Source organism: Hyperolius riggenbachi, chromosome 2 (genome assembly GCF_040937935.1).
Source record: "Hyperolius riggenbachi isolate aHypRig1 chromosome 2, aHypRig1.pri, whole genome shotgun sequence".
NCBI classification, from domain to species: Eukaryota; Metazoa; Chordata; class Amphibia; order Anura; family Hyperoliidae; genus Hyperolius; species Hyperolius riggenbachi.
The window spans coordinates 295,050,005-295,194,183 of NC_090647.1; the positions used below are offsets into that span (position 1 = coordinate 295,050,005).

The following is a 144,179-nucleotide window of genomic DNA, read 5'->3' on the forward strand; positions in this document are numbered from 1 at the left end:
TACCTGATGTTTAACTCTTTCAGGCAGAGAAAGAAAAAAAGGAACACAACATAGTTATTTTTGTGCTAGGCCCTGTACATGCACATGTCTATCTCATCATGTCACATGTCACCTCGGGTACCCTTTAACACTACCTCGACATGGCAACATTTTTTTTAAGCTTCCTGGAGATATTCTCCATACAGTGCTTTCTCTGCCACATTATGAGGTTGATGTCAATTTTGTGTAGTAAAACGTATTTGTTTCTCTTTCTTGTTCATCTAAAAGCATAGTGAAAAAGGTACTTCATTATAGGAATTTCTCCCAAAGCATGAAACTGTTTTCAACAATAACACACATTTTTAAATTCTTTTTATTAACAGAAATATAAATGCAATCCAACATATACATATCAGGAAATTATAGTCATTTACATTTAGGTATTTACCACGAGGGCCGGATTTAGGGCAAGGCCCTCTAGGCCATGGCCTAGGGCACCACAGGAGCAAGGGCACCAAAGCAGCAGGCTAAACTGGTGCAAGCTTGCAAATGCTGCAATGCAGGTAGATCAGTACTCTGCTTCCAGCGGCCTGTGCAGTGGTCACCTTGCTCTCTGTGCACGTTTGCATTGTGGCTAGCGGCTATGAATTTGGGCCGCATTGGAGACGGAAAGGAAGAGGAAGCTTCTGCCCTGGAGAAGAGCAAAGAAATGAGTGACATTGATGGCTGCGGCGGTGTGAAGGCGAGCTGGCTACCTATACTGAAGGGGGTGGTAAAATGAGGGATTAAGAGAGTCATCTGGTTACCTATACTGGAGGGAAGGGGGACAGGGGTCATCTCGCTACCTATACCTATACCGAAGGGGGCAGCGGGTGACAGTGGCCTTGGGCCGGCCCTGTTTACCACACCAATCTCAATTACAAGTAGTCATGGAGGTAGATCATACAGGATTAAAACATAGAAACGACAGATTGTTTATCGGATCATATGAATAATCTAAGTACCAACAGGGCACTTGTATAATAAAGCTACAACTACATGAGGTTATACCATGTGGTTATAATCACTATTATATAACGACTGTATGAATTGGGTTTTACTCTGGTATAGAATCAAGTGTATCCTGAGAGTCCAACCAAATATCCCATATTTTCCCAAATTTCCCAGGGCCCCTCTATGGGCATAGAGAATTTTCTCGAATTGAATCACTTCATTGACCAAACTCTTCCACTGTTGGACCTGAGGGGAATCTACTGCAAACCATTTAAGAATAATTGTCTTCCTAGCTAGGAAAAGTGTTTCTCTCAGGAAAATATGTCTGTATCGCTGGTTGTCCTCCTCATCCATCAAGCCAAACAGGCATAATAAAGGATCAAGAGGAACAGGAATACCTCCTATTTTGGATAGGCATTGAGTTACCTGAGTCCAAAAAGGGAACACTTTAGGACACTGCCAAATTAGATAAAAGAAGTCAGCGTTTATATCCCCACATTTAGGGCAATCTGCCGTATCTCTAAGATTTTTGGATTTTAAAGTAAGAGGTGTCCAATACGCTTGATGAACAACATATAATTGGATCAATCGATTATGAGCAGCAGGGGAAGCTAAACGAACTGAGAAATATGTATCTTCCCAGTCTTCTTCCTGTATTACTAAATTTAATGCATTCCATTTGGCAGGTCCCTTCATGTCCTGTCCTACAAATTTGGCATTCAGTAGATGAGTATATAAGTATGATGTTAATCCTTGAGCACCTTGTGTTTTTAACCCTCCTATTAAGGGATAGTCGGAGATTAGAAGATTACCTTTACCATATTGGGCTCTAAGGGAGTGTGAGAGCTGGAGTGACCTAAGATAAGCAGATCTAGGGACCTCAACTTTACTTGTAATTTCTACCGCTGATAGAGGCAAACCATTATTAAGCATTATTTGTGATACATTTATTAATCCCTTGTTTATCCAGAAGATCGGGTCTGGGATAGACAGTAAATGTGGGAAGCTAGAATTCTCCCATAAGGGAGTTTCAGAGGTAATATGCAACAATCGTGTAATTCTTTCCGTGGTCAGCGCACAGGATGCGCGCTGACACTGCGGGAAATCCTCCACAAGCGTATAATCTGAGAGAACCCAGCAATGGTGCTATGCACCAGTAGAGGGGAATTCCTGCCGGCAGATGGAGCTGTGGAGTGCAGAGGAACAGATCCTCTGCACAGCCACAGATGGCAGATAGGAATTGTACAAGGGGAAGCAATGCAGGGCAAGATAGCCCTTAAAGAGAGAGAGCACAGAGACAGGGTGTATGTGTGTGCACCAATCTAGTCGCCAACCAGCGACGGTGAACACACAACAGCAGAAACAAAGTAGGAACGCAATCGCGAGAGAGGCGATTGCCAGAAGTGACACAAGACTGAGCAGGACAGAGTACTAGAGTAGCAAAGGCACAGCAAACAACAATGAGAAGATAAGGAAAATAACAAACGCTAGCTTAATGCGAACACCGCACTCATTTGCAACAGCGAACGCGTTTCGGCACGATCACCGCGTGTCAGGCACCCAGTGATAAGCGTGCCACCCTAACTAACCACAAGTAATATAAATGAATACAAATAGACTGAGACAGACAGAATGAACGCTTGCGAAAGCAAGCGATCAACACAGACAAACAGGTTGCGTAGACGCTTGCTAATCGGTTGCCTCACACCAGGCAACAGCAGGCGCAAACACAGGACAAGACAGACAGATGAGTGCAGCCAGTAGCCACCGTGGATAAGGTCTACACTCCAGGAACTCAGGCATGGAAGATCCACCGCTGCTACCGCTAGAGCGAGTGCGATCCAAACAGACAAACAGATGAGGCTACTAGTAGCAACCGCTACTCTGGTTAGCACCCCCAGACAGACTGAACGATTTCCTGTCGACCGCCGCTGGCGGCAGGACAATCGCAGCGGAGAGACAACACAGGCAAAACAGATAATGCAACCTGACTGCACTAGAGGAGCTGCCTAGTGCAGTCCCAAGGAATTACTCTAAGATATCCTTTAACAAACAAACAGGGCTGATACTCCAGGAGAGCTCATCAGTAACAAACCATCATGACCAGCAAAGGACTGTGGGATCACATGGTATTTATGCTGCAAGCCTTCAAGGGAGGCGACTAGGCAATTTGCATGACAAATGTATGCAAATTCCTCAGCAGCAGAGCAGGTCTGAAACTTGCAAAGTGAAGACAGGTCTCTCTTCCAGAGACCTGCAGCCCACAGACTTGAGGAATGGTCAAACAGCTGTCTGCCTGTGCAGCCAGCTGAGTGGATCATTACAGAATATCATTGTATTTGTGGTTTCTCTTCCCACTGCGCCATACCTGTAGTGCTAGCTTATGTAGAGGAAGGAGAGGTGTATAGGAATTTCCAGCTCCAGCTTCTAAGAACGCAAATAGATTTTTACCATAAAGGTGCTGGGCAAGCAGCATCTCACTAGTCCACTCATTTTGTCCGGGCATCCACGCCTGTATATAGCAAAGCTGTCCGGCCAAATAATATAGAAAAAAGTCTGGGAGGGCTAAACCACCCTCATCCAGTGGCCTAGTAAGAGTCTGTAATTAGATCATAGCCCTCTTGTTACCCCACAGAAAGGAAGCCACCACACTGTTTAATTTAGAGAAAAAGGACTTGGGAATAGGAACTGCCGAGTGTTGTACCACATATAAAATCTTAAGGAGGGAAATCATTTTAAGTAGATTCACCCTTCCTATTACTACCAGGGGAAGAGAGCTCCAAGTTTTACATTTGGCAATTAGTTCGGGTAGAAGAGGTGAGATATTGGCATTAAAGAAATCTGCTGGGTCTCTGGTCACCACAATACCTAGGTACCTAAATGCTAAAACTATCTGCAAGAGGCACTCAACTGCATTCAAACTGATAGCATCAGAGTCCAAGGGCATAATACACGATTTCTCCCAATTAGTCTGTAGGCCTGAAAATTTCCCGAATTGATTGATTAATTGCATTGAGTTTTTAAGAGAAGTATGCGTGTCCTCCAGATATAGAATAATATCATCCGCATATAGACCAATAATATCAGTATGCGAGTCACAGGTAAGCCCACGAATATTTGATGCGGTTCGGAATTTGATGGCCAGAGCTTCAATTGCAATGGCAAACAAAAAAGGCGATAGTGGGCAGCCCTGCCTGGTACCACAATGTAGACTAAAGGACCTGTCCATTTACGGAGATTCTTGCCCTTGGACTCTGATATAATGCGCTCACCCAGCCCAGAAACCTAGGTCCAAATCCAAATTTCTGTAAGCAAGTATCAAGGAAAAGCCATTCTATGGAATCAAAAGCTTTCATGGTGTCAAGTGACACCAATGCCCTATCTCCGGTGACATTATGCAATATCTGCAAATGTATTAAGTCCTACTAATATTAATAGATGTCCCTTTGCCAGGCATAAATCCTGTCTGGTCAGGGTGAATTATGTCTAGGATTATTTTAGCTAAACGATTGGATATAATTTTAGTAAATATTTTATAATCTGCATTTAGCAAAGATATTGGCCTGTAAGATCCACACTGCAATGGGTTTTTCCCCTCCTTTAGTAGTACAACTATTATAGCATCATTCCAGCTGTTCGGGAGACCTCATTGAGAATCTATATTGGATAATACTGATAAGAAATCCTGCGTGATTACATCTCTGTATTTTTTATAAAAGTCAACTGGGATTCCATCGGGTCCAGGAGCCTTATTAGGTTGCAAAGAAGAAATAGCTATCTCAACCTCCTCTACTGTTATTGGGGCATCTAATAGTTTAACTTGTTCAGGGGATAAGGTGGGAAAAGTACAATCAGACAGGTATCGCACAATGTCATCCACAGAGTGGTCTGAACGAGAAATATACAATGAGTCATAAAAAAGAACGAACTCCTCTAAGATATCAGCAGTAGTACTAACCAGTGACCCATCTGATCTACTCAAGCCTGTAATCACAGAGGAGCCTCTAGACCCATGAGCCAGTTGTGCTAATAATCTTCCGGTGTAGTTACCACACTCAAAAAAGGATTGTCTGGTAAAGAACAAGTTTCTCTTGGACTTATGATTCAGAAAAATGTTTAATTCTCTCTGTGCCAAAAGCCACCGTCTGCGACTCTGGTCAGATGACTGAGAAATATAAAGAGCCTCAGCATCAGAGAAAGCCTCAGACAAGTGCTCCTCCTTTTCCCAAGACCTTTTTTTAATATAAGACACTGTTGCATGTAAGCATCCCCTCATATAACATTTAAAGGCCTCCCAGACACTGAACAGGGCAGCAGAGTTGTTGTTACTGAGAAAATATGAAGTAATATGCTCTGTAGTCCTATCTTGAGAAGGAAAAAGAGTAAACCAAAAGCTATTTACCTTTCAAGGACTATTGACCTGTATAGTATCTAGCCGTATATGAATTAACCCCCTTGCCGTTCTAAAAAATCCGGCAAGGAGGCAGCGCCGCACTTTTTTTTAATTAATTTTTTTTTTAAATCATGTAGCGAGCCCAGGGCTCGCTACATGATAGCCGCTAAGCGGCGGCATCCCCCCACCCACTCCGATCGCCTTCGGCGATCAGAGTATGCAGGAAATCCCGTTGAGAACGGGATTTCCTGCAGGGCTTCCCCGGTTGCCATGGCGACCGGGCGGGATGACGTCACCGACGTCATGGACGTCGTGACGTCAGAGGGAATCCCGATCCGTCCCTTAGCGCTGCCTGGCACTGATTGATTGGGGTCTGGGGCGGGGGGGGGGGGGCAGGTCGGCGCGGCGGGTAGCGGCGAATCGGTGGCGAGCGGCGGTGATCGCGTACTACACGCAGCTAGCAAAGTGCTAGCTGCGTGTAGGGAAAAAAAATTATGCAAATCGGCCCAGCGGGGCCTGAGAAATCCTCCTGCGCAGGTTACCCCGAACTGTGTTCGGGATAACCGGCAAGGAGGTTAATAGTGGAGAGTGATCTGAGATTCCTGTATTTAAATGCACCGCGAGGTCCAACCTAGCAATAGCCAGACCATTCACCAGGGCCAGGTCTATTCTGGATAGGGTTTTCCTGGCTGGAGTATAGCAAGTAAAAGCAGCTGACTCTGGATTCAAAGTTCTCCAAGCATCAAACCAGCCCAAGTTAAAGGCCCATTCCGACAGGAAGGTATGACCTAGACCTTTAGCTCCAACAGGGACAGGGTATCTATCTCTAGTCTCGTCGATCATCAGGTTGAAATCCCCAATACATATTATAGGCGTGATCCTGTCATCTAAAATCCAGGATATAATTAGTTTTAGGACTGAAAGATTAGCTGGGGGAGATAAATACACAGCAACTATCTTAATCAGGAGGGAGTCTACTTCAGCATGTACATAGACATATTTACCATTTGGATCTACCTTGCATGTTATCATATGTCATCTTACCCTCTTATGAACCAAAATAGAGACCCCCCTGGAATTAGATTTATATACCGAGTGTGCCGCCCACCCTACCCAGTGTCTGTGAAGCCTAGAAGAGGTGCTTCCAGTCAAGTGTGTTTCCTGAAGAATAAAAATATCAGGGTCATATTTTTTAACAAATGAAAATACAAGATTGCGTTTCATCACAGTCCCAAGTCTCCGAACATTCCATGACATACATTTTAAAATCCTAGCCATTATCCAGCATCTCAGTATTGTTTATCCCAGAGTGATTTCCCCACATATTAAGACAACACAACCATACCCTCTGAACATAACCAGAATCCCTCGCCCACCCCTCACCTCCTCCCCCCCCCCACCTCAATATCACTAGAAGGACATTCAATGGCAAAGATTGACAGTCATACTCAGATGATATGTAGCATGTAACCAGCATAAAGCAGCTTCACATGGAGACGGGAAAGGGAGAACAAAACATAAACAGAAAAAACTAAACATATTCTTGTGCAGTTTCATGAGGATTACTCCTCTAATGGGGATGAATGCGGCAGGAGTTCACCATCTCACTCCTGAAACATCATTCTGTTAGTGAACTTAGTTTAAGTAAAACACCGCCTGCTTCTGGGCAATTTAGAGCATACAATATGGAGGTCGGTATCAACTGTATGTGGATTCAGCCCATATAAAAGAAAGTTCCAGACAGTGGGCAAACATGGCGGCAGAGAGTTTCTTCGTGTTAAACAGACTACCAGGAGTCACTCACTGCACAATCTCAGAGTGCTTTACACAGCATAGAATAGCAATTATAGTATACTTAAACAGATACTACCTTGGTAGCAAAGTCCATTGCTTCTGAAGGGGCCTCAAAGAAGTGTGTCTTACCCTCATAGACAGCTCTGTTGGTGAGCACAAAGGTGTGTATGTGTGTGTGTGTGTGGAAGGGGGGGATTCACTTGAGCGCTAAGTGATCTGGCTCTGCAGCAAGCTATTAAAGCTGCAGAGCACTATATTGTAAAAATTAGCCTGGTCACTAGGTAGGTTTAAGCCTATGGTCCTGAACTGTTGAAGAATATAAGTTCATAAATAATATTTTTTTTACAAATGGAATTTGTGTGGGTTCAGGACAGTCACTTGTTTTTCTGGTTGAACTTGATGGAGAGATATATTTTTTTCATCTAAACTAGCTAAGTAAATATTACTTTATAAATTATTTACTCAATATTTTCCTCACTCTGATTTACTGTCTTAAATGTATCAAAGATGGTGACTTCTTTATTGTTGGCAAGGTGCATTGTTGCAGAATGTTTGTTGTGAAGCAAGTGAGCAGGAACAACATCTGGTCTCCCAGAATGCTCTGGGGCAGAAGAATGTGTGTCATCATAGCTTAGGCTAAACATCACTTGGAGGGCGGGGGTACATACAAATATACAGCCATATGTAGACATAGGAATTTTTTTTGATATTGAAACTAGGATAATTCATGTAAAATTTGGTATCCTGTATAATGTAGTACATTCTACTATATGTCATTACGGTTTCTTTTTAAGGAGATTACAAATGAGATTACAGCTATGGTCCACAATAAAGTTCTTACTGTTCAAAGTCTCTTGCTCTCTCTGCATGCTTTTATGCTTTAATTCTTCTTGTGCTATATGACTAATTTCTGAGTTATTGTGCTAAATAAATCAATAATAATAATAATGACTAATTTCTGAGTTATATGCAGTTTTAACACCACCAACCTCATCATTTAAAGGGAACCTAAACTGAGAAGGATATGGATTTTTCCTTTTAAAATAATACTGACTGCCTGACTCTCCTGCTGATCCTGTGTCTCTAATACTTTTAGCCACAGCCCATCAACAAGCATGCAGATCAGGTGCTCTGACTGAAGTCAGACTGGATTAGCTGCATGCTTGTTTCAGGTGTGTGATTCAGCCACTACTGCAATCAGAGATCAGCAGGACTGACAAGCAACTGGTATTGTTTAAAAGGAAACATCCATATCCCTCTCAGTTTAGGTTCCCTTTAAGCATGGTTATGTTGCAAAATGGGAACAGGCTCTGGGTTCCAAAGACGCTGAGGAGTGGCAGGAGGCCTGGGAAACCATATTCAAAGTGTCCGTAAGTTTAGCTACAGCTGAAGTGGCATATAAGGTATTACGCAATGGAATTGGTTGGTTTGAATGGCTTGCCCCAGATAGCTTGGGTGCTTGTTTCAAAGAATGTGGACAATCAGGTGATATGCTGCATACTTTTTGATCTTTTTGATACTTTTTGTCCTGTTTTGGTTCACGATTTTTGGGCTGATCCACTCCTTGAAATGCACTAGCATTCCTAAAGATCACTGGCATGCAATATCCAACCCCCCACCAATAACCAAACAGCAATGTAACCACTTAAGGACCAGGACTTTCTGCAGTGATCGGTGCTGCGTGGGCTCTCCAGCCTGCAGCACTGATCAGGATTGAGCCTTGGCGATCAGACTTCCCCCCTTTTTTCCCCACTAGGGGGATGTCCTGCTGGGGGGGTCTGATCGCCGCCGGCTGTTTGTGATCTGCGGGGGGGCTCTTCAAAGCCCCCTCCGCAGCGTTTTCGGCGGTCCCTGCCTTCCCGTCCCTCCCTCTCCCTCCATGGGCTGCGCAGGACGGATATCCGTCCTGTGCATTGAAGGATAGGCTTCAGCCTATCATATGCCGGTGATCCCCGGCCAATCAGAGGCCGGGGATCGCCGATCTACGTCACGGCGCTGCTGCGCAGCAGCGCCGTATGATGTAAACAGCGGGGATTTCTTCCCCGCGGGTTTATATTTCGCTGGCGAGCCGCGATCGGCAGCTCTCCGGCTGTTCACGGAGACAGCCTCCGTGAACTGGCATGGAAAGGCCGCTCGATCGAGCGGCCGTTTCCATGCTATACCACTAACGACCCGCCGACGCCTATCGGCGTTAGGCGGTCGCTGATTAATTATATCTTTATTGCCACAAAACAAACTATCGCCATAACTGGGAAAAAATGTTTTAAAAAATTTGATGAGGTAAATATGTGTGACAATTTCATGGCGCATGAGAAGAAGGTTAGCACATTGACAGATCGCCATGCACTCTTTGAGAAAATGTGGTGCCTTTGGATAGTGTATTTAAATAGGCCATAATCTTTTTTTGGGATTAAGGAGATAGGGTGTGGAAGATATTGAAGAATCTTCTGTGTGTTACCTATCTCGTCTTTCTTTCTCTGTCTCTTTTCCACTTTCTACCCGTTTTTCTTTCTTACTTTCTTTACCTTTAGTTTTTCTTGAGTTTTTCAGACTCTAACCATATTGTGACACGGCTGTCCCCCTGGGTGGCTGAAGCCTATGACAGCCGATCATGCTGACTGGCTGGTGAGGGAGGGAGGGGGGATTACAAAATAAATAAAAAAAATAGGTAAAAATATTGTTAAGAAACAAACATTTATATGTGGAAAAAAAAATCTGGGGAGCGATCAGACCCCACCAACAGAGAGCTCTGCTGGTGGGGAGAAAAAGGGGGGGGATCACTTGTGTACTGAGTTGTGTGGCCCTGCTGCGAGGCCTTAAAGCTTCAGTGTCCCAAATTGTGAAACAATGGCCTGGTGTTTAGGGGGTTTAAGCTCGTGGTCCTCAAGAGGTTAACATACAGAAGCCAGTATTTCAGTGTGAGACACAACCTTCAGTAACCCAATGATATGTCCTGGCCAATGTCAGCTTCTCTACTGGTCTGGGACAGAGAATCCACAAGGTTTCCCAGACTGCTACAATGACACAGCAATCATGTGATGTAAAGAATGACATCATGTGACTGATATATTATTATGAAAGGCAAGGTCAAGCTGTTATAATGAAACCTCATAACTTGTGTGTAAGTATTTAACAAACAATGCTAATCTTTCAGCCATGTCATTGTCCAATAGAAGAACAGGTCAACAAATAAGCAGAAGTTATCTAGTTGGAGACCATTGGCTATGTTTCCAGAGCAAGAAGCGTCTGCTTTTTTCCAGCAGGAGGAGATTATTATTGAATTGCTAATGTCTTCCAAAGGATATATTTTCTCAACCTACAATATATATGCCTATTCTGCTTAGCACGTCATTGTCCGTCTGATCAGACACAAACTTTGCTTTGTAAAAAGACCTGGTCATACCTTGACATTGTAATAAGGATACTAATAAGTGGCCACAGATGATGTGCCTTATAGATTCAGTAAGGAAGCCTGCAGTTTACCAGGGTAAAATGCAGGAACTTTTATTTAGCACATCCGACAGAAAGGCAACTTAGCTGCCTTTCTGTCTGTTGGATGTGCTAAATACAAGGTTCTGGACTTTATTTCACCATGACGTTATACAGGCTTCCTTACTGAATCAACATGTGTCACCCTGTGGAGGGTGTGCCAGGCACCGTCGGTGAAGTTAAGGGTGTGCAGCGGCATGCCCGCTTCTTCAGATGACGAGTCTTGTATTACTTTTGAAATTGCAAAGGATCTGTCCTAGCACAGAGTATAACTTCCCACAGACATGATTTGGAAAGCACCTGATTCAAGTGGTTCAGGTGACAATCTCATATCTGTTGCCTGACATAAGTTGAAGGAAATATTAACCAGGCACACTTACAGGACATGCTAATGTATAATAGTGTTCCAATACTGTCCAATTTTTTGTTCGCTTCAGTTTCCTGTACAACCCTGAGAAAAAAAAGAAGTAAACTTTGTCTTTGGCTGACAAACAACCATGTTCTATACCTCACTTGTTGTCAATTTGTCAAATTGTTGTCTGCTAAAATAACCTGGTATAATTAGCCTGCTTCAGTTTTGTTTTGCTGACATAGTTGTTCTTGCTTTTTTAAGTCATCCAAAATGAACAAGCACAGCTCTTTTACCAAAAGGTTTACTTCATTGGATCTTGTAAAATATACATAAAACGCTGTATAGTGGCTACGGTCCACCATTTCGGACCACCATAGTCCTTGCTCACGCCACACAGCCAACTGTGCAAATGCAGGTTCACAGCTTATATAGTAGCAGTTTAAAACATGGCAACCAATCAAATATCACATGTAAATGACCGGACCTGATGGGGAACTAGAGGGACTAACCTCACAAAGTCACACCCCCCATCACTATTGGTCATTTAGTCATGATGTCACAAAGACAATGTATACAAACAGTCAAACAGTAATAGATGTGATCAGAGAGGAGCACTAATTACCTAAAAGGTCCCAAGGTGAAGGCAGGGGAACACCGAGTCCAAGGGTATATCTAAAGTATCATGATCAAAAATAAGATCAGTGTAACACAGCACTGAATCTCATAATGTGTGCTGCCCGCCGTCGCTGTTGTAATACCCCTCTATTTCCACAAAAATGCCAACAGGCAAGGGAACAGAATACATCAAAGGGCTACAGAGAAACGGCTTCCCTACCCGTACAGCATCCCACACCAAAGCACAGAACACAGAACATCATGATAATCACCATATAAAATTAAGATCGTGATCCCTGTTGCTTTTTTAACCTTTATTTAATACTTTAAGGGCAAGTGTGCTTGCAAACGTTTTTTGCAACTTGCACAAAGTTTACTTAGGGCTCTTTCACATTAGGGCAGATTTTCTGCGTTTCAACGCAAAGGATAAAGTTTGCGTTACCCAAGGTGAAATGAAAGTCCATAGACTTTCATTTTAGCTTTCACATATAACGCAGCCTTTTTGTGCGTTGCGTTACACTGCACCCAGGCACAGTTTTTCGGCCAACGCTGGCTTTATGCGTTACAATGTTAGTCAATGTAAAACGCACACTATGCGCGTTTTTAATCCGTTAACGCAGGAAATCAGTCCCAGAATGCAACAGAGGAACAATGTAGAAAGTTGAAAACTAAAAGAAAAAAAAATTACCTGCGTTTTTCTATGTGCAGTAACGCATTGAAAACGGATTAAAAACGCACACTCACTGCAGTGCAACGCATATCAAAACGCAGTAAAAGGCATACAACAAAACGTATGCTTTGAGCGTTCTCCAACGCAAGCTCTGATGTGAAAGAGCCCTTAGGAAAGCATAAGTTGTCTTATATTGTTTAGTGCCTAAATACAAATTTGCCCTATACCCTAGACCAGGGTTGTCAAACTCAATCACATGAGAAGACAAAATCTGAAACACGGTCTTACTTGTGGGTCACATTGTTGATATAAATGTAATGGGGTGTTGTCTCCGAGGGGCACCCTAAAAATGTTAGTTGCAATACCTGAATGTTGCCAGCAATGCACTGGTGTGCTCCTCTGTGTTGGAAGGCAACCCGCTGCCATCTGCAGTAAAGGAAAGGAGGAAATGGTGAGCAGCAACCTGTGCAAACCAGAATCTACATATGTATTGTGGGAAACCCACAAGGGTGGATGGGGTTAGAATGTTGGGGAAGGGGGGGGGGGGGTTGCAAAAACAAAGAGCTATCTCATTTAAAAAATAATGCTTGCTCACAGTTTTTGGTGGTTTAGGCAGGGAGGGCAAAAATGCCATGCTTTTATATGTGTGCCACAAATGTGCACAGACAGTACACTTATAGGACAAACCCCAATGGGAGATGGAGTGGGTACATGTATTAAGAGAAAAAAATGTGCATATGCCACATGTGCACAATCCAAAAACGTACATACATCTGCAATGGTCTGCCGTCTCCATGGAAATGTCAAAGACTGGATATCGCTTGTATGCCTTGTGTGTGACACCTGTGTCCTGGACTGTAGTTATTGTACGAGACAATTGTTTTTTTATACCTGTTTTTACAATTTTAATTTTTCACTTATTTTTTGGGGTGCCTCTAGTACAAATGTTAATTTTATTTATTTTTATTAAGGTGTATAAGCCAAAGTATAATGGTGTGAAAATGCTGTAAAAGCTTATAATCCACCTCTCTCTAAGAGTTGTTCTTGTATTTTGGATCTATCCTACATATCAAAAGTGCAAGTGATACTATTCTTTTAGCAACTCTTTTTCAACACCGCTCATCTTGACACTATTTCCTGTGCACTGGAATTCTATCATCATTAGATGCTCAACCCTTTCCTAACCTGCATCGTAGTATGTCTGACATTGGTACTTTCCAGTTCAGAACATAGTCCAACACAGGAAGATATGGCTGCCACTGGGAGCTCTGTTGAGGGATAAAATCCAGCACAGCATCAGCCTCTTTAGATCAAAGTGTTGCACTAAGTGCAACACTTTGATCACTGTAGGAACCATCTTCCGCCATTGTGCAGCGTAATTAAACTATTGTGTGGGCACATTTGGGCTCACAGCTTGGGTGCCGCCATTGCTGGATCTAGTCCAGCATGGCATTAGGCTATGGCTGTTTCCCTTTGGTACCACGTTGCGCGGTGTTGTATTGTTATTACGCTAGTGGGCGTGCAAAGGCGGTGCAGGCCCTGCTACCCTACTGATGCCAGAACAACCTCCTTGCTGTAGTGCAATGAGGTAGAGACCCTACCGAATCCACCAAACCATCCTGACCCCCAACCCCTCCACAGCAGTACTCCCACAATTGGGAACATGGGTGAAAAGAGAAATGGATTGGAAAGGGAAGATTCTACGCTTTACCCTCAGTTATAGCATAACACCAACATTCAAAAACACATTATTCCTAACACTAACAGGAGCAAACGCAGGATTTTTAAGGAGGGGATTCCTGAAAGGTCCAGAAGCACTTATATCCCCGAGTGCTTCCAAAGACAGGTGGCTCCATACTGCCCATGCACAAAAGTGCGCTGGCATATTATGGAGCTGCCTATCTTTGGAAGTACTCAAGGGCACAAGTGTTTCTGAGGGCTTCTGGAAGCAGCAAATTTGAACGGAGGACAGTGCTGGAACAACTCCCCGAGAGAGGAACGGGAGATAGTTAGACTTAGTTTGGACAATTCAGTGGAATACGCCACATAGTGTCACATAGCACAAGCGATATCCATATGATGCAGGCATATATGCATCTGCGGAAGATGTCGGCGCTATATAAATACTAAATAATAATAACATTAGCATCTATAAATAAGCTACATATCAATTAAGAGGATAGAAACAAATTTCAAGTCTCACAAACAAATTCCAGTAGAAGGTTACATATATTGTCAGTATACAGATCAGTACATCAGTTCCAAGGCTTGAAAAGGGACAGAATAATTTGGCACCAAAAGACCTGTTCCTCTGTAAAAGGAACAGCTAGTACCCAGTTTTTACAAAACTTTCAAAGTGATAAAAAGGGCTTATTCACACTAGGCAATGCATGCATGAACGCAATTTCATACATGCATTGCAATGTGGTAAATCGCATAGGTCGGCAGCTTCCATTCTATTAAAATAAAAAAGAATAACAATGCATACGTCATGTGCGATGAAGTTACAACGCAGCACACAGCAACGCAAACTGTAGTGTGAATAATAACATGAAAGTCTGTAGACTTTCATGCTACCTGCATTGCAGGCATTATGTGTAGTGCTGTCTGTCATGACTCACCGCACATAGTGTGAATGAGCCCTAAAGCAGTACCAATACCAACTGCCATCTAAATAGTATCTTCAGCAATGAATAGACAAACAAACCCTTGCAGTTGTGCTGGGCCTTTTAACACCTAATTTTACAACAAAGCATAGAAAGCAAACATATCTCCATATTTACTGTTCATATCCGAAGACAAACTTTTTGTCACAAAGGTGCAATTCATGGCAGCATGGACACATCCAGCCAGCACTTGGGGAAGGGGGAAAACAAGGGTGAATGAGGGAGAGAGGAGGAGTGGAGAGACTGAGATAGAGCAGAGAGCGTATCTGTATTGCAGTCCCACATCACACAGAGGCTATTTGCCTGTAATAGGACTCCTGTCCCAATCTCTCACACAAGTCAGAAAGCAGCCCTCCTGGAGTCTAGGGACTGTCAAAAACAATTCAACCTGTTAAATACCTTATGTAGCTGTCCATATCAGTCTTTACAATGGTGGGAGAGCTGAGTTTTTTCCACAGACCCTGCAGGAGGCAAGCTTATGTATATTTACCAGCTTGCCCGCTTCAGCGATTTCAGGGATTTTTTTTTAAAGGTACAGGAGTCTCAAGGAGGTATTCCAAACATCGGTAACCCCGGCTAAATGCGCCAGTGACTAACCTTCCCTACAATGCAGCTACACTCCTATCCCTTCACTAACACTTAATTTATCTGCTAGTGATAAATTGTTGTACTGTATAAAGGGATCTGCTCAAAGAATAACTAAGCAATTAATAGTACCAAAAATATATGTTCCAGATACCAGTACCTTAATTTCCCCATAAAATGTCCTGTTTAACGTCACAAAATTTGAAATCCCAACATACAGTTGAGGAGAACTGTCAGCTTTGTACTTTAATCTCACATTTACTTCCTGTCCCACTGCCATCATGTATAAAAAGCATGCACACTGCCATAAACTTGTGTATTGTGAAGACTTGGATACTGAAAATCCACATTTCTGTATTTTTTCTTTAATAAGACAACCTCCAACTCTCACAACTGGTTATCATCCCATTGATCGAAACACGTTTATAATTTCCTCCTTAGATGAACTAACAATACCAGAGGTTCACATAACTTTTCTACACATAAATATGTTACGTAGCAAAATTTACTATTTTCCTCAGTAAATATTATAGTAGTCTGGTTTATAGGATCTAGCTTCAGTGCTTTCATTAAAAACAGATCCTCTTTCAGATCATATTTATGCAAAAGTACTGAAAATTGAAAAGAGTTCAGAAAAGTAGTGCACCAATGGAGTGGTGTCCTGTAGTGTCAGCAGTATATTTCCACATATTATTCTGTCTTACAGTCTTTCCTCTGGACGGTGTTTGCTTCTCTGTACTTGGCTGTTCCATCTTGCTATCTCCATTATGTGTTGTTATCCCGTCATTGGCTTATGCTCATGATATTGTGAGATTGCATAATTCAGCAATCCTAGGGATCAAACTGTACACAATGAAACCATAGTGCTGAATGTCTGACATAGACTTCACAGTGGCACAAAATGTACTGGTGTATTAAATTACGTACAAAAAAAAATTCCTAGAGCATGGATTCAAAGCCCTTGCTTTGGCTTAAAGAGGATTGAAACTCAAAATTATTATTTTTTTGCTCTGAAACATTAAGCACAGTAAAAACACATATGAAACAGTATAATGTCATTTGAATGCATATTTACAGTGCATTGAAGCTAAGTAATAACATTGGCAGCTTCAGGACAAATTCTCAGATTTACTTGTCATTAAGTAATTTTGAACTAAAAAAAGAGAGAAAGTTATCTGCTTCCTGTCACATTTCAGAATTGTTAACACAGCGTAGTCCACAGAGCAGGATCATCTACCAGGCAACCTGATAGGTGCCTGGGGTCTAGTGGGTGTCGCTGGGACCACCTGCCACCTTCTCTGACTTCTCTTCACTTCAGCCTACGAAAAGGACCACACAGGGGGCCCCAAATCTACTATCTTGCCTAGGGCCCTATTACATCTTAACCCATCTCTGAAGTCAATTTGATACTTCTGTTATGGCAATGCAATCTTATCAATTAGCTTCTAAGAGAAGTGAAACGTTTGAGTACTTCCAGTGGCCTGGAAACCAATAATATGTTTTTAGCTATTACTTTTTTGCTCTGTTTAACGTGAATCTGAAGTGACATTTGACATGCTGAGATAAACATATTCGCATATGATACTAGGCCTAGTTAGAAATTATGTGAAGCCCCTTTCTGATTTCCAGTATAGGAAGATTTAAAAATAAGAGTTGTTGTTTATGCAAAAGAGCAATAAAGTCTGTCTAAAGTTATCAAAAAAGAAAAAAGAAGGGAAAAAAATGCTAGATTATGGCTGGTGTTGAGCTGTTTATAACGTTTTGCACATTGACAGACAGTAATTTGTGGAGGTATTTGCGTACATTGTGAATCAATACTTATTGTCTTGCAGTAACAATAAAAAGAAACCTTCACAGGGAATTTGGGCACCTTATTTGGTGTTTCACATAAGTTGAGCATACAGGCATGACGCATGAATTATGTGTCTCCAACAGAGCAAGAAACAAAATCATTTATAAACTCTTAGTTCCACAGGCTCTTGAAGAATATAAATGAATATGGAAATATAAGTATTGGGAAAAGCACAGGTTATTTGTATAGGCATTTTTGTAAGACAGTTTTGAATCTCTCTTTTTTCCATATAGAATATAAATGGGACCCTTAAAGCATTATATTTTGAGTTGAGAAGTAATGAGTCAGATGAGCACACCAAAATTCTTTTGCGATGTGAAACTCAGAGATTTAAACCATCAGCAGTCTACAATGAAAAAGCTGACAATTATCTCAGGGTGCCAAGGGATCCCCTTCTTCAGAGTACAGTGTATACAAATATCTGTCTACTCTGTCTACGAACGCTATACTCTTTATGACCTATTTGATTTGAGGAAACTTGAACTTGAACAAAAATGTGCGATATAAGAAATGTAGTGCTGAATTTCACTAACCTGTGTTGTCACACAAAACACTTACAGTATGTCACCAAAAGCAATTGTTCCAATTTTTTTCAGGTGACAGACTACTGTCTGTTGCCCATGTTTCAATAGCAGTCCACTAATCTCTTGGATAACTGCAATTATGAAGCCTTCTACCTCATCTTTCTATCGCCTGATGTGATCATGAAAAATTACTTTGGGCAACAAATAATGTAGCTTTAGAAGAAAAGAGGCTTGATTCACAAATGATAGAACACTTGACAGGCAGCCTATTGGGCCAATCAGAGTCAGTTTAATGTGACTGGACCCGAAGGGGCTCAGGGTGGGAGGAGTGGAGTGGGCATAAAGTTACTAGTGTTCACTATGCAGCATAGCGTGTGCCGAGTGCCAGCTCCCTGATTGAGCCTGATTATGCACACTATGCTGCCTATAGCATGCGTAGTGTGTAGGGAGCCAGAATTAAGGCACAGTGATTCACTAGCCCGCGTAACAGTAGCAAACTCCCGCTTTTACGCTTTACTATCATTAGTGAATCAAGCCCCAAAGACTCACAAAAGTTACTTACAACATGCATTAACAAACTAAATTGAGTTCTGTTCCATGGACACTTGCTAGAAATGTATGGTCACCACCATTGCTTGAGGTGATAGCCAGCAGCATGTATTTCTATATTGAATACTGACATGTACAAGTGATTTCCAAGAAAAAGTGGAAATCCCCTGCTAAAGCGCAGAGCGGTAGAAGCCCCATTGTATTGGTGGTTCTTTGGTTTTCTCGGGGAAGTGGTCTGCAATTTCAGATTTCACCCATATTGAAACCTTTACAGTGTTAGTCACTACTGAGGAATGTCTTTACCATTATTTCCATAGGACATCACCAATATTGGTGCATTTTTATGATTGACCTTCAGTCCAACAGTCAGCAAGGCAGAATTCTGTAACATAATTTTTCGCGTTAGTAATTAGCTATTTATATTTTTACTGTTTCAATTAAAGCCAAAAATTATAAGGCACTGACATAAACAATTGCTATGAATCCAAAATGATTGTGGTCATCTAAACTTCTGAGGCTTTAAATCCAGTAGTGAAGAATCAGGCTGGAGATCCTCTCTGAAGATCATTATTTTGTCATCTGAAAAGAGGGCTAGTCAAATAGAAGGTGTGCTAATTGACCACGATGGATGCATCTGATAGTAAATTTATTGCTGTCCATTCAGGAACATCAAATATCAGGCTTTTCTCAGAAGTAACCACAACATCTCTATTGTTCCAGACAGCTACAGCAGACAGATAAACTTGTGCCTTTGAGAAAGGGGAAACAGCAGAATCTGCAAGGTATAGATAAAGACAAAAAACTTCACCACAACTTCAAGCTGTCATGCAAGGCTGATAACCACTCGTGTTTTGTCTCACGAAGTTCTGCATTTCTAAAGCCCAACAGCGCTACTTTCTCTAAATGACAAAATGCTATGTCTGGGTTACGGTGCTCGGTTAACATTTTTGTAACTGTATAGTCTTGCAGCTGACTTAGGCAGGAATCTCCTGTCTGCCCACAAACAATACTTATGTTTCTATAGAAACTAAAATTACCAAATTCATTGCCTGCCATGAATTGTATCTTATTTCTGTGTGGGCAACTGGGGGGATTTTTTTAAATCCCGGAGAATTAAGATCTAAGTTAAACCTATTAAGCTGAGACACAACCTAGTAAGTATATTGGTCTCAATGTTAATGTTGTCCAGGCTCAATTATGGAGTAAGGCTGGCATAGGTTGCTTTGCCAGCACTCGGCTATAAAATAGCTGAGTGCAGGCTCCCAAACTAAGCAAAAGAGAACATAAACCATAAAAGTTTCATCTAAGATTGGTGGTTATGGTTAGGCATTGTTTTAAGAGGGTTGAGTGTCAAGAGATGATGTAAAGGGAGGTTAGCGTTAACAGTATTAGGTACCGTATTTAGGAAAGGATTTAAAAACAAGGAACACCAAGAGCCCCAATAGTGTAATATGTACTGGTAAATGGTTACTAGATAGAGTAAATATTAATATTCACAAACCAGGGTTACCATTAGGCAACCACTGTAAAGGCAGGTGGGGAGATTTTCCTGACCCCACTCAGGAATAAGAAGTCGCTCTCTGTAGATGAGAAAATAGGGGGTTCAACCCTCCACCCAGGGAGGACTCAACATTATGCAGGAGAACAGAGGTGCCAAGAGGATAAAAGGAAGCTAAATGAGCTTAAAAAACAAATTCTTGGTAAATAGAGCAGGTAGTGGTGGACCTACCTCCTCCAAGTAGACGACTGTAGTAAAGACAGTCAATATATTTTATTTTTGAACTCCAAATATTCAATGCGTTTCGCAGGTTTGATCCCGCTTCATCAGGCAATAAAATCGGAGCAAGAGAATATGTGGTCAGTAGAGGGGCCAGGTCCTTCCTGTGAGGAAAGGATTTGCATGAGCAGGAGAAGTTAGGGTTAAGCATCAGGAAGGAATTAATGTTGAAGGGGGTTACATTGGGGATGGGAGTGTTAAAGTGGATCCGAGATGAAAAACTAACTATAACAAGTAACTTGTCTATATATCTTATCTAAAGTTTAGATAGTTTACACAGCAAATCTAGCTGCAAACAGCTTTAATAGAAAATGATTATTTCTTCGTGATACAATGACAGCAGCCATGTTGTTTGTAAACATTACACAGAGGCAAGGCTTATCTGTATCTTGAGCATTTAGCCTGTGGAAAAAAACAAATCCCCTCTCCTCCCTCCTCCCCTCTGCCTCTGAAATCAATGGCTAGTAACACCTCCTCCTCATCCTGCCCAGACTGAGCTCCCATGAGCCCTTGCTACTGCCAAGGCTCTCTGAAAACTTTGGTCGTGGTTTATTTAGTTTATAGGGAATTAGAGTATTAAAACAAAAAAGTATTTGGCTTGAGGAGTGCCCTATACACAATAGGAAAGGAACACAATTATGCAATGAGTAAAAGTTCACCTCGGATCCACTTTAAGGGCTTTGTTCAAGTATAGACAATCGGTGCTCCAAAAAAAAACTCCAAAAAGGTTTCATGACACTAGTAGAATATCTGTAAAATCACATTACCAACATTCTAACTATCTACTTCACCTGGGTCCCAAATTAAAAATGGGCACCTTGAATAAAATATATGCATAGTGCAAAAACCATTTTTATTAGCGGGATCATTATTCTTTTATTATTATTATTTGGTATTTATTTAGCACCGACATCTTCCGCAGGGCTGTGCAGAGTATATTGTCTTGTCACTAACTGTCCCTCAGAGGAGCTCCCAACCTAATTCCTGCCATAGTCCTATGTCTATGTATGTATTGTTTAGCATGGCCGGGCTGAGGCAGAGGCTCTGCAATCAACGGGATGATTTTTCTGTGTAGAATGGGCTATTTTTACAGCACTAGAAAAGCAGTAACAGTTCCTTGTTCCTTGGCCAATATACTTTTAATTGGTTGCAGGAGAGATCGGAGTGGCATTTTTATCACAACCCATTAGAGCTTCAGAAGACAATCACTGCCTAGCTTTCTGTATATACCTTTTAAAGTGTTTTCACACACAGCATGGTCCAGGATCATATACCGCAAACTGTTCATAGTATGTGTCAAGTGAAGCTAGAGTTCCGACAAACAGCATCATGCTTATGACAGGTCTTTATTTCCCTGCTCCAACTTGGGGTCGAGAAGCTCTGGCCCCTTTAAGGACAAGAGCCTTTTTTTAAATTGGTTTGCACTTCCTGATTGGCTCACAGTGATCAGGAGGTCAGAAGCAAATGAAAACGGTTCCCATGTACTGAACTCAGCCTTTTAGACAGCTGAGTTCTGTGCTGGTTGGGACTGGTGATTGCGCCCCGTGCACAGGAGCCACTGGCATTAAAACTATGTCACATTGAGCTTAGGCAGTCTCCAGTGCAGCATCATTTTAACATGCGGCGGTCCCAAACTATGGACCACCATCACAAAAAGTTGTAAAATTGAATACATATTTACACGTACATATAATATGTAAATTCCTTCCTAAGTATAATGCACATGTCATGTACATTAGGAAGTAAAAATCTGACAGGGTTTGTACAGGTCTAACCCCTCGTGGGAGATTCTCAGTATTTCTACAAAAACGTATGTACAAAAACGCCCAGTTTTGCTGGGGGGCCTTATAATTTGTAGTCACACCTCTGAAAGGATCTATACAAAGATGTTGATCTTCTTCTCGTTTGCATACAACTTTGGCAGCTGGACTGAACAACTGCCATTCAGTAAGTAAAAATAAAGAATACTCTGATACACCCCCATGAGTAGATAGACTAGTCCAAACCCTTTCAGATTTTTACTACCTTCTGTAAGTGACAGCAATATATGAAAAAAATAATGTTTAGTACATTTTACTCAGGAAGCAATGTACATCTTAAATGTACAGTATGAGTACACATGTATTCTAAATGTTTTAAAAAATTCCTTATAGGATGAACTCTCATTCATGTGTTACCCTTTTGAAAGGACCAGAGCATACATGTGCAACATAAAAGGAAACTACATGCACAACACGTACACACATGACAAATGCGTGTGTGTGCACGCAAACACACACAATGTATTTTTAGTTGTGGTTTACTCCTCTCTTTATAGAATTTCAATACAGTTACTTGCCTTAAAAGTCTTAGAAAAAAAGATTGCTGTGCATATTTTGCAGTGTTGGCCTGTGGTTTTTAGTTACCCTGTTGCCATTACATTTCATTGTGACCCATGCAGCCAAAATAGTTACTGTGAATAAATAGTGATTTCTCTTAATATGGCTTCCATTTGCTTAATATCAGTTGGTTAAACAATGCTGAAATCTGCCAAACCATTCAGCATTTAGAACACATTACTGTGGTACAGATACTTAGAGTAATTATTCGCTTTGCTTGGCATTAGCTGTCCAGGAGGAAATTGTGGGTTTTTCCCAAACGTTGACAGTAGCCACTACTAGACACCACATTCAACTAATTCCAATAATTAGCCAACCCCTTTTCCTATGTGGAGGAGCAGAACATACATGCAGCAGAATAACAAGAAGAATATTTTACTGAATGATATAAAACCAAAGAGCTAGCAGAGGTCATTCATACAATAGTAAACAAAAAACCTCTGTGCTGCATGACTGGAGGAGGGAGAGAATCATAACGCACATTCTTAGGCCCTGTACATACATCCAGTATTTACTCCAGTCCAACAAACAAGCCAATGAAATGATTGCGCTGATGGTGAGTCAGAAGTGAATTCTTCTACCCATTCGATTGGAAACAATATTAGTTGTTTAGCCATAGTCTTAACTATTGTGCACATGTCATGCCATGAGTATGTGCAAATGATCATTCAATACGATGTGACAGGAGAAAGAACCCACCAAAACTTGTTGGGGAAAAAAGATCAGACTGGAAAATGATTGTACATACTGTATGTGTGCATAGTTTTGGCATTACCGTCTGATATATTTCTGATCAAATCGAATGAAACATTGATTCCCCAACAAATTGCGGATCTGCCCATATGTATTAGGCCTCACACACGTGGGGTGTATACAATAAACTGCGTTAAGCAGAATTAAGTGCGTAAAGATTACCCGCGCAATGAGTAGAGCAGAATGCTATACATTACATGCAAAGTATTACACTCTACACCAGGGGTCCCCAAACATTTTGGGTCGGGGGCCGAGTCAATATACTTCAGACTACTGGGGGGCCGGAGTATACATAAAATTATGTAGAAGTCTTTGTGGGCCAGACAGTGAAGCATACCCAGGTGACAACCTGCAGTCCAGTTGGACAGCAGTGTCACCTGATGTGTAATTTGATTGTAAACAAGCAAATTACTGCTTTCTGGCTTCCATGTGGATGGGTGGTTCTAGCACTGCTATTCTATATGCGGACCACTAATATTTAAAGATGTAGCTGACCGCATCTATAAGTAATACATTTTGTGTGTGGGGGCCGGTAAAAAAGCCTCAGGGGGCCACACTCGGCCCGCGGGCCTTAGTTTGAGGACCACTGCTCTACACATTGTACGTAAGACTTTACACACATAATTCTGTTTAACACAGTTTACTGCATACACTCTCTAACTTCTAATAAACAATATGGATCAGCATTATTTTACTAAATGAATTCCCAAATTTTATAGAAATAGTTTAAATCCTGTTGAAACATAAAACATAAATTACGGGTTTCCGTTAAAAACCCTGTAGCTTTCTACCCACTAGTTTCAAATTATAAGTTGCTAATGGAATGCATTGGCTTGGAAGCATAAGTAAGGTTTCTGCAGATGCTTTGTCAGGATGTAATATAACAACAGAATAGAGATACGGCTTCTGGTAGTGAGATACTGTAACTGGTGGATCGAAGCTATGGGATGATTTTTTTTTAAAGCTGTTTAGAACAGAATAAATATAAATATGGATGGCTTTGCAATGTTGATGCTAACTGGCATGTACCGTATACTATTTTCTTTTTTACATAATTTTTTATGGCACAAGAAAAAAAAAGTGTTTGTTTCTGAATATGTTCAAAAAGAACATATAAATGCTAATGCTTGTTCTGTACAACAATGATCTATCTAGTTGCTAGTTCCTGGCAAAGTCAAACAGACTTTCATTAGGGTCCTAGGCAGTTATTTTGTTCTGTAAAGAAACTAAAATATGCAATTACTGTGTGTACTGCTGAATGCACAGTATGCTGTGCCTTCATGTGCCAGACCACACCACTAGCTCAGCACTCCTCATTTCAGGGGGTTTCCATATATTCCAACGCTTTAATTGTCTTCTGAAGTATACACATTGAAACAATATCTACCATGAGACACTCTACTATATAACAGAAATGTGCTGTATAGTATTGCTTATTCATATGTACCAGCAATCCTGTGTATTTGTTTTTGTTTTTTTATAGTTTTGCTAGATCTGTTATTAAATGCCTGTGTGATTGGATGCTTTGTGGAATTGGGTGGTTTGTATCCAACCTCATCTCGGTATTATCCTGCAACAGATGTAATATTTACTTTATTAAACTGAAAGTTTTAAAGAAGAATGTCACATATTTATAAAAGATACTGCTTTTGTTTGCCATTTTGCCAACTTGGACAGCACAATGACGTAGTAGATAGCACTCTAAACTTGCAGTGTTAGGGACCCTGATTCAAAATTGACACTATTTGAGTGGAATTTATATGATCTCTCCATGCTTGAGTGGGTTTCCTCTTGGTACTGTGGTTTCCTACCATATTCCAAAATCATACAGTTATCTGGCTATCCTGCCAGATCCTTCCTCTACCTCTTAAGAGGCCCATACACTTACCGATTTTCCCGGCGATACACACCCGATTCGATCACTGTGATGGAATCGGCTGTGAAATCGTTGGGCAAACACTGACCGAACGATCGATTTCCATCCGAAATCGATCGTTCCCGTCTTTCCTGTCCGTGCGGAAGATTTTGCTCAATCGCCGGCGGGTCGGGAGTGCGTCGATAGCTGGCGGGGGGGGGGGGGGGGCAGCAGCGGCAGCTCCACAGATGGTGAATCGATTTCATTCTGAAATCGATTCACAATCTGTTTGCAGTAAAGGCAGCCATACGATCCCTCTCTGATCAGATTCGATCAGAGAGGGATCTATCTGTTGGTCGATCTGATGGCAAATCGACCAGTGTATGGCCACCTTTATACTTATAGCCTTATGCCTAGTACACACCATGCAATTTTCTGTTAGATTTTTCTGTTAAATTTTTTTGTTAAGGGGCCCATACACTTACCGATTTTCCTGCTCATACACAGCCAATTCGATCACTGTGATCGAATCGGCTGTGAAATCGTCACGCAAACGCTGACCGAACGATCGATTTCTGTCCAAAATCGATCGTTCCCGTCGATTCCCGTCGTTCCTGTCCGTGCGGAAGATTTCGCTCAGTTGCCGGCAGGTCGGGAGTGCGTCGATAGCGGCACTCGAATGACCGATGCAATACAGCGGCAATACATTACCTGTTCCGCCGGCGCGAGTCCCCTGGTCACCGCTGCTCCGTCTCCGCGCTGGGCTCCGAGTCCAGCAGGCTTCAGTTCTTCCTGTCCCGGCAGGATGTTTAAACAGTAGAGTGCCCTCTACTGTTTAAACTTCCCCCGGCAGGAAGTAAAGTGAAGCTGGAGGAGCCCAGACCGGAGAAGAGACAGTGGAGATCGGGGGACTCGCGCCAGCAGGAGCAGGTAATGTATAGCTGGCGAGGGGGGGGGGGGGGGGCGGAAGCGGCAGCTCCACAGATGGTGAATCGATTTCATTCTGACATTCTGAAATCGATTCACCATCTGTTGGCAGTAAAGGCAGCCATACGATCCCTCTCTGATCAGATGCGATCAGAGAGGGATCTATCTGCTGGTCGATCTGATGGCAAATCGACTAGTGTATGGCCACCTTTAGATTTTCTGTAAGATTTTCTGTAATTAGATTATTTTCTGCATGGTACTTGGTACTTTATTTCTGGTGAATTGTCTTCTGGTTATCTCCTGCTGAGTAGAACAATGCTTAATTGCTAGGCAGATAGATGGTTAGATAGATAATTTCCAACATGTTGGAAATTATCTATCTGGCAGGTAATCTAACAGAAAATCTTACAGAAAATTCTCTGGTGTGTACTAGGCTCGATTAGCCCGCAGATCGACTCCTGCCGCGTCCCCGCACGTCCCCGCGGCCGCCCGGATCGATTCCCGCTCGACCCCGCGGGCGCTTCCTTATCTTCCGCTCGATTCCCCTTCATTGTCCGCTCGCGGGGATCGAGTGGGGAATCGATCCGTGCTTTGATCGGACCTGTCGGAAATTATCAATCAAGCCATCAGCGGCTCAATTGATAAGGAAGTATCGACCCATGTATGTCCAGCATTAGACCCTGACATTATTGTCAGATCTGACAAGATTAGCTGCAAGCTTGTTTCTGGTGTTATGTTGGGAATACACGGTAAGATTTTGAACCATTTAGATGGCTCGGCAGATAATTTCCGACATGTCCGATCTCGCGCCCGATCATTTCCGTGCTCGATTCTGCATGGGGAACAATGGGAAAAGATAAGAAAAAAGAATGGAAGATAAGAGAATTGCCCGCAGAATCGAGCGCGGAAAATGATCGCGTGGAATTGAGCGGGAAAATCAACCCGTGTATTTCCAGCATTATAAAGACACTGCTGCAGCCAAAGAGATCAGCAGGACAGCCAGGCAACTGGTATTTATTGACGGCGATCTCACCAGAGTGATTCAGAGCCTCCATGGAGAGGAAGTAGAATGGCTGTCTGTGTCTAAATCCCCTGGGAGGTGAGTAAAAACGCCCACTGCACACCATTGCTTTGCACTGAGCTCCCAGCTGCAAGCCTGAGTAGAGATGGCCCGAACGGTTCACATGCGAACGCGCGAACTTCGGTGGTTCTCGATCGCGATCGAACGCAAACTATATGCGAGTTCGACCTGCCCCCTATACTACATCATTAGGGTCAACTTTGACCATCTACATCACAGTCAGCAGACACATGGTAGCCAATCAGGCTACACTCCCTCCTGGAGGCCCCCCCCCCCTATAAAAGGCAGGCAGCATCTGCCATTTCCCTCACTCATGTGGCTGCAGCAATTAGAGAAGGGAGAGCTTGCTGCAGAGAGACATAGGGAAATCTTAATTAGGCTCTTGTTAGGTTTGTTAGCTTGCTCTTTGCTGATACTTATTGCTAAAAAGCACCCCTCATCAGCTCTTTTGAGAGCTAATGTTGTTCATGTAATCTATATTTGTGTGTGTGTGTGTGTGTGTGTGTGTGTGTGTGTGTGTGTGTGTGTGTGTGTGTGTGTGTGTGTGTGTGTGTGTGTGTGTGTGTGTCAGTCAGTCGCAGCTGGCCCCTGGCCCCTTGGTAATTCCTACTGTGCCACTGCCAGGCCCAGCACATTCAGTGACTACCTGTGTGTGTGACAGCTGCACATTTGTAATACTAATCATGTTCAGTGCACCTACCTATGTGACTGCACGCAGTGTTATATACCAGTCACTGCACCTGTTCACGGTACCTGTGTTTATGACAGCTGCACATTTGTAATACCAATACCTGCATACCTGTTCAGTGCACCTACCTACGTGGCCGCACGCAGTATAATATACCAGTCACTGCACCTGTTCACGGTACCTGTGTGTGTGACAGCTGTACGTTTGTAATACTAGTCACTGCATACCTGTTCACTGCACCTGTGTGACTGCACATTGTATTAGTCAAGTCAGTGCATACCTTTCACTGCATCCCCCCAATATGGGCAAAACAGGCAGAGGTAGGCCACCCGGCAGATCTGTTCGAGGTTGTGCCGTCGTGATTTTGTGCGGCCCTGGACCAAAGTACAGTGTTCAGAAGGCGTGTGCCATCAACCCCCAAGATTGTCAGGACGTAGTTGACTATTTAACACAGAACACCTCCTCTTCCTCAGCTTCCGCACGGAACCATGACATATCTACCTCCTCCTGCTCTGATTCTGACACCCCACTTAATACTCAGTCGGCTGTCACCACCAAAGTGCCATCATCCCAGGGCTCAGCGGTGTGGAAATGTTTTTGTATGTCTGCCTCAGATGAGAGCAATGCCATCTGTACTCTCTGCCACCAAAAATTGTGCCGTGGAAAGACCAAGACCCGCGTAGGGACAACCTCCTTACGAAGACACATGATGACAAAGCACAAACTGCAATGGGATGACCACCTGAGGAAAAGCAGCACACAAAAGCAAAGCCACACACCTCAGTGGAAGATAGCAGGCCGCAATTATTTCTCAAAAAAACTGTACCGTGATGTTGAAAGGCAAGTGGTGTCATCTCTGGAACACAGCAATGGGTCAAGGGTTCATCTGACCACGTGGTCTGCAAAGCACGGTCAGGCCTGCCCGAAGACTAAGTCAGTCCCCACACACAGCATCACTGCCTGCTCGCCTGGTGACTTCCTGGCCCAAGACTAAGTCGGTCCAGACACAGCATCTCTGCCTGCAGGCCGCTTGACTGCCTTCTCCGCCACCACCAACAGGGTCCAGGACTCCAGGCGGATTCCTGAATTTTTAAGGCCGCTGCTAGCAGCGGCCGCTAACAAAACCAATAACAATGTGTGTGTACATGCCTGTCAATTCCCCTTCGTGATCGTTGCCTTGCCGCGGTGAAGGGGCTTGCGTATCACAATGAAGAAATGACCGCCAGCTATATGAGTGTGTCGGAGGGGGAGCGCACACCCAAGATAATAAGGTCGTTGCTTCAGTGTGGACAGACCAAATTCGGTCAGCTGGGCACTCAGTCACTGTTGTTCTGTCATTCAGCTACCTCAGCCCGACCATATGGGCTTGCCTGCACTCTGGCCATGGTGCGCACCAGTCCAGCAGGGCCGTCAATACACAAACAGCTGTTTGCAGTGCGTTACACAGTGAGTTTGGTCTGTCCGTGTGAAGCAGTACACTAATTACACTATTACACATCACTTTTGTGGCCAGCATAAATGTTTCTAATTTGAAAGTTCGCATCCCCATTGAAGTCTATGGCGGTTTGCGAAAGTTTGCTTAAACAAACTTTTGCGGAAGAGGTTCGAGGTTAGAGGTTCGCGAAACGAAAATCGGAGGTTCGAGACATCTCTAAGCCTGATAAGAGCTCAGGGTTACTGCCAGCAGGGAGGTTAAATACAGCTAGTAACAAGGTTTTGCTAACGGCATCTAAAGGCTGCCATACACTGGTCGATTGCCACCAGATCAACCAGCAGATAGATCCCTGTGTGATCGAATCTGATCAAAGAGGGATCTATTGGCTGCCTACACTGAAAACAGATTTTGAATCGATTTCACTATGAAACCGATTCATAATCTGTGGAGCTGCCGCTGCCCCCCCTGCATACATTACCTGACCCGGCCGGCGCGAGTCCCCGGTCTTCGCTGTCTCTTCTCCGCTCTGGGCTCCAGGGCTCCAGCTTCACTTTACTTCCTGTCGGGGGAAGTTTAAACAGTAGAGAGCGCTCTACTGTTTAAACTTCCTGCCGGGACAGGAAGAAGTAAAGCCAGCCGGAGCCCAGCACGGAGAAGGGACAGCGGGGACACGCGCCGGCAGAACAGGTAATGTATTGCCGCTAGCATCGGTCGTCGGACATTCGAACGCTGCTATCGACGCACTCCCGACCTGCCGGTGATCGAGCAAACTCTTCCGTGTGGACAGATCAACGGGAACGATCGATTTCGGATGGAAATCAATCGTTCGGTTAGCGTTTGCGCAGCAATTTCACAGCAGATTTGATCACAGTGATCAAATCTGCTGTATATCGGCAGGAAATCGTGTAAGTGTATGGGCCCTTTAACATTATAAATTATCTGGTCCTGGCGATCACGTCTCCTCCACTTCCTAGTTAATTTGCAGCTGTCCCACAGCCAGCCAATTAACATTCGGCTTCAGTCTCCACATGGTGATTGGCTGGCTGCAGGACAGCTGAAAACTAACTAGGAAGTGAAGGAGTCGTGATCGCTGGGACCAGGTAATGTATAACTTCACCCATGCCTACTCTCACACTAAACCCTCTCTCTACGTATACCTAACCCTAAGACCCCACTAGTGCCTTGCCCTAACCACTCCACCACACCGCTGCTGAACGCTAATCCCTCCAACCCTAACCACTCTACCCCGACTGCCTAACCCTAATCACTCCACCCTCATGCCTAATCCTAACCACTTTACCCCCATGCCTAACCTTAACTATCCCCTGCTTAACCCTAACACCTGCCTAATATTTGGTACTCCCTGCCACCATAGGCAGCAATAGTAAAAGTCGTGATTAGCGGCAAGGTAGTCAAATTATGGTACCTGATAAATGGGGGGGGGGGGGGGGGTGGCTATGCAGGGGACGATGTGGGGGGACAATGAGTGGCGTGTGCGTGATGTCACATGATGGGCAGGGGAGCGGCATGAGCAATAGTATCGGTGGGGGGATTGGAATCGCTGCCAGATTGCTTGTGGGTTGGGGTTTGCTGGCTGCCGTACACAAGCCTGACTGTCGGCTGAGGCAGACTATATCGTTAGCTTAGATTAATACTATGTTTACTATTTGTGACCAGTGAATCAAGTACTACTACTGTAGGATGTTGCAGTTTCTCCTGTATATTTATGTGATCTTGACATGTAGAACTAATAGACTTCAATTCACTATTATAGGTCTCATATTTACTGACTTTATTTGTGTTGTACACTGGATGACTGAGAAGGTTATATATTTATTTATTTTTATTTATTTATTGTATTTATAAAGCGCCAACATATTACGCAGTGCTGGACATTAGTTTAGGTTACAGACAATATTTATCACTGGTTGATAAATATATATCACTGGTGGCAGGCATATTAATCTTTGACAGAAAGCATTATGAATGGAAACTGAATAAATCTTTGGTTATTCAGTGGAAAACATGTCCAGTAGGAATAACAGTAACTACACCGACTAAAAACAGGAAAGAACTCTTAATGAATTCACCACAGTAAATTGAAATGTTTGGATGCCAAGGGTTATCTTACCGGGGTTATCCATCTTATGCTGGGCATACACGGGAGTTGTGCAGCCTTATCAATCGAGCCTGATGGCTCGATTGATAATATCCGACAGGTCCGATGACCTGCCGGATCGATTTCCTGCTCGATCTTCGCCGGCGAACGATAGCGGTGAATCGAGCGGCTGATAAAGAGCGCCAGCGGGGACGAGTGGGGATCGATCCGCGCGCACGCGCGGACGAGCGGGGATGCAGCGGGGACGCGGTGGGGGTTTATCCGGCGGCTAATCGGCCGCCGGATCAACCCGTGTATGCCCAGCATAACAAACAACCATTTCAGTGGTTTGCACAGCATTTGGATAGTATGGCAGATGAAAAAAGTTGTCAGTATTTATTCTTTTCAAAGAGTTCACTTCCTGACTCTCGTCAAGGAGTGAACCTCAAAACCGCTCTGACAAAGCGCTTAGAAAAGCGTTTTTTCAAAAAATGCAGGGCGCAAAAAAAAAAGTGCACAAAAATGCAAAACACTTGCGTTTTCGTTTTTAGGTGTGAATGAGGCCTCAAAGTATATTTACCAGACAATGTGTGTGTGTCTACAATAGCAGTGAGACATACTTTCATTGTACTGTATGCTTCACTGTATGGTCTCACCACAGATCTAATGGGCAAAACACTTTTCTGCACTGTTGCTTTGTGATTATATTGTGAAAGGACATTTACCCTTTTGCTAGATAGGTTTAGTAAGATTGTACAATCAAATTGTATTGTTATTGATGGCACCTTAACTTTTACAGATGGTCAATGACGGGAATAATTTCTGCTTGCAAACAAATTCAATGCAAATTACATGCAGCTTGCAACTGGGCCAATAAGATACATTTCCTGCTCATTTTGATTGGCCCGACTTCAAGCTGTGTACCATTTTGCATTAAATTTGCATCTCATTGACTATCTTGCTGCATGTTTAAATTTTTATTTGCATCTATGTTTTGTGTTTTCATTTTTGGATACGGATAAAGATGGTTAATGAGATACAAATAACTCTTGAGTTGATGCAGTTGTATTATAAACTTATTTTCATGCAAATTTATTAAGTTTGAAAACAGACCAATAGGATGAAACCGTTGCAGGATTTGATTGGTCCATTTTCAAGCTGCATAAACTAGCATAAAAATGAGCATAACATCTGCATTAAGGCAGAATAATTGAAATCTCATTTACCATCTTTAGAAGGGGATAAATAGCTCTAAGGTACAGTGCCCCTGTACACATAACATAACTTGATCACATATTTTGGAAGAAGAAGATTACAGCTAATTGTTATTTTAATTTTATAATCCACTGTTAAAACGGGCCAACATACTATACAGTGTTGTATAATGAATGAGAAATGGGTGTAGATTATAAACGCTAGATAATCACAAAAAGCATGATACAGAGATGGATAAACAAACGATTTGTATAAAAAAAATAGCACTTTCAAAACATGGTAAAGGCAAAAATGTACTTACAGCAAATTTACTTATTCCCTTAGACACTATAAGACACAATTATCTATCCTTCCTAATCACTTTGAGAAATCTACTGTAAGCCCACCACTCGAAACCACTGCACTTATCTAGATGCCACAGTGTATCTAGTGAGATAAGTACATTTGTATAATAAGTTTCATGTCTACTTGCAAAGACTTGTCATCTCCCTGAACTCTGATTTTGGTTAGTGTTTGTGAACTTTTGGTTAGTGCTTTGCTATTTCCAGAAATTTCGTTTATATTTCCATGTGGTTTTGTTTGTTACCTAAACTAAAGGATGTGGTAAAGTTATGACTGCAGTGTCCAAGAAGAAGAATGGGTTTTTGCCTTCCCTTGGTGGGCACCTTGTCATAGTGAAATTGTACAGGCAGTCACGCTAGAGCTTGTGGTTAAGGTGTTAAGGTGCAGGAGTTTTTTTTCAAGGATTACAGTGTTTTAGCAATGTATACTTACATTTATGTTACTTAACACAGTAATTCTGAAAGCATCACGGTGATTTTATGGATATTTACTTATCTCACTTGCATCATATTCTCCTGATGAATTTAAAGTGTACCCATGGTGAACCTTAGGTTTAAAACAACATACTTACCTAAAAAGAGGGAACCTTTTTGATCCTAAAGGCCCCCCCCCCCCACACTGTCCTCCAGTCCCCTGTGGCCGAGCACGAACCCCGTGAAAAAACTGGCAAGGGCTTGTTTGGAAGAAGATCAGGCCGCGCTCCTACCTGGGTATTCTGTACACTAACCCCAAAGTGTGTGGGAGGGTAGAATGTACACATATGCCTTTTTATTGTTTGGACTACTGAAACTCGATCTCACAGTCATCATGCAACTAGGGCTCATTTAACTTGTTTCTAGTTTGTCTCTCTAGGTTCTGTAGATGTACATGTAAAAAGTGTGCCATGGTAATTTGGGTGCCAGGGAATGCCGCTAGTAGAACTATCAATATTATACTATTGGGCAGTGGCTAATTCCGATAGTAGAATACAGGTAATTTTTACCAATATTTTACTATCTCATGTCCTAACCATCTTCTCACATTAACCCTCTCTCTACCTACTCCTGACCCACTTCTTACACTAAACCTCGCCCGTTGCCAATCGCCATTCACCAATATCTGTGCTGCCTATAACTTCTATTTATCAGGGACCAAGCTACACTGTGGGCTCATCTATAGCCGCAATTAACATTGCTGTCTAGGCGGCGCCCATATCCCTGAACAGCTGCAAAGTGTTCACATAATCTGCCTTGTTCTGTAGGCCCACTAGGTAGTTTAGTGTTAGCATTAACAGAGATCTGTACCTGTACAAAGCTGCAGCTGAAAACTGACCCTCTTTATCTGTTCTAATAAAGATCCTGAGTGAGGCTAAAAAAGACAAGTTACCCCTCAATACATTAAACTCCATAGAACAGAGGAAGATGAGAGCTGAGTTCTGTTCTGCAACCACAATGGATACATGCTCAGTGTATTGCCCCTGGTAAGCACCTTGTGTACAAGCACCAAAAACACCCATTGGAATGGGTTGCCTCAGTGACAGAATCAGGTGAGGTGGTCTGACGGAAGTGAAGTTAGGATGCACTGAGAAGGTTGCATGCTATAAATCCCTGAACTGTTTCAGAGGGTTGTGAGTAGTTAAAGTGAAACAAAAGTCAAAACCTCCCCTCAGCTCCATCAGGTTAGTCAAACTATTATAAATTATTTCAAACAGAGCCTGAGTAGATTAATAGGTTAATTTACATTCTCTCCTGGGGGCCTTATCAGTGTTCTGCCCTGAGGCTAGGTTGCTGCTTGAGCTGGACCATGAACAGCCATCAGGAGCAGACAGTGTAGTGTCTAATCTGATGGCCCGTTGTGGTCCAGTTGGTACGCAGAGGAGATGCGTTTCAACCATAGGCTATATAATGCTGGACATACTCGGTTAGTTTTTGCGCCGGTATCGAGCCAGCGGCTCGATACCGGCGCGCCACCACTCGTCCGCGCTTGTGCGCGGATCGATTCCCGCTTGTCCCCGCGGGCGCTGCTAATCAGCCGTTCATTTCTTCCCATTGTTCTCCCCGCTGGTATCGAGCACAGTATCGATCCGGCAGGGTATCGGACAGGTTGGATCTTATCAATCGAGCCATCAGCAGCTCGATTGATAAGAATTATCTGACCGTGTATACCCAGCATAAGAAATGTATACGCTCTTCTGGAAGAATCACTGACAGCACAAAAGTGCAGTCCGCTTACTGCAACAAATCTGTTGCAGACTGACAAGTGTTAAAGGATCCTATTAATAAAATAAAAATAAATACAAATAAAAAATAAAATTATAAATGTTCACTGTCAAGGCGTTAAAATGGACAAAAATACATCAATTTTCTGCTGTAGTGTAGGAAACAGCCTGAGGCCCACTGAGATCTCCAGACTACCACTGAGATCTCCAGGCTGCCACTGAGATCTCCAGGCTGCCACTGAGATCTCCAGGCTACCACTGAGATCTCCAGGCTACCACTGAGATCTCCAGGCTACCGCTGAGATCTCCAGGCTACCAATGAGATCTCCAGGCTACCACTGAGATCTCAAGGCTGCAAGGGTCGGGATAATGCTCATTTATAACAGGGAGCTTTTGTATGCAAAAATGAATATAGCAGTGTGATTCTTACAGACTGAACTGGATTTTACATTAAGATTTAAAATGGCTGCTTCACGTAATACTTGCTGAAATTTGCCAGGGAATTGATATTTTAACATTACTTTGGGTCAAAGGCTGTTTGGATAATTATTTAGCCAATAACGAGTCCTTAGATAACAGACTATTACAATGTAGTGCATAAACATGCAAGGTTCACATATTATTTGTAGTTGCTTATCAATTGTACAGTAAATCTATTCAATTGCCAGTCTTCAGTGTGTTTCTTTGATTACTTCTTAAAATTATAACTGGTTCTCAGCTATAATGTAGAAACAAACATCTTAATGTAGGGGATACTTTTATTGCAGCGCTTTACTGAATACATCATACAATTTATCACTATCTGTCCCTCACTAAGGTTTACAGCCTAATAGCTCTAGCAACAGGATAGGATAAGCCAACAAACATATCATAGGAAGAAACAGTCGCACATCAGATGACCTATAACAAGTATTTCTTTAGTTAAACTTCTCCTTCAGCATAAATTCATAGAATGCTGAAGTACATCAGTGAGACAGGCTAGTGGGTGGTGGAGGTAAATAATGGACCTGATTCAGAGTCGGATTTGACCAGCTGCCCCCTAGCCAATTCTCCCCACATGCACACACTTTCACTAGTCCCAGAAATCAATGTATTTAAGACACACTATTTGCATACATCCGTGTCTTTCTCCTCTCCTCATCTGCTGCAGCTCCAAGCTCCCGGTCAGTCTTTCATCAGGCAGTGGGCACACTGTTTTTATTTATTCTTCTTTAGGGAGGTCACTCTCTCTGCACCTACACCCTGGAGTTTCTCTGATCTATCTGTCAGCCTCAGCAGTGCTGAGTCACATATGACGAGACGCGGCAAACTTTCTTGCCTCTCCACAGCTCTGATAGGTTGGAACTGGGTGGAGGGTGGAGTCAGACTCAAAGAGCGGCTAGCGGTGACATTGACAGCTCAGGTCACTGACTGTAAGCTGTCCCAGTTGGCTGCCCTTTTGTCCCAGACCTGGCTGTCTGTAGCCACCTACCGTGATCATGTGCATACTCTGTGGAGGAAGTAGGACCGGATGTAGGAGAGTGTTTGTAGCAGGTGCTTGCTGCTGTGGTCCACATATTTGGCAGTTTAACTACTGGAGTGAGCCAGCCTGATGCCTGTCCCTTGCTTCCTGGTGCCCAAGGTCATGTCCTTTGTGGCCTTGCCTAAAATCTGGCCAAGACTTGACTGCCTCTTTGCATCACTGCCATTTTGTCACAGGCCTGGTCATGGACATAGTCATATTCCAAAACGCTGAGATATGAAGTGGCAGCTGTTAGAAATCACCTTTGCTACGGCACCAGCACCCCCTTAGAGGTGCACCTCACAGAATGTGAGCTGACTCGACTCTCCTCACAGCAAGCATTATAGGAGGATAGAGAGCATGAAAGTAAGAGTAAGAGTGCCCTCCGTTGGCAAATAATGAACCTTAATACTGACCAGGAAAGAGTTAACTGTGTCATCATCTGAACCATCTATAATTGGTTCAGATCCCTTGTGATGTCATGATACACACCTACTCAATTAATATTCTATGAGCCCCCTTGTCCCAGTTGCAGGAATATTATGTTTTATAAATATGGCCTATGTTGATTGTTCCCGTAGTCCATATGTCTGGGGCAGTGTAGGCCTGTGGCCTTCCTTCAGGAACATGTTCTCAGTATCTGCTTGCATCATCTGCTCCAAGCAGACACTGAGATGCTTCTGCTTGCATCACGAGAAACTCTATTTAAAGGTATACTCTGCGAACAAGACTTTTACCTAAAACTCAGTCCAAATAACTGAGGCCTACTTAAATTATAACAGCAGCAAGGTGCATACCTCATCACAGTTTCAAACTCCATCCATGCCATTGTGTCAAAAACAGATCTGTAGGAAAAGGGCATGAAAAAAAATCTGTGATCAAACACATATTTAAAGCTTTTAGTTATTTTAACCCAAACAGTGCACTGTGGAATATAACAAGTAACACCACTGGTGACTGAGGTTAAAATGTGTGAGTAAAATAATAGAAAAAGAAGAACGGAAACACCCTAAGTATATATCATAATGTGGTAAGACTGAAAATGAAAAAATAGCAAATAATTTGTAGGCAATCTAAAAAATGGGAGTGGGAAAGAAGCGGATGGGAAACCAGAATTCCTAAAATGTCTAAAGGCTAGAACAGGCATTGTAGCCCCATTGTTGGTAAGACAGTAAAGAAAAAAGCAATGGAATAGAGATTACAGAAGAGATCCAAAAGGTCAGAGAGCACAATAGTTGTGAGCTGTAGGCTCCTGTTAACATTTAAAAACCAAGACAGGCAATATCCAACAGTTATAGGAGGGTCTGCATATACACCTGGACTACTGATATAACAATAGCTAATATTTTTCGGCTCCCCTGAGGGGCCTCTGTAAGGTCTGAAGTCCCATAAATCTAAGTATCGAGGACCATCTTATTATTCTTTCCTGGCATTGTCAGTCTATGTGAGTGAGCCCTGTCCTGTTCTGAACAGGTGTTTCTGCACTCTTGGTCTGATCTGGTGGATGGTCTTGTCAATGTACAAAAAAAAATCTTCATTGCAGTTTATGTAAATCCTAAAGAAAAACTCAAAAATGTTCCTAGGATTTGCTTCACTAGAAGCAATGATAGGGTTAAGCTTGTGTTTACACAGTGCAGAGCTGTGTGCACACACAGCTAACAGCTCTGAATCAGAGCTGCTGATAAGAGCACAGTCCAGTGAATTTATTCAGCAACCATATGTGAAATAAAGACTTTTCATTGTGTGATGTGCTAGAGTTTGGATCAGCTTTAAATAAAAATAACCCACACATGCTTTTGTCACCAAATTTCCCATGTGTATTCGAACACTAGTGGGAGCATGTCAAAAATATTTTTCAAAAGACCTTTTAGTTTTTGACAAAATAAATTTTAAAATGGGGAAATGCGTTTTTAAACCCAGAGCAGGTTCCTTAAAGGAATACTTAAGCCAAAAACAAAAAATGATATTTACTCACCCGGGGCATCCCTAAGCCCCCTGAAGCTGGATGGTGCCCTCGCAGCCCTGCTCCAATCGTCCTGGCGGGGACAGGACGATCGGAGCGGGGCTGCGAGGGCACCATCCAGCTTCAGGGGGCTGAGGGATGCCCCGGGTGAGTAAATATCATTTTTTGTTTTTGGCTTAAGTATTCCTTTAAGTGCTTTTAGGCCCATTAGCTTCCCCATGCTTCAGTCTATGATATCTATATTTTTAATTACCGTAATCCATTTCCAATGGAAAGGAAAGAAGGGGAGATTAGATTTGATGGTGTCCATACAGTAAACGTGATGAATTTATTCCATAGAAATTCCCCTTGAGAAGAAATACTGGAAAAGCATGTGGCTGATTTGTAAGTCTCTTATTGGCTGGTTATGATCATGTGACCATGTCTAGCTTCTGTTTCATCCTATATGTGAAAAACAGGAATCTGAAGTGAGGCAGGATCACATTATTATGACTGGGCCATTGGAGAGCAAAAAAATCAATCACTCAGGCCTTGTTTCCATCTGTGATTTTTTATCCGCTTCTGTCCGTTTTTTATCAGCACATCATTGTTAGGCCTCGTTCACATCTACCAACGCAGATGGCCGTGCGATCCGAACGCAGCGCATCCGATCGCACACCATATGCGCCGCTGCCCGCTGCGCTGCTGATCCCATCCATTGACAGTGATGGGATCAGCTCTGCGCTTCCGGGCAAAATGCATGCAGCAGTGCGCAAGCGCTTCCCAGCGCATCGTACTGCTGCTCAGCACAGTAGATGTGAACGGTAGAAGGGCAGACTATGCCCTTCTGCCGTTTCTGCGTTTCAGCACATCATACGCGCTTCCATATCCGCACGGAAGCATGTATGATGTGAACGAGGCCTAATTGATACATGTTGCTGCAAAGCGTATAGAAGTGGACAGAAGCGCACAGATGGAAACAAGGCATACACGCTTCTCCATGAATTTTCATCAAGGAACGTTTCTGCAACATCAAATGATAAGCTAAGAAATCCTTTAGAATCTTTTATGGTGTTTGTAGCCCAATAATATTGATAGGGCAAACTCTGTTATACAGTTTAGATCTAGCAATCACACGCATTATATGAGTAATAGAGTAACTATGACCAATTAGATAAATATTAATCACCTTCTGATGAAACTGTGGAAAATGCTTGTTGCACAGGTGTTACTATTTCAGCAACTCATAAACCATCTTTAATTTCATCTATGAATTTGTTTGTACAATTAGGGCTCACAAACAATGTGATTTGTATCATTTCTAGATACGGAAATGACCACAGCTGTGAAAGGCAGATGTAATACTGCATAAAAGTAAAACAACATTTTTTTGCACCTTTGCATACCTAAAAGATGTAAATATTTCTATATATGTATAAAGCTCTATGTTCAACCAAAAAAAGAACCCAGAAGTGAACCTGGTGGTTTGTATGCCTTGTGTTCAGCATTGCTGTGTGTGTATAAGACAGTTAAGCATTCCATACACTGTTAGATATGTAGTAGATTAGGAAAACAAGTATCTCTTGCCTATCATATACCATCACTCAATGCCAGATCAGATTCCTGTTGCAATATCAGATCTAAGATAAACTGCCTCATTGCTAGCTTAGTGCTTAGCCATCATTGCTGTACACATCTATGCAGCCAATGATCACAAAACACTCGTACCCACAGCCACCTTGTGCTCAATACAGATAGAAATAGCCATTCAATAAAATGACCAAACATTGATTGAGTGGGGTTTAACTTTTTTTTAAGCCTTACTAACCCTGTATCAGCAACAGGGCAATGCAGAGGGTCCTTAAAGGGACACTTAAGCCAGGAATAAAAAACAGTTTTACTTGCCTGGGGTTTCTACCAGCCCCTTCTAGCCGTCCCGTGCCCTCGCAGTCACTCACAGGGCCTGTGGTCCCCCGCCACCAGCTAGTTTCGTTTTCGGTGACAGGGAGTCGGCGGGCTTTCTGCGCCTGCGTAGGCCTGGCCACGCGTACCCTTCTTCAGGTTCCCGTCCTCAATAGCATCCTACACAGGCACAGGATGCTATTGCGGATGGAAAAGTGAAGAAAAAAAGACAATTTTAGGGAGAAGCCAAATAACTTATCTTTATGTTTTGGCATATGGGAGGAAACCGGAGTGCCCTGGCTGGGATTTGAACCAGTGCTGCAAGGAGAGGGTGTTAACCACTACGCCACCGTGCTGCCCAAGTTTTTAAGCATAGCTCCATTCCCTAGAATCCCTTGGAGCTGAACTGGCAATTAGTCTGGTTTGTAAAAAGGGGGCCTCATTCACTTTTATTGTGGCTATGGATCTCCACTTCTTGTAATCTGCGCTAATAGTGGCTAACAGCTTTGTAAAGAAAGCACCTTTGTTCTCCCCTCTGCCTCAGTAAAGCCAATAATACTCTCCACTTTCAACGTGAAAAAATTTATTTTATAATCAGTAAATTGTACATTTATAAATAGCACCATCTAAGAAGGAGGATGGCGGATAATACATTGAATCTGAAAGCAGTTATCATTACTCAAGGCGGAAATGATCTACACTTATTAGTGTGGAGATCAGCAAATTGTCAGAAAAGTGCCGTTATCTCTGCTGTAACAAAATCACCTCTATGGTGATCATCTGATTGTCACCTTTAAGATCAGTGCTATGAAGGAGCAAAAATAAAGGAACGCAAGAAGGAGGCAAACACTTTTTACACAACTGTGTGGCATCCTGCTGATCCTTCTCACTGCAAGTTTCTGTAGTGAAGTGAAACCTAAGAGGGTTTTGCTGCTGAGATGCAGAAGCTCGGCCGGTCCACAGTTTAATGTTACAGCAGTGACAACTAGTGGTGGTAATTGTTAATTGAACTACAGCAGTAACATTTTCAGTCTGACTGTCTGTTTCATAAATTAGTAACTTATTGATGCCATCATTGCCCCAAAATTAATCATCCTGTCCAGTTATAAATAGTTTTTCTTCATTTTATAGCTTATTTTATTAAAGCCAGTCCCAATTTTATGTAAAGAAATGCCAAGAAGTACCAAGGATACTAAAACTACTAATTGTCATGTTGCTTCCAATTCTAGCTTGCTTCTGCTGCAGTGAACAATGCGTCCTCATTATCTACAGAAAACAGTAAATACGTTTTATAATATTTGGTATTATCTTAATGTGAGCTGCACAACTAGTGAAAGTAGCTTTTCTACAAAATTGGTAAAAAGTCTCTATTTGCATGTTAAAGAACCACTATCACAAGAAATTGACAAATTTACACGTAAAACACATACACAGTCACTGCCACTCACAGGAGGTAGATATTAAAAATCTGAGAGGTATCAGACTAGTCCAACTTCTCAAAGGGGAGTCTCAGCATTTCCTTTATTATTTATAAAAGGGCAACACGGTGGCGTAGTGGTTAGCTCTCTCACCTTGCAGCGCTGGGTCCCTGGTTTGAATCCCAGCCAGGGCACTATCTGCAAAGAGTTTGTATGTTCTCTCCGTGTCTGCGTGGGTTTCCTCTGGGCACTCCGGTTTCCTCCCACATTCCAAAAAACATACGGATAAGTTAATTGGCTCCCCCTAAAATTGGCCCTAGACTACAGTACTTACACTACATAATATAGACATATGGCAATGGTAGGGATTAGATTGTGAGCTCCTTTGAGGGACAGTTAGTGACAAGATATATATATACACTGTACAGCGCTGCGTAATATGTCGGCACTATATAAATACTAAATTATAATAATAATAATAAAAAAATAATAATAATAATAAAAGCACTCCCTGGAAAGGTTCTGTGCTGGCCAACCTCCCTATTTTCTTGCATGCTATTTTGGTGATTGAACTGAGCAACTGCCCATTGAGTAAGTGTTTTTGAAAATAAAGATATCCCTGGGAATACCCTATAAGTAGTTGGACTAGTCCAAAACATTTGTCAGATTTTTTTTTCTTATTACTAAAAGTGACCGCAAGATGGGGAAGTAAATAATTTTATCATGCATAGGCAAATTTACAACTAATATGTATGTAGTTTAAATCTTTTTGCGACAAGTGTCCTTGAAACAAGGGCTTGAGAATAGAATACATAAACCAACCTTCAGTGGAAACTTAAATAAATAAAAAAGGAACATGTGTTCACAGGAATGCTAAAGCTTTCTGAATTTCAGTGATATTTTCCATTTTTTCCCTTCAACCTTATTGGATGTTGATTATAATCCATCTCCATATTTTTGGCTTACAGTACATGGGCATTCACTGGCAGGGATCATTTTTACATGTGTAAAAGCTTCAGTGATAAGATGAGTTCAAATATGTCATGTTTGGGCACAGTTTACTCAGCAGCACTTTTAACTCCCTTGATGCTTCCCCAGCGACTGACTGATATGCCAGTGGGGTAACTGCAGGTGGGGGCACCCTGTGAGAGTAAAGTCACGAGTACTGAAGTTCATATTTGGTTTAAAGCTGTTGTGCTGCTGTTGTGAATATCTGGTGCAGCAATTAGCGGTCTGTAGGGGAGTGAGACAGCCATCTTGGAATTAGCAGGTGACCTAAACATCCAGAGGGTAAACGAAAAGCCATATCAGTCCAACCATTTCAGTCCTATTTGTTTATCTTTCCAGATCAGTGTGCTGGGAAGATTAGCTATCTAGGATGTTTTTGTGAGGCGGGAAAAAAACCTGATATTTACTGCTAAGGGGTGTTATAAAGTAGTTTGATTTTAGAATTTTACACAGGCAAGATCTGTTAGTGTTAGTGAATAGCAGTGTTTTATATAGCAGCCATAAATAGCAGCAGAGTTCTTACTTTATTCAGTGTTTAGTGTTACTGTTGCTATCACCATCTATACTGTATATATGAAATTGGACGTGTTTTGTGAGTGTGTATGTGTATGTATGTACCGCCTTCACTCGAATATGCCTTAATCGATTTAAAAAAAACTTGGTATACAAATCCCTTACTACCTGGGAAAATATGTTCTGGGGGTCTCATGATCCCTCCCCCCTCCACCTTGCAAACCTGGATGGAACCACAAATAATTAATTACGAACGGTTGTCCCGAAAAATCAAAAGCTTTTTTTTTCATTCATTCGAGAAATCTGATCAAATTTCCCATTTTTATTTGATAAAAGAAGATCGGTAGTGTTGGATTTTTCTGATCAATTTTTATCAAAATTGTATGGTGTGTTTTAAGATGTAAAGACCCAAGCCATTTTTTCTGAGTTTTCAATTATTTTTTTCATGATTGTGGAAAATTTAAACATATGTGTGTGGTACATTGGTCAGATTTTTGAAATATTACAATCAGTCAGAAAAATCGACTGCAATTCTTTAATATAAAAGATATTTAAAACATCGTATGGTGTGTGGCCACCTTTAGACTGTTAATGCCAGGGTTCTCAAACTTGGCACAATTAGTCACTGGGTGACTGGGATTAACCACTTAAGCTCTCAGTCGTTTTCACTTTATGCATCCGAGCAATGTTCACCTCCCATTCATTAGCCTATAACTTTATCACTACTTATCACAATGAACTGATCTATATCTTGTTTTTTCCGCCACCAATTAGGCTTTCTTTGGGGGGGTACATTTTGCTAAGAGCTACCTTACTGTAAATGCATTTTAACAGTAAGAAGAAGAAAAAAAATGAAAAAATTCATTATTTGTCAGTTTCGGCCATTATAGTTTTAAAATAATACATGCCTCCATAATTAAAACCCATGTATTGTATTTGCCCATTTGTCACGGGTATTTCACCGTTTAAATTATGTCCCTATCACAATGTATCGCGACAATATTTTATTTGGAAATAAAAGAGCATTTTTTCTGTTTTGCATCCATCACTATTTACAAGATTATAAAAAAAATAGAGAGAAATATTTCATCTTTACATAGATATTTAAAAAGTTTAGACCCTTAGGTAAATATTTATGTGTTGTTTTTTTTTATAGTAATGTTTTTTTTTTTTATTAAACATTTTATGTGGTCATTTTTGGGAGGGTGGGGTATAAATAGTGTTTTATTTGGGGAAATATTTGTGTATTGTAATATTTTTTTACTTTTAGATGTAGTTTTACTTTTTGGCCACAAGATGGCAATCTTGAGTTTGTTTACATGACGTCACTCTAAGTGTACAATGTACGCTTAGAGGGAAATAGCTTCAGAAAAAGCGTAGCTTCCGAGAGAAGCTGACGCTTTTTCAGCGGGGGAGAGGAATCGGTGATCGGGCACCATAGCCCGATACATTGATTCCTGGGCTGACGAATCCGCGGCCGGGGGTGCGCGTGCACGCATGCAATCGGCCGCGGGAGCGCGCGAGAGCGTGCATGTCCTCCTAGACGTTTTTATACGTCAAGGAGGACAAAGTGGTTAATATTCACGAAAGTGAGTGAAGCCTACAACAGCCAATCAAAATTAACTTATTGATTTTCAAGGGGAATATTTAAAATAAATTTAAATTTGTTAAAAAAAAAAAGAATACTACTACTACTAATAATAATAATATTAATAATAAACAATTTCATTAATTGAGTTATATTCAGTAAAATTCCTCTTTAACAATATGCAATTCTACCTTCCAGCTGATCAGAGGGCCCACTTAGTCTGGAAGCTGATGGAAGAACCCAGCTCACTTTTTAGCCGCTATATTAATTTATTAATTTATACAGTAAAAACATCCTCCGTCATACAGCACAGAGTATATGTGCATCTGTGTCCTCAACCTCCTACTCTGTTCATGCCACAAAAGTACCTTCTACTGCCGCTACTCAGATGGAGACAGATATATACAGTATAATCTCTTTATAGTAAACTCCAAGGGACCAGGAAAGTAGTTTACTATATCAAAAGTTTACTATATCAGAACTGGTCATATATTGTATATTTATACAGACACATTTGCTGGGGCCTGAGGGCTGAGTTTACTATATCCAGAGGTTTACTATATCAGAGTTTACTATAACGAGATTCTAATATATATATATATATATATATATATATATATATATATATATATATATATATATATATATATATATATATATATACAGTATATATATATATTTTTTTTCTTTTTTTTTTCTTTTCTAGAATGCTTAAATCCTGGGCAGGTCCCTGTAACTGCCTTCTGCTCCTGCTCTAAGGCCTGAATATTTTTTTAAGAAGAACCATCTGTGGCAGAGTTCCCCAACCCTATCCTCAAGGCCTACCAACAGTACATGTTTTTCAGAAAACCACAAGCATGCACAGGTGGGGTAATTAGTGTTGCAGCAGGGATGATTAACTACCTCTGTGGATTTCCACAAAAAATTCACTGTTGGTGGGCTTTGAGGACAGCGTTGGGGAACACTGATCTATCTGACCTCTGCCTATATATAATCAGGTGAGGAGTATCTATGTTTTCTCAGAAGACCACTGACTAATTTTTAAAGACTCCCCCAAGGTCCTCCTGTCGGCACAGTGAGGTGAAGACTGTCCAATATTTAACACTGCTAATGAAGAAACCTTTTTGCCCACTACCACAGTTAAAATATCACCTTTGAGGGTAGTAAACTGATGCACATGTTGAATGTTTCCATGACATCAGTTGAGGTTCTTACTACAAGAGAGAAGCCTTGACTTTCCTTTGTTGATAAAATTATTTTGAGGAGCTGCTGACTTTGTGTAAAACCGAGGAGTAAAAAAAAAGTTAACACAGAGAGCAAAGTATACACTGCCAAGGTGTGTACAGTATCGCTACTGGGGGTCCAGAAATGATTAATTATAAGGGATTTTGTAGCAACATACCCATAATTTCGTCAAATATGTGCCCTATTTAGCAACTTAGTCCTGAAGCGAAATAAAGCCATATTCAAGTGAACTTAGTACCCGCTGCCTGAATATCATGCCGCAACTCACAGCCCAGTGCTTTACTATGAACTGGGCCATTTAGATCAATTCATCCCTTTCCACTGTGACATTGGGGCTGATCTGTGTGCATTCATAATGCTCACTTAATGTTGTGTGTTTAGCATTCTTTAATTACATAGGATGAAAAACATAAAGATAGATTGATTTCTGACAAATTTATGCACTGATATATTTAGGATTTTTCATAACAGATCAATATGAAACAGATTAATATGAATCAAGCTTAAAACATGGGAAAAGGAAAATTCCAATATGCATTCATAAGCAAAGAATCTTTTTGTGATGTGAAACTAATAAACAAGAACAGCAGTCTAATGTAATGAGAAATTATACATATCTTAATGTGAAAATGAATTGAGTTATCCATTATAATGATCGGCTCTGCTGTCTGCACAGGCAGACAGCTGTTTGACCACTTTGTAAATCTGAGTGCGGCAGGTCCCTGGAAAAGAGACCTGTCTCCACTCTGCAAGCTGCAGAGTTGCTGTTCTGGGGAGGAATTTGCATTCACTTGTCATGCAAATTGCTTAGCTGCTTCCTCTGATGGCTTGCAGTATAAAAAACATTTCTTCCCAGAATTCCTTGCTGGTCATGATGGTTTGTTCCTGCTGACTTACCTGGAGTCTCAGCCTTTGCTAATCGTTTGTTAAGATTATCTTAGAGTAATTCCTTGGGAGTGCACTAGGCATTCCTTCTAGCATAGTCAGGTTGTATTATCTGTTTGCCTTCTACTGTCTATCTGTTGCGATTGTCTTGTCACCAGCGGCGGTCGACATGAAATCGTTCTGTCTGTTGGGATCGCATTCGCCCTAGCGGTAGTAGCGGTGGTTCCTTCTGTATTCTGCCTTAGGGGTGCTAACCAGAGCAGCGGTTGCTACTGGTAGCCCCATCTGTCTGTCTGTCTGGATTGCATTCGCCCTAGCGGTAGTGGCGGTGGTTCCTTGTGTACTCTGTCTGGGAGTGTAGGCTAGAGCTGCGGTTGCTGCTGGCTACTCCTTCTCTCTGTCTTGTCTGGTACGAACGCTTGTTGTAGGCTCGGTGAGGTAACCGTTTAGCAAGCGTTCGCGTTCTCTATTTTCGTGTTTATGTTATATTGGTTAGTTAGGGTGGCACGCTTATCACTGGGTGCCCAACGCGCGGTGATCGTGTCTTTAACACGTTCGCTGTTGCGAATGAGTGCGGAGTTCGCGTTTAGCTACCGTTTGTTATTTTCGTTGACGTTCTGATCATTGTTATTTGCTATGACTTTCTTGCTACACTTGTGCTCTGTCTGATTCGGTCTTGTGTCACTATTGGCAATCGCCACTCTGGCGATTGCTTTCCCACTTCGTTTCCGCTGTTGTGTGTTCACCGTCGCTGGGTGGCGACTAGATTGGTGGACACACATACATTCTGTTTCTGTGCTCTCTCTCTTTAAGGGCTATCTTGCCCTGCATTGCTTCAACTCGTGCAATTCCCATCTGGCATCTGTGGCAGGGCAGAGGCTGTGTTCCTCTGCACTCCACAGCTCCATCTGCCGGTGGGAATTTTCCTCTACAGGTGCATAGCACCATAGCTGGGTTCTGTTAAATTACACGCTTGTGGAGGATTTCCGCAGTGTCAGCGCACATCTTGTGCGCTGACCACGGAAATAATTCTGCAATCGTTACATCCATCTAATAAGGTTTCAAGGTGCAAGTGATCCCCAAAAAATAGCTTTGCATGCAATCCTTCAGTTAAGTAAACTAGGCCCTAAATGTATTGTGTAATATGTCCTTAAGTGTCTCAGGTTAATAACCTTCTTTAACAGCCCTCTCTGTATCCCATCTTTTTGCAATCTAATGATCAGCATGATTATGCCAAGCCACAACAACCCATCCCACACAGTTTGCTATTTACTGCTTCAGGTCATATGGCCATTGTTTTTAAGAGAGGATCTAAAGAAGCCTCTTTTGACACCAATCGGTCTTATGTTGCCAGTATATATAGTGAGCTATCAGATGATCTATTTAATACAATTTATTACAATGACTATTGGCATCATCTCCACGCAAAACAGCTGTTAGCTGTCTGGTAATACCACCCATTTTCACCCACCTGCCTAAGTGTCCTGAGATGTCCCACTCTGTTCACATGTGCCTGTATTTTTGAAGGAATAAAATATTTGAAGTAGGTTGGTGATATCATCTTTCCACTTATGCAATTTACCTGTACACAATATACAGCCACCACAGCCAGCAGGTTCTCAGTTGTCACTGTGAACAAGTAATGACCTGGACACTCATCTGTGACTTGATCCTCAGGTGCTGATTCTCCTTCCTCTTCACCAACATGTTTTTATTGTTGTATGTGTACTAATTATAAAGATCCCCTCTCACTTTCTAGCACCAAATAGTAATAGTTAGATTTAAGTTGCAGGCAGAAAGTAATCAGTAGAATCTAGTGGCAGGCAGAAAGTGATCAGTAGAGTATAATGACAGCCAGACAGTGATTGGTAGAGTCTAGTGACAGGCACACAGTGATAACTAGACTCTACAGGCAGGCAGGCAGTGGCTGGAAAATTCTGCACATATTCATAGGTGGCGTAATTAGTGTCTCAGCAGAACTGATTAACCACAACTGTGAATTTCCCCAAAACATACACTGCTGGTCCACAAAACATACAGTACTAGTCCACAAAACATACAAGGTTGGTCCGCATAGCCTGCGGGGTTGGGAGGTTCTAAGATAGTGGATGGCAAGTAGTGACAACTAGTGTATGATGAGTAGTGGCATGTACTAAGTGACAAGTAGTGACAGGTAATGAGTGACAAACAGCGACACATAGTGGGTGACAAGAAGTAACAGCTAGTCAGCAATGAGCAGTGACAGGTAGTGGGAGATGAGTAGTGATAGCTACTAGTAGTGACAGTTAGTGGGTGATAAGCTGTGACAGGCAGTGGATGTCAACCAGTGACGGCTAGTGGTTGGCAAGAAGAGACAGCTGGTGGATGATAAACAGTGACAAGTAGTGGGAGATGAGTATTGACAGCTAGGGGGTGATGAGCAGTGACAGTTGGTGACAAGTGGTGACAGTGATTGATGAGTGGGGACAGATGGTGGGTGGTGGGAAGTGAAAGCTAGCTAGGTGACAAATAATGACAACAATCAGGTGATATTTAGTGACAGCTTTTTACAGTGACATGTTTCCTGTTAATAAGACAGAATGAGCATTACCCGTCTCTTCCCTCAACTCCTGCCAGCACTGTTCTTCTCAATGTGTGTTCTCATGCTGGAGGAAAGGCCCGATCCTTTAGACAACATTGTAGGGCCAAGGCCGTGCGGACGCACTGCTCGTTTGTAAGCAAGCAATGTGTTCTGTGCGGAGAGGGGGGGGGGGAGTGGAGTGATGCGGGAGTAATGTTATGCAGCTGGTGAGGGAAATGGGGAGAACAATGGTCTTGCCCATTGCTTGGCCGGAGCCATCCATCAGGATGGATCGCTGGCTGAATGATCGAGAGGGGTTGGTGGCTGCCGTACACATGCTGGATTCTCAACAGAGGTGGTGGTTATTGGCCACCTTGGGCAAGTTTCATCTGCCGTGTGTACGGAGCTTGTATTGTCCAATTACACAGCAGGGGAGGGTGAGAGATGGCAGATGGCAGAAGACCTGGCTGAGCTCTCATGACTTAAAGGGGATTAGGAGCATGCTTTCTGAATTAGGATTATATTTAGGTCTGTTTGGTTTCTGCCTAGAAATGTTGTATGTGGACTACAGATCCCCACTTTTACAAATTCCTCATAGCAGAGAGCAGTTTAGCAAAGTTTTGTTCTTTTCAGCATATCTGTTTAGTGGATGCTCTTCAGTAATACAGAATACAAGGTAAGAAAGTACCTATGAACATACAACTTCTGATTGGCTATGCCAGTCTGTGAATCAAATGCCAGGGCAGGTGTACAGTCCTGAACATGGCAGTGCTGAGGAACTGTCACGAAAATCTTAACATTTAAAACACATACAAACAAGAAGTACATTTCTTCCAGAGTAAAATGAGCCATAAATTACTTTTCTCCTAGGTTGCTGTTACTTACAGAAGGTAGTAGAAATCTGACAGGTTTTGGGGTAGTCCATCTCTTTATGGGGGATTGTCAGCATGGCCTTTACTCTTTATAAAGACATTCCCTGAAAAAGATTTATACAAAGATGGTGGGTGCTCGCTGCACACTTTTTTGGCTGTTAGACAGAGCAACTGCCATTCACTAAGTGCTTTTAAAAATAAAGAAAACTCTGAGAACCTCCCATGAGAAGATCGGCTAGTCCAAAATCTGTTGATAATGTCAGATTTCTACCACCTACTGTAAGTGACAGCAACATGGGCAAAAAGTAATTTATGGCTCATTTTACTCTGGAAGAAACGTACTTCTTATTTGTATGTGTTTACATGTATTTTACATTTTAAGATTTTCGTGACAGAGGTCCTTTCAGTGGAAAAATTATATTGAAATTATCTCTAAGGAATCCTCTACTCTTTTGATCCTTCTTACCAGGATATGGATATAAGCAAGCAGAATTGTGAGACTTAGGGATACAAGTGCCTTTCAGTGTTGCCTGTGGTGCTTCGCCTAATGTACAATTTGGCAAGTCAAGCCTAATTACACTATCAGGCTGGAAAATACCATATATTAAAATTTGTAGATAGAACAGAGGCGCCACAAGAATAAAAACAATACTTAAAATATTAACAATTGCTTAGGAGGCAGTGGTGGACTTACCTCCTTCAAGCAGACTCAACAAACTGTGTACTCAACAAAATATGTTTTATTGGTACACTCCAGGGGTTTAGTCACAACGCGTTTCGCAGGTCTATACCCGCTTCATCAGGCAGTAAAAAGTAGGAGCCCACAACAGCAATATGTCAACATTACAAAGGCGCCAGGTGTAATGCTGACATATTGCTGTTGTGTGCTCCTACTTTTTTTAATATTTTAAGTATTGTTTTTATTCTTTTGGCGCCTCTGTTCTATCTACAAATAGTATATATCCACCCTTGGTGGAGGGGGATACCCCTTTTTTCTTCACGTCTACAGAGAGCGACTTCTTAATCCTGAGTGAGGACAGGTCAATCTCCTCACCAGCTTATACAGTGGTTGCCTGGAGGTAACCCTGGTTTGTGAGTATAAATTTTACTCCTTTTCATTATACCCAATTGCCTTGACATACTACACTATATTGGGCTCTTGGTTCTCTCTTCTTATTCATATATTAAAATGTACTTCAATTGAGAGCTATACAGAAAGTGCCATTGTTGACTTACCTTAAAAAAAGGCCACTTGACTGACTGATTTGCTGATCTTCCACTTCTAAAGGTACACTCGTTAGATTAGCAGCAGATAGATCATCAGATAGATTTCTTATCTATCTGATGTGTTTAGGAACATTTTTTTACTAGGATAAGAATTCCAATAGATTTCAGTTTGAAATCTATTGAAAATCGATCTGATGGCATTTTTTTGCCATCAGATTTCCATTAGGGCCAATGCAAAATGATAAGCAATCTCAACAGATCGACCTACATTTTCCACCCTGCCAGATCGATAGAAATCAATAGAAATCGATCGAAATCGGCCGCCAATCGGTCGATCGGTCAACCGATTTGCAATCGACCAATCGGTCGATCGATTTTGATCCATCGATCGGCCAGAAAATCGGCTGAGTGTATGGGCCCCTTAACTCGCTCTAAATAACTAGCAAAGAGTGAGTATTCAGATCAGCTACTCTGACTTCACTCTGATTGAAAAAGCTGCAAACTGCAGCAGCCAAAAGATCAGCGTGACAGCCATGTAACCATTGTTTTTTAAACAAATTAAATATGGCAGCCTCCATATTCATCTCATTTCAGGATTCCTTTAAATGAAAACCAGTCTAAATTGCCTCTGATTAATAATGCATTTATAATACATTATTGATTTTGTTGGCTTAGAGGGATCAGAGAGAGCCACCTGGTTGCTTATTGCTTATACGTTTATCCATTATTACCAGCAGCCAATGTAGTATACCAGCAAGGCTGGATTTACACTTTTTCTGTCCCAGACCAAGTTTCTTGTGGTTCCACTTCCATGTGCAGCAGCCACCTCTACCCATACCATGTGCATACCCTGGTATCATCTTCATACAAGTTGCCCCGTGCTTTCTTTTATAGCAGCTCCCCTCTTCCATGTGTTGCCCCTGGTTTGCAGCCCACTCTTCCATATGAAGCAACCCCTCTGTCATGTCCAGCCACCCCCTCTGACAGGAGCCACCCAAGGCCCAAGCCTTTGTGGCCTTTCCTGGGATGCAGCCACTTATACCAGTAATACTGTAGATGTATGTTTTTTTGGCAGCTTCCCTGTGCCTCTTTCTGCTTGTAGCAAAGCATATATTCCCTTCTGGTCTGTGCCTAGATCACTGATCAGACGTTATGTTAAGATAACAGATCAGAGATCTATTACTCTATTTACAGACATGCAAGTAATGCTGCCTCACACAGCCATAGGAAGTGGTTTGTACCCATGTTGGAAAAAGAAGGGACACCTCAGGAACCTGGAGATGGCAGACAGGAAGCTATCAGACCAGAACATCAAAGGAATGTGTACGTTTATATGAAATTCCTATTCCCTAAGATGTGGAACACCTCTTTACCTTCCGTAGCTAAGGAATCCCTGACTGAGGCATGTTCCTCTTCTTGGCTTTGAATTCTGTATGTGCTTATAATCATAACAAAGGGACAGTGTAATATAACAATAGGAAGCCATCAGGATTCTCAGATCGTAGAGATTAGGGCGTACATTATCTGAGAAAAAAAAAGTCATGGAATTTTGACTTCCAAATCCATCAGTTTCATATCTTTATTAAGAAAAATTGACAAATCTTCAAAAGCATTATAAATTATAAACTATATGCTTAAACATGTGTTTATTAGTATTTCAGATGTACTGGACGTTTACACTGTGACAATAATTATTCTATTAATTGCAGCATTAATAATGCCGGCATGTAAGATAAGGGGAAACATAAATGATAATAGTGTATATACTGGAAACAAACATCAAAACGCTTGCCACAAGATACGTTATTCTGTGAGGACCTCACACAGAATTATGTGCACAGGCATTGAAAAATCTACTAAAATTACCATGAAGTGTTTTTTTTTCCAAGGCTTAAGAGATCATTGCTTTTCCGTGCAAACTGCTAGTAATATGAATTATTAATTACAGCAAAAGACAACAAAACATGATAGCATTCCAATTGCAATTAAAGTGTTTTCCTAACTAATCTCCACAATAAACTATTTAATCAGTATATAAATTGTTAAACTGTAAAAAAAAGAGAACATTTTTAGTATCTATTCTAATTATTATATAGTTTAATAAGAAAATGTCCAAATTATAAAATGTCAGGATGGATGGATGGATAGATGATAGATAGATACTTTAGACAGACAGGCGATACACATTAGACCATAATGTCAGTACCATTCTCCTTTCATCACTTGTTATTTATTACTGTATGTTTTCCCCACAACTGTGTGTATTGGTAATTTGGGCATGTATTTCAAGTCTATATGAACAATGTATACATTTGTGCTTTTCACTCTTATTTATATCCTTTTATATATTGTACCAAAAAAGACAGTGCTATACAGCAGGACTATACAGTATTATCTTTATTAATTAATAAATAGATAGATAGTGGAATTGTTTATCCATTAAGAAGGTTATTCTGACATAAATGTAGTAACAGAACCTATATACTGCTGCTTTGGTTAATACAGTACTATCTGCACAGAGTTTGTATGTTCTCCCTGTGTCTGTGTGGGTTTCCTCCAGGAACTGTGGTTTCCTCCCACATCCCAAAAACATACAGATAAGTTAAGCGGCTTCCCCCTAAAAATTGGCCCTAGACTATGATACATAAGCTACACGATACATACATAGACATATGACTATTGTAGGGATTACCATAGATTGTGAGTCCTTCTGAGGCACGAATAAGGGACAAGACAACATACTCTGTACAGCACTGTAAAGATGTTGGCACTGTATAAATACACAAAAATTATAATAATATAATAGATGAGTGACGTCTAAGGGATCCACACTTGCAGCAATCTGTTAAAGTGTAACTGTCGGGCATAAAATCAAAAATCAATTCTTTATTTTTATCTGGTAAACAAGTAATAAGGATGCTAACCAGGCAATCCAAAAGTTAAAATCTTTATTACTTTTCTTGTTTATAAATGATCATTCCCCAGTTTACCTGACTCTTATCTGGTACGTTGCCGCACAAAGGAAGTTGCAGGGCATGCTGGGTTGTCCTTTTTTGCTTCTGCACATTAGTTAAGTCTGAGGGGAAATAAATAAGCAAAAAAAGACAACCCAGCATGCCCTGCAACTTCCTTTTAGCGGCAAAGTACCAAATAGGAATCAGGTAAACTGGGGAATGATCATTTATAAACAAGAAAAGTAATAGAGATAACTTTTGGATTGCCTGGTTAGTATCCTTATTACTTGTTTACCAGATAAAAATAAAGAATTGATTTTTGATTTTATGCCCGACAGTTACACTTTAAATCTTTCAGCAATTTTACCACTACTGTGTATATATTATGAGGGCATGCCTAACACATTTATTCAGTTACATTCAACCATACTGTATGCATGCAGTGTGAGACTGAAACAGCTTGAATTTAAGTGAAAACACTGATATGTACGGCACACATGTTGGGTAAGATTGCCCAGGAATTTCGTCATTATGCCTGGTACACACCATGCAATTTCCTGTCAAATTGACAAGTCAAACCGATCCTTTCCGAAAGGTCCGATTTCTGATCGGTTTTATGATCTTTTTTGTACAGAAGTGATTGATCCGAAAAACAATTTAAAATCAGATTGGACCTGTCAGAAACTATTCATTCAACCTGCCATTCTGATGAGAAATTGCATTGCATGGTGTGTACCAGGCATTAGAGTGTTGCATTTGGGGCCAGAAAACGTGCAATTTATTTATAGGCATCTAGCATCCGCTGCAAACATCAAAATGTGCAATACAACCCAAATGTACATCAGTTCAACCAATGTACAACAATCAATGAAATCCCTGTGTGTGGCGGTTTTGTATACTTTGAAGTTATATTTTTTGATGGACGAAAAAATCCTATTTTGTACCCAGAAGTGATGACACTTCTGGGTATGAAAAACCAAAGAAAATCTGCAATTATCAAAAAACAGAAAAAATATCAAAGTTACAATTAAAGGAAAATTTTATGAAGTGTTTATTAATTTCCTGACATGCCAGAAGTTGTAAAAGTGAAGGAAATGTCATTATAGGCAGCAGACTTGTCTCCTTTCACGCAGGGAAATGGCTTGTGTGACTTTACTGGGGGAGTTGACTTGTTAGGCATACACCCTTGTATTAGCATGTGCTGACCTAACATGGGAACTGCCAGTCACCAGCATCCTCCTCCTCCTCCCCCTTCTGCTTCCAGTGACAGCTCTGGTGTAAATACTGCATGACGGGACAACTCTTTTCCACTTTTTTTTGGCAGATGAATAGAGAGGGAGATGCTAGGCTTTTGCTGTCTTCTTCCCTGTGTGTAGATAGAAGCATATATATCAGCTAAGAATGTTTACTGAGTTCTGTTAGTGTGAATGAAGTGAAGAACTTAATTTTTTTCACTTTTGCATGCTAAACTTGCTGCAGGACCTCAGCGGATAACATATCTTTTATGAACTTTTCCATTAGCATCCTGCTCTGAAAATAAAGTCTTTGGAGAAAGCTTTAGCATCAGTAACACTCAGAACCGCTCCCATGCCTTTTTTAAGCTGACATTGCGTCTTTGCTGAACTTCAGGAAGAAGGAGACAGATGTGTGCTAACTTCTGTTTTTCTCGTGCCTTTTTTCATGTTTTGTAGACTCTCTGGATTGCAGTATAAAGAAATCTTCTGTTCTGAGCAGGCAGGGTGCTTGCATCTATTTAAAAAGCGAAGGTCTGCCCTGATCCTGCTGCTTCACAAGGGACCACTGCAGATGAGCAGGCTACTCTACCACCACTCATTGCCTTGATGCAGCACTGCTGCTGGGATGTCTGCTACCATCTGACTCTTTAACATTTACTTTGTGGTTTTTGGTGCTATAGAAGGGTGCAGAAACTTGAGAGTGCGAGTTTGGGTGCGACATTTCTTCACATGCTCCCCCTTCATCACCACCCCTGCAGATTTCAGATCAGACAGTCACTTCCTGAGCTTCTGATCTCTCACTGGACTATTTTTTTTCTTTCTTTTCTGTAAAGATTAGTAACAATTTTAGAGAGAGAGGTTGCAGCCTTGTTTTGAGTGCTTCTGGATTAGGCTACAGATAAGAAATATAAGACTTATTATACAATCCTAGTGACTGCCACTTTTTAACCCATTGTTGTAATGCATATTCCTGTAGACCCCAGCACCAGCCGGCGCTTTACTCCTCCATCCACCTCTTTCTCCTGCGGAAAAATGGGAGAGAGCAACGGGACCATCAGCTCCTCTGGTCCGGGGAGGACAAGGACGGAGATACGGACAGTAGTAGACGTCCTTGCGGATCATGCAGGAGAACTGGTCAGAACTGACAGCCCCAACTTCCTGTGCTCTGTTTTACCTTCACACTGGCGGTGCAACAAGACCCTACCAGTAGCCTTCAAGGTAATATGAATTTTATCATAGGAATGAGCTATTATGCTGGATATTAATCGTGTTTAAACATAGATGTGTATGTGTGTGTAGATGTTATTGTGTTGCTGTATAACTTAAATGAACATATTCTGTGCCCTGAAACTATAATCATACTCGTACTGGATCCTACAAAAGCATCAATGTACATATCGTTACTATAATTGTGAAGTGCAAATGGAGATTGTTTGCATTATACAAACCTAAAATAATAGCAGTCATAAGATCAAAAGCAAGAATGCATATATTATTATACTGTACTATAAAATAAATTCAGACTGGTTCAATAAAGAGTTATTTTTTTATAGTAAAGTACAAAATAATATTCCTTTATTAAATCAAACTCTGAGGATGCAGGCTAAAAAAATTTTGGTGTTGGGTGCAATATTTTAGAATATAGTGCTACATAGATAGAGCATCACAACCGAACGTGGCTAAATGTTGCAAATCTTGTTTTAGAACTTATACCTAAAAACAGTACCACATTTTTAAGAAGCAATCAAAAACGTATGATAATTAAAGTACAATGCATGATGATACAATGACAGCCAAACCCTAGACAATTCTACTGAGGTTGAAAGATGTTCCTAAACCAAACTGAGTGAATGGGAGCTGGTTATGAAGTATGGTTTGGTATAATCGGTACACCACTTCAGAGACCAGCAGCTTAACCTCAGTACTACACTTTCTTCCCTTTCACAGATTATCATACCTAATAATCAAAGTAAGAGCTTACTATAACCATTAATACTACAACAAAAATATCTCTACCTCTGTAGCTTTATCTGTATTACAGAACCAACAGTTCTGTATACTTGAAACTGACATAGCAAAATTATGATTGAAGAATACAGCTAATATTTAGCTGTCACCAAAATAAATGGTTTACAATATACAAGCAATTTAGTATTTTCTTTCAGGTACACAGGGTACAGTGAGGATAATTTGTTACCCAGGGAAGGTGTGCTCACCTCACAAGTACTGTATATACTTTTTATTATTATTGTTATTATTATTAGCAGTAGTAATAGTATGAAAGGAAGTAGAAGTATTGATAGTATTAGTGATGGAAGTAGTACTAGTCATTGTAGTAGTAGTAGTATTTTTTCTTATTCTCCACTCACCCAAGCAGATCTTTGATGCAAACTTAACTTTGCTTGTCAGGTGTAATGTTTATGCTTTTTAAGAAATAGCTGCATAATTTTTTTAAAGATTAAAATGACGTCAGATTTTACCATATATTATGAAAGATGTTGTTAAGTGAATATTTTTTTTTTTCTTCAGTAGAATGTGTAGTTAGAATTGTGGTACACCTAAAACTCAAATTGCATGCTTTTATTTAACATATATGGTGTTTGATGGTGGGAAAGCAGTGGGTAGGCATTTAACACATTCTAAACATGAGATCTTTGTGGTCAGACGAGCTATAGCTGAGAAACACACATCTCACTGAAGTTTTGTTGGAAAAAAATGTACAGTCTGAACCGTGAGTTAACATAGGTAGTGTGACAAATGAGCAGTTTTGAGGTCTGTACTGCTGTACTGCTCAAGTGCAGATGCAGATGCTATGCTGCATGACTGAATATATACAAAAAATGTTAAAGATAAAGGTGTGAAAATGGAGCACTGTTTCCTTCTACGCAGAGGATATTTTTATAATGTAGAGGATATTTTTATATATTCTGCTGTGCAACCAACTTTAGACATGGTAGACAGGCAGACAGAAAGATAGATAGATAGATAGATAGATAGATAGATAGATAGATAGATAGATAAATAGATAGATAGATAGATAGGTAGATAGATAGATAGATAGATAGATAGATAGATAGATAGATAGATAGATAGATAGATAGATAGATAGATAGATAGATAGATAGATAAAGAGAGAGATAGATAGACAGAAAGATAGATAGACAGTATATAGAAACACTTTATTATAGTAAAGTGTATTTAGCCTATTAAAATATACTTAATGCTGTACATAACAGGAAATAATACATATTTTAATATTTTAATAACACCAGGAATGTTTATTTCTGTGAAAATTGCAAAATATACAATATTTTACTGCAGTATTATAGAAAATATACACAAATATGAGACTGTAATATTGTTATTATATGAAAATTGCTGGCTATGAGCAGTAAAGTCAATATAGAGAGAACATTAAACCAATAAGATAAAGATACTTATTTTGTAGAGGTACACGGAAAAGGTTTTACATACATTAAAAAATTAATAACAGTACATTATTTATTACATTTCCATAAGAAAGAAGGAAAGACACAGAAGGATGCAGAAAAACATAGGTAGTTACAAGATTTCATTTAAAATATTTACAAAAAGATATTCTGAATAAAACAAGAATAAAATACCATACGAGATATATCATTTCAAATACAACAGAAATCTAAAAATAATGAAATAAAGGAATCAACCCCCTTCCCCCCAAATAAAAGTAATAATATATGTAAACCCAACTGCAAGCATTCTAAAGGTGGCTATACATAAGAAATTAATAGTCCAATCAATCTATTTATACTCATGCCCTGTAGTACAGACCAGTTTTCAGTTTAAACATGATTGGGAACACTGACACTATCAATCTTCAGTTTTACTGCTCATGTAGTACAAAACTGTACATCCCTTGATTGGGCAAACACCAGATTGAACTTTTGAACATTTACTATCAATCAGGATCACACCTTTGATAACTTACTACTTGAAGTTATCCGAAGGTAGTGAGTCAATTACGGGCAGAATCAAAATGACCTCATATCTGGTAAACGTAAAATTATTAAGTAAATTGTACAATTGCAATATACAGTAAAATATGTTATTTCTGATTATTTGAGCATAATAAAAGTCTATCACCATACCTTCCTCTGAAATGCCAATGCATCAATTAAAAACAGCATCCCTAATATGTTGAAAGTATTGACTTGTGTAAGATCTTTTACATAGTGTCATCTATTTTATAAATGTCTGTATATATTGAAAGAAAAAATTGATCACTGTTATAAATAAGGATCACAGGTATACAACCACCGAGACACACCGAGACACAGAACAAATATGGAACACATTTCTGCAAGTTTAGAAGTGATCTGATCTACTAAACTGCAGAAACTGTGATGTAGGTCTCAACTAAGGATATGGTTGAGTTCTGTAATTTAAAAAAAAGGGCTCATGATTTAAAAATGTCAAGTTCTATATAATGGCTTTGTCATTAACTTGGATGTCAACCTTCCAAAAAATGTTACTGCTTTTAATAAAATACTTACCTTTCTCATGTAATTCTTAACATTCCAGCACCTACTGTATTTAATGGTATTTCAGTGCTAAATTCACTGGTAGAAAAAAAGCTTGATAATTATTCTTGTGTTTGAGTTTAATCATTATTGAACATTAAATATTTAAATAGTGTATTTCTGGCTTCTGGGTCTTTCCTGACAATGGCATAAGTGCCTCTATGTATGTACACACAATAGTATTTTTCAAATAAGGCAACAGACCTTTGCATATGCTGATATACTTAATTTAAGATCTTTTATTCTACAGGTGTTGGTGTTATTTACAGATTTTCAGTCACAGTAATCTTTTTCTTTAAAACTGATGTTTGGAACAAGATGAATGTAAGAAAGAGAAATCATATGCAGCAGCAATTTACCAATTAGTCACAAAAATGCTGTTGCCAAATCCATTAGTGTCCAATTTACAGCGGCAATTTTGTAGTGAAATGACACTGGAGGAAGAGACACTGAACAGTTACTGCATGCAGCACCCAGGCACTGGTCTGTGTCTCATAGCAACGTGTGGACTCATGACTGTCTGTTCTCTGCAAATATGTCTGGCTTTTAAACAAAAGACCCCCAAATACATTAAGTTTACACTACTGATTACTCGGCAACTGCAACATGAATTTGAAAAGAGTCTTGATTTTACGCTATGCTTTGATCTTGCCTGACGGTAATTCTAACCCTATGGATGACTTGTATTCTAACTCTAGAAGATTGTGTTTAGAAGCTATTGAGAATTATTTATACATGCATTTCTAGGGACGACTCACATAGACCTTCCATTGTGTTCTGGCACACACTGTGAAATCCTGATCTTCTCATACATTGTACAGTGACTACGAGGTTAGCCCTTTCATTGCAGCGGCGTAGCAATAGGGGATGCAGAGGTTGTGACCGCACTAGGGCCCCTGGACCAGAGGGGCCATTCTTCATCCATCTTATTAGCTTTTCATTGGTGCTATACTGGTAATTAACACCTCTATATGTGCATTGCATAGTGGTAATCCTTAACTAAGTGTTTCATTACTCTGATTACACCTCTCTGACACTGTCTTTGGTAGGTTTTGGGGCTTCATATCAATAGAGTGCTTGGGGCACCATGCACAACTTGCAAGCTCCTTAATTAACTACGCCACTGCACTAGAGTCTCAATCCCAACCAGTATGCTGTATGTCTGTCCCCCCAGGTTATTGAGGGTTTGCTCCAGTTTTTTTCAACAACCCAAAAACACTGGCAGGCTACTTGGCTTCCCCTCAAAACCGGCCACTAATTGCGAGGGACATAAAGGTGTCCACACACTACTCGATTTTTTTTATAGTTTAGACAATAGACTCAACACAAACATTGACTAATGAAAATCTGTTGAAACTATGGCATTTCTGATTGATATTAAGATCAAAATATTGATTGTATAGATCAGAAATGCCTGTTCTTGCTGCAATCGCCAGAAACTCCTGGTGGCTGAACAGAGCAGCACACAATCAAGGCACTGCATTGGGTTGATTGATATTAAACAACATTCTTGCTAGCATTCTTGTCCAATTTCAAATGGTGATTGATATCTTTTAACTGGTCTACCACTATTCTTATAATGTATGGCACCCTTTTTATTGTGTAACCTGCTGAGGGACTGTTAGGTATCATTTAATCTGGATAGAGTACTGGTTAAGGGCTCTGCGTTTCACATGGGTTTAAATCCTGGCTAGGGTCAGTACCTATTCGGTAAGGAGTCCTTGGGCAAGACTACCTAACACTAAAGGGTGGCCTGTTCAGCACGTCATTAGTAGCTGCAGCTCTCAAACGCTTTGAGTCCAACAGATGAAAAGCGCTATACAAAATGTTAGAATTGGTTTACGGTACAATTTCATGATCAATTGTTTCTAGTCACTGTGGTAATTCGATCAGAAACTATTGGTCATGCCCATTAATGGCTCGCCAATTCAACCAGATTCATAGGATCAATCCTGCTGTAAACACTGTATATAAATGCATAATAATAATGATTTCTGAGTCTGACAAAGGCTGCCCAGCCAAAAGCTTACTCTTATTCTTTAACCAATAAATGGTATCATCCTGATTCAAAAACTTCTTGATTTCTGCCATTAAGGTGACACTAATATCTTTGTGTCTTCAGGTTGTTGCACTGGGTGACGTTCCAGATGGGACGGTGGTGACAGTCATGGCTGGGAATGATGAGAACTATTCAGCTGAGTTGAGGAATGCTTCTGCTGTCATGAAAAATCAAGTGGCTCGATTCAATGATCTGCGCTTTGTTGGAAGAAGTGGAAGAGGTGAGTTACATTCTTCCCTTTGTTTATTTCCAAATTTAGGTAGGTTACACTTTTATGATTTGTATAATTATCCTGTGAAAAGCATAAACTAAATATGTTTTTGCAGAAGGTTTTTTTTTATTTTTTTTACTTTCTGAGGTGTCATCCTAATTTCAGTCAGTTTTGCAGAATGGAGAAGGATAAGAACCTCTAACAGGTTATAAGTAAAATAAAAGTTTGCCTTCTTAAAACAGAAGGTATTTGTGATAATTCAGGTTGGAGTGAGCATATGATGTCTCCCACAATGCATCACTGCTGAACATTTTAGTAACAGGGCTTATTGGTCCTTTGTAGCCCCTTGCACACACCAATGAGTTCTGGTTCACCATGAGCTTGCTGGGTAGTCTGTAAAGCTTATAAGTGGAGTCTCCTGCTGATGACATTTCCTTTACTTCCCGCAAATGTGACACCCATGGAGAGATCTTTAGGGATGGAAGTGAATGACAGCAGTAAAAGACTAACAGAGGTTATTTGTCTGACTTACAAAAAAGAAGTGAGGCTTATTCATTAGACATTCTTCAATGGAGTTGTGTTTTAAACAAATTATCAAGTACCTAAAAGCAAAAAATATGGGGAAAAAATATTGTATTACCTTTCAAATGTTGGTATCATTCACCAATACATTAAAAACAAGTCTTGCCCACAGGATCACTGCAGTTTTGTATAACTGAGAGCAGAAATTAATCCTGTTGCCTCTTTTCCACAGCGGCTTAAATTCTCGTTTGTCAAGCAGTTCAGCTTCCAAGCTGCCAGCCACAAGAGCCATTTGGCAATTGCATGCAGCCAAACGGCAGCATTTGGTAACACCGTGTATGCCATGTTTGACGCACTGTGGCATTACCCGAAAGCCAAAAATCATTTCATGTTGCGTCTGAGCACCATGGGAGAGGCGTCTGTCCACCACCATCACTGTCCAGTAGCAAACGCTAGCAATTTTTTAGCCAGTGGACGGGAGCAGCTGGCAGGCGGTGAATTCACCACCTTAAGTTGCTCATGTAAAACTGTTACTTGTAGGGCAAAGAAAGGGGTGATGAAATCACCATATTATCCCTCATCCACAGCTCCTGAAAGGGCCCTATATTATTATTATTATTATTTAGTAATTATATAGCGCCGACATCTTATGCAGCGCTGTACAGCATATATATATATATTGTCTTGTCACTAACTGTCCCTCAAAGGAGCTCACAATCTAATCCCTACCATTTTCATATGTCTATGTATCTATTATGTAGTGTAAGTACTGTAGTCTAGGGCCAATTTTAGGGGGGACCCAATTTATTTATCTGTATGTTTTTGGGATGTGGGAGGAAACCGGAGTACCCGGAGGAAACCCACGCAGACATGGGGAGAACATACAAACTCCTTGCAGATAGTGCCCTGGTTGGGATTCGAACCGGGGACCCAGCGCTGCAAGGCGAGAGCGCTAACCACTACGCCACCGTGCTGCCCATGGTGATATATGATTCCAGAAATGAATTCAGTAGATATACCATTGTCTGTATTATTTTGAACCCGATGTTTGATCGATTTTATGTTGAAATTGATCGGGAATCGGCCTGTGGTGTATGGGCAGCTGAAAGATCTCTCTCTTATCAGATTCAATTAGAGAGAGATTTGTCTCTTGGTCGAATCTGCCCATACATCGCTAGATGTATGGCTACCTTTAGCAATAGACCCTTTAAAAGCATGCATGTCAGGTGTTTCAGACAGACTGAAGTCTGACTGCATTAGCCACGTTTGTTTCGGGTGTGTAAGTCAGACACTACAGAAGTCAAAAATATCAGGACTGCCAGGCAACTGGTATTATTTAAAAGCAAATAAATATGGCATCCACCATATCCCTCTCAGTTCAGGTGTATTCTAATGGATGGAAGTAATTGGCTCTCAGACATTAAAAATGTGTTATAACCCACATGAGAGAAACAACTTGAACAAGTGTGGAACCTTTTAAAATAGTATATTTAGAGCCACATTTATAGTACATACAGCTTCTGAAATCAGCTCCATTTAGAGGATGGATGAGCTACAAGCCATTATCTCTGATAGGAAAATAGCAATGGGACATGATTTTTAAGCATTGTTAATCTTTGGCCCTTGTTCAATCCACTTTCTCCTAAGTTTTCTCTATGTGATATTTTTACACCTTATAAAAAAAATGAAAATACTACATTTTCATTTGTAGAATGATGAAAAGTTATTTTAAACAAAAGATGAAAATTGATCTCCTTTGAAAAAAAAATGAATTAAATAAGGCTCTTCATGTCCTTTTGATAGTGGAATACTGGTTGTTACCATGTGTTTCCACGGACATTACTTCACTGGTAATATTAGCAAGTGTTATTCAAGGTCCATGAGGTCCAGGCAAACAGTTCTGCAGAAAAACAGTGCACTGTTTTTCCTCAATGTTGAGCGCTTCACCTCGCTCTCCTCTCACTTCTCCTCCTACTCTGACTGCATGCTGTTAGTGTAAACACAGTACAAACATGCTGCCCCTGTAATCTCTGTGCCAGATGCAAATGTTTCACCTTGCTTCATGAGAGAACCGGCCCTGAAGCCAGTACATTTTTTTAGCTGCAAAACCTATTTTGACACAAAACATTATTCTGCCACTTTATTTACAAAATTCCACAGAATCCAGCACCACTCCTTGCTGAAATTCATTTTATTGGCTCAAAAGTGTTACAGAATTATATTAGCATTAAAAAATGCTGCTGAGTGGCTACAGCCTGCTGGTTCAAGCCACCTTGGCTCTTGGTCATGTCACACAGTACAATGGAATACAGCCTACAGCCACTTTATTTACTACGTTATCATACGACATAACTATACATATTTCCGGAGTTGTGCATTAGGGTCAGCCAATCAACTGTTAATGGTCTGATTTGGTGACAATCGAATCTTAATAGGTGCCCATCTGACTTCCTGGCCTTTATGATCTTTAATGTAAATAGAAATCAAACACAAGGGATTTTGTCAGCATATCCCCAGTGTTTTCAGAAATCACCTTTTCGCCTGCTCCTTTTCACCTACAGTAGACTATGGGCTTGATTCACAAAAGAGTGCTAACTGTTAGCACGGCCGTTTTCGCGCAAATTTTCGCATTGCGCGCAATCGCGAATTTTTCGCGCGAAACGATACATTTTTGGGTGAAATCGATATCGTTTTCATGTGAAAATTCGCGTTTGCGCGCAAAAACATTATCGTTTCACGCAAAAAATCGCGATCACGCGCAATGCGAAAATGGCCGTGCTAACAGTTAGCACTCTTTTGTGAATCAAGCCCTTTATGTTTATATACCAGTAGATCTGTTTAACAGACACCAGCAGTATTTGGATAGTGCAAAATACCCTTCTACTAGCATCGGATGCCTGTACCTAGCTAATTTTCTATTATGCTATGAGAATCATTTTCTTTTCAATATTTTGAGCATTTTGTTGATAATATTAATGAAGAAATGACAAATAAACTTGCAGATGCCAAAAAATAACAGAAGGAACTATTTAAATTAAAAACAATTTGTCATCAGAGCTGAGATGATATGTTATTCCCCTAGGCCTCTAGGCAACCCTCTTTCATGTACAACAACTTCCCTCTTCCATGTGCAGCGCATGTGCTGCCCTAACATGAAGCAGACTCCTTCCATGTGTGATATCCTCGCCACAGAGCAGGTGGATTAGGTGAATATTAACATTATCATGTGATGCATGGCTTTGGGATTGCATCCTATGCTTTGCCATTAGCAGACACCTGTTTGCAATGTTATGACTGGCACCAGTAACTTTTATGCCAATAGCACAATGGGCTCAGCTGGACCCTGACAAAATAGATGACAAAAGATTTTTTTTATCAGTTGGGGTTATTGATAAGGGTTAGGCATAGGTCAGGATGGTTCAGGAATAGGATAAGGAAGATAGTGTAGATCAGGGGTGCCCACACTTTTTTGACTCGCGAGCTACTTTTAAAATTCCCGAGCTCGAGAGATCTACCAACATTTAAAATAGCCAGGTATAGGTGCCCCCCATATAGATAGCTAGGCATAGGTCCCCCACATATAGATAGCTAGGTATGGGTGCCCCCCTCCCTCCACCAGCCACCGTTCTCCTCCACATTGTGCTCTCCTATCCCCCTTCACTGAAACCTCTGATTAGTGGCGACCAGCAGTGGAGAGGAGAGTGGAGGGTAACGGCGTGTATACTTGTAAAGCACTTCCTGTATACGTGTCCTTATCCACTGCAGGTCGTTGCTAGGTCACAGGTCTCAGTACTTCATGCCTCTCCGGTCATGCAGCGCCAGGCAGCGAGAAGAGATCTGACAATGTGGTGGAGGAGAGGGGCGGACCGAGGACGAAGGAGGTGGGCAGGGAAGGGGGTGGGCAGAACACGGCTCTAACTCGCTGTTCCTCTCCCTTTGCACCTATTGGCTGTGTGCTGCTCTGCATAGGGCAGCAGAGCAGCACAATTAAATGGTACGCCAGCGCTGCATAGTCAGCGTCTGGCGTACTATTTTAAAATGCTGACGCGATCTACCCAGCAGTTCTTCGCGATCTACTGGTAGATCGCGATCGTTGTATTTGGCAGCCCTGGTGTAGATGTTTCAGTTAGAAGGTTAGGGCTAGGCATAAGGCATGGGTTAATGCTGGGGAAGCTTAGGGTTAGGTATGTAGCCAGGGTAAATGTTGAGGGGTAGGGCAGGTATCAGAAAGAAGTTAAAGTCAGTGGGGCAGCTAAGGCTAGCTATCAGGAAGGAATTAACACTAAAGGGACAGGTTATAGTTAGGCAATTCCCGGGACTGATGCACCAAAATCACTGATGGAAACAGCATTGCAAACCCCAAATATATATTTTCCCTGCATTCTCGGTGACTTTCTTGACTGTTTTTCCAATTCTACCATGTCTGATGCTAGCCCAAAATATGTTTAATACACATTACCAATACTCTGATTATTGGGTGCTATTGCAGAATTCATAGGTAGCATGTGCAGCAGTCCCATATGAAGCTACCACATGCCAACATGAAGAAGCCTCCATTCCATGTGCAGCCCTTCTTTGTGTAGCTTCACATGTACAGAGGATGTTCTTTCATGTGCTGCATCCAACCTAGGCCAAGGTCTGTGTTTTGTTTTTCTTCAAAAATCTAGCCCTGTATAGTAGATACACCAGTGTGGCATTATCAACTCTGCTAAGAATTGCTGACTAAGTGAAGTTAGCTACAGTCAAAGACTGACCTAAAAATCATGGGATCCTTACCAAGCGCCCCCAAGTCCCAGGTAACGAGAGGTGAACTGAAATGACACTTCAATGTTCACTTGTGTTATATCTTGCTGAACCAAATATCAGATGTGACATTTAGGTGGAGGCTGGCTGTACACTGAGCTTATGGGTAACATAAGTATCTTTGACATTCAATATACTGCATATTTGGATAGCTTCATATTTCTATTTTTTTTTCTTAACACGTGTAATTGTATGTTTTACAGATGCCAGGTCCTTTACACTTTTGTAACATTTCTGCTTTCTTGTTTAGCTTGTTTTTTGTTTTTTTCTGAAAGATGCATATTTTTCTTTTCTTTTCTTTCATATTCGTCACTTAACTGGCTGCACATTGGAAAATGGAAAATCTCTCCTTTTATGAATTAAGCTCTTATTCCTGTATTTAATTATCCTGTTACAGTTTTTTCATGCTTCCAAAACAAATTTCCAAACCGGAATGCTGTATAATTCCAAGTCTTTCCTTTGAACTGACTCATCTTGTGCATATTGCTGTAATTTCAGAAACTCCAAAATAAGACCTCTGTATAGCTTCAAGTCTATAGGAAAAGCTTTTTCATACAGTTATTATTTGAGATGCAAACACTCTAATGTAAGCGTGCTAAATGGATATAAAAATCCCAACAAAAAAAGATGTATTTAGCATCATAAGGCTGTGAAGGCTGTCATACATGACATTAAAAATAACGTCTGATGGAATTCTCCTCACTGTCCTTACGGTGGTTGATGGAGTGGTGGAGAATGTAGCTCAGGTACAGAGAAGTGATTAACAGATAAACAGATGCATGGTGTTATAATGGTGTGCAAATCCTGCAGGGCACAGATCAGATTTTGTGTGCAGTGGCTGATTGACTGATACTTGATACTTCTAAGTCAGTATTTTGATTGGAAGACATTAATTGAGGGTCTGATCAAGTCTACTTTTTTACCACCATAGAAGAAAAGAAGAAACATGTACATCCTGTCCTAGGCAATTACAGTCCATAAGATCTAGTGTTATTTGGAATTTATTGCTTTACCTGTCAGGTCTACCATTCACTAGCTGTGCAAGAAACTTATTGAAATTAGAGGCTAGGGAACTTTGCCAAAGTGCCCCACAAACAGCTGCTTGTACCCATGGGTAGTCTTTACAAGGAGAATTCAGTTTTCATTAGAATATGGTAAAGTATATTGTTTATGAAATTAGAATGAGCAACAACCAATTAAATTGATTTTTGAATGTTTTAAAGAGAAACTCCAACCAAGAATTGAACTTTATCTCAATCAGTAGCTGATACCCCATTTTTCATAAGAAATACAATGATTTTCACAAACAGACCATCAGGGGGCGCTGTGTGACTGATTTTGTGCTGAAACCCCTCCCACAAGAGGCTCTGAATACCGCGGTACTGCTGGCAAACTGCCACAATGTAACAATGTTCAGAGACAGGAAATAGCTGTTATTAGCTGTCTAACAGACAGAGCAGCTAGAAACAGCTGAATAACCTGCCCACAGTAACAATGTCACCATGTAATAAATGTCAGAATGTGAATCTGGGAGAGGAAAGATTTTACAATGAGCAAACACTGACTAAATCATTTATACATAATTATGGTAAAAAATGAAGCACTTTTTTTACTACATTATTTTCACTGGAGTTCCTCTTTAAACTGTCTCCTGTTAGGTGATTAGGATTTACTAAAAGTTGACATTGCTTGCCCTCTAGGATACTCAAGTGGTACCCATTGGTGTCCCCTGATCCTCTCCAGTGCCAACTTGGTTCTAGTCTCTAATACTTGAACCTCCTCAGACAGAGGAGTGGAAGCTCTCACTTCTCCATGAATGGCAATAATCTTTGCATTGTGTTTCCCAATCTGATAGCCTATGGTCCAACCCCAGTCTTGGATGAACCTGCCAGACCAATAGAAGGGGATGGGAAACAAGTAATAACTGCTTAGGCTGACATTCAAAGAAAAGAGTAAGAGCATAATAGTGACACCTAGTGTCCAAGTCACTAAGTGCAACCTGCCCCACTCTTTGCATCTTAAAGTTTTTAAAAAGCACCCTACTATTTTTACAAAAGTTCAAAAGCTCCATGCTCTAGATTACAAAAGGTCTGTATTCACAAATGTTACATAAAATTATATTTTTGGAGTTGTTGGATATTTCCTGTCTAAATAGTTTTGGTTTTCTTTTCAAAGAAATATTTTGAACTGGGAATCAGACAATAGTTAAAACACTTTCTATTGCAAAGGGGAAAAAAACTATTAAAACTATGGTAATCCTCAACACTATTTGTTGAGATAGCAACTGAAAATTTATTTGACATGCCTGTTATTTAACCAGTCAATGCACAGGGTGCTGTGGGTGAGAGCTGTGTGTGAGGGATGGCTACATTGCTATGTTCCACAATACAATGCTTGCAAGAGCGATGCGATGATCAACATTAGACACATTTTCTACTGAAATATTATCTAATATCTACTGTTGCAAGGTAGTGGAAGAGGGAAATGATCAATTTCAGGAACACATCAATAGGTTATGTGATCTACTATTTAACACACAGTGGGCCTGATCCAATGCACTTTTTCTCCTAAGTTTTCTCCTAGGTGATAATTCCATATCTTATCAATAAATTGCATTTTAAGCCAGCAGCAAGCAAGCAAATACTCAGAATAATTTTGACAGGACTTTTTCACCTACTTTTGGTACTCTTTTAATTGCAGAGTGCTCAAAAGTCATCTTAAACAGAAGATGAAAAAGTATCTCCTAGGAGAAAACTTGGTAGAAAAAAGTGAATTGGATCGGGCCCAGTGTGCCTAGCCAACCAACCTGACTTAAACACTGCTAGCAAACAGTTTTAGTACTGCTTTCTACTCTTGGTTTACAAAGTTGCAGTGATTCTGGGGTTACTTTTTATAATGCATACACATTTTAAGGGTAAAATTTAATTTGTGCCTAAAGAGTGTTATTTAAGCATGACTATGCAGTGCTTGCCTATTAGCAATTAACTGACATCTATTTTTGTCTCTTTGTTTAAAGGCAAGAGTTTCACTTTGACAATCACTGTTTTCACAAGTCCTACACAAGTTGCAACATATCACAGAGCCATCAAAGTAACTGTGGATGGACCGCGAGAACCAAGACGTAAGTTCTTCCACATCATAAATGGAAGCAGGTTTCACCATCAAAAGATGGTACAAATAGTTTGCATTCAATATTTACATTTCTCAGAAATCTGTAAATGAAAAAAAAATATAAACAAACAAATTTGGTGTTTAAAGCAATCTTCCTACATAATTTCCCTTTTTTAGCTTATCAGTTCCCTTACTGAAAAGGAATGACAGGAGATGACAACATATTAATGCCACATTCCTTAAACTACATGGTTAAAAATTAACTCTTCCAAATGTAAAAATGTTCCATAAACTGTATTTAAAATAAATGTAAAATGACACACAAATGGCCTTAATCATAATGCTGTGCAGGTGGCAAAAGGTTGAAGCATAAAAAATAAAAGGCATGTCAGTAGACTAGCTGTAGCACAGTAATCAGCAATCTTCATACATAGCAACAATTAAAATGACCCTGAGGTGAAAGGGAAATGGAAGCTGCCACAGCCAAGCAATTGGAATACAGAAAAGTCCCTAATATCTGGCACAGACGTAGATTACCTGATCCCAGATACGTGTGCTTGCTGGTTGCCAAAAATAGCAAAACCTCCCCCCATGCAGCAGACACTACTCACTGATCCTCTGGTCACCGTCTTCTATACTTCCGGATCCTCCGGGCAGATGGGAAAGCTACTGGTGCTGCATGAAGTGTAGAGGACAGCCCCGGAGGATGCAAAGCTCTGCAAACCCCCACAAGTTCTGTTCCCTTTATCCCCCTCAGGCATGCCGGTTAGTTGAGATTTGGGACTTTGTTGTAGTTTTTTTAGTTTTAGACCTTTTATTGAACAAAAGGCAATAAAATACAGAACCATTACAAGCAGTGTCAATGCAAAACAAAAAATAAAAGCCAAATCATCATTAGTACTCCAGTATATCCTCCTAAGTGTCACCATAATTTTCTTTTTCCTCCTCCCATATGTAGAGCTGCACAGGGATGCATTATGCTGGCCTGGGTACACACGTTATGTTTTTTCGTGCGATTTTGCGACTCGATCGTTTTTTCGGCACGATTCCGCACTCGATTCTTCGACCGATTTTCTTATCCTCATTTGTTTTTCTTATCTTTTTCCATTCACCGCTATGAGAAATCGAGCATGGAAACGATCGGGAGCAATATCGGACATAACAGATTTTATCTATCTGATCCATCTATCGTACCCTGTGTACCTAGCATTAGAGAGACATAGCTACCTGTGCCAGCAGGCTTGTCCCCATGCAGCAGAAACTGCAGCTTTGTCTCTCAGCCCCTGCCAGCACCACTCTGCATTTGTGGGCAGAGCTCTTTGTGATGGCAGATTGGCACAGCGATGCAATCTACCCATCAGATGTCAGTGATCAACAGGTTGATCACAAATGTCATGTTGCTGACCAGGGACGCTTCTAAGGTTTTTGTGGCCCAAAGCAGCACATAAATTGCAGCACTCCACCCTCAGTCAGAGGCCTCTTCTCCCATAATAATAAGCAGCCAAAGTCATCATAGCCCCCCAACATAAGAAGCCCCTCAGGATAGGCAAGATAGCCAAAAGAGCTCCCCCCCAGTTATAGATAGCCACCCCCAGTAAGGGTAGCCGAGTCCCCCCCCCCCCCCAAATAAAAAGTAGACAAGGTGTCCACCCAGTATAGAATAGCCATCCCCAGTATAGAAAGCGAAAGGTATCCCCCCCCTTCTGTACAGGTCTTTGGTGTCAGTGGGGTATGTAGCTTTCTGATGCCTCCTACCCCCAATGCACACAGGCCTGGCGATCAATAACCGTGTAGCACACTTCAAATGCAGGAAGTGTGCAATGACCTCACTTCAGCATATGAAGTGGACTCTGTGCTCACTGCACCACTCTCCCCTCCGTTCACATTGCTCTGGTCTGAGGTCTCTAAATGAGTGATAGGGAGGGAGGGCGGTGGTGGGCTGGCTGTAAAAGTCATAGACAGGGTGGCCCTGTCAGCATAGGAGGCCCCTGCTGTGGCTGAGGCCCCAAGTGGCTGTTTGGTTTTCCTGTACTAAGCAGCACCGCTGTTGCTGACTTCTGCTCTACTGTTTCCTGAGTAAGGCTGAACTCTCGGATTCCGAATTTTGAGTTTGCCATCGGAATTTGGCAGTTCTGAGTAAGCACTCGAAACTCGAAAATTCTGCAATTCCGAGTACCGAATTCGCGTTTACATTGAAGTCAATAGTGCTAAATTCCGTGGTTAATTGTGAAGCCCCCTTACATGCTAGCCTATCATCACCAAATTTGGCATGTATATTAAGCAGATGAGTAGGAACACGGTAAAAAATATAGTGAAAAGACCTTATAGTTTTTGAAATAAACGATTTTAAAGTTTCATAGGAAACTGTGTTTTAGCAAACAATTCTTGTTTTAGCAAACAATTTTTTGTGTTTCTAGCTTATGCAATACAGATTGCAGAGGCTGTCTATAGCCATTCAGCCCCGGGAGTTGGGTGGGTGCGTGGGACCACTCCTGAGGATACTGGCGTGGGACCACTCCTGAGGATGCTGGTGTGGGATTATTGCAAAGTAAGTATCCCAGGGGTACCGGAGGTGGGGAAGAGCCCCTTGTCAATGGATTGGACAAGGGCTCTGGGGGAGAGGGGGAGGTTGGCCGTCCCTCTCCTCCAGAGCCCCCCCCCCCCATACCATGGACCATGTGGGCTGGTTTAGCTCAGGGTGCGAAGCCCCACGTGGCCGGGACTTTGCATTCTGGCTATCCCAGCCTGCATGGGGGACAAGGGGTTAATCAGGGTTGGGAGAGGGGACCCCACGCTGTCTGTTTTCATGAAATGTATACAATATGTATACAGAACTCGGAATGCAGTAACCTGTACTGCAGCAGTGTCATTTTACACAGTTTAAAAAACATTTTTCCTATGAAACTTTGAAATCGATTTGCTCAAAAACTATACGGACTTTTCACAAATAGCATGATAGCATGTAAGGGGGCTTTACAATTAACCGCAGAAGCTGGCACTATTGACTTCAATAGAAATGCACTCGGAACATGAAAATTCGGAACACGAAATTCGGTTTTCGCATGCGGTACACGGAATTTCTACGAAATCGGAATTCAGCTGTACCGATCAGCCCTGTTCCTGAGATCCTTCACCTCTGATATTGTAACTCTGAGGTAGCAAGATCCTCTTCTCTTCCCCTGTCATTTTGTATCACTGCACTGTAACCTACAATCATTACTAATTTAACATTGTATAATATGCTAATGCTCTATAAATAATGATAATAAAGACAGTTATGGTGCTCTGCTTTTAAATAAATGGTGGACTAATCATGTACAGTATACATCTGTTTAAAACATTATCTGTTCCTGTCTGTTTTAAGTTTTTTTTTACAAAACACAAAGATAAACTTAATACTTCTCTTGCTTACTTTATGGCAATTTCCAGTATAGCATAAGGACATCAAGATAACAGTGTGGTAGAGTGTGGTTGCAAAATGTACTACTATTCTAGTTACAAAATGTTAGCAGGGTTTCTATTAATAGTTTTGCTTGTAACATTTGAGCGGAAGTTACTTCAGAGGCACAGACTTTTTTTGTTCTACAATTTATGAAAATGCATTGATATTTGAAAATCCATAACTCAGAAAGCTTCCTAAAGTGACAGTTGTACATTTTCTCCACAATAGAAAAAAATGCAAAATGTTTGAAATCCTACAAAGGGCCTGACTTACTATTACAGTAGTATTTGGTGATAGCCTGTGATGCAGGGCTCCTTTCACACTATATACAGTACATTGCATTGCACATCCTGAAAAATAGGATCACAATGCAACGGTGATGCCTACTGCTGCGATGCAACCCATAAACTGCAGCATACAGTCCATAGACTTTATGCTTGTATTGCGTGCATTGCATGGTAACGCACTGCATGCTTTGAATGATCCTGTCAGAAATCATTGCATCGCACTGCAAAAGTTACAGTGTGAAGGCCCCATTGCAATATTATTGCATTTCATTGTTATGTGATTATACTGTCCTTTGCATCGCGACACAATAGACAGTGTGAAAGGAGCCAAAAATCCATACATTCATCATTGTGTAGAGGGGATACTCTGGCTAAAATGCATGTTTTAGTTATATACTGCTCTGCTTTGGAGAGGGGATGGGGACACAGTCATGGCTACATATGTGCCCTCATGACACAGCACTATGTAGTAGAGTGGGATACTTTGGCCGAGATGCACACAACCATAATTTCCATTTTGCTTTGTATCTTCCTAAACCACGCCACATATGCTGGATTGGGTGCTTGTTGTGTAGTGTATGGCAAATGGAACAATGACCTTAGACCTTTGCATTCCCTGCCCCGGCTTATACATGAGTCAATCATTTTTCCCACTTTTTTTAGGCAAAAGTTGGGGGGTTGGCTCATACACGGGTCGGCTTATACACGAGTATATACGGTAACTCCTTCTTTAACCTCTCCTGTATAATGAAAATGACCTCATCCTGTGTGATAGGACACGCGTGTATTTTCGCACATCCTTTTCCACACTATGTGCATCAGCGTTTTTCCACAACGGCTAGTTTAAAAAGTAAAGAAATTGCTTGGCTTCTGAAACACTGTCGATTGATATGTGCAGTCAGTTCTAATGTACTTTCACATTGTGCAAAATGCACCCGAATTTGGCAAGTGTGAACCCTGCCTTACATGATCGGCACAGAATTCTACATGTCTTTACTAATATGGAGATAGTAGGTAGGAGGTTTCGGAAGTGGCACACCTTGCCGTATGTACGCTGAGTGCATAAATGGGATACAAAGCAAACACCCAGTACAATCAGTAAGTCCAAGGTTGGTTACCACACCATAAGTAGATTTGCAGTATTTATTCCTCAATACATAAGTCAACACAACGTTTTTGTTTCTGAGCCACGGAGGGTCCCCTTCATCAGAAAGTGTAGACATACATCTGCACTAATATGGAGAAATCTGTAATATATATAGTAACTGTGATCTCTGACATTAGAAGAAAATGCAAAGAAATTCTGTCACTTACACTATTCAGTCATTGAAATTCCAGGAATCTACTAAAAAATAAAAAGGAATCAGAACTTCTTAGTTCCTACACTGACATAATTTCAAGAATCCTTTAAGAGGATAGTTTCCCTTACAGGGCTGGTCTTCTGGCATGCAGTGGCAATCTGCATATTAGATTGTGTAGGCATAGGAGTTCCCTCAATGTCAAGGACTGCAAAGCTGGATGAGGCTGAATCTGTCACACCATTACAAGTATGGCAAATAATTGAAAGCGATACCTATGTGTGAGGAAGTTTATAGTGAAATTCCTCATTAAGGGAAAATGATCAGAAACTGCTTCATTAAATTGAATATATGCAGAATACATGGAATTTCTAATACTAAGTTAAAAATAATAGCTTCATCACAGTATTCCAACAGACAAGTTTAATTTTATTTTATTGAAAAAAAACAAGCAGGCCCAAATCTCAGTGCACAAGAGCCTGCGTGTCTCCATCTCTCTGCCTCTGCTCAACTCCTAAAACCTTCAAAAACCTCTCTCAGGAATTCAACTCCTTTTTATACCAGGGACCAGCATAAGGGTTGCTAATGATCCTATATACTAACCGAAGATTATAAATATGTACAGGGCATGTGGGAGGCGGGTTTAGTGTGGGCAGGACAGTTGTGGGGGAAGGCTTAGTGTGGGCGGTGGCATAGTGCAGCAGCGGCTTAGTGTGGATGAGGCAGTAGTGGGTGATGGCTTAGTGTGGGAAGCGACATAGTACCGTGGTTGTGGTGTGTATGTGCAGCTGCGGGTGCGTCCATGCATACTTAATTATGCACAGGCGCACATTTGGGTGGCGGTTTAGTGTGGGCAGTGCAGTTGTGGGCGGTGGCTTAGTGTAGGTGGTAGCTTAGTATGGATGGCTGCTTAGTGCAGGACATAAGTCTTTTGAGTATTGTAGGTTTCCTGGTATGTAGCTAGTTTAGGGACAGTGACTTGTGTGACTGGCCAAGGATGCAGTGGAACCTTGTTACTTTTGCAAGTCTCAAATTAACTTGGATTTGGAACATCAGAAATATGATCGTAAATTCCGATTCTGTCATTTCTGTCTTGGAAATGATCAAGTCAAAATTCTGTGATCATCTCCAGTAATAGGTCTATGGACCCTTTACCAGTTCACAGAGCAAAGTGTACATTTTTTAAATTGTTCCAAGGAAAATATCAATATTGGCAATGTAATGCTGGGAATACACGGTTCGTTTTTGCCTTCGTTTAAACCTTCGATTCGTTCGGTAAACGAATCGAGTGTTGAAAACGTATGTGAAAATAGTCATAATCTCATTATAGTTTCGATTAATAGACCCCAAAAACGAACGACTAGTGATCGAACATGTTTGATATTATCTCTCTTTATCCATCTAATCGAGCCATTGGTAGGCTTGATGGCTGTTCAGATCGATTATATATTCGTTTATGCTAGTCCGTCCCTGTAAAAAGGGATTTTCGTTTCGTTTCTTTGCAGCCTTCGATCATTGGAAAAATGAAACCATCAGAATCGAAAAAAAAAACGAAACCGTGGGTGGTGATATTAACCGTATGACCGATTATTTCGGGATCGAAAAGGACAAAAGGCACAATCGAAACGAAGGTTTAAACGAAGGCAAAAACGAACCGTGTATTCCCAGCATAAGCTACATTGACTTTGACCCCCTGGAGGTTTATGACGTATAGACTGGAAAACATTACTGTGCACTAGTAATACTGTTAGTTTCTATGCAACTGTGTTGCATTGATGCTGAAAAGTCAAAGACTCAATGCCTGTAATGACAATGTCACTCACCAGTAATGTAAAAACTTTATAAATAGTGCAAAGTTACTGCACTTTATGCATGACAAACCTTCACTCTTTGGTGTCTTTACAGAAAAATATGAAAATGCATTTGCGTATTTCATACCGAAGTGTTGACATAGCTGAACAAACAGGAAGAACAAAAAAAAATGAATTTCCTTTTAAAAGCTGCTTGTTGTTTGAAATAAGACGTTTAATGTCATATGAGTCGTTTTAATATCATCTGCCAATAAAACATAAGAGACATTCAAATATATACTGGATGATGATTTCCAATGGGAATAGTTTCAAATTTTACAGATGTCAACGTCAGAACCCTAAAGTGCAACACCAGTGCAGTTATCAATGTTTTCAGGCTGACGTCTAATAACATTTTATTATATGTGATTGGTTTCACTATTTTCTGCAACTGTTGGCCAGAATCTGCTGCATGCCTGTGCTGTGTAATGTTGCCTTAGCTTTATTACTTTAGAATGTGGATAGCTTCTGAATATAGCAGGTCAGAGAATTGCCAGCTTTGCCTGAGACCAGAGATAACTGTGTGTACATAATTTGACCTACATCATGCCATTACATTTCCTTGGGACTTCTATCTGTGACCTTGAACTGTGATTAGGCTGAACTATATGCACTTGTAACTTACAAAGCAGCTGATTGTAAGGTTCCCTTGGCTCATTTATAGTGATGTCTGGCTTCCATGTATCATGTTTTCTGAGTTATGATTCTGGGTATTTAAGCTATATTCCCATTCCTTCCATGTCATTTTCCTTAGTACTGTATAAATAAACATAATTATTATCTTTAAGAATCTTTAAGAATGTTTTTTTACACTTGCTTTTTACACTGGTGTTATATGGTGTTTTTTGGCATTGTGGAATCTCTTCCTCTTGTCTGCTCTTGTCATCTCCTCCCACACACATTTTGAACTTCTCAAGAGCTTCTCCTTTCAATACATTTGACACTCCCCGTCTATATTTAATTTTAAGCAAACCTCAAAACTCACCTCTTCAGGCAAGCACACAATCTGACCTAGAATATGCCACCTACCCAATCCCAGTTCAGTCTCATTTTCTTCTTCCTAGTTAGGGCACTGCGGCTTACTGACTCCCCTCTCCTTTGGATTCACTCTCTATTCTCTTCTACTGTAAGCTTCATTGAGCAGGGCTGTCCCTACAAATATATAATTTACATTAAATCTAGTTATTGCCTGAGAGCACATTCATGATCAATTGCATATTAAAGTTTGTGTCTATGAACTTGCTCAGGTTTTTACCAAATTCTTATTTTAGATTACCAGTTCTGTATATTCCATCATATCCTGCTCAATTCTGAAAACAAAGAGGCATCCTGATGTGATTATTACATTATGTTATAAGTTATAACTGACTTGACTTGTTTTGTTTTTGCTACATTAGAATTGTAGATTACTTTTGTTGTTTGCTACATTAGAAGCTCTAAGACGACACCACTTAACACATTAATTTAAGTGAAGGAAGGAAAATAAATTTGTCAAGCAGATATTTCTCATCATTGAGTTTCGGCTGTGTTACACCATTTTGCAAGCCCATACTGACAGTCCTGGGTTCAGCTTGTTATTTCTATTTATTAACCAAATGCTTCTGTGACAATCCATACAGGCAAAGTCTAGACTACGCGTTGCCTGTCATGATATATGGAGGCTAAAACATAGATTCAAGTTCAGAAGTGAACAATATCGGCATGCATACCATAATAACTTCATATTACTCTAATTAATGACCTGATTTGAGGGGTTATAATTTAAAGGGTAAAATGCCCATGGAACCTCTGCGCTAAGAAACTCACATAAACAGTACCGACATCTACTGTATATCCCCAATGACACCCACGCTTCCTGTGACAAACAGACACATTGACAGTAGTATTCCCTACCGAAAACTGTCATTATTCTAACAGTTACTTGGGAATCTCTAAGGAATCAGCAGAATATTTCCCCCTGCACTCCATTTACTGATGTGACATTAACTACATCACAGGATGTGGCCTATAAGAAATAATGAGAAAGCTAATTGGTTTTCTCTTTCAGGACACATCCCTGGAGTAGGATGTCATTGTGGCTATAAAACAATTAGAAGGAAAGTATCTCATTTACACCCATGCTGTAAAAGAAGATAGCTCTGTTTAACAGCCATATGATTGCCTAATGTACTGACTGTGTCATCATTTTTAGAGAGGTGTCAGCTATGTCCACCAGCATATGCAGGACATCTCCACTTTCTTGTATGGATATTTGTCATTATATAGAGGACTCTGATAACCTCTTGTGAAGCTCTATGTTGATGTATCTATACTCATCTCATCTGCTGGCTCTGGTAAAGAGAGTTTCAGTACATACAGATTTTTGGCACCAGTAAGGCACTTGCACTTGGAACGCAGATGTTTATAAGGATGAATCAACTTCATAGGGAAATGCAAACATGTGTTTTGAATTGTATGAAAATTATAAGCTAACTTCCTCTTATTGTATTATCTGACACAATGCAAAATTAACTTTAGTTGTGGATTTGGTCCTGTAGCTTTTAAGTACTTTCAGTGGAGATGATATTGTATTTGTCGAGGAGTGGGTCTTATTTATAGGGAGTTCATTCAGCCATGTGGCTGGTAGTTTTTTAAGGTGTGATCAGACATTGAATGACTAGCTGAGGTTGGTTTACACAGGGACGTCATTCCACTAGGATTCTTCATCTTAATTCTCTTGGACCTGTTATCTTGTTGATCATGTAGACTTTCCCTGGATCTTTCTGCACTCCAGACTGGGTTTAACATACTGCTTGGCTTGGTGTGGTTGCTTTTCTAATGTCTACTGCTTTGAATTCAATTCTCCTGTTCTGAGACTGATCTTGTTGCCTACCCTACTTGTTAGACCTGGCCTGAACACCTCCTTTCCTGTCCCTGCTGAGACTATTCAACCTGATTCTGTCCAGTGTTTTGATTTTGATGCCTCCTTCTGTACTCTTTGGATATAGCATTTGGCACACCACCTGACTTCAATTCTCATTCTTTTGCTCTTTGTATGCCCAGCAGATCATAATTCCTGTTTACTTTCAACAACTCTAAAAAGATGGCCACTTGAATGATTGCTTTACCTTTAGTCACAATAGACAACAGTGTACTGTTGTTTAGCAGGAAAGTCTTACCCTGCAGTTAGGGGTTCTGGTGAGGATTAGGACAAACATTACAAGGTCTTCTCACTACTGCCAGTCCCAAAATGCATTGCCCATTTGCCCCATTCCCATGAAGCTGAAGGAGGGGGCTGAGAATACATTTGGTACATGTTTTGACAAAGTAAGTCTAACTTTCAGGCTCTGTCACATCCACAGTCTTTTTCCACTGTACCTGCCCAGGCGAATTAAAGGGCTTTTGGGAAAGCTCTCAAACCTAAGAATGCCTTCGTCTTGATCCTTTTGACCTACATGTTCCAAGCTTCCCCGAGGCCATTTTCACACTGCATATTGGCGGTAGTGGTGGGGTGCGGTCTAGAGACCATACCGCCAAAAACAGGCCTCCGGGGATTACCATGTTAGTACGCAGTAATCCCTGTCTGGCCACCGACCACGCACGAAGTGACACTTCCTGTGGCTGAAGCAATCACGTGCGTAGAAGAGTATTGCTAAAATATGCTTCCGCACATGTGGGATGCGCAGTGGTCATTTACAAATAAAACACGTTGCCTTAGACTTACATGACTTTCACTCTGCCCCACTTCATCACAGGTCGCCGCAGGAGTCACACGGTAACGTAGGTATTCGCTCGCATTACATAGGATACTGCCAGCACAGTGCACAGCACTGCATGCCATGCCATGCCATAAACTTTCATAGCATTATGCTGCGGCAAAATGCTGCACTGCGCCAGTGTGAAAGGCCCCTGAAGTCTATCTTACCTCAGACTTTTAATATTTTTCAAACAATATTTTTATTTACTGTATATTCCTATGTTACAAGGTCACTATACCAAAAAGCATTACATTCTAAAAACCGATGCATACACACATACAAAATGTATATGCGTCTGATGGATTGGAAGATACGTAGGAGCTGGGCTGTGCTTTATTTATTGTAATCTTTATAAAACTGACAAGCTGATGTGCTACTGATGAGTTGGTAGAACGTTATCCCCTCAAAGGGGAACCCTACTACTGCATTTGTTTTTTTGGCTCAAGACGGTAATGCTCCTTTTACACAATACCAGTTGCCTAGTAACCCTGATCTTTCTGGCATTAGTTATGTTTCAGTAACACACCTGAAACAAGCTTGTGACTTATCCAGCTAGACTTCAGTGAGAACCATCTGATCTGCAGACTTGTTCAGGGTCTATAGCTAAAAGTATTAAAAGCAGTTTATGGACAGTCAGGCAAGTCAGGCAACTTGCATTGTTTAAAGGACATGCGGCAAATATATCAACCTATATATCCCTCTCACTTAAGGTAACTCTTAAGAGACTTGTCACTCCAATGCTGCCTGCGGTGGTGTCCAGCTTATATTGCACAGGGTCCATGGGGATTTGCACTGCTGCTCAAGCAGCAAAATGACAGCAGCCACTCCAGGTTGCATTAGTGCTGTGGAAGTGGTTGGAATGCACCACTGCTCTTTCCACAGCCTCGCAGGGGCTAAGAGGGTTGGGAAAAGGATAAAAACAGCATTGCGATTCCTCTATGTAACATACCCCCCTAACCTGTCTGCAACACATCAGCCTGTCAACTTCATAGACCTGACAGTAAATGTACAACACATTTTACTCTTTAGCATATTTTACAGGCAATTTGACACATGTAAATTCTGTATGTATGTTTGCATGCATGTTCAAAAATTGTTATGTTTTCCTCCACATGCTCAAAAAAACAAATAACTTTTGTCTATATCTGGGGTATTGCTCACATATTACAACATTTTGGCAAACAGTCCATCATTTTATTAACCAAATCACTTCTGAACTGTTCACATTCAATATGAAAACTTTTCATTTTCATTTCATTAAAGCCTGTGTCATTTTTTATTTGTAATGCATCTACATGGGCCCACAGGCTTATATGACTGCTAGCTTCCCCCCCCCCTCCTTTCATTGCAGAGAGGCGACAAGTCAAAGGGGGCTATTTTCCACCTGACGCCTCCCTGCTCATTGATTTAGTTCCAGCTAAAAAAGAGGAGAGGCACGGAGCTGGCCGTGGTTCTGCCCCTCCCACATGGCTCCAACCCCAGTCCTGGCTGTGGCCTCACCCCCTCTTAGTCCTGGCCCTGGTTCTACCCCCTTCCCTCCACTGACTGGAGTGAGCACACTGAGTGAGAGAGAGACAGAGATAATCTCCTCTGCCCTATGCTGCAGTGCCCAGCATGCAGTCTGTCTTTTTAAGAATGGGAATCCTATCCTCTCCCCTGTGCTGCCAAGCACGGAATCTGCTTTGGTATGTATGCGTAAATGGCATGGGTATTTCTTTAGTTTCAGTAATGCCAACCTAAACTAGTTCAAAAAAATAAATAAATAGATTTTTACCTACCTGGGGCTTCTTCCAGCCCCTCGTAGTGTGTCAGGTACCCCTGTGCCCTCTGGCCACCCCCCATTCTCCCGCTGTCAGCTCATAAATATCTGTGACTGATGCTCCAGTCATGCCTACTGCTTATTCGCAGAACTGTTCGTGCGCTCCCATCGCCAAGAGCGTTCAGCGCATGCATAGTTCTCAAAAGAATGAACCGTGTATGTGCAGAATGCTCCTGGGTTAAGATTAGGCACCACCAGGCAATTTTAGGGTTAGGCAGAGCCAGGGTGGGTCTTTAGTGTTAGGGGGCCTTCTGGCTATTTATACTCTGGAAACATGTCTGTCTGGGACTTAATCCCTCCCTAGACAACATCCATAATGCCCAGCGGGAGAAAGGATTGGCAGAATCTCAGATCACACCTTTCTTACATAAGACATGAGTGAAGGCTAAGGGATGCTGCTATGATGTATTACCCCAACTATGGCAGGGAGGAAGAAAGTTGCCGAAGCCCTACTGTAGTCATCAATGCCCTACAGTAAAAGTCAAGATTTACAAAAAGTTTGCTTATATATACACCACTTTGTTTTACTTCAAGTGTAAGGGATGGGGAAGAGAGATGACTTTATCAATACATCTGGAGTTGGACTTTAAGAGTGGGCATTTAGATTCTCACAAATTACCTTATATGACTTATAGGTCTATTGAACGTATAAAAGAGCAAGCATTACTTGCTTCTGTAGTCTCTGATAAACTAAACAAATTAGCCAAAATATAGTCTCCTTCCATACATAAACTTCATTTTCATGAATGTCACAGGCACTTAGAAAGATTCCCACTGTACAGTCCTAATGAACAAAGGAATGTGGTGAGACCATGTCATTTCACCCTTCCGGCATGTGTCTTCCCACTTCAGAGGTGGGAATATTCAGCTCTCTGCAGGCAGTACTCTGTACAATGACCCTACGCAAACATCAAAAAATGACAACCAAGAGAACAGACACAACTGCAGCAATGTAATATAAAATAAAAAAATGAATACTATATCACCATGATAGGGGCATGTCAGCATATGGTTATGACAAATGGACTCTTTGTAGCATATTTCCTGTACATTGGCAGAGCTGATGCCTTTGGGCATGCTTGCAATGTGTCATGTTCGATGTAATTAATCTCTTGTGAATGTACAGTTCACACTACTGTTTATAGCATGCAATACATGGATCTTACACAAGTTTGAATGGGATTTACGGTAAACATTTTAATGTACAATCCACCAAAAACTACAACAGAGATTAATTAAAAATAGGTCAAACAAGCACAAATGAAATGCAAACATGACCCACGTGATCAAAATATAGTCTAGATGTCAATATAAATGAAAGTAAAACTATCCAATCAGATTCCAGGTTTCACTTTGAGCCCAGATGACGTCTAAAAAGATCCACGCTGATTTTTAACAGCAGGGGTTGCACGCCTATATTCTATCTAACTGATACTCAAAAAGAATGATGGGAGCAGAGGTACGCTCTAAAGCGGGATTGTCAGCCACAAAATTGCATTTACCCACTGCTCTGTGTTTAATATGCAGCCTGAAACCTAACCCTGCGTTGCAAGCACTCCAATCTAATCAGAAATGTTTCTTCTGTAAAAAATTTTATCTTAGGAAGGCCTTGCCCCATAGACAGCATAGACGTATGCTGTCTATGGGGCAAAAACTCAAATAAAAAGGTTCTAACCCTTCTCTTCTTGATCCACAACTAAATAAAACCTTTGATTAAACATACAATTAAATTTTAGATTTGCAATAAAGACACATTTAAATATCCTCTCATTAATGCAATGTCCATGTTTTTTCAAATCATTTCAAACGTATTTGATCATACGGGAATATATAAGACGATATAGCATCAAGTATCTCCCAATGGTATTATTCATTTCAAGATCTGTACACACTTTATTTTGCTAGCTGCTAATTCAGTGAATGTCTAGGTTTACATCCTACAGTGCAGAATTTCACCCAACCAATTCCAGGAAAACACCCCAATCTTTTTCCTGTGTATTGACATTACTGTCTATTATTCCGTGCGCAGAATATTTGATGTGAGATGATTATTGATTTTGTATTGCGTTAATAAAGCCCATGCTTTACTGTTTACTATAAACAGGGTTTCCTATAGACCAGCAACATAATGGTAATATTTAGAATGTGATTGGAACAATGTATCCTGAAATGTATGATATTTTATACATTTAAGAATGATATTGACAGTATACAGTTACTAAATGGCTGTCAGGGCTGACATATGAACATTGAAATGTATTTCGAGTAAGGTTGTATTTAACAGATAAGTGTTCTTCTTGTGTTGTAAAAGATCAAATATCATACAAGTGCTATCTATCAGATCTGTACATTTTACAGATGTGCAGAGGTGCCGGATACGCTGCTATAAGTCAATTAAAATGAATGCAGTGCATCTATCAAATCAGATTATCAGTTCCAGAGAAATTCTTCTTCTAGCCCTCTATTTAACAAGAGGAAAAACACTTTGTAATTATGCAAATTGGGGTCATTCTTAATGAAATTGGAAAGATGGGGTTGTTAACCTCCCTGGCGTTCTGGACAAGCTAGGCTCGTCCAGAGACACCGGAGGTCGCCGCTCAGGCCCCGCTGGGCCGATTTGAATATTTTTTTTTTTTAAAACATGCAGCAAGCACTTTGCTTGCTGCGTGTTGTGTCCGATCGCCGCCGCCCACCGCCAATCCGCTGCTACCCGCTGCGATGCAGGGCCCCCCAGGCGAGACCCCGTGCGCTGCCTGGCCAATCAGTGCCAGGCAGCGGTGAGGGGTGGATCAGGTCTCCCTGTGACGTCACTACGTCACCGACATCGATGACGTCACGACGTGCGTCGTCAAGCCGACGGGGGAAGCCCTCCTGGAAATCCCGTTCAGAACGGGATTTCCGGACGGGTGATTGCGCCGGCGGGGATCGGAGGGGTGGGAGGGACGCCGCAGGGAGGGGGGAATCATGTAGCTAGCGCTAGGCTAGCTACATGATACATTTAAAAAAAATGTGCAAAAAACGTTCCCGCGGCCACAGGGCCGCTGGAATCAGAGCGCCAGGGAGGTTAATAGCAAAGAAAGAAAAAATAAAATGTGTAATCTGCTCAGAAAAACATGATAACTTTTTTAAAGGGCAAGTTCAGGTACCTTCTTGATAGGATGCCATAAGAACCTGTTGTGTTTAATTATGCATGAAAACCTTTTTTTTTTTTTTTTTACAAGTCACAACTCACCAGGCCTGCTCACCAACCCTCCCAACCCAGAAGTAGCTTCAGGGCGACAATAGAACATAATGGAGGGGGACAGAGAAGGAAAGGGGGAGCGGTGGGCATGAGGAGAGCCTCCTACACATGTCTGCTCCCCCCCTTTCCGTTTTTACATTTTGAACAGCACTAAGGTATCCTGTAAAAACTGCAGTAACATATTGTAACAAATATTTTAAGGAACGTTAAAAAAAACCTACTCACTTGCTCAATCCATTTTTATATATATAGGATGCACTTGCAAAGCTTGTGCAAGTTCACTCCCTAAATGGGCAGGGCATGTCCCTGTGTCCTGAGAGAGTGCTCCCCACTGGCCGATTAACTGTGGGATGGAAACATGCAATGGTATATTGAACTTTGCTGAGCTGCAGCGAGATGTGTGGCCAGAAATGAGCTAATAGGGCTGATGAAATCAAGGATTTGCCTGGATATGGACTGTAGATATTACATGGTGTTGGTATATAGTCACACAGAGGCCACTCACTCTTTACTGCAAGGTTCTGAGCATTGGAATACTTAAAGAGGAACTATCATGAAAATCTTAAAACTTAAAATACATACAAATAAGAAGTACATTTCTTCCAGAGTAAAATGAGCCATACATTACTTTTCTCCTATGTTGCTGTCACTTACAGTAGGTAGGAGAAATCTGATATTACGGACAGATTTTGGGTTAGTCCATCTCTTCATGGCAGATTCTCAGTATGGCCTTTATTCCTTATAAAGACATTCCCTGAAAAAGATTTACACAAAGATGCTGGCCAGCCTCCCTGCACACTTTTTTGGCAGTTGGATGGAGCAACTGCCATTCATTAAGTGCTTTTAAAAATAAAGAAAACCTTGAGAATCCCCCATGAAAAGATGGGCTAGTCCAAAACCTGTCCGTAATGTCAGATTTCTACTACCTACTGTAAGTGACAGCAACATAGGAGAAAAGTAATGTATGGCTTATTTAACTTTGGAAGAAACGTACTTCTAATTTGTATATGTTTACATGCATTTAAAATTTTAAGATTTTCGCAAGAGATTCTTTAAACTACAGCTGTCTTATTGTCATCTTACAGGTCAAACGATCTACACTTCAGCAAGATCACCCACTTAAAGGGGAACTGAAGTAAGAGGTATACGGAGGCTGCCATATTTATTTCCTTTTAATGAATACCAGTTGCCTGGCAGCCCTGCTGATCCTCTGCCTCTAATATTATTAGCCATAGCCCCTGAACAAGCATGCAGCAGATCAGGTGTTTCAGACTTTAAAGTCAGATCTGACAAGACAAGCTGCATGCTTGTTTCTGGTGTTATTCAGATACTACTGCAGAGAAACAGACCAGCAGGGCTGCCAGGCAACTGGTATTGATTAAAAGGGAATAAATATGGCAGCCTCCGTATCCCTCTTACTTCAGTTCCCCTTTAGGCGGCCCTGCACAGATTAAGGCCCGGTTCACACTTGAAGTTGGAGTGGCAAACAGATTTGTAAAAAAAGGATCTAATCACCAGTCGATCAGATCCGTTTTCACTCTGTTGCCACTAAGCAACAGCAGGGCCCCAACTACTTGTTCATTCCCTCCAATAAAGGGGTCCAACCTTTAGATCAGGTGTTTTTATGGCTACACTTGTTATGGGTGTGAAGATTATGATCACCACACTTGTTTTATGACCCTTGCAAGATGGGGCCTCTGGCTGCAAGAGTCGCCAGGGGTAGGCAAGAGAAAGAGTGTGAACATCGGGGGGCCCAAATCAAAGATTTGCTGTGGCCCCCATGGTTTGTAGTTATGCACCTGCTAATATTTTTCATGGATTAATAAAGATTAAGTCTTACTCTGCATTTATCCTGGCGTAGATCACTTATTGCACTATATTGGAATGCTCACCTACTCCAGTAAGGCAAGAAATAAATTGTTGTGACCACTTGGATTATGTCTAACTAGGTTTGCATTCACATAGTCCCGGACCGTGCCCCTGCGCTTCACAGATGCAAAACTACCTTTGAAATGCTCACTGTGTCTTTTGCTTCAGTTCTACTGCAATCTAGCATGAGCATGAAAAAATGGATGTGTACAACAAGATCTCATATGTAGGCCAGATGCCTGTGTGTAAGCTTTATTTGATAGCTCTATTATGTAACCATTGTAATTAAGGCATGAAAATGTTTTCAAGTTAGTCCAAAATAACAGTATTCCTGCATGCAGTTGTCATTACTAAGTGGTTATCTTGAATAAATGCTATGCTTCCTTTTCATCTCCTACTACATAAGCCAGCATAATTTAGTAGATTAATGAAACCATTATTTACCTCTGTGCGTTTCAGGGCATCGAGTGAAGCTTGAGGAACAGAGCAAACATTGCTCATTGCTCACAGAGCGCTACAGTGAATTGGAGCTTCTACGACAGCCAAGAATTAGAGTTCAGCAAAACCCCAATCCAAGACCTTCACTAGCTAACCCAAACCTGTTCAGTAACCAAGCTCAGACCCAAATACAAGGTGAGTCTATGAACCTTTTGTTTTAAAGGTCAACTGAAGTGAGAGAGATATGGAGGCTGCCATATTTATTTCCTTATAAGCAAAACCAGTTGACTGGCTGTCCTGCTGATCCTATGCCTCTAATGTCTTTAGCCATAGACTCTGAACAAGAATTCAGCAGATCAGGTGTTTCTGACATTATTGTCAGATCTGACAGGATTGGCTGCATGCTTGTTTCTGGTGTTATTGATAAACTACTGCAACCAAGTAGATCAGCAGGGCTGCCAGGCAACTGGTATTGTTTAAGAGGAAATAAATATGGCAGACTTTATATCCCTCTCACTTCAGTTGTCCTTTAAGTGCAAGTAGGGTTTTGTTATTTATATCTTTTGCAAATGTTATAAGCTTTACCTTTAGTATAAGTTCGCACTTTATTTTCCCAGACAATGATGATGGTGACCACACATCTGTCAACTCTGCATGACATCCATAATATACTACTGTTGTCTGATAGTGAAACTCACAAGCTAAAGTCCCAAAAAATCAAGCAACATGCTTATAAAGGATAACACATCTGCATTTCTTTCCATAATTATGTTTCATTCATGTATAATAAATACCAAATGTTTAGGACAGTAAGTACATATCAATGGCAATATAAAGATGTTTAGCTGAAAGAACAGTCATTACCATATCCCCATACCCATCCTGTGATCCAAGTTGTCATTGTTCTCCCCTCTAGGTTAGCTGAAAAAACAGTCATTACCTCATCCCCATACCCATCCTGTGATCCAATATGTAATTGTTCTCCCCTCTAGGTATCTTTAACAGAGCTGTTCTGAAGCCCCCTTAAAAACACTGAACATTTATTCTACCTCTATTATCACCGTTCAACAGTTCCGTTTACATTTATTGAAAGTCAGGTAGACCCAGAAGCTCACATAGGGCCCAAGAGGTAGAGATGGCCCGGCGGTTCAACTCGCCTCCTATACTACATCATTAGGGTCAACTTTGACCCTGTACATCACAGTCAGCAGGCACACTGTAGCCAATCAGGCTACACTTCCTCCTGGAGGCCCTCCCCCCTTATAAAAGGCAGGCAGCGTCAGCCTTTTCACTCACTTGTCTGGCTGCAGTAATTAAAGAAGGGAGAGCTGCTGCAGAGGGATCTATACGGAAAGCTTAGTTAGGCTCTTGTAGGCTTGTTAGCTTGCTCCTTACTGATTTTTATTGCTAAAAAAAGCACCCCTCAACAGCTCTTTTGAGAGTTAATCTTGTTCTTGTGATCTATTTCTTTTTTTTTGTGTGTGGCCCACTTGCATTATATATCGCCCTGTCAGTCAGTCGCAGCTGGCCTTTGGCCCCTTAATTCCTACTGTGCCACTGCCAGGCCCAGCACATTCAGTGACTACCTGTGTGTGTGACAGGAAGCTGCACATTTGTAATCCCATCCCAATCACTGCACCAGTTCACTGTTCAGTGCACCTACCTACCTACGTGAGCGTATGCATTGTTAATACCACCAGTCATTGCACTTGTTCACGGTCCCTGTGTGTGTGACAGGTGCACATTTGTAATACCCAGCAGCACTGCATATACCTACCTATTGTTCAGTGCACCCACCTACCTACGTGAGCACACGCAGTGTGATATTTAATACCACCAGCCACTGTGCCTGTTCACAGTACGTGTGTGTGACAGATGCACATTTGTAATACCCATCACTGCATATACCTACCTGTTGTTCAGTGCACCCACCTACCTACGTGAGCGCACGCAGTGTGATATTTAATACCACCAGTCACTGTACCTGTTCACAGTACGTGTGTGTGACAGATGCAAATTTGTAATACCCATCACTGCATATACCTACCTGTTGTTCAGTGCACCCACCTACCTACATGAGCGCACGCATTGTGATATCAAAATGAATGAGGCATGGATCCCGGCGGGCTACTGCCTGCCCCATGACTAAGTCGGTCCCCCCACAGCATCTCTGCCTGCAGGCCGCTTGACTGCCTTCTCCGCCACCACCAACAGGGTCCAGGACTCCAGGCAGATTCCTGAATTTTTAAGGCCGCATATACATGCCTGCCTAATTTTTCTGGCTGCACTGCAGCTGCAACAACAAAACAAAACAAAAGGCATGTACATGTGTCAATTCCCCTTCGTGATCGTTACCTTGCTGCGGTGAAGGGGCTTGCGTATCACAATGAAGCAATGACCGACGGCTATATGAGTGTCTCGGGGGGGGGGGGGGCACACCCAAGATAATAAGGTCATTGCTTCATTGTGGACAGACCAAATTCGATCAGCTGGACAGTCACTGTTGTTCTGTCATTGAGCTACCACAGCCCGGCAACCATAGGGGCTTGAAAACCGCCACGGCCTGCACTCTCACCATGGTGCGCAGCAGTCCAGCATGGCCGTCACTACACAAACAGCTGTGTGCAGTGCGTTACACAGTGAGTTTGGTGTGTCAGTGTGAAGCAGTACTCTAATTACACTCCCTGATTGATGTATACACATGCAAGATGTTTTAAAGCACTTTAGGCCTCCAATTTAGCATGCAATGTGATTTCTGCCTTTAAAACGCTTCTTTGCGTTAAATCCAGATTTTCCCCCAGGACTTTTGGCGTCTATCCCACTCCGCCATGCCCCCTCCAGGTGTTAGACCCCTTGAAACATCTTTTCCATCACTTTTGTGGCCAGCATAAATGTTTCTAGTTTTCAAAGTTTGCATCCCAATCGAAGTCTATTGCGGTTTGCGAAAGTTTGCGCAAACCGAACTTTTGCAGAAGTTCGCGTTCGAGGTTCGCGAACCGAAAATCGGAGGTTCTAGCCATCTCTACCAACAGGGAGGGAAACTCAACCACAGAGAATGCAGAGTATTGACTTGCTCGGTTAATGGAGGTAAAAGGCTAGCCATATATTGCATTCACTAGTCAGGCATTTCAAAGTTGCGTTCATTGGAATAAAAGTCTATAATGATCGGCACAATACAGGTTCCCAATCTGTTCAAAACAACTTTAAATCTTCTTAATCCACCACCACACCGCTTGTGAGACCACTCACCAGCTCTTTGGATCATATTAAATGATCATATGCGTGCAGTCAAATAAACACCAGCCCATCTGGTCATATATGGGCTCTTCTCTGCCACCTCCTCAGATCCTCATGTGCATAATAAAAAACATAAACACGCTTCACATAGCGTAATCCAGTTCACTTTAAAATGTATTGCATTAAAAAACAATCTGTTACACTCACGGGTAAACCATGTATGTCTATGACAGGCATACAGGTAAGTGCAGGGTTGGATAAGATAGCGGGCCGCGTCCGGCCATTCACTCCACGAAATACCGCCGTCCGACTGGCATCCGCGCACTTCCGCAATCCCTCACACGACTTGTAGCTCCTCCCCAACCGGTTTCGTCCATGTGACCTTCTCACCCCTTGGGAAGGTCACGTGGACGAAACCGGTTGGGGAGGAGCTACAGGTCGTGTGAGGGATTGCGGAAGTGCGCAAATGCCAGTCGGACGGTGGTGTTACGTGGAGTGAATGGCCCGGATGCGGCCCGCTATCTAATCCAACCCTGCGCTTACCTGTATGCCTGTCATAGACATACATGGTTTACACGTGAGTGTAACAGATTGTTTTTTAATGCAATACATTTTAAAGTGAACTGGATTACGCTATGTGGAGCGTGTTTATGTTTTTTATTATGCACATGAGGATCTGAGGAGGTGGCAGAGAAGAGCCCATATATGACCAGACGGGCTGGTGTTTATTTGACTGCACGCATATGATCATTTAATATGATCCAAAGAGCTGGTGAGTGATCTCACAAGCGGTGTGGTGGTGGATTAAGAAGATTTAAAGTTGTTTTGAACAGATTGGGAACCTGTATTGCGCCGATCATTATAGACTTTTGCTTGACTTTCGGAAATTGATATTGAGCATCAATTTAGATCGGCAGCATTGTTTGGATTGTAATTTGTGTATGTGGAGCTGCGCACGGAAATCTCTTTTGTTAATGTTCATTGGAATAAAATTAACATAAAATTTGTATCAACATGGATTATTAGCAACTCTATCATGATCCCTACTCGTCAATTTCTGTGAGATATGCTTTAAGTGCCCTTTGAAGTCAAATCCTGTCTCCAGCCACAATCAGATCCTATGACCCATGATTTCTTGTCCCTACAATCCAAAGCATATCTTTATCTCCTAAATAAGACAGCTATTGGAGATGCTATGCTTTCTGAGAAGCAGTATGAATCGCAGCAGCAAACTGATAAGTGGTAGCCTCAGACAAGAACTTGAAAGGATATGAAAATGTTACAGAACATAAGATAACTTTATGACAGTAGATTTTACTGCAGCTCAATAACTACAGGTCTGACATAATCTAGTTGACAAAAAGATACCTGACATTATTATATAGCCAACCTATAATACCGTGATTTCTAGACACAGCTTTCGAATGTTATGAAAACAGGTCTCCACACTTGGCAGATGCCTTTGGCCTATTTGCATATAAGTCACGGAGGATTAACTTGTACACATGCTAGATGGTTCTCGACTGAGCCAGCGGGTCACGGCCACCTCTGGATGGAATCTAGCATGTGTACAGCTGGCTCCGATCCCTGGCAATGTGACAGCAAGTGAGCTGTGCGATGGGTTATCTCAGCTGAGTGCAAGAGCTATGTTTACCTACTCACCACTCCTGATCCATGCCACTTTGTTGTACACTGCATTGCTACAATTTTACATTGGAAGCAAAGGAGGCAACAGTCTTCATATAGGCTTCAGCTGTGGTTTGCATGGGGGGGGGGGGGGATATTAAAGGGGCATGCTTCATTGCTCTGTTTTAAAGCATCCTCAGACCACCACAGAGAATGTACTGAATGTTTCCTGTGAACAGTGCTCTATGGTCTTTCAAATGCTGATAATCCAGGTGTGCCAATCTGCTGTCAAAACATGCTAAGATTTTTGGAAAAGAAAAAAATATGCAAGCATGCCATTGTTATTTTACATCGTATGGGAAAAATGCATGAGGGAGATTACATAATTTCCTTTTACAAAAGCTGTCCAGGTTAGATTTTTCTTAAAGCATGAAAAAGTACATGTTCTTTTACTAACATGAATTACACTCAGCAACACCAGGAAAATGCCAAGAAACTGCAAGGCCCATTTTTTAGGCATCATAGCAGGATACCTGCTCACAGCCTGGGGAGACACAAATACAGATGAGCGCACTTCCTCTTAGCCGGTTAATACAACAGGGAGATGAGCATTCATCTTGGCGGTCCCTAAATCAAGGTTGGCGTTTCCATTAAGGCAAGGGAGGTAATTGCCCCAAGTCCCCAAGTGCTGCCAGGCACCCTGCGCTGCTGGTCCCCCGACCTCCCCTTAACTATTTTTTGCTCCCTGGTTCTCTCAATGGAAAAAGCTGACAACTATGTTCTTTTTATCTATTGTTTAATTTTTAATATTTCACTTATAAAATCATATTGTGAAACTGGCAGAACAGTGGGATACAAAAAAAATATGGAAATTTATAAAAAAAAAAAAAAGATAAATAATCCAGCAAGCTTTATGTGCACTTCTGTGGAGCTTAATCACAGAGGAAGAGGAGAGATTTTCCAGCGTAGGTAAAGGCTTAGAAAAATGTGACCACTTAGGTCAGCTCCATAGGTAAACTTGTTAAAGTCTGGACATTTTGCTGCATTTATCCTTCACTGCTTCCTCATAACCAAAGGAGGTCTGTTGTCACTTCTTCTGGCAGTATAACTGTTAACAGTATTTTGGTACTGGAAACAAGGGCTCTTTCATCTTCATGGGAAATGCCCCCAGGCTAGAGGTATTTGGCATGCAATTAAACAGAACACTACCGAGTTGTCATTGCAAAAGCCAGGCAAGCACGTGAATGCTTGTGTATGTGTGTATATAGGAGCACATGTATTCATATGTGTGAGTGATCTGCTTCTCCGCTCGTGTTAGGAGCGCTGAAAAACGCTGAATTTTGCTGAGTAGGTCCACAGTGTTTCTCCTGTGGGAAAGCACCACTTCATTTGGACTGAGGCAGTGAATAAAAATTGCTGTTATTCTAGGCCTCCCAGGAGGACAAACTACGTTTTGTATGTGTCATTATTTTAATGTACAGAAAAAAGGTGTCTGGTTATTGTAGGAACACATTTCTTTTCATGTGTTACGGTTTATTAACACATTCATATGAAGCCAAGTCAATCATGTCAAATAAGGTGTCATGAATCCCGTTCCACAGTTTAAACCTTGTTAGCGTCTTAAACATTTTCATAAATTTGTACTCAGAAATTTTTCTTGATTCATTTTTGAAGTTACCCTTAAGAATAAATACTTTCAGATCTTGCAAGTTGTGTCCTGGTTCACAGAAGTCTTGGGCCACTGATGTGTCCATTTTACTTTCATTGATTTTAAAGCGGTGATGGTTCATTCTTGGGCGCAGATTTTGTCCTGTTTCTCCTATGTAGATCCCTCTTGAGGGGCATTTTATGCAGCGTATCATGTATACAACATTGGATAACTCACAGGAAAATTGGTCTAGCATATGATGATATTTCTGTGAGTTTGATATTTGTATTTGGCTTGTGCACAAAATATAAGGGCAGGTCTCACACCTTCTGTTATTGCAGGGTAACGTGTCTGGAGTTTCTGGTGTAGAATAATACAATAAGAATGTAATGTAATGTAGAATATTATAATAAGATGAATATTACAATTGTTGCCATTCTTACACTGTCAATAGCAAAGGCCTCAAACCTGCTACATTGGGTGACTGGGGTTCAAATTCAGAAAAGGCGGCAGAGCCACAAACAGCCAATCAGATTTGTCTTATTTCTATGGGAAAATTTAAATGATTGATGTCTAGAAACTCAAAAGCTCATAAATGTGCTTCTTGAGAGACTGTATGTCAAGGTTAGAAACAGTCAAGCCAAAATCAACTAACTTTTTTACATGGGAAAATATAAACTGCAGCCGTTCTTACACTGTTAATGGCAGGGTTTTCAAACTTCACACAGTTGGCCACTGGTTGACTGGGAGTAACATTCAGAAAAGTGGGTGGAGCCTACAACAGCCAATCAAAATTCACCTATTGATTTTCAAGGGGAATATTTACATTGCTGCCATTCTTAACTTGACACTCTTAATGGCAGAAGCCTCAAACCTGGTACAGTCAGTCATTGGGTGACTGGGATTTAAATTCCAAAAAGGGGGCGAGGCCACAAACAGCCAATCATATTTGTTTAATTTCAATGGGAAAATGCAAATAAATTATTGATGCTAAGGACCCTAAAGCTCATAAACTTGGTTATTGAGTGACTGTATGTCATGGTCAGAAACAGTGGGCGGAGACAAACATAACTAACTTTTTACATGGGAAAATATAAACTGCAGCCGTTATTACACTGTTACACATGTATGCTTGCACAGCTCACTGGCTCCAGCCTGCTGATCACATGACATCTAACTGCTAAATAGTAACCAGCACAAACTGTCATCTCCGTGTTTACTATTTACCTACATCAGTGTTTTACTTCAAAAAATATCTAGAAATATGCCTGAAGAAGTGGACTAGATCCCAGAAAGCTTGCATCATTTAACTCTATCAGTTAGCCATTAAAAGGTATTACTTTTACAAGACATTGTTTTTTCTACCTACATGGTTTATTACATGCCAACACAAGCCAACCAAACAGATTGAGCTATGTAATAAAGCAAAGTGCAAAACTGCCATAACCAAAAGCAACCAATACAGTAGCGTCCCTCTTATCTGGAATTCAACTAACCAGCAGTCTCAACCAACCAGCATAAATCGCTGGAAGTATTCACAGTGGTGAAGGTTAACTTCTTAGGCTGTTTGTGGGCTCTGCTGTCCTTAAAGTCTGGGTTCCATAGCTTTCCCAAGGTTAATACACTTTCGAATACTGTATTTTAAAATGTAATACAGAGTTCATGGTATGTATATATAGCAGAATGGGGTATAGTACTGTATTAACTTTGCAATTTTTTTACATTGAGTCTCAAGCAACCAGAAAGCACACTTAACTGGGATCAGACAATCCCCATCTGTGCCCGATAACCAAGACTCTACTGTATAATTATTATGTTTTTACCCGCCACTGAAACATGTTCCCTTAAATAGACTGATTTTTTTTTTATGTTTTAGCTACTCTCAAGGTCCACACAGGAGACAGGACAATGGGACCCATATTTGGATTGACAAAATTATTACAAAAAAGGTCTCATTTCAGTTATTTTCCCGGGAGAATAAGATACAAATCAAAAGTATTGAGAGGAAAGAGAAAGTCTCTTAGTCTGAGGAGCAAAAACTCCTTCCCATGACAATTCAAGCCCTCCGATTGGCCCTTTAATATTATTGATGGCTTCAATGACCTTTAAAGGAATCTTAGAAACTAATGTCAAGTTCAGTTGAGTTTGCTTTGTTACATCTGTTCCAGAGTAGAACTATGATGAATGTAGCCATTCAGTTCTCACTGTAGGTACCCTCTGATTATATAATTTTTCATGATACGATCGTTTTTTATTATGTGGGTTCACTTTAGGGTTGGTTTAATGATTGTGCCCATGACATATACTTATGACCTGTATATTTGCAGGTCTTGCCAAGTGTTAAATTAGTTGAAATTAGTTGAAAGAAAGGACTGAAGATAAAAACACATTCAGCAGTAGGAAGATGTGTGTAATGTTATACTGACATAAGCTCTTAATTGTAAGCACTGTACAGAATGTTTGTATGGTAACGAGTGACCACACACTGAGAGTGGTTAGCTAATTTGTGCGCCATGTTCAAATACTTCAAACAGAGACTACATATACATACTGTTCTGCAGCTGCAACAAGATAAATTTAGATGCATCCACATCCATTGTATAGTTTTCATTCTACTGTATGGTATAAATCATACTAAATATAACAACAAGAAACACAGATAATATCTGTATATGTTTGACACATATTTCTCAATATTTTTCATGGTAAAACATGGTAACCATACAGTCTTAACATACTCTGTGGATGCACTAACTGCATTAATTGTATTTATACCTACTACTAGGGATGGTCACTGGATTCCGCAGAATTAAAAATTCCGTGATTCCGGACGGAATTTGATTATTCCACTCCATTGTGATCATTGTCACGGAACCACTATGGCGGAATTTCTGCAGAAAAATATGAAATTCCGCGGAATTTTACAGAATTCAAATTTTTTCCCCACCAAACTTTTTTCTGCCTAAGAAAAAGAATTTCTACTCGATAGACTCCCTCCTCCCTTCCTCCCTTCTCCCGGAGGGAGGAGGGTCTCGTCTTCCAGGGAATTGTAGGATTTCAAAAGCCAGCTTACATACCTTGGCTGGGAATTGAAAGCAGGTCTAGTGCTTGGTAGGCTGCTCTCTTCACCACTATACCACCACCAACACTACATGCTGAAGCCAGCCTAGCATGTACCATTATGATATATCCAAGAGAAAAATGAGCTTGCTTAGGGATTTGTAGGATGTCAAAAGCCAACTCACATACATTGGCCAGGAATTGAACCCAGGCCTACCACTCTGTAGGCTGCTATCCTAACCATTATACCACCAACACAACACACTACAATGCTACATGCTGAAACCAGCCTAGCATGTATAACATTGTGATATATCCAAGAGAAAAATGAAAAAGGACTAAGGGAACAGTCAATAGGGTCTATGGGCTACCATATAGCATCAACAAGGTTCCATTTGCAATTATTTTAATTTTTCCGCCGGAATCCGGAATTCAGCGGAATTTCCCAAAAAGCGACGGAATTCAGTGCTGGTGGAATCCGCAAATTCCGGCGGAATGGAATTTGCTCTTTCCGATCATCCCTACCTCCTACTATGTAACAGCAGGTCACTGTGTGATAACAAACATATGGAGTTAATAGCATTGATATGTACTTTGTAAAGCGCTGCAGAAGATGCTATATAAATTCACACAATAATACAAAGCTGGTTATATCAACTGAGGCAGGAAATTCATTTGCTGCTGTGGCTAACATGACCAGCTATCTCAGAGGCATGGCATCCCTCCAGAAGGCCCAGCTGATTCTATAGATAGAAGCAGAGTTGACAGGGTGAAGCTCGTTGTGCACAAGAGCTTGAAATGGACCGACCTCCTTCCGAGACTCTACAAGCAAACTGACAGGACTGGCAGTAACAAGAAAGAAGCCAAAGTGCAACCAACTTGAAGAAAAGTTTGCAATAGAAAAGGAGCTAGACCACAATCAAACCAAGAAAAAGGTCCCAGAGAAGACTTCTAGCAAGTGTAACGATTGTGGAATCGTCTCCGTGATCAGCGCACAACGCGTGCGCTGATACGGCGGATTTCCTCCACAAGCGTATAAATTTGCAGGAACCCAGCAGTAGGTGCAATGCACCTGCAGAGGGAAATTCCTGACGGCAGGTGGAGCTGTGGAGTGCAGAGGAACAGCTCCTCTGCTCTACCACACACGCCAGACAGGAATTGTACGAAGGGAAGAACCGTAATCGCAAGAGAAGCGATTGAGAGTGAGCACAGAGACAGATTGTGTGTGTGTGCATAAAACTAGTCGCCAACCCGCGACTGTGCACACACCACAGCAGATACGAAGCAGGAACGCGATCGCCAGACGTGACACAAAGCTACAGCAAGGCGGAGCATGAGAATAGCAAAGGCACAGCAAATCTTACAATGAGGAGATACGGAAAACAACAAACGCTAGTTAACCGCGAACACCGCACTCATTCGCAACAGTGCACACGGTTATGCGCGGTCTCCACGTGATAAGCACAATAGAGACAAGCACGCCTAACTAACCATCGACAGACAAACATGAAACAGAGGACGCGAACGCTTGCTTAACGGTTACCTCACCGAGCCTCCAGCAAACGTCCGTAGCAGACAAGACAGACACATGAAAACAGGGACAAGCAAGAGATAGGATCCACAGCACTAGCGAGAAGCGAGTGCGATCCAGGTACAGAGTAGCAGAACAGAAGGATCCACAGCGCTAGCGAAAAGTGGCTAGCGCGATCCCAGGAGACAGAACAAAAGGATCAACAGCGCTAGCGAAAAGTGGCTAGTGCGATCCCAGGAGACAGAACAGAAGGATCCACAGCGCTAGCGAAAAGTGGCTAGCGCGATCCCAGGAGACAGAACAGAAGAGATAGCTGGTAGCAACCGCTGCACCAGCTGTACTCCAAGAACAGAGATCAGAACCATTTCCGGTCCACAACCGCTGGGACAGGACAACAGCAACAGAACAAACAAACAGATAAACAATCCTAACTGCACTTAGGGAATCTGCCTAGCACAGTTTCCAGGAATTACTCTAAGCTGATCTTCAAACCAAGAGCATGGCTGACACTCTCCCGAGTGTTTCACAGGAAGACTCCTTATGACCAGCGAAGCATTGTGGGAAAGACATAGTACTTATAGTACACGCCTCCAATGAATGTGGCCAGGCAATTTGCATGACAACGTATGCAAATTCCTCTGCAAGCACAAGCTGCAAAACTGACAGAAGCTCTTCTTTCCAGAGTCCTGCAGCATGCAAACCTACACAAATGGTCAGAAAGCTGCCTGCCTGCACAGGCAGCTGAGCAAATCATCACAGCAAGTTAAAGATGATAAAATATTGCAGAAAATGTGTTTTATTGACTCTGTATTTACTCATTGTGGGCCAATGTGTAAGAGGTCCCTAGAGACACTTGTAAACTTTAGCCAAAAGGTGTGCTTATCCGATTGCTCGGATTTGAACAGTCAGTTAGCACCCTAAAATACTTGCATGGCAATGAGCCAGGGCATGTCTGAACAACTCCTGTGCACACCAGCAAGCAGCAGTGGGTTAGGTACTTTGTGAGGAGGATCAGTCTTCTCTCAAAGCACTAATGATGGCTATACTGAACTGATATAGGAGGTTGAGGGAACTCTGATGCTCACAGGGGTTCCCTCAGCTCTTGTCAGTTTCTATAGCCCTGGGTAATGTAGCCCCTGGAAGGCAGGGGAGGGGGCTCTATATTTCTGCCTTTCCACAGTGTGAAATAAATTTAGCACCATGGAAAATTTCCTGGGCTTTGGTCACTGAGCAAATATGCTCAATCAGCCACAACACATAGCAAGCAGTGCTTAGTCATAATTTATCAGCTCAGAAGTGAAGTAAACCTCACAGTCATTTGCTGCATTAGGTATGCAGTAAGCTGCAATCCCCACCAGTAATAAATGCACAGGGTATCACAGATTATTTCAGTGTTCCTGTGTCAACCCCAGCAACTTCTCTTTTTGCTCTAATTTCTAATGGGTTGTGACGTCACATACACAGGCTAGCAGGGTAAGCACATGGACTCTCAAAGACTGTGAGTCAAATATGCAAGAAAACTGGAAATTGTAGACACAGAGATTTGTTTTGCCAAGAGTTCTCACAAAAGTAAAACGTTTTATCCTATGTGTATATTACTTCTTCCAAGCCTCAGTAGGAAAGATATATTTCTCTAACGTAGTTAGTTGAGCAGTAATTCAAAGCATTTCTATCAACAAAGTATTCATTTTCCTATAAACGTCAAGGGCTTGATTCACAAAGCGGTGCTAACTGTTAGCACGCCTGTGAAAACCCCCTTAGCACGTCTAAACGAGCTTTTCGCGCATAAAACTTTATGCGCGTAAAGGTTTACGCGCGTAAAAGTTTACGCGCGCACTGCACAGAGCGCAGGGCACTCCGTGCGAAGTGCCCATTAAAGCCTATGGGACTTAGCGCGCGCCTAGGACTTAGCGCGCGCAAAACTTTGCGCACAAAACTTTGTGCACGATCTGATTGAGAAATCTGGTGCTAACCTACTTAGCACCCTGGTTAGCACGTCTAAAGACTTTAGACGTGCTAAGTAGGTTAGCACCGCTTTGTGAATCAAGCCCCAAGTGTAGGTAGATACTGAAATCAAATACATTTTATTAACAATTTGTAGTGCTTTATCTTATAACTGCAAAAAAAATGCCTTCCTTTACTTATGTCCACTATCTGAATCATTACTTATTACTAGTATACGATTCTAGGAACCCTTCTGCATAACTTTATCTCAAAAATATTATGATAAAAAGCAGTGTACACTCTTCTACTGGTGCAGCTCAAACCCTAACTAGATGCAGCACTTCTTTGTCTACTTACAATTACTGTATATGTTTTTCTTACGTGAGCTGATTTTAAGGGAAACATTTAAAGCCTAGTCCTTCTGGAATACAGGAGACCTGAATCTTGTTCTGCCACTGTACTATAATTGTGTCTGACATCTAGTAGCAAACACAGGAATTTCCAGTCCACCACAAGAATCCAGCTGCGAGAGACACAACACACACCGTTATTTTAGGGTTGATATCTAATGTCAGCGGGAGCTGGAAGTTTTTAGGTTTTGAATATAAATTCTTGGCAGACTATTCAAGCTTCTGTAACTGATTTAGCATGACTCGTATAATACAGAAATGCATGTAAGGCTGTAAACACCTGTGTGGCATATAAATGTTTGCAGTAAAATAACATGCTTACTGTATACCTTGTGTAATTATGTATTATATTGTTTTCACTATATTGAGAACATGACTTGTTACCTAAATACATTAAGCATATGAAGTGATTTTGAATTGTATGGAAATTAATACAATGGTATATATGCAGGGCAGGTTCTAGACTTTTTGCTGCCGGAAGCACTAGTGAGGATGCACCTCTACACCTCTCCCCTCGGCAAAAACACTACCTTTCATATGAATATAAATTGCTGTGATACTGTATATCTCTATGGTGCCGTGCTTATTATCGGTTTACCGATTTGGGCTGGATGCTGATAGGTGTACTTCTCAGTGCGGATGTGTATGTGGGTGGCTGGTTGCTTAGAGCTAAAGGTTGCTGGCTGGGCAGCATGCACACGCATACACTCACACTACATACACCACACACACTGCATACACCCACACACACAACAGCATGCTTTTCTCGGGCATACATGCACAGCAATAAACTGCAGCATACCAGCACAGCAGGAAAACCAGACGGCAGAAAAGACCTTGGAGAGGAGGCAGGGCTTTCTGAAAGCGGTGTATGTTTAATTAAGGAGGGTGCCAGCAAGCTCTGAGCTCCATGAGTCAGGCAGAAGCAGCAGAGCAGAGGGAGAGACTAAAAAAGATTGGCTGAGTGCAGAGCTGATGCTGCCCTCTACAGTTAGCCCCCTACAGTCCCCTGATGCTACCCTGAATCCCGTCATTCAGTTGGCGTCATGGTAGGGCTGCCCATGTATGTATGAGCTAGGCTGGTTGGGTACGACTAACATTTATCATACAACATTTTGGGTTGTGGAAAATATACAATTCACATGGGAAGGGGGATGGGTCTATTTAAACATCAGCATTAAATAATACAGTAACACTGTATAAATTCTCCCATGTTTGCTGGCACATTATTATTAGTTCCTTATCATATTTTTAAAATGGTGGAAAACATCTTGAAAATGGCATTTCATAAGCAGAAGACTACTGCGCATAACAGTTACATTTGCTCTTTTCCATGTTCTTGCTTTTTTTTTTTTTTTTATAAATAGAGCTTTCACTGTCTCTGGTCACTCATATACTATAGCTGTGTAAGGAGCTAGGGCTTCCCACCCTGCCACCATGCTACCTCATCATGACCATGGTGAGTATAGATGTCAGCAGACACCTGGCTAACCAGAGCAGGGGCAAATAGTGGTTTGTCATGCTGAATATTTTCAGATGCCTGACGTTGTTTTTTAGAAGGCTTAAGCCAGCGCTGGTGCTCCCCTAAACATGTAAGGTTGGGTGATCCACAGATCACCCAACCTTACATGTTTAGTGTTCCTGTTTACGACAGCAGCTAACAAAGAACACTTTGTCATGCAGACTAATCTCATTGCCCTATGATGTTTATGACGAACTTTATCTGCATGGATATTGTTAGCTTAATAGCAGTTCTTATTTTGTTATTGCCAGCAAGAAAATGAATGGATCTGCATGTCATGTTTGTAGGTTTTCATGCTTTTATTACTAGTGGCATTTTGACATCACAAGCAGTTAAAATGTTAATGAATGCCATATATCTTATAATCCATCAAAGCATAGTGGGAACTTAGAAAGGCGAGTCTAGGGTTTGGTTTGAAGCCAGCTGAATGGGGGAACAGAACTTCTGCAAGCCTTGTTATTCCCTGGAGGTTTGAAGGGGTACAGAAAGTAAACAGAGTTATAATAACAGCCTGCCAGCATCTGACATTATTAAAATATCGAGATGTTTAACCCCCTTGTGCTTTAAGGAGCTTTCCACTTGCACAGGATCCATTGAATAATTCAGTAAAGTCAATGTTATTTGACTTGTTTTATCAGATGGTTACAGTCAGCAATAATCATTTTCTCAGTTGTGAAATTGCTACTCAGACCAATATTTGATTAGACAAAGTAAACTAGCTTTGCACTCACTAAGGTGTTATAAAAATAACACTGGCCATAGACTTGCAAGAGCCCCTGCTCTCAGTCTCAGAAAATACTAGTGGCAATGCAAGTAGATGGTGTTGTGAGTGTACTACATCATATTTACGGTACATCTTTTCCTTTTTATAGATTAATATGATTTCCTATTGGGGCAGAACATGTGGGTGATAGAAATGAACTATTTTGGAAGTTAGTTAGTAGGTGTTTCAGGGCTCCCTTTACCAGTTCACTTTCTGAGGGAAAAGTTCACCCACATTATGGATCTGCAGTGCACATATGATCATGGCAGATCAATCCTATCTGGGATCCACTTACATAAAATTATACATTTCTGATGGTCTAAACTAAAGCTATGCCCGAACCTCAAATAGAACAACAATCTTAGTACTAACATGCATGCTGCTGTGTCCAGTCCAGCAGCAAGGACTGTGCTTTGTAGGGAGCAGGAGTTCTTCTATTGCTGGAGAGATACAAAAGCAATCAGTAATAGAAATTCTTTTCCCAAAGCCAGGTCGACTACTAAAGTTAGGAAGCACCTGTTCAACTATGAAACTATCACCCAAACTAATCAAAACTGACTGGTTTAAGAAATGGTATCATGAGCGTAGCAATCACCCCTGGGAACCCTGCCATCGCAGAGGGGCCAGAGGCTTTGGGGTCCCCTCCACCTCCCTCTCCCCAACCGCAAGTGCAGCCAATTATCAAAGAAACCTCCCCATTCACTCAGGAAAACTGTGTGCAGCAGCGTGTGTAATTGTTTCTTGCTTCTAGAGGCTGCTTCACAGCAGAACACTCTCTGCTGCCATTCGCCAGCTCCCAATCTGTGGGGTTTGTGTACAAAGGGAGCCCCATGCTATCATTTTTGCAGGGAGGCCCTGTAAAGTCTAGTTACGACCCTGAATAGTATTTTAATGTGTGTACAAGACTTTCTTAAAAACATAAAATCAGGTATACAATTCGATCATTTTGACTGGATTGTTCATCGAACAGAAATGACTATTGCCTTATATGAGGGGCTGCTAGTGTTATCCTACATCTCCTCCTTTGTATCATCATACAGCAGCATGCCTGCCACTGCTGATGTTACTGAAAAACAGATTCTTGCTGCTATAGTAATAATCTTTGGAGCTCCAGGTTGCTGCTGGAGTGGCATAGTAATGGCCCATACTCACAGGCAACTTTTTGGGGCTGTCGCTAGCATACGGGAGCGTGTGCGCGACAGGCCGGCGACAGCTCGTCACCACGTCCCTCCGCGTACACACGCAGAAGAGGGACCAGCGGTGCGACGGAAGCTGTCGCCGACGTTCCTCCTCCCCCAGCCGGAAGCTCCATGTTCTTTATGGAGGTTGCTGTCGCTAGTCCGCATACTCACGCGGACTAGCGACAGTTGCGGCGGAGTTGCGCCAGCAACTGTCGCCAGGCGATTGACCGCGCCAATCGCCTGGCGACAGCAGCGACGAGCGACGGTTCGGGGTGCGCACCCATGCAACACCTCATACTCACGGGCGACCTGTCGCCGCAACACGCCGAGTGTTGCGGCGACAATTGTAGCCCGTGAGTATGTGCCATTAGAAGCAACTGCACTAGATGCCATTAGCAGCAGTGGCAGCTACAAATCCCCATCCATGCTCAGCATCTTATGCATCCTATACAGACATGTCCAATATTTGTGATTTCTACAGCTTCTCAGACACCCATTCAAGTAATGCAAGATTAATTGTTCCTGCAGTACATGAAGCTTAGGAGGCTCCTGAGCATATGTACCCTGACATTTTTCTATGCAAACCAAATGAATTATGTTATGCAGGCAAGATATCAGTTACTGTGAACGGACCAAAAGATCTATCTGCACCTGCATAAACGTGAAGCCCTAAGGCAACCTTTAAGTCTTCTTTCTCCATTTACAGACTTTGAATCACTAATTAACCGAATATCCTATGTGAGACTGTCCCTGATTTGGCAATATTGATATAGGTTAGTTAGCATAAGAGCTAACACTATAAGCCAGTAATACGGACACAACTAATCAGCAGTTGTGACCTCTGCATGGCTTCTAATTTATATACATACCACACCTCGCCGCTTTCCCATTCCAAAACATTGACATTTCCGTAGATAGATCAGGTCAGATTTGGAAGCTTTTGGTCCCTGGGCTCAACCTTACAATGGCTAAATTCTTAAGGATAAATGCACTCATTCACTTGGTGAAGCAGCTGGTGTGATTTTGAGAAAAAAATAAACACAGCCTTAAAATATTTTGATTGGCAAAGTCAAAGTGCAGTTCAGCACTCTATCCAGCATGCTCTTAACATGCAAGACAATAAAGTAGTGGACAACCCATAATGGGGGGCAACACTCAATGGCTCAAGTACAGCAGCAATTATATATTTTAGGAAACAGATTTTTGCAAGAATTGAAGTTTAATTCACATATTTCACAACAAGTGCTATAAGTCTGTCCAAGATACAACAACAAAATCGGGAGACAAAACAAAATGAGAGGTGCCCAAATAAAAGGTATAAACCAATAAAAGGCAATAAGGACGGAAGATAAGTATCAACTTTCCTTCAATAATTTAAAGAACATAACATTTAGACTTCTATTCTGCACAAAATATGACAATGCATTTCACGGCTAGCAGCCACTTCCTCGGGTCAATAAACAGTGCAAGGTTCATAGAAGTGGCACTCAGAGCTCTACACTTCCACGAACCTTGCACTATTTATTGACCTGCACTGTTTGTTGACCTTGCACTGTTTATATAAGCCATGAAACGCGTTTTCATATTTTGTGCAGAATAAAAGTCTGAATTTTATGTTCAGGGAATTATTGACGGTAAGCTCATACTTACGTTGCTCCCCTATTGCCTTTTATCAGTTTATAACTTTTATTGGGGCACCCCACGTGTTGTCTTATCTCCATAATTAATACCTTAATACCTCTATGTGCGGGTTTTCGAATTTTGCCTTGCAACTAAGATTCATTTTTGAGAGCAGCAACCAGAGCAAGAACTCAATGACCAAGCGGGAACGGTACATCCCTGCATGCGCTGTTAAGTGGTTATCTGAATAGCAACCCATCTTTGTATTACTCCACCTATGTACTGTTTGTGACATCCTATACATAACGTTACTGCACAAGGTTGGGCTCGTTGTCCCTGAGCTTTTTCTCCTGACTTGCCCTTCAACTAACAAAAAAATCTGTTTCAGATGGTTGAAAACTGTGACAGTGCATGTTCCAGAACTACAGGCTTAAAGAGAATCTGTATTGTTAAAATCGCACAAAAGTAAACATACCAGTGCGTTAGGGGACATCTCCTATTACCCTCTGTCACAATTTCGCCGCTCCTCGCCGCATTAAAAGTGGTTAAAAACAGTTTTAAAAAGTTTGTTTATAAACAAACAAAATGGCCACCAAAACAGGAAGTAGGTTGATGTACAGTATGTCCACACATAGAAAATACATTCATACACAAGCAGGCTGTATACACCCTTCCTTTTGAATCTCAAGAGATCATTTGTGGGTTTCTTTCCCCCTGCAGCTATCTTCCACTGAAGTGTCAGGCTGTTTCTTCCTGCAGAGTGCAGACAGCTCTGCCTGTATGTAATTCCTCAGTATGTGAAAGCCCAGACAGCTCAGAGGAGGATTTATCCAGCTTGTAAAAGATAAGAGAGAAGAGAGAAGCTGCCCTAATCTAAATAATACACAGGCAGTGTGCAGAGAGGGGCCTGGAGGGGGGAGATGCACCACAGAACCACAACACTGAAGAACTTGGCAGCCTTCCAGACACAGGCTGACAAGTCTGACAAGAGAGAGATAAGTTGATTTATTACAGAGATGGTGATAGTAGAACGTGCTGCAGTAAGCCAGAACACATTAGAATAGCTTTTGGAACTTGTAGGATGATAAAAAACAGGATGCAATTTTTGTTACGGAGTCTCTTTAAGAATGGCAAATACACATAAAGGCATTATAAATTCTGTAAACATAAGAATAAACTATATTTGTAATACAGAGGTGCCTAATTTTATCAGAACCTTAATGTAGTTGCTTTCTGTCACAAAACACATACACTGTGGGGAGCATGGAAATTATAACATATTCAACAAGCTCTTGTCGGATATGTTCTGGGGGTCAGTGAAGGCAACGGTGGGATGTAGGACACAGGACCTCTTCATAGGTAAGTATCTTCTTTTTTTCCTTTGGTTTGCCTTGGGTGTGTTAATCTTACACTAACCCTGACTATTTTTTAAACTCTAAAAAAGCATTGAAACTAACCTTACTCCTTGTAATTACTTTATCTTGGTTCAGGTTTTCCAAAGTAAAGCAGCAACAAGATTTTTTGTGTTAATCTTGATTGCCTCACAATATGTGTATATCATTTAAATATGTGTCCCATTTCTTTTCATACAAAAATCATTTCTTCCCACTGGCGTATTCAGACGGGGGTTACGGATGTATGGAACCCCCCCCCCCCCCCCCCCCCGGAGACTCCTGTACCTTTAAAAAAAAAATACCTGAAATCGCTAAAGCTGGCAAGCTGGTAAATATACAAAGACTTGCCTCCTGCAAGGTCTGTGGGAAAAACTCAGCTCTTTTATCCCTATTGTAAAGACTGCATGTAGACAGCTACATAAGGTATTTTCATAGGTTGAAAAGTTTTTTGACAGTCCCTAAACTCCAGGAGGGCTTCCTGCAGCTTGTGTGAGAGGCTGACCATCCCTTACATCCCCCACACCCCTATGGACGGTATACCTATATCATTCCCCTATTCCCATAATCCTCCCCCCACCATGTTGTTAATGTTTTGTTTTTGCTTTGGCAATGCAAAATGTATTTGGTCCTGCCAATAAAGCTTTTTTGGATTTGGCTGGCAGGGACAGGAGACACATGACATGCAAGTAGCCTGTGTGATGTGGGACTGTAATAAAGATAAGCTATCTGCTCTATCTCAGTCTCTCCACTCCTACTCTCTCCACATTCACCATTGTTTCCCCCCTTCCCCTAGTGCTGGCTGGAAGGGGGGCAATCTCCCCCCAGGCCCCCTTTCATTCAGTGATTTAGGGCTGGTCCGGTGTCTGGTGTATTCAGGTTTGTTGTTGTAAGGCAATGTGAAACACAAGGCTAGCTGATAAAAGTGCAATTAGAGGGCAGACAAGCTAGTAAATATATACAGATATATACAGCATGATGCAGAGCTTGCCTGGAGCGTCCGTGGGCAAAAATCTGTCTGGTTTCTCCCCTATGATATAATGACTGCATGTGCTGATAAGGTGTTAAACAAGGTGAAAAGTTTTTGACAGTCCCTAGACTCCATGAGGGCTGCTTTCTGACGTGTGTGAGAGACCAGCAGGGACATGAGTCCTATTACAGGCAAGTAGCCTCTGTGTGATGTGGACTGCAATACAGATAAGCTCTCTGCTCCATCTCAGGCTATTCTCAATTTCTCTCCACTCCTCCTCTCTCTGGGCTAGTGCACGTCAAAATCACAATAGCAATTGCTAGTGATTAGTGAGTGTGATTTTGTGAAGCGATTTTCAGAACAATTTCTGAATGAATCGCTCAAAAAAATGCTACATGCAGTGTGTTAGTGATTTTGAAAAAATCACAATGCTGCTGTGGGAGCACCCTCATAGGGTAACATTAGCCAAGCGCTTTTCAAATCACTGTCGATTTGAAAAACGCTCAGAAGCCCTCTTATAATAATAATAATAATCCGAACATTTGTATAGCGCTTTTGTCCTGTGGGACTCAAAGCGCTCAAGAGTTGCAGCCACTGGGACGCGCTCAAGAGGCCACCCTGCAGTGTTAGGGAGTCTTGCCTTGAACTCCTTACTGAATAGGTACTTGACCCACCTCTTGGTGTGCACCAGCCCTCCTTCATTCACCTTTGTTTACCTCTTTCCCTAGTGCTGGGTGTCTGTGTCTTCTTGTCATACAGGAAAGCTAAATTAAAGTGCAATCCTGGTGAGGAAAATTATTATTATTTAGTATTTATATAGCGCCGCCATCTTCCGCAGATGCATCATATGGGTATCGCTTGCACTATGTGAATTGTCCAAACTAAGTCTATCTCCCGTTCCTCTCTCGGGGAGTTGTTCCAGCGCTGTCCCCTGTTCAAATTTGCTGCTACCAGAAGCCCTCAGAAACACTCGTGTCCTTAAATACTTCCAAAGATAAGCAGCTCCGTTATACGCCAGCGCACTTTTGTGCATGGGCAGTATGGAGCCACCTGTCTGCGGAAGCACTCGGGGACATAAGTGCTTCTGGACCTTTCAGGAATCCCCCCCCCCCTTAAAAATCCTGTGTTTGCCTCTGCTTCCACCTACAACTTGATTCCAAAACACTGAAAAAATGCTGTAAAAATCCTTATATTAACATTGTGTCCCACTTGTGAATTCTTTAGATTAGCTGTGACATGGTGATGCACGCAAAGAAATAAGCTCTTTTCACTGTCAAATTAATGTAACATCTACACTTAGTTTGAGCATTTAATCCATTACATGGGGTGGAAGCTGAAATTCCCTGCTTATCAATGGGGGATTTGTGTAAACTTGCCCACATCTGAAAAAGTACACATGACACATTACATCAATGTATCCATAAAATTGCTATAGTAATTAGCGGTATTTGTGGTAGTTGTGATTTCCTCTTTTACCAGATCTAAACTGTTTACTACTGGTAATATCTACATACTTTATTTCTAGTTGTCACTATCATATCCAAATGCATGATTGCAGAATCACAAAATTGCTGACAATTGGGTTCATTCACTAAACTTGCTTAGTTCCTTTTACATCTTTTTATGTCTTTTTTTTTACATTTTGCTAGCTTCATCTTATCCCATGATTTAGCAACATTAAAGAGAACCTGAACTGAAAATAAAAAGTCAAAATAACCATATACAGGTCATACTTACCTCCTGTGTAGTCTACTCCTCAATCTCTTTCTCCTCTCCTGCGTCCCATTTGTCCACTGTGATCAATGGAATTCAATGGAATTGAGCCATAGAGAAACATGGACATTACCTTGCACATTCAGTTGTAACTGACAGTTGCTGATATAGAAATGACAGAAACTGGTATATTTCAGTTCTGACAAAATATAGTCAGAACTGGAAGGAATCACTTTAAGAAAAAATGGTGGGCTTCTAAGAGAAACTGACAGTGAGTTTAGTATGTAATATTCATTTGCAGCTATGTCATGTGTTTATTTTAAATAATTTTACTCGCTTCAGGTTCCCTTTAAATAGCCACATGTTACCGGTATATTTTGCATTTGCAGTGCTTTAATTCATTAGGCACATGAATAAATTCAGATGAACAAAATGTTTGGTATTACCAAATGATTCCTGACAGTTTTTCATCTATCTTTCATGTATGACCGAAGGACTATTGTAACACACTTGCCTGAAGCAGGCTTAGTTAAAGTGAACCTGAGATGAAAGACATCTCGGGCTCTATACTTACCTGTGGCTTTCTTAAGCCCTCTTTAGGCCGTTCAGTACCTCACCATCTCACTGTCCCCCACAGTATGGCCCAAAAGCCTGGCCGAGTCGTTCTTCATCGCGCATGCATCGCCAGGCTTTCAGGCTATATTGCGGGGACAGAAGCCACCGGGAAGATGGCAGGAATTGAGCAGCCTCAGGGGGGCTTAAGGAAGCCCCAGGTAAGTATAGTACCTAAGATGTATTTCATCTCAGGTACCCTTTAAGCCCTTCAGGTAGCATCAGGTGGACTTTAAGCCTTGTACACATCCTAGAGCAGGCTTTCTCAACCAGGGTTCCCTGGAAACCCAGGGTTCCTTGAGTACTCTGCAGGGGTTCCTTGGCAATGTTTCCCATTGTGGGGGAAGTATACTAGAGCACATTATAATAGGTGGTACTTCAACAAGAAGCACTAAATTGGGGGGTCAGGACTCAGGATACAGTATAATGAGTGGCACTGTAATAGGGCATAGTGAATTAAACAGCCACACATACTTTTAAAGACAATGCCTCCTCCAAAATAAATGCAGGGGTTCCTCAAGATCATAATATTGTTTGCAGGGGTTCCTTGAGATCCCAAAGTTATTTGCAGGGTTCCTCCAGGGTAGAAAGGTTGAGAAAGGCTGTCCTAGAGAGCAGGGACGGATCTAGGGGGGGGGGGGGGCTTTCGGGTCTCTTGCCCCAGGCGCAGTTTGTTGAGTTCTTAAAAAGGCGGCAAAATTTGGATGGGGAATGGCAGTTTAGGCGCCAAAACCTTATCTTTAGGCACCAAAACCTGACCATTAGGCGCCTAAACTGCCATTCCCCATCCAGTTTTAGCGCCTAATGGTCAGGTTTTGGTGCCTAAAGATCAGGTTTTGGCGCCTAAACTGCCATTCCAATTGTCAAAACCTGACCTTTAGGCGCCAAAACCTGACCTTGCCCCAGGCGCAACTTGGTCTAGATCCGTCCCTGCTAGAGAGAACTTAGCCATACATTGTTATCTCCAAGAAGATTCTAGTGTGTGTACATTTGCCCCACAACAGTGTTTAGAGATCTGACAGAAAGCAGTTGTCCTTGTTTCATTTCAAGCTGAAATCTGATTGGTTGCTGTAGGCCATAGCTCCATTTTGCTACAGTTTTCTTAGCACCTATTCCTGACAAATATTCTTCTATGACTGGGCAATAATGGACCACTACAATAATGAACCACTGCAATAGTTAGTGAATTAGCAGTTGTGTACTTGCAACTGAGTACATGCCTGTGTAGAGTGAATGTGTTTTAATGTGTTTTAATGAGATTGAGCTAAGGGTCTACCTGTATTACTTTTGATCACCAAGTCATCAATATTAGCTAGGTAAATTAGTTCCAATGGATTTTATAAACAATAGTCAGAAATGCTGGAGCTGATGGCCTGGAGCACTTCATATATTAGACATGCGTCATAGGTCTAGGTACTAATAAGAGTCTATGAGACATATGTCCTGACCTACTGTATTATGCATTATGTAATGACCTACTGGTAGCTAAATCCAAAGGCCAGTTATCCATTCTAATACTCCTTGACCTTTCCTCTGCCTTTGACACAGTTGATCATGCTCTGCTCCTGCAGACACTGTCATCTTTAGGAATCAAGGGACAAGCACATTCCTGGATCTCCTCTTATCTCTCTGGACACTCTTACACTGTATCCTTCTCTAAAACCATTTCCTCCCCACACCCACTGTCTGTTGGTGTACCTCAAGGCTCTGTTCTTGGGCCACTTCTTTTCTCAATCTACACTCTTGGCCTGGGACAACTAATTAACTCTTTTGGCTTCCAGTATCACCTCTATGCGGATGACACCCGAATCTATCTCTCAGCTCCTGATCTGTCATCACTACTATCTAGAGTCCCCGACTGTCTACGTGCCGTTTCTGCATTCATGTCCTCCCGCTTCCTCAAACTCAACATGACTAAAACGGAAATTGTGATTTTTCCACCATCGCTATCTACACCCCCACCAATTGCAACCATAACTGTAGATGACACCCCAATAACCTCAACCACTAAGGCCCGCTTACTTGACTCAGAGCTCTCTTTTAAACCTCACATTGCCTCATTAACCACCACCTGCTATTTCCAGCTCAAAAATATATTCCGTATCCATCCCTTCCTCACAAAAGAGGCCACCAAAATGCTTGTTCATGCCTTAATCATCTCCCGCCTAGACTACTGCAACACTTTGCTCTGTGGTCTACCAAAAAACAGGCTAGCACCTCTCCAATCCCTTCTAAATTCAGCAGCCCGCCTCATTCACCTTTCCACATGCTCTTCTGATGCAGCCCCACTGTGCCGCTCTCTCCACTTGTTACCCATTACCCAGAGGATCCAGTTCAAACTCCTGACTCTAACATGCAAAGCCCTCCATGAGTTGTGCCCTCCATACATCTCATCACTAATCTCAAGATACTGTCCCTCCCGCAACCTTCGCTCCTCCCAAGAAATTCTCCTGGCCTCTAAGCTGATCACCTCCTCTCATGCTCGCATTCAGGACTTTACACGAGCATCATCCCTTATCTGGAACTCTCTTCCACAGCCTGTACATCATGCTCCAAACCTGGGCATCTTCAAACGCACTCTTAAAACACACCTTTTCAGACAAGCTTATAACATTCTATAGCCCTTATCTGTCACATTGTAATCAGAGGCAAAGGGTCACTGCCTCATCCATCCTCCACCCCCTAACCTAGTGTGTCCTGCACTACCCATTAGAGTGTAAGCTCGCAAGGGCAGGGTCATCCTCCTAATGTTTACTGCTTTGTAACAATATTTGTGCTGCTTGGAACTCTGCTGTACATTTGTTAGTTGTATCTATGTTCCCCTTTTCGTCTTATTGTGCTTTGTAAAGCGCTGCAGAATATGTTGGCGCTATATAAATAAAAAATAATAATAATGATATGTCAGGAGTGAGGTAAGAGTGAGGTAAGAGCAGGTGGCTACATAACCAATTAGGAATTTGTGTAGGGCTGGAAACTCAAGTAGTAAGATTTCACTGCTTATGTCCCACACTTATGACATTTTTACCTTCAGTAGCTGCAGTATATGTTATTCAAACATAGTTGTATTTGGTAACGTACTTCTGAAATCTAACTTCACATATTCTTTTTAATTACAGCAACAGATCTAAGTCCTTTCTCAGATCCCCGAACATTTGACCGCTCCTTTTCTACTTTGCCATCTCTCACAGAGTCCAGATTCTCAGATGCTCGCGTACACTATTCTGGGGCCATGTCATCTGCATTCTCGTATGCTGCTTCTCCCTCAACAACTGCAATTGGAGGCATCAGTGTGACAGGTATGCCAACCACCACACGTTTCCATCCAACTTATCTTCCTCCACCATATCCTGGTTCATCTCAAAACCAAAGCGGACCATTCCAAACCAATGCATCGCCTTACCATTTATATTATGGCACATCTTCTGGATCATACCATTTCTCCATGGTTGCAGGAGAACGCTCTCCTTCACGAATGCTTTCTTCTTGCACTAGTGTGGCAGCTGGGAATAACTTGATGAATCATAATCTCGCCAACCAGAATGATGGAGTGGATGCAGATGGAAGTCACAGCAATTCTCCAACAAGTCTGGCCAGCAGTGGGAGAATGGATGAGCCTGTTTGGAGACCATACTGAGTCCAGCCAGAAAAAATGCTATCAAAACATAAAACCCTATATGTTACAAGACAGTTGTAATTACTTGATGGTACATACAATATCATAAGAAACCTTAAATGTATTAATATAATTTTGGCTCCACCAGAAAAAAATGTTGAGGGTACATGCAGGTGTTATTTTATAAGTATAATGTGTACATTGCAATGTTTCTTGTAGGTGTTATCTTCAAAAAATGACCACATCAATTGCCAAGCCTGAACCACAATTGAAAAACTAGACACAAATTAAGACCTCTCCTTCCTTATTGCATTCATTTATTCCAGAATACTTTGCAATTCATTTTTTGACAAAATATAGAATTACACTCCAAGTTATACCCTTAATCAGTAGGACACCAGAAGGCACAATAAATTATAAACACATTGTTCCAAGAAGCCAAGTTACATGTATTTCATATGGGGGGAATGCAAAGAGGGGAGAGAGGGGCAAAGTAATGGACCCTCCATCTGCACGACCTGCACACAACAGAGAGAAGCCAGGGAAAATCCAGTCAGAAGCATCACTGTTTCCATGAATTGCCAGCAATTGATGCTTGCATGGCAGCTAGGAGGAGCACCAACAAAAATCAAATTGCCACAGAATGTCAGCAGGTACATGTATTCCTTATTATACTTGCTTTGTCCAAGAAGGACAAACCATGGACTGTGTGGTTGATAAGTGCATAGCACTCTTGCCATGCAAGCTCATGAATCCTGGATTGGATTTCCAGTAAGCACTCAGTGTTTGTATGGTCTGCTCTATGTATTGATTTCTTCAGTATGTTCTGGTTTCCTCCCACATTACAAAAATATAGCGGTAGGTTATGTGACTTTGCTAAATAAAAATAAAAATAGTTTTAAGTCTGTGGCAGGAGTATTGGCTTGTGAATCTATTTGAGGGGCAGTGAGTGCTAAAAGTTGTTCAGTGGAATATGTAAAGCATTGCACAACTTATTTCTTATATCTAAATACAGGAAGTAGACAAAAACTTATAAGTTAGCCCTGTTAGCCAAGCCATCCTATCACTTTGTGAATGCCTCCATATTCTGAATTTAAAGCCCTAATTCACACACATTTTTATAATTTAATTTCACAGAAATGCAATTACAAGACTGAAACTTGTCAGTGATGATCAGGACTGCTGTATAAACAGCTGCAGTCTCCTCTCCATTCTTCATTCTCCACTCTCTCCCAGAGAAAACTCAGTTTGCAGCAGTGGTACATGTAATGACATACAGTAGTGCTGGGCCAATAGTGATCTGGAACTATGCCTCCCTAGTGAATGACAGCCTATGCACAGGCTGTTAATCAACAAAGAGACATGACTGCAGCAAAGATCAAAGTTGAATGACCTACCTTATGTTTCTACTGTATAAACAATGGCACCCAGAAACCATATAAGCTGTAAATATATATTTTTTAAATGTATACTATGATTTTTTAATCTATTTTTTTACAATCATGTCTAAAAAGAGCTCCATACAAAAGGAAATAATGTAGAGCTATTTGAACAAATGGCATATACTTTGCTGCAAAAATTCCAAAATGATTTACACAGACTCCAAAAAAAGCTTTTAAAACATTTTAGCTTTTAGTTTATTCCTCTGTAAGTTCAGCATTTTCATAAATAATATTTTATTTGGCACAGCAAACGTGGCATGGTCTGGTGTTATTCATGGGACAGTTCCATGCTTTTTTGTTAAAAATAAAACAAAAGGCGCTGTAGATAATATCATTATTAATGACTAACTGCAGCCAGGTAGAGTTTTCTTCCTGAGAAGTAATACAGAAGTAAACCTTAATAGTGGTTTAATAACTTTGTACCTTTAATATCTGCTTCTGCATCATGGCTGACAAAGAAACTTGAAACGTGAAGGTTTGCAGGAAGAAAAGTGCATTTTTTTTAGTGTGGTGCTAGTTGAGTGAACCCCAGATATTATATCATGGAGATTCTGGCCCAATCATCTCTGTAATGTTTATACATTTTAGCTAATTTACTTTTTTATTTATTTATTTATTTTTGAATTGAGCAATAAAGATTTGAAGTCAGCTTTTTACAGCTCACAAATAAGATGAAATATTTATTTTAGGCAGTTACTTTTTAGGCTGGATTCACACATAGATGCGTTGTGTTGCGTTGCATTGAGTTGCATTGCATCCCGTTGAAGTAAGAATACTGCAACGCCAAGCAACTCAACGCAACGCATCTAAGTGTGAATCCAGCCTGAATGAGAAGCAAACTGATAACATAAATATACAAAACGAGCATAGAACAGCCTTCTGATCAAGTAAATAATAAATGAAGATGCAGAGAGAAGGGAAAGGCCTGGGGAACCTGGGAGTGCAGACTGCAGGCAACTACCTTATCATTGCTGTTGTACATGTACGAGCTGTGGATTAAGAGAAAGCACAAGTAATCAAAAGGCAATCTAGAAAATAGGTCAGCTCACTTCATCAGAAACCATTCAAAAATTGTATGATTAATTAGTGGTCATTTGGGTGGTTCTGGAGTTTGTGTGTAGGAGGATTTGCACCAAAACATTGGAGTGTTCTGTATACAATTTTGGAACTGACAAATTGGAGCATTTTATTTTCACCTCATCTAATTAAATATCAATTAAATATGCATTAGTATATAAATATCTAATTAGTAGGACATAAAAAGGGTCTGAATTGGCAGTTCACAACTTCTAAACAAAAATATACTCCATTAGTCAGATGGGAATTCAACTGAGCATAAATTCAGGCATGAAAATGAATGGGTTGATTCAGCAAACTCGGGTCATAAATATACTTTGTTTCTAACTAATACATAAAAAATAAAACACATAAAGTGAAAAATGATCAGTGAAATGAAAGACCCATTAAACCATCTTATTATTGGTAAAATGTCAATATCTCATGACAAGTGTGAAAAGCAGGGTCTGATTTACCAAGGTTGCCCAGGACTGGGGGTCATTGAGGAAAATGAATGACTGTGCAAGCCTGGTCTGGTTTATTAATATTTTTTTTTGCTAAGGAAGCAAAGGACTGTTAGTAGGTGGCCTAGGTAGTACGGTCTGCTGAAGCGTAAGTGAATTAACAGTTTTGTATTGGACAGACCCGCAGCAATAACTTTTTTAATGAATTGTATTTTCCAATGATTTGCAGGCTATGACAATCTTAGTACATCAGACTTACAATAGTCAACTAAATCTGCTGGTTGGACCATTTGCAGCTAGCAATAGTATAGGCATGAGCATGTTGTTTGATCCAATCAGAATTTAGCCATCCAGTTTTTTAATGTGATTGAGAAAATGACAGGACATGTAATAATTGCTGTACAAGCAAATGTGGTATAGCTGAGCTTCATTCCTATTTCTGTAACTTGTGTAAATCAAAGGTTTCACTGTCAGTACACTGTATGCAATCCGCACTGACATTCACACTGACCTTACTCCTGAGCCTTCTGAGGGTCTGTAATCCATTATAGGTGTTACTGAGCTTGGCACAAGTCATATGTCCCTATCTATATATGCCTTACTTCATCCCAAAGTAGGAATGTTCAAAGTCTTTACTTAAGAAGTATTATAATAATAATAATAATAATATTTGCATTGCACTATTTCTGCTTATTTTGGAAAGTATTGTTTTGAAATAGTGGAATTTTTTTTAATTTATGCATTTGTACATATAAAATACTATTTTTTAAGATTAATTTCATGTTACTTTATAAATTGCAGGGACAATCAGATGCATTATAGCAATGTATTAATTCAGTTTTATTACTTGTCATTTACCATGTGAGTTCAGAACAAGCATTCTTATTGGAAATTGTCACAAAGTGAAAGAGATGTGTATATAAAAATTATACAAAGCATTTCACGGGAAAGAAATGTGCTTCTCTTGTGTCATTAAGCTTTTTAAAAATGAGCTACTTGTAAGCCTAGTTTCACACTGGGGCACTGCATTATAATGAACATACAACACAGCCCAAAAAACTTTTTTGGTGGCATGCAATGTAATGCACACAAAGAAGCAACTGACCAACATGCACCTTCATGAGTTACTAACATTGTGCATGGCATGTGTATGTCTAGCAATGCACTGCATCTTCTGCACTGTGACAGTGGAATCAGTTGAATCGCACTGCAACCAATGAGTTAGGAACTGTTCATAGACTTTTAATCTCACCACGCTGCAGTGCACTAAGCTGTACCTGTTACAATGCAGTGTGTCAGTGTGAAAGTGCTCTTAGGTGAGAAAAGTTTTCAGCTGTCATCTGGGTCATTTTCAAGGCCAGATTTATACTCTTTGTGCTCCGAGGCCAAGTATGCTGTCCTCCCATTTCATGTGCAGCCCCATCTTCCATGTGTATCATTCATGCACAGCAGCCCTGTTCTTCCATGATCAGCTCCCCTTTAATATGTAGCCACCCCTCTTTCATGTCCAGGTGCCCCCTTTGTCTTCAGCAGCCCAAGGCCCAGGCCTGTGTGGCCGTTCTAGAAAATCTGGCCCTGGTCATTTTAGAATACAACAAGATATGCTATGAATTAGAGTTTTTATTAGGTTCCTTTCACACTACACACATTATGTTGTGATATAAGATCACAATGCAATGGTGAAGAAAAGTCCCAATGTGATGCATACAGTAAAGCATACAGTACATTGAAAGTATGCTTCACTGCCACTGTAAACGTGCATGTTACTTCGACGCACCCAATGTGAACATACCATAGAAAGATATAAGTGCATCACATTGTGAGGCAGTTATGTTGACCATTACAACAGAACACAATGGACGCTGTGTGAAAGGACCCTTATTGAGCTGCATGCTGCAAACACAAGTTCTCACTTCTTGTGCTGCACATGAGTCCATTCATATAACTGATGATTCACTAACCTTCCAGCAGCCCCCACTATCTCAAGATTACCCAGGAGAGGTCTGTAGTCCTTTACCAACTAATAGCAGACGGTCTATAACTATATAGTCTATGTTTCTTGGACTACTTATGTTCTCCAGTGCGCTCCACTGTTCTCCAAGCTAAAGACTTGTACACAGCTGACATGTAGACACATGATTCTTTACAACACCTTTACAGTGTGTGTACAGCTGTCTCCCAGCATTTGCAGTCTGGTGCCTCACTGCAATTGTGATTTTCCACTGCCCCTCTTCCTGCTCATGTTACTGCCTCCACTCTTCATAGAGCAGGACCGAGTGATCAAAATGATCATAAACGACCATTTCGGACAACCAAAGTAGCAGAAGTTTACTGAGCTTTAGTAAATCAACCTAATTGTTTTATAGCAGAAAGCATTACTAACTGTCACAGCACCAATGTAAAAACTATAATGGGAGTGAGAAAGTGTCCCCCCCAAAAAATACAAGAGATAAAAACATTGGAAACTAAAAAGTGTCCACCGACATATTGGGCATGATTCACAAAACTTTTTCACCTGTGTTCCTCGGTTTTCACCTTATGTATGTTACTTTTTTAAGGTCCCAAAGAGCAAATATATAATATAATTTAGGTAAGAAAAGTAATATTGAAATGAAGTTAATCAGGAATAGAGATGTCGGCGAACGATTCGGGAACCGTTCGCCGGCGAACCCCTCACCCTGTACTACTTCCGGATCGCTATGACCCGGAGTAGTACGGCTGCGCTGGGCCGGCGGTGCGCGTCCTTGATCACGCAGCTGTTGCCGGGCACTTTCTGCGCATGTGCGTGACGTCATGAGTAACGTCACGCTCATGCGCAGACAGTGCCCGGCTACAGGCGCACAATCAAAGACGCGCACTGCCGGCCCAGCGCAGCCGTACTACTCCAGGTCACAGCGACCCGGATGTAGTAGCGGCCCATAGAGATTCGCTGGCGAACGGTTTGCCAACATCTCTAATCAGGAACAACATACTTTGAGTAGTTATTTTGCTTGCAAATGTGCTGAAAGGATATTTTTATTAATTAGGTGATAACTAAGTCACACATGAGTAGTTTTGTGAATAGAGCTCATTGTTTACATATAGTTCCCGTTTGAGGTACTTTTAAATTGTTTTTAGCTCCTTTAGATTTTTGTAGGGGGGGGGGGGGTCCTCTTCCCTCCGATTTCAGTTCACCCCTCTCAGAGGGTTTTTCCCCTGTGATATCCCCCCATATCCAGAGGTTTTGTTATTTTATGATTTTTGGGAGAGCGACCAACTAAATACCCAAGAGTAGATATGACACATCCACGTGGAGATGGTTTTCTCCAAACTCCCTATACTGTGGTGGCAACCCAATTTTTGTGATTACCTTTCCTTTATTATAAACCTCTCATTGGTTAAAATATTACACTATACTGGTGCTGCTGGGTTCTCTTGGTTGTATGTAGAATCAGGTTGGCGCATAAGAATGGAAGAAAAGTTCTCTTAAAGGGATACTGTAGGGGGTCGGGGGAAAATGAGTTGAACTTACCCAGGGCTTCTAATGGTCCCCCGCAGACATCCTGTGCCCGCGCAACCACTCACCGATGCTCCGGCCCCGCCTCCAGTTCACTTCTGGAATTCCAGACTTTAAAGTCTGAAAAACACTGCGCCTGCATTGCCGTGTCCTCGATCCCGCTGATGTCACCAGGAGCGTACTGCGCAGACACATGCTCCTGGTGACATCAGCGGGATCGAGTACACGGCAATGCAGACGTAGTGGTTTTCAGACTTTAAAGTCTGAAATTCCAGAAGTGAACCGGAGGCGGGGCCAGAGCATCAGTGAGTGGCTGCATGGGCACAGGATGTCTGCGGGGGACCATTAGAAGCCCGGGTAAGTTCAACTCATTTTCCCCCGACCCCCCTACAGTATCCCCTTAAAATGCAACTCTCAGCCAACCCAGTAAGTGGAAGCCATCCTATTAAATAAAAACAACTGATGATCAATTTCATGGCAGCTGATTAATGAACAAAGCTATTAGCTCATTGATTTTCAGTTAGTGTTTTTCAATTGCTAGCACAGTAACCACTTGTTGGGTTAGTGTACATCTGTATGTAAGGAGACTTTACACTTACAGTATTTCTACTAAAGCGGAACCTGCAGTCAACCCTTAAGAGGAAATTAAACTTTAATTTTCAAAATTCCATAAACATAAATCACAGCTGCATAAGTTACAAAAGAACCTATTTATTAAAATATAAAGCTAAGAATTACCAAAACTGACCAAAACTTGGAACTCACAATCTGTAGCATACACAATAGCTGCACAAAGCAGGATCCCTTGTAATTTGTTATCTGCAATAATCCACTGACTGGTGGCAAACTTTAACACATATCTGCATATATGTATTCTACATACAAATGTTTACTGTTAATTTGTGCAATATAAAGCGCCAAGCTAAAAAGAAAGTTTTTCTTTACAAAAGTGAAATTTTCCTTTAAGCAGGCTGGCATACTAGAGAGTATTACACAAAGAGTATTAGACCAGAAAGTATTATATAGCAGGTATTACAGTATCAGAAAAATCAGATCGTTTTATTTAATTCATATTGTATATATAGAGAAATTGTTCTTGTATATTGAAATAGCTATATTGCTAGCCTTGTAAGAAGTGTCTTTAATATAATTCCAGGGTACAGTTCAACAGCAGGAAATCTTTATGGTGTAAATTTACTTTATGTGGAGTATTACTTAAAAACAATCTTGTAGCCTTAATATGTAAATATTGGGTGTTAATTATTAAATGCAAAAAGAAATGTATAGACGAATTGTATGTGAAATAAATGTGACCTTTAAATCAGTAAAACTGGCATTTCTTATCGTACCACGCAATAACTGGTTACATAGGCCTCAATTCACGGAGCTTTATCAAACACTTTATCAAATGTTTGATAATTGACCTCATGGGTAAAATCTAATTTTAAATTCACTAAGTTGTTATATATTTATTGAACGTTTTATCGATAAGACATTCAATAAATATATAACACCTTAGTGATTTCAAAATTAGAATTTACCCATGAGGTAAATTATCAAACGTTTGAAAAAATGTTTGGTAAAGCTCCGTGAATTGAGGCCATAATAGTGTGGAAATACAATAATAGTTACAATATAGTTACATTTTTTTAGTAGCAGTTCCAAACATTTTTTGACCCAAGGTCCACTTTCCCAGCTGACAATATTCCTAAGGACTGGCGGGGGTTGGGGTGGTGGGTGTGTGGTCAGTGTCAGTACATAAAGACGCCCTGGCGGTTCCTGCTGTACCCCACCAACACCACCATCATCATCATCATCATCATCATCACCTTAGAATCCTCAGTTCTGCGGAAACGATGTGTCTTCACTTTTTAATTTTTTTGCTGAATGGGGCAAGCTCTGCTGCATAATCCACCATGGTCTACAGGTGAAGTATGGAGAAGTGCACCCCATCCAGCAGAAGATACATCTTGTTGTGACAGGTAGTGAGAGAGAGGGGGTTAAACCTGCCTGGGCTTCTCTAGTTACTGAAAGTCACCTCCTGCTTTTCCTCCCCTCATCTGCCTTGGCTCCTCCCCACACTCACTTTTAGCCTTACCTACACTTTTACCTTTTCCTGCTCCACATATTCCCATTAGAGTCATTAGGAGTCGTTCATAAAAAAAAAGCCAGGTACTTACCTAAGGAGAGAGAAGGCTCTAGGTCCTAATGAGCCTTCGCTTTCCTCTCCTGGTGTCCTTGGTGCAGCGCAGGATCCCCCGTTTGAATTCCCCACTGTGGGGGACTTTGGAAGTCGTCAGAAGCCGAATCCTCCTGAAGACAGGCAGCTCCATACTGCGCACATGCGAGCACTCAGGCTCCCAAAGACTTCCGAAACCTCCCTTTGGTGGCGGAGACAGCAGCATTTGACTGAATTGGTTGAATGCTGCCACGGGGAATCCTGCACTGGAACAGGCACAAGGAAAGGAGAGGAAAGGCTCATTAGGACCCAGAGCCTTCCCTCTCCTTAGGTAAGTATCTGGCTTTTTTTTTTTTAATGGTTCCCAATGATTTTAAGCCTACCCTTCTCCCCACACTCAATTTTACACTATCCTTCTGCCAACACTCTATTTTACCCTTCCCTGCTCCCCACACTCGCTCTTAGCCTTCCCTACTCCTGACACTAGCCTCCAGGTTCTCTTGATCAGTGATATTTCTCTGCTCAGCTCATGCAGAGATGCAACTCTGTGGACATCAAGAAACCTGAGTGTCCCAGTCATTCTCACTGCTGCCACCCGGTCTCCATACAGACAGAAAGCATGCTGCTTTACAAACTACAGACACAAGGTGGCAGTAGTAAGGATGTCTGAAGATGGCTCTGCTTCTCTCCAGCATACTGCAGAGTTGAGGGTGCTCTCTGTGTTCCAAGCACTGTGCAGTCAGGTGGACACGGCCCTGCTCAGCACAGCTGCAATAGGACGCTCAAATAAGCCTTCTGCAAGCCCCAGCTGTGTCTATAATTAAAGTAGTCAGCAGTAGGAAGCTGATCAGAAGAGCTCAAAGAGGCTAGAACTCTAACTAGTGACTAAGCAAGGAAGGTGAAGACTGCAATCAAAAGCAACAGAAGACTAACAAGACAACAACCAGACAGCAACCAAGCAGTAGATTAACAAGGGGGTCTTCTACCAAGTTACAGATAATAAAATGTCACAAAATCCACTGTTTTAATTGACTAACTTTTACACACTTTGCACAAATGTGTAAGAAGTCTCAGGAAACAAAACAAAAGCAGAACAGTCAGCAACCAATCAGATTCTTTGCAATGTTTTACAGCTGCAAAGTGATTGGTTGCTCTAGGCAACAGCTGCACATTTTCTGTAGGTTCCTTTGCACCTGTCTTGATAAATCAGCCCCAGGGAGTGCAAGGAGATAGTAGCTTGCCTGAAAATAAACTGCAGACTATCATGACAAACTACTTACCTCAAGCTACTACTGTATCTATATAACTATTACTACATTACAGTAGCTGCAACTTTACTTTAATTTTTTTTTAAATAAGTTAGTCAATCTAGTCAATAGCACTAGCGACCAGCCTCAGCAACTAGTCACCCGTGTGAGATCAACCATGGGATATGCTAGATTATTTACTGAAAAAAATGTAATTCACAGCAACCTCAGTGGTTTATCGTATAAATCAATCAGTATATATAAATATTTGGAGGTAGGGGAAACCTAGGAATTTAACCAGTTCTAGATCCTTGCTATGTATATATACGCCCATGTTTACTTCACTTGCAGATCAGGGGCGTATATATACGCATTGTTTACTTACCGCCTCCATTCGCAATCACAGCGCCATTTCCGTTCACCTTCGTCGCAATCCAGTCCTTCCATGAATGGGAAACAGCTGTTCCCAAACCCTATCACAGTGCCTGTGATGAATGAGAGCCTGCGGCAGCGAGACGCAGCCTCTCATTCACAAAGCCCGAAAGCAAACTGTTACATACACACAGTAGTTCACGTCTACTGTTAACAGCCCTCAGGAAATAAGTATAGTGCCATCTTGTAGCCAAATAGTAAAATACACCCAAATATACCATAATACACTTTTATATAGAAAAATTAAATACATTTTAACTATTATTTTTTTTAGCCCCTACCACCTCTACCCCATAGTTACCAAAAAAATACCCTTTAAAAAAACATAATTAAAAAAACCCCTACATAAATAGTTACCTTTTTTAATATGTATGTGTAACGATTGGTATCAGCACGCAGAGAGAATCTGATTATTGGTGATCTGCATTATCACCAAGAATGCAGATATATACCTGATTATTGATGATCTGCAGAATCACCGATAATACAGATACATTGCTAACGTCTGGACACCTATAGGTATGTGAGTGTTTGGTGTAACAGTAGTACTTTGAGTAATGCACCTGCTGAGCAGGTGACCATAGGCAGTAAAGGAATACTGCTCTTGAGGGCACCGGAACCTTCCAGCAGCCTGAGACTCTCCAAGGGGTGGAGTCAGGCCGGAGATAGGAAGGACCAGAGAGTGAGTGACACCTGAAGGTGGATGTCACCATCTGATCTGGAGACTATCTCTTAGGAGGAGAGATAGCTCTCGAGGTCGGGCACGCCTGGTCGGCAACACACGGACAGATAAAGTACAAGGACAGAAGGCTGATTCGGTATCCAAGTCAAGCAGGGTCTGGCAACGGAATATCAGATATGCGAGGTACCGAATCAGAGATCAAAGGGATAGTCAAGAAAGCAGAAAGTCATAACAGATATCAACAATGCCTAGTCTGGGTGTGAGGTCCTTGGTCTCTACACCCTGGAACTAGTCTGATGAATAACAGATAGATAACGCAAGTTCCCTAGTCTGGGTGTGAGGTCCGTGGTCTCTACACCCTGGAACTAGTCTGAAGTATAACAGATAGATAACACAATTTCCCTAGTCTGGGTGTGAGGTCCGTGGTCTCTACACCCTGGAACTAGTCTAAGCATAAACAGAATCACAGTACAAGTAATCTGGCTCAGTGTGAATTCCCAGGTCCACCTGGTTCAAACACACTGTTGGATCTGACTAAGGTCTGAGTGCTTCCACGTAGTGTTCGCAATGGCAGACAACTTGAGACTGGCTAGCAGTAACTATAGAGAAAAAGACGTGCAATCTTGCGCTGCTGAGACGATATCTGGGGGTAACTGCTGGCGGTCACACTATGGCTGCTCCTTAATAGCCCGGCTGTGGAGAGGCTTAATCAAAAAACAAAAGTGGAGAGAAAAGAGCGCTCCATAGTGTAACACTGCTTTATTAAAACCAAATTGCGCAAATTAAAATACACTTACTAGATGTAAGATGCAAACAAACATGTAGTGAGGCAAATAGCCTTAAAATCCTTCCGTGGTGAGAAATCCCTCAAACTGCCGTGGCCATCGGGGTTGAGTGGATCCGATGGAAACTGACCCTGGGTGACTTACCAAGAGGTAAACGTGTGCTGGTGGCGTTGTTACGCGTTTCGGCGTTCCACGCCTTCATCAGATAACCTTATAGGTTATCTGATGAAGGCGTGGAACGCCGAAACCTTATAGGTTATCTGATGAAGGCGTGGAACGCCGAAACGCGTAATACCGCCACCAGCACACGTTTACCTCTTGGTGGGTCACCCAGGGTCAGTTTCCACCGGATCCACTCAACCCCGATGGCCACGGCAGCTTGGGGGATTTCTCACCAAGGAAGGATTTTAAGGCTATTTGCCTCACTACATGTTTGTTTGCATCTTACATCTAGTAAGTGTATTTTAATTTGCACAATTTGGTTTTAATAAAGCAGTGTTACACTATGGAGCGCTCTTTTCTCTCCACTTTTGTTTTTAGCAGTAACTATATATGGAGTAGTGCTCTCCGGCACCACCCCTAATTGATCAACCAATAGTAAGCTGCTCTGGAGTCAGCTGATCGGCGTGATCAGCTGACCTCTCCTTGCCCAGTATAAGAGTTCTGCCTCTCAGCGCGCGCGCGCATATTCCTAAGCCCGTGTGCACTAACAGACTCAGCCACACCAGACACACGCTGCCGCGTGCAAACCGCCATGCTGGACACGGAACCAGCCGCCTTACTGTTGTTACATGCGGCGGCTTTTCCGCGTTCTGCCCTGTTACCAGACGCACGTCTCCGCGTGCAAACCGCCGCATTGGACGCGGAATCAGCCGCCTCCTCAGCAGCACAAGCGGCGGCTTTTCCGCGTTCTCTCACAGTATGTCATGAGGGTATATTACTGTTGCTTTTGTTATAATATAATAAAATAAAAACACTAAATGGAAAAAATGCACCTGTGATAAGTAGCAATAAAATTCTTGGCGAATGAATATGAGGAGTGTGATGTGAAACATGCTCTGGTTTTGAAAAAAAAACCCTGTGGTTTGGAAGTGGTTAAAGTTTACCCAGGGAAGTATAATATAATTGATACTTACCTTAGAAGATGGAAGCCTCTGGATTCTGCAGAGGCGTCCCATGTCCCCCTGGCTCCTACTGTTGCCATGTACAGCTCCCCGAAACATATCTGACAAGGGCTTTCAGATATGTTGGCGTGGCCGCGCTCCCTGCCATGAATGAGTGGCTATGGCTGAGTGCACAAGCACTGCCATACTCATGCAAGTGCAGATTATGCATGATTAGTAGAGATGGCCCAAACGGTTCGCCAGCGAACGGGAACCAGCAAACTTCTGTGGTTCGCGATCGCGGAGAATCGCAAACTTTTGCGGAAGTTCGGTCCGCCCCTATGCTACATCATTAGGGTCAACTTTGACCCTCTACATCACAGTCAGCAGGCACATTGTAGCCAATCAGGCTACACTCCCTCCTGGAGCCCCCCCCCCCCCCCTTATAAAAGGCAGGCAGCGTCAGGCATTGGACTCACGCGTGCACCTGCAGTAATTAGAGAAGGAAGAGCTGCTGCAGAGAGAGCTATAGGGAAATCTTAATTAGGCTCTTGTAGGCTTGTTAGCTTGCTCCTTGCCGATTCTTATTGCTAAAAAAGCACCCCTCAACAGCTCTTTTGAGAGCTAATCTTGTTCTTATGATCTATTTTTTTTGTGGCCCACTTGCATTATATACAGTGCTGTCAGTCAGCCGCAGCTGCCCTTTGGCCACTTGGTGGTAATTCCTACTGTGCCACTGCCAGGCCCAGCACATTCAGTGACTGCACCTGTTCACTGTTCAGTACACCTACCTATCTACCTACGTGAGTGCATGCATTGTTAATACCACCAGTCATTGCACCTGTTCACGGTACCTCTGTGTGTGTGTGACAGCTGCACATTTGTAATCCCAATCGCTGCACCTGTTCACTGTTCAGTGCACCTACCTACCTATCTACATGAGCACATGCATTGTTAATACCACCAGTCATTGCACCTGTTCACGGTACCTGTGTGTGTGTGTGACAGCTGCACATTTATAATCCCAATCACTGCAGTGCATACCTGTAAAGTGTTCAGTGCACCTACGTGAGCGCAAGCAGTGTAATATACCACCAGTCACTGCACCTGTTCACGGTACCTGTGGCGTGACAGCTGCACATTTGTAATACCAATTCCTGCATACCTGTTCACTGCACCTGTTTGACCACATGCTGTTTAGTATACCAGTCCGTGCATACCTGTTAACTGCACCTGTGTGACAGCTGCACATTGTATTGTAATACCAGTCACTGCATACCTTTCACTGCACCTGTGTGACTGCACATTGTATTAGTCAAGTCAGTGCATAGCTTTCAATTCATCCCCCCCAATATGGACAAAATACCAGGCAGAGGCAGAGGCAGACCCAAAGGCAGGCCACCCGGCAGGTCTGTTCGAGGTCATGCTGATGTGATTTCGTGCAGCCCTAGACCAAAGTACAGTGCTCAGAAGAAGGCACGTCCCATCAGCTCCCAAGATTGTCAGGACGTGGTTGACTATTTAACACAGAACACCTCATCTTCCGCAGCCACCAGCGCTACTCCAAGTACCACATCTGCTACATTTGACACTTTGCAGGAGTTGTTTGGTGGGGAAATCACTGATTCACAGTCATTGTTGTTACAACAAGATGAAGGCGCTAAGCAAGTTACACCACCACATATGTCTGAGTTAGGCGACACTATGGACGTAACGTGTGAGGAGGATGATGAAGTACCTGCTGTTGGTGCAGTTTTGGAGGTGTTTGATACAAGCGAAGCTGGGGAGGATGATTGTTATGATTATGATGATACGGATGCCATGTGGGTTCCCAATAGAGAAGATGAACAGGGGGACAGCTCAGAGGGGGAGTCAGAGAGGAGTAGGAGGAGACGAGTTGCTGAAAGAAGCAGGGGGAGATCGTCATCAGAAACAGCTAGTGGCAGTGTCCGGTGCCATGTATTGTCACCTATGGACAGCCAGCCAACATGCCCTTCAACGTCAGCTGCAGACGCCACCATAGTGCCCACACCCCAGGGTGGCTCAGCGGTGTGGAAATTCTTTAGTGTGTATGCCAAAGATCAGAGCAATGCCATCTGTACTCTCTGCCACCAAAAATTGAGCTGTGGAAAGGCCAACACCCACGTAGGGACAACTGCCTTACGAAGGCACATGCAGAAAAGGCACAAACTGCAATGGGAAGACCGCCTGAGCAAAAGCAGCACACAAAAGCAAAGCCACCCTCCTTCACCTCCTTCTCCTTCAGGTGCATCACCTTCAGCCGCTTTCTCCCTTGCACCTTCACAATCACAGCCAACCTCCTCCACTCCGCCTCTCACCTTGAGCGGCTCCTGCTCCTCTGCCCACAGCAGAAGCCAGGTGTCCGTGAGGGAAATCTTTGAGCGGAAGAAGCCAATGTCTGCCAGTCACCCACTTGTCTGACAGCTGGCTTGGTGGAACTGTTATCCCGCCAGCTGTTACCATACCAGCCAAATTTGTGGCCATTGGGACACTGCAGTGGAAGATACCAGGCCGCAATTATTTCTCAAAAAAGGTGATACTCAAACTGTACCGGGAAGTAGAAAGGCAAGTGGTGTCATCTTTAGCACACAGCATTGGGCCAAGGGTCCATCTGACCACGGATGCCTGGTCTGCCAAGCACGGTCAGGGCAGGTACATTATGGTGACCGATGGCAAGCAGGGAGTACGTGGCTGTGCAGCGGACCAACTTGTGACACCTCGCGCGTTGCAGGCAGGCCTACTGCCACCTCCTCTCCTTCTCCTTCTACTCCTCCTGCTACACCCTCTTCGCTGTCATCCTCCTCCTCCTCCTCCTCGGCTGAGTGGCAGCGCAACTCTACTGGTGCTGCGATCTCCTCTCCAGCTACACAGCCAGAACTCCCCAGGCCCTATGCTGCATGCCAGGTATGACGGTGTCACGCCATCTTAGACATGTCTTGCCTCAAAGCGGAGAGTCACACTGGAGCAGCTCTCCTGGCTGCTCTGAACAAACAGGTGGATCAGTGGCTGACCCCGCACCAACTGGAGATCGGCAACTTGGTGTGTGACAACGGCAGCAATCTCATTTCGGCTTTGAATTTGGGAAAGTTGACACATGTACCCTGCATGGCACATGTGCTCAATCTCGTAATCCAGAGATTTGTGTGTAAGTACCCAGGCTTACAGGACATCCTAAAGCAGGCCAGGAAGTTGTGTGGGCATTTCAGGTGGTCTTACACGGCCATGGCACACTTGGCCGATATTCAGCGGAGAAACAACTTGCCAGTGAGGCGCTTGATTTACGATAGCCCGACTCGCTGGAATTCGACCCTCCTGATGTTCGACCGCCTGCTACAACAGGAGAAAGACAACAAACAGTATCTCTACAACTACAGTCAAAGGACACAGTCTGGGGAGATGGGGATGTTCTGGCCGAAGTACTGGACACTCATGCGAAATGCCTGCAGGCTCATGCGGCTGTTTGAGGAGGTGACAAACATGGTGAGTCGCAGTGAAGGCGCCATCAGCAACTTGATCCCGTAGAACAACCGCAGCAGGCATCGCAGGGGTGTCTTGTGCTACTCAACGCTCCCGTGGTATTGTTCGTGGCTGTGGGGAGGAGGAGAACTCACCTGACATCACTGAGGTAGAGCAAGAGGAGTTGGATAGTACGTCTGGATCCAACTTTATGCAGATGGCGTCTTTCATGCTGTCCAGCCTGTTGAGGGACCCCTGTATAAAAAAGAATGAGCTGTACTGGGTGGCCACGCTACTAGACCCTTGGTAGTGGCACAAAGTGGTGGACATGTTATCAACTCACCTGAAGACAGAAAGGATGCTGCACATGCAGAAAAAGCTGGAAACTATGCTTTACAGCGCGTTTAAGGGTGGTGTCACAGCACAACGGAATAAGGGTACCACTGCCAGTAAACCTTCCCCCATGTCCACGCAGGCAAGGACAGGACGCTCTAGCGATCTCATGGTGATGTCGGACATGCGGACATTCTTTAGTCCATCGCCTCGCCTTAGCGCTTCCGGATCCACCAACACCTCGACCGGCAGGTAGCCGACTACCTGGCCTTAAGTGTGGATGTAGGCACTGTGAGCAACGATGAACCCTTGGACTACTGGGTGCGCAGGCTTGACCTGTGGCAAGAGCTGTCCCAATTTGCCATCCAACTTCTGTCTTGCCCTGCCTCAAGCGTCTTGTCAGAAAGGACCTGCTGGAGGCATTGTCATTGAGAAGAGAAGTCGCCTAGGTCACAAAAGTGTTCAGTACCTCACCTTTATCAAAATGAATGAGGCATGAATCCCGGAGGGTTCCTGCCTACCCAAAAACTAAGTCAGTCCCCACACACAGCATCTCTGCCTGCACGCCGTGTGACTGGCTGCCTGCCCCAAGACTAAATCGGTCCCCACACAGCATCTCTGCCTGCAGGCCGCTTGACTGCCACCACCAACAGGGTCCACCAGGACTCCAGGCGGATTTCTGCTAGCAGCGGCCGCTATAATAATTTTTCGGGTGTATGTACATGCCTGCCTAATTTTTCTGGCTGCACTGCAGCTGCAACAACAAAACAAAAGGCATGTACATGTGTCAATTCCCCTTCGTGATCATTACCTTGCCACGGTAAAGGGGCTTGTGTATCACAATGAAGCAATGACCGCCGGCTATATGAGTGTGTTGGGGTTGGGGGGCACACCTGACCCAAGAAGATAGATAATACTGTAAGGTCGTTGCTTCATTGTGGACAGACCAAATTCGATCAGCTGGAAACTCAGTCACTGTTGTTTTGTCATTCAGCAACCTCAGCCCGACCATATGGGCTTGAAAACCGCTATCGCCTGCACTCTGGCCATGGTGCGCACCAGTCCAGCACGGCCGTCACTACACAAACAGCTGTTTGCGGTGCGTTACACAGTGAGTTTGGTGTGTCAGTGTGAAGCAGTACACTAATTACACTCCCTGATTGATGTATACACATGCAATATGTTTTAAAGCACTTTTAGGCCTTTAATTTAGCAATAAAATGTGATTTCTGCCCTTAAAACGCTGCTGTGCGTCAAATCCTGATTTATCCCGGAGAGTTTTGGCGTGTATACCACTCCGCCATGCCCCCCTCCAGGTGTTAGACCCCTTGAAACATATTTTCCATCACTTTTGTGGCCAGCAATAAAATGTGATTTCTGCCCTTAAAACGCTGCTGTGCGTCAAATCCTGATTTTTCCCAGGGAGTTTTGGCGTGTATCCCACTCCGCCATGCCCCCCTCCAGGTGTTAGACCTTTTAAAAACATCTTTTCCATCACATTTGTGGCCAGCATAAATGTTTCTAGTTTTCAATGTTCGCCTCCCCACTGAAGTCTATTGAGGTTCGCGGAAGTTCGCAGGTTCGCGAACTGAAAATCGGAGTTTCGGGCCATCTCTAATGAAGAGGAGCATGGGTGTGAACTTCAAGAGGGTTCTGGGTAGGTCTGGAGGAGGACATGGGAAACCTTTGGAGGATTCAGAGGCTTCCCTCTTCTTAATTGTCTATTTCTTTTTTATTTTATGCTGCCTCGGGTTCTCTTTAAAGCTGATTTTGTAGTACCAATTCCCTGTTTTGCTAAGTCTAAGGGCTGGTTCAGACGGACGTTTGGAGGAGTCTCGTTCGTTGGCGTCGCGGCGGCAATGCGTTTGGGCTTTCAGCAGCGTTCGCATTGCGTTCGGATGCGGTCGCGTTTTTTCTTCCCCTAGGGGGACATTACCCGTCGCGGTTAACCGCTCCTGGAAGCAACATGTAGCTTCCAGGGGCTCCTTGAACGCCAGCAAAAATCGGGACCCGAACGCCGCGTTCGTGCAAACGCGCGTAAAAGCTTGGTACAAACGCTCCCATTCACTTGAATGGGAGCGTTTAACGCCAAGCCCCGAACGCTGGCAGTAAACGCTCTGCAAGCGTCCGTCTGAAGTATGTTTTATTTTCTGGTTCTTTTATAGCACACACACACACATCTTCTGTCTGATAACAATCTACATGCATTTCCGTACAACTCTCTGATTAGCAGCTTTACAAAAAAACATTTGGCTTGTTATTTATAGCATATTAGAGATAATTATATCAGGAACAGTATCAGTCACAGAAGATGGAATGGTAGCACTTCAGGCCAAGTAGTGCAGCCATTCCTGTACATGTGGTGCTCCTCCATAGGGCATCTGGAAGCCATATGCAGGCAGTAGTCGAGCACAGTAAAAAAAACAAAACCCTAAAGAGCATTTGTAAAGCAATGGAAACGGAAGAGAATATAAATGAATCAACAGCAGGAATAGAGATTAACGCATGCAATTTCATTCAAAGGCTGTCAACAACAAGGTCTATGTTGTTCTTTTCTGAAGTAACATAACTCACCATATATTAGAGCCCCCACTAACATATAACATATATGTCCTCATAATGTCAAACCATAACATATGTTTAAGAATTACACAGGAAACATATATTAAAGTACTGTGAATATAGAAAGAATTTTAAAGCCCTAGTTCAGGCACACATTTTTTATGCATATTAGGAGGAACATCCCATAATGTGCATTACAAATAAACTATTTTTCCATTACTACATTTTTTTATTAGCTGGCTGGATGGATTTGCAGAACTGTCTTCTTGTGTCAAAAGCAGATGCTGCTTAGATAACTAAATAGCAGTCTATCGCTGCCCAAACTCTTCCCCTATCCCAACGTCAGCCCCATAACACGCAGGATCTTGTGAAAGACAAAAAAAGGCATGGGAGGACTGGGAGCCTAATCTGGTGTATTATTGATAGGACACCAGAGGATGTGGTAAAGAAAAGAGAGATTATACTCACAAAATTGGGTCGCTGAAATAGCAACCACTCAATCAGCATGTGAGGAAGTACCTTCCTCACTCGGCCTTGAGTCCGATAGGAAAATGAGGTCGCAGCTCCTGGTAGAAAAAGTGGCCCACTTGGGAGGTTCCAAGTCTGCACTCCCCTATGCAGGGGTAAGGATAACTGAGAAGAGGTAGGAGGCGCCCATAGAGCGATGGCTATACTCTTTATAGTGCACAAGTATAAGATAAAACAAGATATCGGTGTTCCTACCTTAGTGAAGTCAGACTAGCATGCAAGATAGTAGTTAAAAAACTTCTCAATTTTATTTTTATTTCGGCACAAGCGACAACGTGTTTCACGGTAAAAAACGCTTCCTCAGGTATGTATGTGTGCCTGGGGTAATATTGATGCTATCCTGGGCATAGTCATAGTTCTATGGGCGCCTCCTACTTCTTCTCAATCAGCCCCATAAGGTACTCATGGAGATGCTGGTTGGTACCACCCAGTCTCTTTCTGTGCATTCCGGTCCCCTAATCTACCACCTACCTCATTTGTCTGCTGCTGAGAGACAAGCTGTTTGTGGCCAGCTTGACAGTGCAGCTCGGCAGAACTGTATCATCTTCTTGTCCACTTCTTCCTTGCTCAGTGTGTAATAAAGTACAGTATTTGCCCTTCCTACACCATCACCAGTGTCTTTTTAAGAATTGTTTCTTATTGCAAGCAGGGTAAGGCGATAAGAGGAAAGCACAACATTTTTAAATACATTGAGGGGTATGTGAGAATGTTTTAATGCTTTTTACACACTGAACAGAGAGGAACTGGATCTTTATTAAGATTCTTTTTATTGTAAAAGTTTTAAACGTATACAATACAGCAAACACAGAAAACGATAAACAGCCACATCAGGGCCATGTTGAGAGAACATACAGAATAATTCAGACAGATAACAATCCAGCGCTACCTGAGAATGCAAACAACATCTTTCAACAAGGATATAAATAAACATATCTAACAGTTCCATATGGCCACTGAGGTCACGTTTATGGCAAATAATCATGGCCCAATTACAGGTAAAGGAAAACGAAACCAACAGTGAGTAACCCAGGGACCATAAGGGATCATACACCTGGGCATTCAGAACGTGCTGTCTCAGACAGGACCAGTGACAAAAAGAGGGTTTCCAGACTGGCATTTTAGAAACAATCTCATAAATATGCAGCTTAAAGGAGTTATCTACTGCGCCTGCGCAGTCCGCTCCGGCCCACGTGGCGGTGATTGACAGCGCCGCTCGCGCAGGCGCAGTACAGAGCGACCTGGAGGTCGCTCTGACGTCATCGCCGGGGACCGGGACGGAGCTACGGCGAACGGCTGCGCGCAGAGGTGCGGCGAGGGAGGTCCTGGGAGCTTGGGGCTGGAGGAAGCCCCCGGTAAGTAGCCTTTATTTTCTTTAGAATGCCCGGATAACTCCTTTAAAAAATGATATGGAGATTGGAGAACAAAGAAAAGAAATAAGCACTGAGAAGAGAGAAAAAGAAGAAGGAAAAAAGAGGAGGATATCAGTTCAGGACCTGAGATCGGGCAAACACTGCCGGGGATATAGTCCTAAGTGGACAAATTGGTATGGAGAGAGAGCTTGCAAACTACTGGGGAGAGAGTGAGCAAACTGCCAAGGAGAGAGGGAGTACACAATTAGCTTGATTCACTAAACCGTGATAACTGATATCACTGTCGCGCTAGCGTTTTGCGCATGTTATAACGCGTGTAACATTTGCATACGCAAAACGCGAATTTTCGCGCGAAACCATGGAGTGGGTTTCCATGGCCATGCAGCTGCACCCAAGCCTTCCATTGCCAAGTGCAATGCAAAACATCATACTCAATGTTCGATGAGTGAAAAATCATGGGAATTACATCTTCCTCCGAATTGCGATGGTTTGGAGGGGGAATAGTATTTTACGCCACCGAGGATTTGATCGGCAGCAGGGCGCACCCTGCGCCCAGTTCACTGGCGGCGGCAATACTACATACATAAATACGTACGCAAGAAACAGCATACAGTGACACAGTGCACATTGACAGCAATTAAGATGCCGGCATAACTGATAAATTTAAAGGACCACTCATGAAAAATGTTAAAGAGGATCTGTAACGTCAAAAGATCCCCTGGGGGGTACTCACCTCGGGTGGGGGAAGCCTGCGGATCCTAATGAGGCTTCCCACGCCGTCCTCCATCCCTCAGGGGTCTCGCTGCAGCCCTCCGAGAAAGATGACGTCAATATTTACCTTCCTGGCTCCTGCGCAGGCGCTCTGACGGCTGTCGGCTCCGAACTACACGGAAATACCCGATCGCCGTCGGGTCTGCTCTACTGCGCAGGCACAAGTTTCCGGCGCCTGCGCAGTAGAGCAGACCCGACTGAGATCGGGTATTTCCGTGTAGTTCGGAGCGAGAGCAGCCACAGCTCCCCCCCCCCCCCCCCCCCCCCCCCGCTGGAGCCTGCAAAGGTAAATATTGAACTGACAGTCGGGTCTGTCGCCGGCTGTTAGGAGGGCTGCAGCGAGACCCCCGTGGGACAGAGGACGGCGTGGGAAGCCTCATTAGGATCCGGAGGCTTCCCCCACCCGAGGTGAGTAACCCCCAGGGGATCTTTTTGATGTTACAGAGTCTCTTTAATTTTAATTAATTAAAACATGAGTACACATATTTATAGGATGTACATTTCTCACAGACTAAAATGTACTAAATTATTATTACTATAAATTATTTTTTCTAGGCTCCTGTCACTTACAGTAGGTAATAAAAAGATGACAGATCTGACAGGTTTTGAACTAATCCATCTCCTCATGGGGGATTTTCATGTTTTGTTTTTGTTTTTTTTTACCTTCAAAAACACTAACTGTACTGCAGTTGCTCTGTTCATCTGCCAGAATTGTATGGAACTTGAGTAGACAGGCTCTTACATGTGTAAACATGTATTTAAATCTTACATTTTTTTTGCAATAGTGGTCCATAGAGAGTTTAACTCTGGGTGAGGAAAGATTTTACAATGGGCAAATATAATTTATAAATGAATAAGCAATTGTATCCATTAAGTTATATTCAGTTAAGTTCTTCTTTAAGTTCGTTAAATTTGTTAAATAAGGAAAACACTTCACTCACCTGCAAAGTGCAATATAATAGAATGATAACTATATATAAGGCTCAACACACACCATACAATCTTGGTTGTTCAATCTTACCACTTTCATGTAGTATAAGAGCTTATCCAATCAATCATCAAGGTATTATCAATCTGTTGGCCCTTATACTACATAGATTTGGTAAATCTGTACAACCAAGATTGCATGGTGTGTGTTGAGCTTAACACTGAAAAAACAGGGTAAAAGAGCATATTAGACCTGTTGTAGGGAATATTTCCTAGAAAAGCCTAACTTCAGTTTTCAGTTTAGAAGCTAAAGACATAACCGATACGGGACATGTATTGCTTATTAGATATGGCCCGAACGGTTCGACTGCGAACTTATTCGCGAGGACTTCAGTGGTTCGGGTTCGTGGTGAACCACGAACTATATGCGAGTTCGACCTGCCCCCTATACTGCATCTTTAGGGTCAACTTTGACCCTCTACATCACAGTCAGCAGGCACAGGGTAGCCAATCAGGCTACACTCCCTCCTGGAGCCCCTCGTGTGGCTGCAGTAATTAGAGAAGGGAGAGAACCTGCTGACTAGAGTTGGGCCGAACCTCCGATTTTAGGTTCGCGAACCGGGTTCGCGAACTTCCGCGGAAGGTTCGGTTCGCGTTAAAGTTCGCGAACCGCAATAGACTTCAATGGGGATGCGAACTTTGAAAAAAAAAAATTATGCTGGCCACAAAAGTGATGGAAAAGATGTTTCAAGGGGTCTAACACCTGGAGGGGGGCATGGCGGAGTGGGATACACGCCAAAAGTCCCCGGGAAAAATCTGGATTTGATGCAAAGCAGCGTTTTAAGGGCAGAAATCACATTGAATGCTAAATGACAGGCCTAAAGTGCTTTAAAACATCTTGCATGTGTATACATCAATCAGGTAGTGTAATTAAGGTACTGCTTCACACTGACACACCAAACTCACCGTGTAACGCACCGCAAACAGCTGTTTGTGTAGTGACGGCCGTGCTGGACTGGTGCGCACCATGGCGAGAGTGCAGGTTTTGGTGGCTTTACAGCCCATATGGTCGCCTGGCTGATGTAGCTGAATGACAGAACAGTGACTGTCCAGCTGATCAAATTTGGTCTGACCACAATGAAGCAACGACCTTATTATCTTTTGTGTGCCCCCCGAGACACTCATCTAGGCGCCGGTCATTGCTTCATTGTGATACGCAAGCCCCTTCACCACGGCAAGGTAATGATCACAAAGGGGAATGGGCACATGTACATGCCTTTTCTTTTGTTGTTGCAGCTGCCCGCAGTGCAGCCAGAAAAATTAGGCAGTCATGTACACGCACCAGAAAAATTATTACAGCAGCCGCTGCTAGCAGCGGCCTAAAAAATTCAGCAATCCGCCTGGAGTCCCGGACCCTGTTGGTGGTGGCGGAGAAGGTAGTCAAGCGGCCTGCAGGCAGACATGCTGTGTGGAGGGACTGGGAGCGACTTAGTCTTCTTGGGGCAGGCCAGGCAGCCAGTCACACGGCGTGCAGGCAGAGATGCTGTGTGTGCGGGGACTGACTTAGTCTTGGGGCGAGCAGCAGCCCTCCGGGATCCATGCCTCATTCATTTTGATAAAGGTGAGGTACTTAACACTTTTGTGACTTAGGCGACTTCTCTTCTCAGTGACAATGCCTCCAGCTGCGCTGAAGGTCCTTTCTGACAGGACGCTTGCGGCAGGGCAGGAGAGAAGTTGGATGGCAAATTGGGACAGCTCTGGCCACAGGTCAAGCCTGCACACCCAGTAGTTCAAGGGTTCCTCATCGCTGTTCACAGCAGTGTCTACATCCACACTTAAGGCCAGGTAGTCGGCTACCTGCCGTTCCAGGCGTTGGTGGAGGGTGGATCCGGAAGGGCTACGGTGAGGCGTTGGACTAAAGAACGTCCGCATGTCCGACATCACCATGAGATCGCTGGAGCGTCCTGTCTTTGACTGCATGGACACGGGAGGAGGATTAATGGCAGTGGTACCTTGCTGGCGTTGTGCTGTCACATCACCCTTAAAGGCATTGTAAAGCATAGTTGACAGCTGGTTCTGCATGTGCTGCATCCTTTCCACCTTCAGGTGAGTTGGTAACAGGTCCGCCACTTTGTGCCTGTACCGAGGGTCTAGTAGTGTGGCCACCCAGTACAGCTCATTCCCCTTGAGGTTTTTTATACGGGGGTCCCTCAACAGGCAGGACAGCATAAAAGACGACATCTGCACAAAGTCGGATCCAGTACCCTCCATCTCCTCTTGCTCTTCCTCAGTGACGTCACGTAAGTCAACCTCCTCCCCCCAGCCGCGAACAATACCACGGGAAGGTTGAGCAGCACAAGCCCCCGGCGACGCCTGCTGCGGGTGTTCTCCTGCCGCCGTCCCCTCCTCCTCCTCCTCCCCCAAAGAAACACCTTGCTCATCATCCTCTGAGTCTGACTCATCTTCTGCACACGACTTCTCTTCTTCCTCCTCCTCCCCCCTCTGTGCTGCCGCAGGTGTTGAGGAAACAGCTGGGTCTGATGAAAATTGGTCCCATGCCTGTTCCTGCCGTAACGGTTCCTGGTCACGCTCATTCGCAGCTTCATCCGCCACTCTACGCACAGCACGCTCCAAGAAGTAAGCGTAGGGAATTAAGTCGCTGATGGTGCCCTCACTGCGGCTCACCAGGTTGGTCACCTCCTCAAACGGCCGCATGAGCCTGCATGCATTTTTCATCAGTGTCCAGTTGTCGGGCCAGAACATCCTCATCTTCCCAGACTGTTTCATTCTACTGTAGTTGTAGAGGTAGTGGGTGACGGCTTTCTTCTGTTCTAGCAGGCGGGAGAACATGAGCAGGGTCGAATTCCAGCGAGTCGGGCTATCGCAAATGAGGCGTCTCACCGGCATGTTGTTTTTCCGCTGAATTTCCGCAAAGTGTGCCATGGCTGTGTAAGACCGCCTCAAATGCCCACAGACCTTCCTGGCCTGCTTCAGGACATCCGCTAAGCCAGGGTACTTTGCCACAAATCTTTGAACAACTAGATTCATGACATGTGCCATGCAGGGTATGTGTGTCAGCTTCCCCATATGCAAAGCGGCAAGCAGATTGCTGCCGTTGTCGCACACCACGTTGCCTATCTCCAGGTGGTGCGGGGTCAGCCACTCATCCACCTGTTTCTTAAGAGCAGCCAGGAGAGCTTCTCCAGTGTGACTCTCCGCTTTGAGACAAGACATGTCTAAGATGGTGTGACACCGTCGTACCTGGCATGCAGCATAGGCCCTGCGGAGCTGGGGCTGTGTAGCTGGAGAGGAGAACTGCCACTCAGCCAAGGAGGAGGAGGACAGCGAAGAGCATGTAGCAGGAGGAGAGGAGGTGGCAGGAGGCCTGCCTGCAAGCCGTGGAGGTGTCACAATTTGGTCCGCTGCGCCCTGCTTGCCATCGTTCACCACCAGGTTGACCCAATGGGCTGTGTACGTAATGTAGCGGCCCTGCCCGTGCTTGGCAGACCAGGCATCCGTGGTCAGGTGTACCCTTGACCCAACGCTCTTCGCAAGAGATGACACCACTTGCCTCTCAACTTCACGGTGCAGTTGGGGTATGGCCTTTCTCGAAAAATAAGTGCGGCCTGGCATCTTCCACTGCGGTGTTCCGATGGCCACAAATTTACGGAAGGCCTCAGAGTCCACCAGCCGGTATGGTAACAGCTGGCGAGCTAACAGTTCCGCCACGCCAGCTGTCAGACGCCGGGCAAGGGGGTGACTGGCCGAAATTGGCTTCTTCCGCTCAAACATTTCCTTCACGGACACCTGACTGCTGCTGTGGGCAGAGGAGCAGGAAGCGCTCAAGGGCAGAGGCGGAGTGGAGGAGGGTGCCTGTGAAGGTGGAAGGGAGAAAGCGGCAGAAGCAGATGATGCACCTGAAGTAGGCAGAGGAGAAGGAGGGTGACTTTTCTTTTGTGTGCTGCTGCTGCTTTTGCTCAGGTGGCCATCCCATTGCTGTTTGTGCCTTTTCTCCAGGTGCCTTCGTAAGGCACTTGTCCCTACGTGAGTGTTGGCCTTTCCACGGCTCAATTTTTGTTGGCAGAGCGAACAGATGGCTTTGCTCCGATCTGAGGCACACACATTAAAAAATTTCCACACCGCTGAGCCACCCTGGGATGTGGGCACTATGGGGACCTCAGCAGCTGATGCTGAAGGGCAAGTTGGCTGGCTGTACATAGGTGGCGATACATGGTGCCGGACACTGCCACCAGCTGTTTCTGACGAAGAGCTGCCCCAGCTTCTTTCAGCAACTTCTCTCCTCCTACTACTCTCTGACTCCCCCTCTGAACTGTCCCCCTCTTCATCTCCTCTATTGGGAACATACAGAGGATCCCTATCATCGTCATCATCGTAATCATCCTGCCCAGCTTCGCTTGCCTCAGACAAATCCAAACATGCACCATCAGTAGGTCCTTCATCCTCCTTACACGTTACATCCATAGTGTTGCCGCGTAACTCAGACATATGAGCTGGTGAAAATTCATCTGGCTGTAACAACAATGGCTGTGCATCAGTGATTTCAACACTAAATAATTCTTGCGAAGTGTCAAATGCAGCGGAAGTGGTGCTAGTAGTAGCGCTGGTGGCTGAGCAAGATGAGGTGTTCTGTGTCGCTAAATACTCAACCACGTCCTGACAATCTTGGGAGGTGATGGGACGTGCCTTCTTCCGAGCACTGTACTGTGGGCCAGGTCCACACGAAATTACATTTACACGACCTCGCGCAGACCTGCCGGGTGGCCTTCCTCTGGCTCTGGCACTACCTCTTCCTCTACCTGTTTTGTCCATATCGGGTATGCACGGAGTGGTATATCACACTGCGTGCACTCACGTAGGTAGGTGGGTTCACTTAACTGCACAGGTATGCGCACTGATGCGGTGGGTTCACTGAACAGAACAGGTATACAGTGGTGGGTTCACAGAACAGGTATGCAGTGGCAGGTTCACTGAACAGAACAGGTATGCAGTGGCGGGTTCACAGAACAGGTCAGGTATACAGTGGCGGGTTCAAAGAACAGGTATGCAGTGGCAGGTTCACTGAACAGAACAGGTATGCAGTGGCGGGTTCACTGAACACAACAGGTATGCAGTGGCGGGTTCACTGAACAGTACAGGTATGCAGTGGCGGGTTCACTGAAC

General features: G+C 42.3%; 1 protein-coding gene across 2 annotated transcripts; it reads left to right on the forward strand.

Annotated features, from left to right (window-relative positions):
* The first annotated feature begins 56,907 nt into the window (after positions 1-56,907).
* On the forward strand, positions 56,908-116,214 carry RUNX3 (RUNX family transcription factor 3). 2 transcript variants are annotated; one of them, XM_068268959.1, is made up of 5 exons: positions 56,908-57,275; positions 62,739-62,895; positions 71,228-71,332; positions 89,325-89,498; positions 115,648-116,214. In XM_068268959.1, exons 1-5 carry the CDS (start codon positions 57,018-57,020, stop codon positions 116,163-116,165), a joined length of 1,212 nt encoding a protein of 403 aa, XP_068125060.1. In that variant the 5' UTR covers positions 56,908-57,017; the 3' UTR covers positions 116,166-116,214. The 2 variants fall into 2 exon arrangements, 1 of the variants encoding a protein (XP_068125060.1); XR_011026263.1 differs by lacking the exons at positions 56,908-57,275; positions 62,739-62,895; positions 71,228-71,332; positions 89,325-89,498 and adding an exon at positions 97,007-97,147 and having other exon boundaries at positions 115,648-115,735.
* Positions 116,215-144,179: the final 27,965 nt, after the last annotated feature.

Excerpts from the sequence above, each read along its gene's own strand:
- RUNX3 (XM_068268959.1), top strand. The coding sequence starts at position 57,018 with ATGCATATTCCTGTAGACCCCAGCACCAGCCGGCGCTTTACTCCTCCA. Across the intron at positions 57,276-62,738 it reads CCCTACCAGTAGCCTTCAAG|GTTGTTGCACTGGGTGACGT; the intron begins GTAATATGAATT and ends TTGTGTCTTCAG. Across the intron at positions 71,333-89,324 it reads TGGACCGCGAGAACCAAGAC|GGCATCGAGTGAAGCTTGAG; the intron begins GTAAGTTCTTCC and ends TGTGCGTTTCAG.